The 144,179-nt window shown below is 39.7% G+C and overlaps 5 protein-coding genes and 1 long non-coding RNA gene across 15 annotated transcripts; 4 read left to right on the top strand and 2 right to left on the bottom strand.

Moving 5' to 3' along the window:
* Positions 1–47,615: 47,615 nt before the first annotated feature.
* Positions 47,616–52,310, top strand: slc35c1 (solute carrier family 35 member C1). 2 transcript variants are annotated; one of them, XM_074622654.1, is made up of 3 exons: positions 47,616–47,842; positions 48,689–49,200; positions 50,690–52,310. In XM_074622654.1, exons 1-3 carry the CDS (start codon positions 47,619–47,621, stop codon positions 51,268–51,270), a joined length of 1,317 nt encoding a protein of 438 aa, XP_074478755.1. In that variant the 5' UTR covers positions 47,616–47,618; the 3' UTR covers positions 51,271–52,310. The 2 variants fall into 2 exon arrangements, with proteins under 2 accessions (XP_074478755.1, XP_074478764.1); XM_074622663.1 differs by lacking the exon at positions 47,616–47,842 and having other exon boundaries at positions 48,567–49,200.
* A 4,088-nt stretch (positions 52,311–56,398) lies between these two features.
* On the top strand, positions 56,399–73,360 carry pamr1a (peptidase domain containing associated with muscle regeneration 1a). 2 transcript variants are annotated; one of them, XR_012592252.1, is made up of 12 exons: positions 56,399–56,781; positions 59,344–59,505; positions 59,602–59,727; positions 61,822–61,936; positions 62,674–62,891; positions 65,715–65,912; positions 66,016–66,210; positions 66,670–66,736; positions 67,930–68,192; positions 69,559–69,902; positions 71,324–72,343; positions 72,384–73,360. XR_012592252.1 is itself a non-coding variant. In XM_074622637.1 (11 exons), exons 1-11 carry the CDS (start codon positions 56,676–56,678, stop codon positions 71,894–71,896), a joined length of 2,367 nt encoding a protein of 788 aa, XP_074478738.1. In that variant the 5' UTR covers positions 56,399–56,675; the 3' UTR covers positions 71,897–73,360. The 2 variants fall into 2 exon arrangements, 1 of the variants encoding a protein (XP_074478738.1); XM_074622637.1 differs by having other exon boundaries at positions 71,324–73,360.
* Positions 73,361–74,840: 1,480 nt separating this feature from the next.
* On the top strand, positions 74,841–101,747 carry LOC141760101 (excitatory amino acid transporter 2-like). Of its 2 annotated transcripts, none has more exons than XM_074622754.1 (11): positions 74,841–75,036; positions 90,123–90,262; positions 91,092–91,244; positions 94,536–94,786; positions 94,884–94,992; positions 96,287–96,413; positions 96,527–96,760; positions 97,526–97,720; positions 98,639–98,773; positions 100,304–100,517; positions 101,552–101,747. In XM_074622754.1, the coding sequence occupies exons 1-11, from the start codon at positions 74,999–75,001 to the stop codon at positions 101,615–101,617; spliced, it is 1,662 nt and encodes a 553-aa protein (XP_074478855.1). In that variant the 5' UTR covers positions 74,841–74,998; the 3' UTR covers positions 101,618–101,747. The 2 variants fall into 2 exon arrangements, with proteins under 2 accessions (XP_074478855.1, XP_074478856.1); XM_074622755.1 differs by lacking the exon at positions 74,841–75,036 and adding an exon at positions 87,029–87,291.
* Positions 101,748–105,133: 3,386 nt separating this feature from the next.
* On the bottom strand, positions 105,134–120,986 carry LOC141760126 (uncharacterized). Of its 4 annotated transcripts, XM_074622758.1 has the most exons (6): positions 120,902–120,986; positions 109,232–109,376; positions 106,351–107,247; positions 106,170–106,235; positions 105,984–106,062; positions 105,134–105,867 (listed from the first exon to the last, which is right to left on the bottom strand). In XM_074622758.1, exons 2-6 carry the CDS (start codon positions 109,326–109,328, stop codon positions 105,690–105,692), a joined length of 1,317 nt encoding a protein of 438 aa, XP_074478859.1. In that variant the 5' UTR covers positions 109,329–109,376; positions 120,902–120,986; the 3' UTR covers positions 105,134–105,689. The 4 variants fall into 4 exon arrangements, with proteins under 4 accessions (XP_074478859.1, XP_074478860.1, XP_074478857.1 ...); XM_074622759.1 differs by lacking the exon at positions 120,902–120,986 and having other exon boundaries at positions 106,170–106,263; positions 106,360–107,247; positions 109,232–109,969; XM_074622756.1 differs by lacking the exon at positions 120,902–120,986 and having other exon boundaries at positions 109,232–109,948.
* On the top strand, positions 120,882–141,727 carry apip (APAF1 interacting protein). 4 transcript variants are annotated; one of them, XM_074622773.1, is made up of 8 exons: positions 120,882–121,037; positions 126,636–126,704; positions 130,898–130,998; positions 132,539–132,587; positions 132,784–132,901; positions 133,884–134,019; positions 140,925–141,092; positions 141,230–141,727. In XM_074622773.1, the coding sequence occupies exons 2-8, from the start codon at positions 126,639–126,641 to the stop codon at positions 141,327–141,329; spliced, it is 738 nt and encodes a 245-aa protein (XP_074478874.1). In that variant the 5' UTR covers positions 120,882–121,037; positions 126,636–126,638; the 3' UTR covers positions 141,330–141,727. The 4 variants fall into 4 exon arrangements, with proteins under 4 accessions (XP_074478874.1, XP_074478883.1, XP_074478893.1 ...); XM_074622782.1 differs by having other exon boundaries at positions 120,908–121,032; XM_074622792.1 differs by lacking the exon at positions 120,882–121,037 and adding an exon at positions 121,175–121,257.
* Positions 136,345–140,324, bottom strand: LOC141760202 (uncharacterized). The gene is made up of 3 exons (XR_012592293.1): positions 140,234–140,324; positions 139,800–139,910; positions 136,345–136,483 (listed from the first exon to the last, which is right to left on the bottom strand). It is a non-coding gene; the product is annotated as an uncharacterized LOC141760202 (long non-coding RNA).
* Positions 141,728–144,179: the final 2,452 nt, after the last annotated feature.

Below are 144,179 nucleotides of genomic sequence, written 5' to 3'. Positions count from 1 at the left end.
CGATATAATTTCGAGTGGTGTAGAAATTGGGCGAGTGAAACCGACACTCTTTCATGTGTGGAGCGGTGGCAGGAATTGTTTGTTAGCACAAAAATAGTAATCTGGGAAACCAGATTCCTTAGAGAAGAAAAATGACTCTTTGACCCCCGTGGAAGGTGAGTGAAAGCTTTTGCAAATTATAACATGCAGGCAGGAGATTGTGTGCTGAGAAAAACAGAGAGTAACAATTCAATTCCACCTACTGGTGGGGGGGGGGGGTTGGAGTCAAAGTTCAACCTGCAAGGATGGAAAACAAGCACTCCTGTTGGAAAAACTCAATTTACTTAGCTGCCACACTGTGATGTGGTCTCAAATTTGGCACTGGAATAAGGGAGGGAGACGCTTGTTACGAGTTAAATAAATAACGGTGCATACCTACGGTAAAACGTATAGTCCCCAGTATATCATAGGAAGGAGTTCTAATTACACTTTGACTTGTTTTTGATAAAAGCCAACTCACACATGTTTTACTGCAGGCTTATTTTCTGAGACTATGAGTTAGCTGGATGGTGTTTAATTAACTCTTGAGATAAGGTGAGCGATGTGTGTACAGGAAATTAAATTAATCTTCACAATTGGCATGCATAGGACACGTTATACATGCTACCACATATGTAATTATGAAAATGAGTTTGGGAGCTTCAGTAATGACCTATGACATCAGCTCCTCTCATTTAATTTTCAAGCAGCAGACAGTTAAAGCAACCTTCATTTCATGTCGATTTTGTGGACAAAACCTGTAGTGTATTTCCAGAATGAAGACTGTATTTCCCATGAGCACCACTGCCTCGTGTCGTAAAGACCTTGATCTAGCTAGCATGTGCATTCTGTAGCCAGTGAAAGAAATGGATCTGCCGTTAGTCATTTTGTCTGAATTCGTGGGCCCGGTGACAGGTATTAAGAATAACTATATAGATATAGCCAATTTTCTCACTAATGGTCTCAGTTGCTTATGTATAGTAGGCTAGGTCATATAGAGGCATTAGTATTTAATTGAAACTGTTTCATAACCAGGTAAAATCCTTGTAGTAAATTTAAATAGTCTGGGAGGAAAGTCCATGATATCTTTTCTGGAAACAACTGTTCTTCTCCAGTATGCAAAGAATATACAAAAGATCTCAACTGTTAAAGCTGAAGTAGGCAAGATTGGAGCAAATATGATTACAAAAAGTTTTTTTATATAACAGTCGGTATAACGTGACAGTAGTACATGAAACAGGTAACCTGAAAAAAATCATGTGCCTCTGTGTCCTCTGGTGCTCCTAACGGCATCTGCAAGATCTCACAGACCGGAGGAAAACAAGCAGTAAGAGTTGATCTGAGGTCTGTTTTTTTACCATCTGCTGTCTATGAGAGCCGACTGTCAATCACTCGCGAACTCCGACCAAACGGTCAAACTAGGCAGCGCTGATCAAATATGAATCAATATTATGTTACGTTAATGCCTATTTCACTTCTCAAATGTGTTCAGAATCATCTTGTAGTGCACGGTTTAGCTGTAAAATGAGAAAGCTTGTGACGTCGTCGCCATTGTGAAATCTGGTGAGGGAACTCCAAGTTCCAGTCACATGACCGGAGCACAGCCAATAGGAACGCTCTCTCTCTGAAATGACCTGTGATTAGTCAAGAATTTGTAAAGCCTGAAAACAGAGCAATGAGGAGGTGCAGAAGTCTAGTTATCTCTCAGAACACTTGAATCACAATATGCTGAAAGGTTATTATGGAATTTTTTGCCCAATGATGCCAAAAATATACTGCCTACTGCCACTTTAATATAAACCACCTAGGGTGACCATATTTTCATACCCCCAAACCGGGACCCTTAAGTGTACCGCACATTCATGCACGTGCACATGTATGTATGCACGCACGCACCGTAGGCGTTTTCATTAAGATGGGGAACAGTTATTTCAGCACTATGGACAGCGTCTCAGCAGACGGAAATCTATGCTTTGTCTCCCAAAACATAATTTGAAAACTGTATAACACTAATAAAAACAAGGATTGCCTCGGTCTAATATAACGTGATTGTCAGATACCTTTTAAAATGAAACACAAGGTATCTGTCAGTGTGCACAAGCGCAAAAATGACTGTCTCGCTGTAGATTATCCCGTACATGCAAGCACTGAAAACAAGTATATTATAATTATTTAAATTGTGGTGAAAACCGGACAATTTGATAGTGAATGTTGAAAACCGGGACATTTTAGAGTTTTACAGATATTTGTGGGAGCCCCATAAACACGGACAAACTAGGACGTTTGGTCACCGTAACACCACCCCATACCCTGAGGGCAGACAATGTACCTTTTGAATTTATGCTTTAAGCTGCATCAATTGATTTATTTGTTTTGACTCTTGGGGGGAAACAAAACCAGCTGCAAACACAACACAGGCACAGGGACAAATGTTTGGCTGGTCAGTTTCAATTTGTTTTCCCTTTGTGTAGGTGTGGCATGAGTGTTTGTTTCTTACAATATTTTTCTTCCTTTTTGTGATTTTTTTTTTTTTTATTATATTCTTTCAAAAAAGTGATTTGTTTATTTTTTTTATTATATTCTTTCAAAAAAGTAACAAAAAATCATGTTGTTTACAATGATAATGATATTGGTATCATTACAAAAAGGATGACATCAGGTGGCAATACAACGTACATATCCAAACAACATCTGGCTCATAAAATTAAAACAGAGCTATTACTGGGAGACAAATTTCTGCTTTTAAATCCTCTCCTCGAGTTCAAGCAAAAGGTCTGTTTGCTCCAGATGCAGGAAATGCTTTTTTTTTCTTCTTTCAATTGGGACAGATGTTGTAGAATTAACATGCTGTCCAGATTAACTAACTGTCTAGCCTCATGTAACCCCCTCAAGAGGCTCTTTCCAGTACAGTCAAGCTATGTTCATAATGCCCTTAGCCAAGGTTTGGCAAAGTGCTAAAGTCTCCCCGGCTTTTGTAGCTCAAGAGAACCAGCTGACTCCAAACCAAGCGTTGTAAAGAATTGTCTGTATGCTGCATTTAAATTGTCTGGTGTTAACATATAGAGAAATCACTAACCTTAATTTGTCCAATTATGTGTATTTTTACAGGAATATATATATATAGGACATTGATCATATGGACTGTCACATGCTGTGTCATAGCACTAAAGCTGTAAATGCTGTTACATAGCTAAGCTAACGTGTCAACAAGTACTTGTTAGTGCGAACTTGGCAGCGTGTTTGCAGATGTTTGGCTCTGCATGTGTCATCTGATAAATCTGCTGCCTCTCTGGCAGTGAGGAATGTTGGCTCCTCTCCCTGTTTTATCATGGGGAGGCAGCTCCGACAGGAAGTCTGACACCGAAAATCCTCATAGAGGAGAAGGTGAAACAGCTTGGGCCATAATTAGAATTAATGTGTGGAAGAGAAGTAGGGAAATGAACCATCACAACAGAGATCAGTTCTTATTATGGATCACTTATCCAGTTTTTTTTTACAGGTCAGGGACTGATGTGCCTTTTAAAAACCCAGATAGGGAGAATGAGTCTTAGTTATCTGTATCTCTGCAATGGTGCAAACTAAATTGGAGTAGCTGCATGGAGAGGGTAGATTAGTTGAGATGCCTAAGGAGAAAAAGAGAGATTGGCAGAATTGGGTATTAAAACTGTGAGTCATCCATGAAAGGCAGTGTAGCATATACTATTCCAGAAATTGTTCTAAAATTCCTTAGATCTCTGTTTCTTCACTAGTCTGTGTCTTAAGTTTGTAGAATCTTCAGACATTTCTGCTTGCATAGATAGATAGATAGACATACAACATATAAATGTTTCCTTTTGATATGAACACAATTGGAGATAATAAGGTTAGAGAAAGATCTGAAGGACATTCTAAGAAAGTAGGATGCCCTCTAACAATGCTTACTGACTCATAACGTTTCACCCTACGAATTATGTGTTTTTCTTCAGCAACTACTAACAAATACAAGTTTAATCTTTTTGATTTCACTTCCTAAAAGCAATGTAGACTCTAATTCAAATATGAATGCACTACATAACAAACCATATAACAGTGATAATAGTAATAAAGTCACAGATCTGTCCAATTACAAATTCATCAGATTCAATCCCAGTTTCAAAGTAATCCTGTTGAAAAAAGTTGTATAGACCTCCTCTTATATTCCGATAGTATTAAGTCTCATAATTGTCTAGAAGTTCCAACATCTTAAAGATCATTTAACAGGGTGTTTCCTGTTGGGAAATATAAGAGAAGGGTTGTGGTCAGACTGTATATAAGAAGTGGACTTAGTCACCGTAACGTCACCCATTGGTTGTGGACTGCTGTTTGAAGCCTTGAGTTTGTTGTTCTGGCCATCGCCATCTTGTTTTTTTGCAACCAGAAGTGACACGAGAGGGTGGAGCTAAGTACAACCGAACACTGAATAAGAAATTTTTCGGCGATTAAAGAAGGTTATAATTAAGTTTCAAAAACTGAAAACACACTGAGAATGGGTTAAGGGTTGAAGACTGAAACACAGACAACTTCCAGACCGGACAACGCCGTGATAGCGACCTGTCAATCACAAGGAACTCACGCCCTAAAGCATACCCTGCTACCTAAAGGTAGTTAATGTTGTTGACTGAAACAAAGCAGCGAAATTGGGCTAGGCTGTACTTTTAATTTAATGCTAACATTAGCATGCTAACATGTCAAAAATATTTATTTTGTAAAATTTAGCATGTTATCATTTCAGCATTCCACTACGGACACACAAGTATTCACTAATAAAGGAATAAACATTACAAGATTGTCAAATTGTCAGAACATGATGGAAAAAATTACTATAGGCAGAACAATTCAACAGAAGTCTGCTTTAAACAGGGCTCCAGTTTGGCAGTTCTCACTCCCTTCGGCAAATACGGCAGCTTGGTCAGTGGCCCCTACGCGTCAAATGGACGCTCTATGTGACCGTAGCTATGGCGGGAGTAAAGGAGGAAGTCGTAGTATGAAGAGCTATAAAGTGCAACTTAGGAGGAGGTCGGGGTGGTTGGATGGGTTGGATGGGTCAAATAACACAGGACTTTCACCCAGGAGACCAGTGTTTGTGTCCCGTGTGAAACTAAAAGTCAACGTTGACGTATTTCAACGTTTAAGTTACGTAACTTTACGTAAGGTAACATACTTAACTTGCGTCACGTACATAACGTAGCCTATACTTAACTACGTAACAAATGTACTTATTTCAACCAAAACCATAATCATTTCCCAAACCTAACCAAGTTTCAAGGTTATTTTATTTATATAGAAAAAGCAAACAGGTTTTGCACCAAAGTGCTTCACAAAAACAGAAATATATGCATACACATTTGAGCACATATGTGTGTAGATGTGGAAATTAAACAAAATTGAAATAGAGTTTAAATTTTAATCATAATTTAAACCCAGGGAATCAGATAAAAACAGCAAAAAACAGGTTAAACACAACACCAACTAGTAAATCACAGAAGAGTGGTGTTCATATACAATGTGAAACCAAAAGTCAACGTTTAAGTTACATAATGTTACGTAAGGTAATGAGCTTGCATCGTGTCTGTAATGTAGCCTATCAACTGTGTAACAAACTGACATATTTTTTCCCAAACCACGATCTTTTCCTTAACCTAACCAAGTAGTTTTGTTGCCTAAACATAACCACATTGTTTCCTCTGAAGACAGAAGTTTATTTTGAAAAGACAGTGTATGAATGTAACAAACGGAAATTGACACGTGTAAAACTGACGCCAGAGGGGTATGTAGAGAGTAACAGTTTGATGCGTAGGCCTGCTGACCAAGCTGCCATATTTCATGAGTTGATTCATGAGTGAGAACGTGTTGCTTCAGCAGTTTGAAACTCACACTCTCACGCGTGATGCCAGCTGCTCATGAGCACACAGCAGATAGCTTCTTTAGGTTGTCAAATGCGTGTCTTGTATTAGAGAGACGTGATGTAAGATTGCTCAAGACTGTGTTCAGGTACATGGAAATGAGCTCCATCCTGTTATCTTCTACATACCAGAGCTGCTCATTACTCCGCGGCAGCTGAGCGGAAACAAATGCAATCTGTATGGAAATGCATGCTGCTTAGTCACAACACTGCCTGTGGGTAATAGCGTAGTGTATCTTCTGTGTGCTTATGCCATGTTCACATCATATCAAAGGACCTCAAAGAAAGGGATGACATCTCCTTGCTGCTACTTGGAAGCATTCATGTGTTGAACTTGTTGAAAGGTTCACATTTAATACTCTGTAGCCTACCTGTAGACTGCATTTGGACTGTATCTCTGAGCTCAATCCAATCAGATTTACTTCAACAGGCATCAGTCACTTAAAAAAAAAACTGGCGAAAAATACTGTGAACATAACCCTGTAAGTAGCAAGTAAAAAAAACTTAGTCTGTTTTCTTTGATTTCTAAGCGGATTTATGGACGTTTATTCTTGATGGACATCAGATATAATGATATCCTCGAGAAGTCTAAGTCACACTGAATGATATCAATGTGTTTCATGTCTGTGTGTTAAGATTTGACAGAGTTGTGACTCCCAGAAGGAGTATGATATTTGATTCAAATTCACCTCATGCGGTATCTTTGCATCATCTTCTCACACATCCCCGTGGGAAGGCTTTGTCCAGCGGAATGTCCGTGTCTGTTAGAGACCATATCCTGTAATGGTTAACATGCCGTCCAGCACGGTGAGTAAAATCAAAGAGCAGCCGAGTGAATATGTAATTCCCAACTCCCTTTGTAATATTAATCCCATCTGAATGGGGTTTAATTTAAAACTTTTAATGACTACATTTCATTATGTCTGCAACACACTCAAATAAAGTCATTATGTTTTCAAAAGAATGTGTTTTAACTTATAAATGGGCCTATCTAAAGTATTAACTTGGACTGTTAGTTGGTAAACTTTCTTTTCTGTCCAGCCCTGTCTCCTAAAAATTGCATTACCATACAACGAAACTGCATAGTTGCAGTTGCAAACTGCACTGTTTTTGACGTATCACAACTATGTTTCTAATGATAATCCGCGGAAGTCCATGTAGGGAGGAGGTCTGGGTGGTGGATATTTTGGGTTTCTACTAGAAAAGGTTTACATGATTTAATGTTAAAAAAATGCCTTATTTTTCTCATACTGGCTGTACTACAGCACCTCTTTTCACCCTCTGTCTGAAACGCTCTGTTTGAGCTTCTGCCCCGCCCTCCTGAAAAGCCCAGTCTGCTCTGATTGGTCAGCTGGCCCACTGTTGTGATTGGTCAGCCGAAACAAACTCTTCAGACTCCGCTCCAGCTCCGCTCTAACTAGCTTTGTTTGAGGGCGTGCCAAACTAGCCACTAGGCCGTGATTATACAAATTAGTTACTTGGTGACATCACCACATTACGGAAGACAAGGTGGGACTTCAAGCAAGGTGTTTCAGGAGCAGTGTTTCTTTGGGGGAGAATAACTTCCTTTGGCGTGGACTTTGGGCTTAAAATCTTTGCAGACATTTTACATGCACAAAAAACTATATAGAAGACTAAAGGAAAGGGAAAGCACAAAAGCATAACAGGTCCCCTTTAAGCCAAACCATGATGTTTTACTAAACCTAACCAAGTAGTTTGTAGCGTTTTTTTGTTTTGTTTTGTTTCACGTTAACTACATGTTTAAAACTGTGACCTTGTGAAACTGTGACTGTAAACCGGGAGAAAATATGTTTCCCTCAAAACGAGAATTGAGAATGCAGTTTCATTGTATGGGAACATAATTTTGTAGGAGACAGGGTTGTACTGTCTGATGCTTGTGTTGACTTGCGTCTATAATTTGTACTACAAGAAACATTTTAGGCCCCAAAAAATTTTCATTCCAAATATTATCTTGTAATTACTCCCTATTCACAGTCAGCACAGTAAATCCAATATGACTTGAATGCAGCATTAGCGCTTGTGAACTTGTAACTCACCGCCTCCCTCCAGTTCTCGACCTGCCACACTGATGAAGTACAGGCTGTGGTATTTTTTGGGCTCTCTCTGTAGCTGTTTTAAAAATACTCTCCATGCTTGTCATATTAAAAGTGTAGGATTCCTGTTGGCCTTGTTATCTGAACAAAAGTGGGGAATTTATCAACAATTTCTCTGCCGGATAATTCAATTTCAACAAGTCTTGTCGGGTTTTTTACCAGTTCCCTGCACATATTTTCAGTCTTCATTCCTAGATTTTCCAGGTCTGAAAGGCTCTTTAGACTTTCAAGGAAATATCACTTCAACATATGGTAGTGAGTGGCGAAACTATTATCTACTGTACATATGCCAATACAATATTATTTATTGTTTAACTTCAAAGATTCAAGGTAAGCAATGTCACTGTCTTTGCATCATATATAAATACTATAATATGTTGCATGATATGTTTGCATCTTTCTTGATATGTTAACTTTTTCAGTTAAATAAAGCGTATGATAAAATCCGAATGAGTAACCATAGAGAGTGTGGACAGAGAATTAGAAGTGAATTAGAGACATGTTTCCCATTTACAAACAATCCAGGATGCGTGCAGCGGTGCAGTAGAAAACATGTTGCCACAATGTCTTGTAGGGTTGACCCCAAATAATGGACTATTCCAACCCAGTCTCACGGGAAGGCGTATAAACAGCACAGTATTTACACAGACATTCCACGTGTCATGAATACGTCATTTGTACGCCGCTTTTTGGCTCAATAGTACGCCACGCAACAAAAGTACGGGAATGTCTGCAGTTAGGTTGAGGCAACAAAACCACTCACTTAGGGTTAGGATGTAATGGTTGGGCTTAAAGTAAGTATGTAAACTAAGTAAAATATGTACAGAAACAATGTAACATAACTACGGAAAACATAACACGTCACAAACGTCACTAAACAAATGTCATTAATGTAACTTGCTGATCAAAACACCAGCCTCCAACACCGGTCTCCTGGTTAAAGGTAATGTGTTTGTTGGACCCACACTCACTCACCATAAATGGTCTTTCTCGCTTTTTATTCTATGTCACTAGCTCTGAGCGTGGCATATTTATGCAGATGTGTTTACATTGGACTCAGTACAGACTGCATTGCGTACAAATGACATGACAAAAGCAAAAAAAGGCGTTTGTATTGCATGCTAAATGTCTTGCACATTACCGTGGCATTCATACGCCTCTTCATGTGAACTGGCTGATTATCCAACAATTCATTGTCACTTAATTTGTTGTCTTTAACCTTCATTGGAAGTGTGTTTAGCCCACTGCATAGTTGTATACATAGATAGATGGATAGGTTTATAAAAGTGTAGATTTGTTTCTATCAAAAACACTGACAGCATTATTTGTTCTGATTTTATGACCATCTCCCTCCTATAATCTCAGGAAGTCACATTTTCAAGCGATAATCCTCTCCTGCGAGTGCATGTAAGAGGTTGTAGGAGTGGATTTATTAGACAAACAAAACAGTAAACCTCAAGAGAAATAAACATGAAATTGATTTAAATAAATCTTATTATCGGGGAATGCATTCGAGCTCCGAGAAAATGCAGAGTGGTGGAGGCGATTTAAATCATCTATCAAGTTGCCAGCAGAAAATGCTATTTTAGCATAATTCAACAAATCAGAATGGAGGCACTTAATAACTGTGCTCTCTGAAAAATACAAACTGACAATCAAATTAATTTAATGTGCAAGGTCAGTGGGAAACAGATATGTGCGCTTGGGAATACCTGAGGTTTATTTCGGCATCTGCATTACACTGAAAGTAGCAGTCAGTTTTATCAGTAGGCCAAAGGCTTTCTTTCTCTCTCCCAGAAATGCGGACTGCTATACCCCTATAAATATGAAGGTCATAAAGTGGGATTACATACTGAATTAGCAAACATGAAAATGACTTTATGTGTCAAAACCACAGGAACCTCTGTATCTAATGTCCCAGTTTCATTACAACCATAGCTTTGCAAGTGCTTCTTGAAGTGCATACCCTACAGCACACAGTAACTGGGAAATAGAGACGGGAGATCAAACTACTTCAAGTAGAGCATAAAAGACGTGAAGGTTAACTGGTTGATTAATGGATTTAATGCGGCTGCATTACATACTGTAGGGAAAACCCATAGACTGTATATATAGATGAACAACACGTCTCCACTTCCTCCCACTGTTCAGAAGTGAAGCCAAAATATCACAGATACAAGAGCGGCCATCTTGAGATTTTGATGTCATTTGGAGCCAGAGTCTGTGCATTATAGTGATCTGGGGGCTGGAGCCGTGGTATCGAGGTCTTACCCACAAACTCGCCCAAGTCACGGCCACAGCTTGTTAGCATTACCACCAAGCTGATGCATTAGCACCATGGAAGCTGTTGGGCTAGAAAGACACAACTAACCATAATATTTCTATAACTACATTTATGATCAAATCAATCTTGGAACCCATCGGCTATCGGTCTGATGACAGCAACCTAGTCTCATAGGACAGAGTATGAATACCACGACATTACACGGACATTCTGCGTATCATGAGCATTTTAGCGTTTTCATGTGTCATTTGAATGCCACGCAAATGTCCATGTTTAGGTTTAAGAAGAGAAAACCACTACCGTAGGCTCAGGCAAGAAAACCACTTAGTTAGGGTTAGGGTAAAACTTCATGGTGGGGCTTAAAATAAGTAGGTAAAGTATGTAAAACATATACAGAAAATACAACACAAATGTCAACAAAAAACAAGTGACAATCGTCATGTGCTACTAACCTAAGTTACAAAACAAGATAGCAGTCAACAACGGTCTCGACCACGAATAAAAGTCCGGTGGTTGTTGGACCCAGCCACCGCCCAACCCGACCACCATAAGTGGTCTTTCTCGCTTCTTATGCTACTTCATTAACTGTTACCGTAGCATTTATGCGCAGATGCGTTTACATTGCAGTCAGTACAGGATACATAGTGTACAAATCACACGCAGAAATCAAGAAAGGCGTACTTATTGCACGCTAAACGCCTTCCACATTATCGTGGCATTTATACGCCTTTTCATGCAAACGGGCTCGATGATGTAAGCCTCTGGGGATAAGGAGTTATATTTCTGGGGTGCTGGTGTAGCCAGCGGATATCCGGGCCAAGACCTCCTTTTCCTTGCGCTGCTCATTGTTGACAGTCTGAGTAGCAGCTTGAGATGCAAGACAGGAGTCGGAGTTGAGAGACAACATGTACAACCGGGTTATTGAGGGATATTCTTATTGATACAGTATGTGAATTGCTTTATTTAGGATAAATAAAGATACATAATACGTTAATATTGCGATGTACATTCTTCAAGAAAAAGCTGATTATGTAAATCCCATTTTCATGTCATAGCTACATTGTTTGTGCACATATTTATGCATAATCATTCATTTGAAGAAACACTGTCAAGTACAAACATGCTCAAACATAAAAATGAATCAATTGTCAAATCAGATGTGCTCAGGGTTTTAAAAAGGAAATTTCCCACAATGTGCTCTTTGGGAATAAATAAATGCAAATAAAATGAAATCAAGAGAGTACAACTATTAATTTGAGATCTGAAGCCACAGCTCATGTATGCATGTACTGTATGTACAGGTTTGTGTGCGTGTGTTTATGATATGCACACATGCATATGCAGCAGTAGCAGGCCAATGAATACAGATCACATTAAACAGAATCGTGGAAAGGAAACAAAAGAAAAGGAATCTGTTGGTAACCTACAGTGAATTCAACGTAAATAGGTTACTCTTTTAAAGCTGTGTTACACCAAGCAAGGTAACAGCCAAGTTCCTGTCAGTGCAGAGTGAAGTCTGTCCTGCAGGGAGGTTCACATTTGTCTATTTCCAAAGAGGAAGTAGAGTAGTAGGTTAAGACTGATGTGATGCATTTATTCTGGTTTATATGAGTTATATATAGTATTTTTGCATATGCATATAGCAGTAATTAGATCGTGAAGAAAGTCTGGTCATTTGTCTATTTATATATAAATATATATGTACTTTTTTTTGACAAAATTCTATGTAAATTATTGAAGATCTAGGTACATTAATATCCATTGTGTTTGTAATATTTACAATGTACCCAAATGTAGAGTATTACCGGTGGAATAAACTGTGGTTCACGAGAAAAAACACACCCATGTCCAGCTACTTGCTGTCAGAAACATCGGTGAAATAAACTTAGTGGATGTATTAATTTCCAATAGCCATATTGCTTGCTTTGACATAACCAACGCGGTTATAAAGTAGAGCATAGATTCAATTAGCGGAGGTATTTTGCATTATAAGTTAGTATGGCAAACTTACACAATTTGAGTTGCAATGACAGAGTGCTGTAGCCCTGATACTGCAGGCAGGCTGGTCTCATACACTGTTTGTAGATATACCAACGGCTGGGATATACATTGTAATTTATGTATATTGCAAGTATTTTGTGTGAAATTCACATAATCATGAACCAGGAAATATAAAGAGGGGTGAAAGCCATGTAGGGAGGAGGTTGGGGTGGATGGGTGGGTCAAAAATTTGTTTTTCCTGTGAAGACGGGAGTTTATTTTGAAAAGACTGTATGCATGTAACAAGTTGAAAATGATGCTGGACATTCGTATGAAATGAACAAAAAAGGAGGAATAACTTTTTTTTAAGATATACTTCCAGGGAAGTGAAGAACAGTTCAGTTAGTATCCAGCATCCATGTAACGTTGGTATCCAGCAAAAAAAGTGAACTGCAGTCAATGAGCCGTGGCCTGTAAAGGCAGACACTGCAGACGACATGCTCGACTCTGTCCACAGAGCCCTGAAGCCCCGCCCCCGCGGCAGCATCAAGCTCTATCATTTGTTTATTCAATGTTTATTAATATTAAACATGTCGCATGTACAAATTCCATAAAATTCCTCACAGCACTCCCTTGAGTCCTCAGCAATACACCCGCCAAGTGTGAAGTAGATCGGATGAATGGTTCTCGAGATATACGAAGGACAAACCCACAAACAGACAGATACTCTTTGCTTTACAATTAGAGAAGAGTAGTTCCTTAATGACATGGTTAAGATGATTTGGTTCACACTGTTCATAACATCCAGGAGAGAAACTATTTGTTCTCACTCTGTGTTAAAATGATCCCTCAAAGCTTTGCAAGACATGCTCAGCCCCAAAAAAAGTAATTCTACTCAATCAGAGAGCAGCGGTAGCCTAAAATGTAATGAAGTAGAGACCAGCACGAGGCGTGAACAGCCTCAACAAGTCATCCATGGGGAGCGAAGTCGTGACACGGGAGACCTTCAGACTCCGTATGGGACTGTTTTAACGTCAGCAGGAATGCAGCAGACATGCTATGAAAGACGATGACTTGTGTAGAACAAATTGGCTGTGTTCCTCTGTTCCTCCTTCTTCTTGATTCTCACTTAGACGTGCATGTTTTTGTTGAATTAAATTGATCTGCCATATGCATTAATTTCAGGGAAAATCATTTTTGAAGTTTTCTTTTCCCTCTGAACAGCAGCCTGCTGGACCGTTTCCATAGAAACAGTCTTGCTGAACCTTCCTTTGCGGAAATGTTATTTTTATAACTTTAAATTTTCTTATTTGTTGTGTCTGAGTTTTGCAATTTGAGGAAAGAAACACTGGCAAAGCTAATTTTAGTCGCTGATGAAACAATAATTTACTGAAATGATGCATTGCACATTTTATTAATAGCTTTATATGAACATACAGTACAGTAGTCTTACTGACTGAAGTACTATTGTAAGCATAAGGGTAACTGCATTACTTTGAATATATGTTTTTCTTATAATAAACTTGTCTTTTCTTATATCTACAAAAAAAATTTGACAAAGGAGAAATTCCCACAGAGAACGCCCTCCTAAAAGGTCATGCTCACTCACAGAGGTGTCTTCACTTATTCTGGCTGATTAGGCCTCTGATTGGCTGATGTTGGAGCTGTGTTGAGAGTTTGCTGAGATACCAAACTGAATACACCTGAACACACAGAAGGCAGAAAGCATGTCAGGTGTAAATAATTAAATTAGTGATGGCTGAATTCCATTTAGCTGCTTCAGTTTCATGATCCTGACAGTGTGCATGCTGGCTCACCGTCACACTGCCATGGACACCTGAATAGACCAGAGCCCTTGTTAATGTCATTAGTAACACCTGTGCTTTTTCATACTATGATACTGTAAGTCATTTGTCTGCCGTAAAGGTGGAATGTTATCCTACACCAACAGGTCCAACAAATCCAACAGAGGAGTATGAGAGACACCTGCATAATTCTGAGAATTGGCCTGACCAGCCACAATAAGTGAAAACACCGGTGTGGGCGACACATTCTCACTCCCAACTAGTCAAATACTGGCAGCTTGGTCAATGACCCTAAGCCAGTGGTTCCCAACATATTTTCCTTGAAGCTCCCCCTACATATATCTAAGAAAAGCTTGTCAAGCTTTGAAGAAGGTTTAATAAATGTAATTTATGGTGTTGTTAGATTGCCGCTAGACCGAGAGCAAATCAGTTTTTGACCACAGTGAAAATGTTTTTTTTGAAAGGCTAAATGGCAACAAATATATATTGAAGCATAATATTCCGCAAGATAATAACATTTTGTGAATTTTGGAAATGATTACCGCTACTTTTTTTCAATACGTTTTGACTACAACACACTGCAGTTATTGGAAATGTTTGGATCACGAGTCAGAAACAATCCTTTGCAGCCACCACCAGAATCGAATTGTACAGATAGTATAATACTAATAATATTAGTGTAGCCTGATCTTTATCTGCAACTGTGCACACATACCGTGTTTAAAAAGAATGGCCTACTAAGTAAAATATATATATATATATATATATATGAACATAGTTTTATATGCAGACTTTTTTATAAATAATCAAGTATGTGTTATTATGATTTTAGTTATACATGTGGAAATCTAAAAACCTCAGAGACCGCAGACAAATCCTGGCACACCCGAACACTAGGTTGGGAGCCACTGCTTCAAACTATGACGCTCTAGGTACCCCTCTAGCGTCAGTTTTGGACGTATCAGTGATGGTGTTATGTGGCAGTAGTTAAGTATGTACGTTACATAACAAAAGCAAGGTCAAATAATTCAACATTGACATAGTTTCACACAAGACATGAACAGTGGTCTTCTGGGTGAAAGTCCTGTGTTTGTTTGACTATTACTAAATAGCACATTCATATTCAAAGTTTGATTGCAAACTGCTTTATGTTCTGCAGCCTGTGTTTTGTAAGACAGAAATGTGCCACATTTGATGGAATTGTGATAAAATATGCAGAGTTTGACCTCCTGGCCGCCCATACAGTGTGTCCATATCAAGCTAAACCAATGTGACTGGCTTCCAGTGTGACTGTTGATACACTTCCTAAATTAAGTGAAACCCAATACATTTTTCATACTGCTCCACCTCCTAAAAAAAGAAATTGAAAAAGATGCAACGTAAGGAATAAATCGGGTTTGTCCTTGAAAACTTAAGCTGCATGTTATGAAATGCATAGAGAAGTTAATATAGAGTAAAAAGTTGGCAAAAGTGAGGGATTTTGCCCAACAGACTGTGTACTGTTTGTGAGTTTCCTTTGCTGGCTCACACAGGAGTTTGAGAGATTTATATTTCTCTGAATAATATACAAAAGTATAAATTCTATAGAGGAAATATTCATACATTCACCGCTTTAGGTTTCAGTGATATTTCCTAAATTAAATACCAATTCAATCTGTAGAGAAACTCCGGACAGGCCATAGAATATGGCCACAGCTGATCCCAGACCAGAAGACTTGAAAGCAGAAACATGTTCAACTTGTCAGGCAAATGAAATAGAATTTCATTATTTCCCACATTAGACTACATCTAATACACTCTGTTCTCTTGTGCCTCGCTGAAATATCTTATGCATAGAAAAGGCTGGGAAGAGGGGGAAGATGTTTAAGAGAAATTCTGTTTGATATGTGCCTCGGCAAAGATAAGAGAGTTAATGAAGTTGGAGATAAGTAATTTAATTTCTCTGCCACCTCGGTGGGGGGAGATAAGGGCATAATGGAGAGGGGGAACTGTTAGCTGAAACTGAAGGAAAAGGCCAAGCTTTTAGCCCGCATGAAAAGATTTTTTGCTGGTCAATAATTAAAACTCATTTCCGAGTCTGACGCTATATTGTTCAGTAGTTTGTACGGTTCATTGTTTGTGTCTATTGTATCCTACTTTATCAACACTAGCATTGCTACAGTATGTCCTTGCCAAAAGATTCACAGATGGATTCTTTTTTTTGTCCAAATGAGGAAACTCTAATTAGATGCCTGCTGATGGCAGGCTGACCGAGCTTATTGGTGAGAAGCAGTCCAATGTGCATCTTGAGATCTGATCAGCCAACCCTGTCTCCTACAAAATTACATTTCCATACAACTAGATTGCATTCTCAATTATGTTTTGAGAGAAAGATATTTTCTCCCAGATTACAGTCGCAGTTTTATACACGTGGTTAACGTTGTAAATTGAAACAAAACAAAACAAAAAACGCAACAAAATTACTAGGTTTAGTAAAAAACATCATGGTTTGGGCTAAAAGGACTATGTAAGTGAATGATGACTTTTAGTTTAACTTGGGACACGAACAGCAGTCACCAGGGGGAAAGTCCTGTGTTGGTTGGACCCATCCACCAGTAGTGGATTTTCTTGCTTTTTATACTCGTTATTATGCCCGTGGACACATAAAGAGAACTGGATACAGCATTGGAGGCGAGCTCCTGTTCATTCCTATGAGTTGCTCAATGCCACATGATGCCAAAATGGCTCGACCGCCAATCTTCTTCATCTATTGGGCCCATAGAGCAGGCGCAGTAGCGTTTCCTTTAACTCCACCTCCCAGACCGAGACTCATTCACATAAACGGAGGAAGGGAAATAACTCTGGATTCGGCTATTAGTGCATTTTACAACTTTTAAAACCGAATGATTTAAATAAGGGTGATTCAAGTGTTCCTACTAGGAAGTTGATTTACCTCACGAAAGTTGTAATACCGCCGTTTGGCCACTATGAAAGTTTGCTTCACCGCTCTGCGCTCTTCCTGGGGGCTCGATAATTCCACGTAACTTTCATCAACAGTCGCTCGATATAGTACATCACCTGCTCTGCGTGTCGCTTGTTTTACTACGTCACTTGCTGTGGCCATCCGCAGTCTATAATTACAAACATATTTGTGAACCGCCAAAGACAAACGTAATTTACGACAAAAATATTTTTCCTTCCGAACATAGTTGAGAATGCAGTTTTTTTGTATGGGAATGTAATGTTTAGGAGACAGGGCTGGATCATCTGAAGAAGAAAATGTGGCGATGTGAGGTGTAACAAAAAAGTAAATATACTTATTTTCACAATACAAAAAATTTGACAATATGCATTGTGTACTGTCATAATTAAATCGTATCAACTGCCTATGTGACTACTTCAAAGTGGGATCATATCTGTTCTCTTCCACTGAAAGACAAAAAAAATAGTTGCATAGAGGCACAAAATTAAGTGAATTTTCTGCTTAGTTTGGCTGCAGGAGTGGTTTTCCAGTCTGTCTTTTGGCCACAAGCACCCAATAGACAAGTTCCCTGACTGACAGCAGGCAGCTACTCAGTGTGACTGTTCAAACTCCAAACTTACTAGAAACTCCAGTTTCTCTTATTTTCCTCCAGACCCTCTCCTCTCTACTTCTCTCTCTCTCTCTCTCTACATTCATGAAGTCATACAACTATAAATTTTCACACTCAGCTCGAGCAGACATCTCTTCATCTCAAATTGCAGTTTGTCTCCACTGGGCTCTTTCCATTGATTTGTTTGCACTCATACATATCACTTTCTGCATCCAAATCCAACGGAATGGCAGATTGCTTTGCATTTGCTTTAGACAATGAGGTCCGTGTTTGGAGAATGCTCATCCAAGCAAATTCATACCCACATTTGTTTTGCCTTTATCTTCTTTTATCTGTATTTATAGGTGTTTTTAAGTGTCCCCTGAAGGTCTGATCCTAGAATCACCCCTGGGACATAAAAAACTCTTCTCTCATCTCACAGTAATACATGTCGACCACAGTAAAAACTTAAGTGTCTTAAGCCATCGACAAACACCTACATTGGAGAAGATGGAGATTGTGGGTTTAAGAAAGAGGCCAGGTAAACCGCAGTGTGATTTCCCATTGGACTAGAACGGATAAACTCCATGGGAATTTTTACCCCATTTTTTTTGTTAAGTTGGAGTTTACCCAGCAATCGACCCAGTGACACACAACCTCCTCCCAAGAATGATTACCTGCTAAAAAAAAAGCGGACCTACTTAAAGGCCACATTTCGCTTATTTTGCTCCTCCTTCGCTATGCTAATAACGCAGGATTGTGAAAAGACTAATGATGAATTGGATCATCATTTCTATAGGAAAAAAAACAGAAATATCAACAGTTTTGTATCTGAAAAATCTTTGACACTGACTGTCTGAATAGAGTGCACTCAACCTTGACTGTGTTGTCAAGCGCTTTTGCACTGTAAACTATAAAAACACATTTTTGTCCATTAATTAATTTTCTTTTCAATCCTTATTTCCATGTGTTCCTTTAATAGAGGAAAAGGTCATCTTTCCCTTCATATCATATTTCACATAATATCAGACCTTTCCTGTCTTTTTTAGAACAGAATGTGTGACAGTATGACATCAATAAAGATAATGCATCAAGGAGGTCATCTGTTTGATTTATTTTCCAGCATCTCTCTTACATTCGCCAGAGTTCAACAGCGAAGACCAAATTCACTCTTGTGCTCTCTCCATTTTTGAAGGTTTCTACTGTATTGAGGGCAAGTTGTGGGCCGTAATTAAGAAAAATTGGACGTGAAATCGGAAAGTGAAAGTGAAAGGTGGAAAATGACTATGTGCACCGCAAGGTCAACAAATTTGAGTGAAGTGATCACTGAACGAACAAAGCGGTTTGTCTAACAGTTTGATTGGAAATGGTGCACAGTTAGCTTTCTCTACTAGAATTCTTTCAAGCGGATGAAGGAGTTTGGGAAACAGTCGGTGAGGCGGTCGTGTTAACATATGGTATACAACCTGTGGTAAACCTCTCTAATAAATGCAGCAGAGCAAATGGTGCTTAGCGGATTAATTGTTGTTCCGTTTCCTATGCTGCTGAAAAGGAACATTTTTAAAGTAATGCAAAAGGAACGATATAACCTCCCAGATTTACGACGGCACTGAAGAGCAATGAGAGTGATTCACTGAGCTGATCTTTGCTGCATGGCCATGGTCACTTTCCACTTAGAGGGTTTTGTTGGACAGGTGTGAACCTGATAACAATTGAATCCTCCACATCTGCTGTTGAGTGATATATACTTTTTCCACAGCAACCAAGCAGAGTGTGACAGATGGAAATGTAGGGGAAAGGAGGCTGGAACAGCTTGCTGCCTCACACTCACACATTCTGTCTTTCTCACTCTCACACACACACACACTCACACACACACACACACACACACACACACACACACACACACACACACACACACACACACACACAGTATGCTCGGTAGGAAGTCCTGAAACTGTCTGCTGCTAGCCCATGAAATAAGCTGCTCCCACACTGTTCCACCATGTGCTTTAATTTTGGGCTTCAGTGGTCAGAACTTCATTCTGTGACCCGGTTTCTCTCAGCTGAACTTCAGAGGTGTGTTTTTTTTCCCCCAAACTCACTTTCCAAGTGTCTTTTGAAAGCAAAAGAGAAAATCCTATTGATGTCTACTTCCTAATAACAGCTTGAATCGGAATCATGAAAGGAAAGGGATCAATTGCAGGTTGTTAATACTGGAGGAGTGCAGATGATGTAATACACTAACATCTAGACACTAATAAGTTAGTTATAGTTAATAACATGATGATAGATAATAACGCGTTAACGCAAATTCATTTTAATGGCATTCATTTCGTTAACGCATTAACAATGTATACAGATGGACCTGGAATTGTCAGAGCTAATTACTATGGGGGAATATAAGTAAATTTTCAATTTCATTTTCATTTATATAGCGTCAAATCATAACAGAAGTTGTCTCAAGACACTTTTCATATAGTAGGTCTACACCATAATTTATAGAGACCCACAAAATTACCTGTTTTATGCATTATAACTAAGGCTGTCAATCAATTAAAATATTTAATCACAATTAATCGCATGATTGTCCATAGTTAATCACAATTAATCGCAAATTAATCTCACATTGTTATCTGTTCAAAATGTACCTTAAAGGGAGATTTGTCAAGTATTTAATACTCTTATCAACATGGGAGTAGGGTAAATATGCTTGCTTTATGTATATATTTATTACTGGAAATCAATTAACAATATAAAACAATGACACATATTGTCCAGAAACCCTCACAGGTACTGCATTTCTCATAAATAAATATGCTCAAATCATAACATGTCAAACTGCAGCCCAACAGGCAACAACAGCTGTCAGTGTGTCAGTATGCTGACTTGACTATGACTTGCCCCAAACTGCATGTGATTATCATAAAGTGGGCATGTCTGTAAAGGGGAGACTCGTGGGTACCCATAGAACCCATTTTCATTCACATATCTTGAGGTCAGAGGTCAAGGGACCCCCGACACTTTCCTCGCCAACATTTTGCATAAGTTTGGAGCGTTATTTAACCTCCTTCATGACAAGCTAGTATATCACGGTTGGTACCAATGGGTTCCTTAGGTTTTCTAGTATCAAATGATGCCAGTATTTTCACTCTAGCTTCAAAACTGATCCCGTAAAACTAATTTACATTGACGCATCATTGAAGCCATGGATATATGTATGTATGTATATATATATATATATATATATATATATACAGTATATATTCTCTACTAGAGAGAGAGAAAGAGAGAGAGAGAGAGAGAGATGTATATATAGAGATATATACATATAGATGTGAATACAAATCATTTTCACTGCTGCAATTGTGATTTGATTTGTGGTATTAAGCTGTATAAATAAATTGACTGACTACTAAAAATAGTAGTAATCTTAAGGGTCTACATCTCAATATTTTTACTGTCTCACATATAAAGGGAAAAAAAATCATATCCTTTTGAATGAACCTCGCACTGGGCCATGGATCAGCTGCAGCTGGCAATAGATTGATTCTGGCTACGCTGGAATTCCTCCAGGATCTCTGCGCTGGGCCGGGGCCATATTTTGACGTGCTCCGTGCCTCCGCCTGCCAAGAATGTGTCATAAAAAAATATGCATAGTAGGGGTGTCGCTTGTTTGCATACTGCATGTTAAATATGCTGCTCGGACACACGCAGGGTGACATCCAGCCTGTTTTCACAAGCTACTCAACTTGCATTGCTTCCAACAGCACAGTAGCTTACAGACAACCTACTACATCGGCTCCATCTCAGGTCATATTATAAATCATAAACTGCGAGCCATCACAGTTTAGTTTATCAGCAATCCTGCTAATGAAATCACTGAATGGCTGCAAGCTTTTACTCAGCAAATAGTTAGAGCCACTTAAATGTGAAGAGCATAAAATATAAAATGTCTTTAGAAATCTGCAGAAATATCTGCTCATAATGGCAATAGACCATGACATTCCTGAACAAAATGATTTATAATGGTCAAAAAAGAAACTTATTAATTCATATTGACTCTCAACCTAAGGGAAAGAGGGGAGAAAGTGATTAAAGCTACCACAGCATGCTGGGTTCATTTTAACCAGAGTAATATACGGAGGAAATCCCTCAGTAGAGCTGGCTGCAAATGTACTGATATTACTTTCAACTGTTCTCAGGTTTTTCTTTCCTAATAGATTGAAACTGGATAAGACCTGGACCTGGATAGGATTAATAACATCTGTTAATAAAAAATAATTAGCTCATTCACTTTAAATTATTTAGTGCTGTCCACTTTCCAAAATGTACCATGCACCATGCAGACAGTTCTAATGCGTAACATCGGATTACTTGTTTTACTCATGCTTGATGGACTTGTAGAAATAAACAAAATAAAGCAAACAAATTCCCCCCTAAAACAAACACAATTAATATAATTCAATCTATATTACTTTCTTATGTTATGTTCACATTTAGGCTACGGTTAAGAAACTGTGACTCGTTGGTGTCTTCGGCTTTCCTGGCTTGGTTAATTTGGGCCAAACAAAAAGGGTCACGTGTTCCTATATTCTTTTCTTTACTGTTAAACTAAAAGGCAACCACTAGGTGGCAACCATAACCTATTTTCTAAACTATTTACTCCCTTCTATCAAACAAAAACTGGCTCTTACAATGATAATGATCAAGATTTTTTCTTTTTAAATGTTCTTTTGCACTGTCCCCCATCTTTGCACTTTACAGCACAAACAGTCCAAACAATGGCAACAGTCCTGACAGAGCTAACAGTGTTAATGTGGGTTGGGGGGGATAGAGGGTGGGCGCTACGCATCCGTGACGATGCCATTGGACGGGACAGCGTTATCAGCTGTAACTGCCGTATGAGAGCAGTGCAGAGTTTCAGCCACGAGCTAGCCAGTGGGACACGCTCACATGCACTAACATGCACTAAAAGGCACCCGTGGCTGGCCCGGCGATGTCAACAAAGCACAAATGAGCTCGGATTACAATGCACGCAGAGGGAGAGCCACTTCATTCTCTTGTAGGGAAATCGTTTGGCTTCACAGACTTCCATACACTTAAAAAACTTCACAAACACACTTACACTTAAAAGCTTCCTTTGCCATGGGGTAAATTACATGAAATAAAGAAAAACAAAAAAAGTAAGTAAGCATAGCCTAAGTGGGTCAAACGGTTGGGATGAAAGTATTAAAATATTAACAATTCAATACATATCTTAAATTAGATATAAAAAAACAGCAGCAGTCAATAATATCTAATACAATGATTTGTTAAGTAAAATGACAGAAGATGAAATAAAAGAATAAAAGAAACAGTTGTTTGCTGCTTTATTAATGCTCTGAATGTCGAATTTAGCACCTTTAAGGTCCCTCCTATAGTGCACATTATAAAATGTGTTTTAAGCCTCTTGTTTTCTTTCTACACCAAGAGAGTGCAGATACCATTACCCATAAAAATGCTAGTAATAAAGGTACATGGCTTGTACCTTTATTGGACGAAGTAAAGTAACAGACTGAACAAAGAATAGTATTATGCACGGTGCAGCATTGTGAGTGATACCAGCACAAGTTCTCCTGACATACCAGAATTCAATACAATCTATATGACAAAACTGATTGCAGATTTGTCCTGATGCACACAGCGCTGCTGGCTGCTGGTTAAAATGAAATTAGTCTTGCAGTCCCGAATCCCCACCCCCTCCGCTCTCAGTCAAGAGCCCATTAGTAAACCAGTGACAGACTCCATTCTGTTCCAGAAATATATGGCCCTTCACTGACCTTGTTTGATTACATCGCTGCTCGCCATTTCTCTTTTGTGTGTCCAAGGAGGAACCTCCTTAGTCAGGTTACTTACCCGAGTCTCTGCTCCTGGATTGATTTCTGGGTCACTTTTCTCATCATTAGCATCGAGTGTGAGAGGATCTTCTGAGAAAACCCATCAAAATGGATGGGCTCTCTGCATTTTCTACTTACACTTTAAGAGGACAATAAAGAGGATTTTTTACGGCCCCATATAGCAAAGAATGACCACAATACAGCTGTGAGGAGCTGATAGTGTTATTGATCATAACTGTACCCATATGACACCATTAAAAATCCCCCCTGGGTTTTGAGTGACACTACACACTATTTGGTGTTAATTATGTATCATAAAGTGTGACTCGAATGTGATGAACCAAGATGAGAGGGCGTTTTTCACCTCTTAAGAATAACACAGCACATAAAAAAAGATGGCATTTAAATGTGTGTAAGATTAGACGATTTATCATGGAAAATATATTCAGCATAGTTTAATCACCTATGAGAAATGATGGATTTAGAAAAAAAATAGTGTATTCATATTCTTAAAATCTATAAATTGGGGGCTGCCAATGGTAACGCGATAATAGCGCATTAACGCAAATTTGTTTAAACGCCACTATTTTCAAAACAGACGATATTTCGGAGGTAGTGGCAGGCTTAGTTTTAAAGCTAGAGTTAAGATACTGGCATCATATGAAACTAAAACACCTAAGGAATCCATTGGTACCGACCATGTCATACTAGCTTGTAGCGAAGGAGCCTAAATAATGCCCCAAAAAACTGTCATGGCCATTTTCAAAGGGGTCCTTTGACCTCTTACCTCAAGATATATGAATGAAAATGGGTTCTATGAGTCTCCCCTTTACAGACATGTCCACTTTATGATAATCACATGCAGTTTGGGGCAAGTCATAGTCAAGTCAGCACACTGACACACTGACAGCTGTTGTTGTCTGTTGGGCTGCAGTTTGCCATGTTATGATTTGAGCATATATACATAAATCAAGGATATTTGTCCACTCCCATGTTAATAAGAGTATTAAATACTTGTAGAAATATATACATCTCTCCCTTTATCTATCCCTTTAAAAATGGGTGATTAATTTGCAATAAATCATGATTCACTTTTTGAATCGATTGACAGCCTTATTATAAATATGACTATACTTGTCATAAACATTGATCTTTAAGTTTGAAATGTATTTGTCAAGCCTTCACACGCTTAGTTGCCGGGTACACACTACTTGAGCATCAAGCCGATTTCGGGCATGATTCCCCCCTCCCGACAATCGTCAGCAAAGACCCAATTTTCTGATGGTTCTATAGATTATCTTTTCAGATATTCCTGTGTTGTGAGATATGGTAATAGTGTTTTTTACATCACCCGATCGGCTCGGAAGTCCATCAAGGCTGCACGGATTTCAAGTCGTAAATATTAAACATGTCCAATGTTTATGATCAGATATCCTGTTGTGTGTGGGGAACCCAGAGGACAGCCGATGATGCAGTCACGTGGCAAAGAACGCTAGCCAGTTGGGAACCAAGCTGAATGAAGAACGAAGGAAAATCACTGCAGTCATGGCGGCCGCGGCTAATGCATGAGCTAATGCAAAACGCATAGCATAAAGTAGTAGCAAGATGGAGGATGCAAATTGTTGATTTGTGGCAACACAATCGTTATTTTTAACCATTATTTTTCTTTTTCCTTCGTTAATTTTCAATAAAAGTACTGCAAAAACCATCATCTAAAAGATAATTCTTCATGCCCGTCGTCCACCATATTTGTTTACACTGAAGTCACGTTTGATCGCAAGAGATTTTGCGAGATTTCCGTTTTATTGATTTGGGACTCTTGTTGTTCATGAATGGAATCTTAGTTAGTGTGTGGTGTGCTGTTTTGACCAAATCATTGCTCTCCACCCACTATAGGAATAAAACTGTTAAATGTAACATAACACGTCGTTATGTGTGTGGTCTCTCACATTCCCAACATCTGTTAAGAGTTGGAAAAAGCTTTTAGTGCGGGCCAGCCTTTAAGATACAAATCCATATTCTCTCAGTCTGTCCCACATTTACAAAAAAATAATCTTTAGTGTGACGAGATGGCGAGATGTGTCCTCTAATCTTGTCTCAGTGACACTTACTGGATGGCGAAGACGTGGAAAACAGGATAAAAGAAGAGACTGCAATATCGCTTTCCCTGCTCAGTCATCAGTGTCACATTTCACCAGGCAATAAAAGAGATCCCAGTGGCAGTTCACTTGAGCCAGCGCCTCGGCTCCCTGTGCTCACTGATGATAACAAAGAGCAGAGTAAACTGGCCATTTTGTCTGAGACAGGTGGCTGAGTGGCATGTTTGATTTATCTGAAGTGCACATCATTGTGCTCGGGTTGACACTGAAAGGCGAGAGACTCTGTTTACATCAACCTTGGATAGAACGGTTATTTTGTGGATACCAAAATACTCAAACTGTGTTTTGATGCTACAAAGCTGATCTCAGTATCCACATTTCTACTGTTGTGACTCATACAATGATGTGGAAAACATAAAAGGAGCCTGTCTTTTCTTGAGGTAGTTTGAGATTTTTGCCTAAACCTGAATCCACATGCACCTTAAACACTTTTCCCTGTGCTTTATTAGCCCTTTTTAAAAAGCATCTTGATACCGACAACCTCAACCTGACTGTTAGTCTCGCCGTTCAGCTAAGGAATGAGTGCAGACCTGTGACCAGCTATACAACATCAAATTATAATCATGCAAATATTCATACACGTTTCCAATCTCAATGATTTAAACGAATACTGACTCTGCTGAAGGCTTGTGAATATTTAAAGGGAAAAAAAAACTATGTAATCATCTACTGGTCCAGGAAACAAACATAATCATGTGGTAAATGTTAGCTGCTAAAGCCAATATCCACTCATCCCTCAGACTGAATATTATACGAGAGCCTAAAACCTTTTTCTAATCGACGTGAATAACTGAAGCAATATTGGCCTTGAATTACACACCGCCGTGGAAACTTTGTAAAAGGGTCATTCAATTACATTTTCGAACTCCCAAAGTAATGACCTACTGCTGCAAACAGACAGATCCCAAAGACAAACAAACACTGCCATGTTTGCCCTGCAAGCTGAGCAGCTGTGATAATTCTCCTCTCTCAGCTCGTTATCTAAACAGGTAACAGCATATGCATACATTACCAGTTTACTGCTCCGAAGTGTATGCTTGATTCCAGGATGATAATAGCGCTGTGATAGACTATTTCCGCCCTGTAGCGGAAAATGTTCTGCCTTTTTGTCTCCCTCCGATGAAGGTCAGCCGGGGCCGGTATGCTAATGTTGGCTCTCCAACTAATATAAATTGGCATATTTATTTCAGAGCTTAAACTGTGAATGCCTGTATGCCATCTTCAGTCATCGCAGTTTACTACACCGCAGCAAAGAAGACTGGGATGGATGGAGGCATTCTCAGGTTTGCTGTAAATACACGTTCAGACCGACATTTAGCAGTGCGTGGAAAATGCTGCATCCTCAATCATTTCAATGAGACCAGTCAGCCCGTTCTCATTCGCCAGGGCGTTAAATACCGAAGTTTTGTCACGGCCGTCGGCGTTCGGTAGCGCCGCACACGGCACCCTTTACCGCTGGTATGAAACGCACCGGGTGGTCCAATATTCTTTTTTTTTTATTTAAAAGGGACCATGTACAGTTTAAAACATAAGTTTCACCATTTGATGCACTGTACCAGATTATAGCTTTAAGCTTAAATATCAGGTCAAAACAAAGAAACAAGAGTTATACAAGAAAGAACATACAAAACGCACAATACACAGCTACACACAATAGCACATCACAAAGTATGCTTGTCAAGTACAAGCAAGTCATGAAGACCATGGAGTAGAATTCAGTAGAGATCAGTGAGTACAGTTGAGCAGCTTTTAACAGACGTTTTCAGTTGGTTTTGAAAGTGCTGATGGAGCTGCAGCTCCTCACATCATTGGGCAGGGTGTTCCACTGATTTGTGGCCTTTACAGACCCAATATTCAGACCCAATACCACCGTCCCTCGTAAGGCCTTAAACCCTGAATCCACAGGGACTTAACATATATCACCTGGTAAATGCAGGCAGAGTGTGAGGGCTTGAAATGGTGTAAATACAAATGGGACAGCACTTTGCGGTGACATATTACGTTACCTTGACAACGCCAAATGTGGGTTTTTATTTTATGTTTTTTACAGACTGATTTGAGTGTCTTCCAGGCTCTCGTATTACGAGACTATGAGGTAATTGTCAAATTATCAAATTACTATTTTTTGTCATTAAGCAGATGTGTAATAAAGTCTATACTTGCATTCCTCTGATTTCATGCGTTTTTATGTACCATCTTAAATCCTTAATGTTTCTGTGTAAATTTAATATGCCAGGCTGAACACCCATGTGCCGTCTTCTTTGTTTACCAACGCCTCCGGGCTTCCCCTGGTGACCCCCGTATTTAACATCACAAAGCTATGAATCGTGGGTAATTCCCTCAGGCAAAGTCTGCAGAGATGCGGACTTATTGAAAGTGTTCATAAGGGGCTCAAAATATCTGCGAGAGAGCCCTCGTGCACTTGACAATTTGACAGTGGGACAGCCCTTAACCCTCACGGACTTTGCGAAACGTCTGTTAGTGTGGACATTGGGATTGGGCCCAAATTCTTGTAATGCATTTGTATTAGAGATGGATGTCCACCTGCACCTCACCTGGTGTTCCTTTCAAAATAACCATGCTGACCTTTCATCATTTGACTATAAAAAGTACACAAAAGAAAAAAGAAAAAGGCAATAATCATCCTCACATGCTCCTCCGTCAGCAGCTACCATTTATTAGTAAAAATCTTGAACTAAAAATTTAACTGCAAACTGTATTGACAGAAAATGCTGCAATCATTGATAGTGCAAGAGGTACATTTGTAAGGATAGATGGATGTCAGTTAAGCTCAGCTATGGAAGATATGGCCTATTGTGAGTTAGTTGGAAATGTAAAAATACAACGGCAACACATATCACACCAACTGCACAGGCCCTATTCAAAAATGCACCAGTGCTGTCTGATATATACACAATACTACGAATAAATATTATATTTATGCATTATATTACAACCAGATAAGTTGTGTTTTCAGTGTTCGGGAAGAAATACACATAGTATGAATTTCCTCTAAACCTTCTGATACAGTATGTGTGACAGTCATCTGTATGCATCTACTTCTTCAACAATACTTATGTCCAAACTCATAAATCGCACCACTGACTGCTCTGCAATCTTTATTTCCTTCATTCTCTCTCATCACTGATGACAGCTGGGCAGATTGTTTTTTGACCGTCTCATCAATCAAACTCCCAATGATACTGTGAGTTTGCACATTAAGGGACATACACACGCTTGGATAATGTTAATGTGCAATATAATTCACAAGTACCCGGTGTTATCTAAGGTTATTGCTTGACAAAGTGATGTAGTTCACAGATTTGTGTGAGGTAATTTTAAATGTCATGTTGTGCTGTTTAGGCAATGAGCCTGTCTGGTTAGGATATTTTAATTTACAGGATATTTTAATTTACAAGTATTTTATCCTACTGTAAAAACCCCAAACTGTTCCATGTTTTCTCTCGCTTTTGCCTTCATATAATAAGGGTTATCACTGATTATGGTACATATATCATCCCTCTGTACATTTAATTATTTTTCCATATATTGCTGCAAAATGCATTACTTCTTCTGCACCATGAGCAGAAGAAGTTGCGCTCCTCTGGTTGCGCAAAAAGAAGTCTGATTGCATAGAAGTCTATGAGAAAATGAGCCTTCTTCTCACTTGATTTATTACCTCAGTAAACATTGTAAACGTGACTTTATGGTCTCAATCGCTAGTTTCAGATCTTCTTCAATACAGCATGATGTTCATTTAGTAAACTACGGTTCCATTTAGAGTCAAATAAACGATAAAATAGTAGTGACCGAAAGAATGAGATCACGGATACAAGCGGCCGAAATGAGCTTCCTTTGTAGGGTGGCTGGGGTCAGCTTTAGAGATAGGGTGAGGAGCCCAAACATCTGGAGGGAGCTCGGAGTAGAGCCGCTGCTCCTTCGCGTCGAAAGGGGCCAGCTGAGGTGGTTCGGGCATGTGATCAGGATGCATCCTGGACGCCTCCCCTTTGGAGGTTTTCCTGGCACGTCCAACTGGTAAGAGGCCCCGGGGTAGACCCAGAACACGCTGGAGAGATTATATATCTCGTCTAGCCTGGGAACGCCTCGGGTCCCCCAGGAAGAGATGAAAAACATTGCTGGGGAGAGGGATGTCTTGAATTCCCTGCTAAGCCTGCTGCCCACTGTGAACCAGCCCCGGATAAGCGGAAGCAAATGAATGAATGGATAGATGGATGGATGGATGGATGGATGGATGGATGGATGGATAGACGATAAAGAAGGGGATGCTTTAGGGCGTGGCTACCTTGTGATTCACAGGTCGCTACCATGGCGTTGTCCGGTCTGGGAGTTGTTGTGTTTTTGTCTTAGAACTTTAACCCTTTCACAGTGTGTTTTCAGTTCATGAAAGTTAATTGTAACGTTTTGGTCATCTAAAAATGTCTTATTCAGGGTTTGGTTGTACTTGGCTCCACCCTCTCGTGTCACTTCTGGTTGCACAAAAAAACAAGATGTCGATGACCAAAAACCAAGATGGTGACGGCCAAACTGCCGAACTCGAGGCTACAAAACGGCAGTCTACAAACCAATGGGTGACGTCACGGTGACTACGTCAACTTCTTATACATGTATACAGTCTATGTCCAAAACTGGTGTTTTATAAGGCAAAAAGCTTTGATAAACTGGTTTTAGATTGAAACCTATCATTTATTCTGGAACAGATTTGCAGTTGCAGTCTGTAGAGAGTAGCTTCTATTCAGCCTGACATCACTGAGTATAATCAGGGACATTTCATTCATGGAATGACAAGAAGTAACTACAGTTGACATGTTCATTGTAGCGAACGAATGCGTCGCCTAAACAGTATGCCTCTTCTCCCTGTTTCTAATATTTTTTGGATGTCACTGGAGTTCTTTTTTTAGAGTTATCCTTGAACCCTGGCAAGCTGAAGAACTCTTTTTATATAACTTTTATTTAAAAATGACATATATTCCTGTATGGCTCTAGGGATGGCAATAGCTGTCTGTTCAGTCTGTCGGTCAGTCCAACACTTTGGTCTAGTCTGAAATAACTCAACAACTATTGGATGGATTGCAATGAAATTTGGTACAGACATCCACGGTTTGCAGAGGGGGAAATCTAAAGACTATGGTGATCCCATGACTTTTCCTCCATAACGCCACCATGAGATTGACCTTTCACTTGTTTTTTAGTGATATGCCTCGACACCAATTGTATGGATTTCCATGACATTTGGTACAGATATCCAAAGTCCCCAAAGGAAGAATCCTAATGACTTTTCTGACCTCCTGACTTTTCATCTAGCACCACCAGCAGGTCAAATTTTTCTCTATTGGATGGAAAATATGGATGGGTGCCCATAGATGAGATGTCAGCAGTAATCTAAAGATCATGTATTGATGGTGTTGATTCATTATTCTGTGTGATTTGGATGCTTGCTCGGTTTAGCTCACCCTTTACTTACCTGGGCAGGTGGTAGGTTCCAGTTAGGTGAGGCTGCCATTCGCTGGAGTACGGGGAACGAAGATGGCAGCTTGCTGTGAGGCTGCAGCTTTCTTTTGTTTGGTCTTATTTTGATTCAGTCAATTTAGTTTTATTGAATTTCCTTGGTTTCATTTTTGTTCTTTCTTTCAGTAAACTTTTTGTCCATAAATGCCACTTTTTTTCTGGAGTACTCCTGCTTATCAGCCTGGTTCTCCAACATTCCTTTTTTAAAGTCGTCATTTCCATTAGCCTCAACTGCAAATTATACCTGCTAAACGACACTTAGCAATGTCATTTATAGAGGGTTTGCTGTTAGCAGTTTGTTCAGGCACCACTGTACAGTCTCACAGAGCTGCTAGCGTGGCTTTAGACTCTTATTTTTCTATGTCGGATAACCTGTGAGTAAATCAGTAATTTAAGTCACCGTGGAGAGGATTAAACTACTGCAGTCTACAAGACTGTAAAATAAACATCAAATAGATGGCAGAGGGTGACACAAGGAGACACAGAAAATATCCCCACCAATAACCTAATACCAATTTTACACGAAAAAGCACACATCAGTTTTCTTGTACAACATAACAGGATATAGTATTTAAAAATAGCATATGTAATGCCATTACAGGCATCTCATACTACCTTCTGACACCAAAAAAGCTCAGTTTCATTGAAGCTTCTAACAAAAGTAATTCATATTTAAAAGCCTGCGAACCGCGGCACATCAGAGGGAGCAGCCATATGGCTCAGATCAAAACCTCCCCTTGACTGAAAAGAAAACTCTGCCAATTAAACGCTTCCCGATTAATTCAGCCACTCTAATTAGACGGGAATTTATTCCACATCAATATTTCACTGTGTCAGCAGAAACGCCGCCTTGGCCACGAGATAATGGAGAATACAGCTTCTTTTTACCAGCCCGCCCCATCCCATTATATACACACACACACACACACACACACACACACACACACTATAAATGTGAGTGCACACACACACACACACGCCCGACCCACTTATATAATCATTTGTCTTTTCACACTGATGAGTTATTTTCCCTGGTGACTGGTTTTGAGGGATTGGGTGATCCAAGAGATGAAAAGTCAAAAGTTGATCCAAGTATTTAAAGCCCAAACTAACTGAGGAGCCTCCAAAATAAGACGTACAGTATACCCACTGAGTGAATGCCAACATGAAATTAAGAACATTATGATTTATAATTTAAGTTATGAATCATCTAACATCCCTTGGCTTACAAAATAATAGTTGTTTTGAGGATTACTATTTTGTATTAAAATATCGACTTTTGTTCTTTGTTCTATTGTGTCGGAACAAAACCGACGTGCTGCAGGATGATGCCCCCATTTAAAAAGGCTATTGACAGATGTTGAGTACACACTAATTGATTAAACATTTTATTTTATTTTATTTTTCTGAGACTGTCTCAGTGTTTCTGAATGTCTGTGACAAATTCCAACAGCTGTTATTCCTCAGATGCCGGAGGCCTACAAAATAAAACCTTTAATGAGTTTTGGCTTCATCCGTTTAGAATAAAAAAAAGACTTTGTAAGACAAAGCTGATCCCGAGGTTTATTTAAGACTTCTTTCAAGCTGACAGTTGAAATTAAGGAGGAATTTACGGTGTGTGGCACTTTGACTTTTTTAATTTATAGTGGCCCTATATACGCATTCATTATCTGTGTTTGTATTCAAGTCTTTCTGCCTACTTGTGGTATTAAAAAAAAAAAAAAAAAACATTCAATGCCTGGTAATTTTTGATCACTATGAGGCAGAAAAAAAGCTAGATATGCTTTTGGTTTTCATATTCTGATCAGAACTGCTGGTTAAAGTGGTGTGTATCCAATATATCCTAATCCCTCTTCAGATTAGAAGTGATCTTTAAATGTTGTCAGCGGTCGGCCTGAGAAAGATCAAGGAGGCCCTCAACATCAGATGCCAGAGGCAGCGTTATGATCTGCCCTCATCCTGTACTGTATATGCCGACCTGTTATTACATGACCAAATTTCCATTTTAGGTCATGTGATGACGACTGAACCATTTCCATGACAACTGAGAACCATGGGATGCCATTGAAGGCTGCAGAAAAAATTAGCAGGTGGATACTGATTTAAAATTACATTGACAAATAGCTCCCTTGAGGCTTTGACATGAATATATTGGTACTGAATGCTAACAAAATAGAAAAATAGAGTTCATGGTGTTGCATTATGAATACAGTCTGTTAACATGCACATTCATGGTCATGTTGTCCGGTTATTCAAAATTGCACCTGCATGAGGTGGAAAATCTTCACAAATGGCACAGTAAATCCTCCGCTGTCTTGTCAATGTGCATAACATAAAGAATTGCAGATTTAAAATGTGTCTTGAAAGTGACAATATAGCAGGGTTTGTGTTTAGTAACCTGTTAATCGTGGTTCTGTGCGAGAACTTTATTGGTAAGTAAAACTTTTAGTTTAATTTGCTCTTTTTCCAGGCTGCACATCCAGAAAGGAGACGGCTCAAGTCAGAAAGGCAATAAAAAGGAAGTTTACTTAATGAAGAAAAACTCCATCACTGAGAAAAAAATCTATTTCAGTCCGTAGCTGAGGTGTTGTGTTTGTTTCTATTTGATGCTTGACATACAAGGAAATGTTCCCGTTGTTTTCTCTGGTACATTTCAAGTTGGTTTTATGTTTCATGTTTTGATGCTTTGTCAACTACAGAAAGTAATTGGAGCCAGTTATTTGTAAGAAGTGTAAAACCATATCTACATTCGACAAGTTTGAGGTGTATGCTTTGTATTTCTAATAGGACTGTATTGTTAATAAGACTGCACATGTCTTAATTTTTGCAATTACACAGTTGTTGTGGAGTTATTTTTTTACTATGGAATGGGGATAAAACATATATTTTTTATTTATTTTATTTTATTATTTATTTCTATTACTCTTCATTGATTTTATTATATATTATACAATTCATGTTTTCATTTTTTTATTTATTTATATTACTCTACATATGTTGTGTTAGCCTATACATTCTAGCATAATGTACATAATTTACATTTTACATACTTTCTTTTTTCTATTTTTTTTCTATTTCCTATTTCTTTTTTCCCTGTATTTCTTTATGCTTACATAATAGCAACTGTGACATCCCAATTTTCCCCAGGCGATCAATATACTTCTGATTCTGATATATGGGCACTTCTGCACCACGTTACCATACGTTTTATGGTATAATATAAACCGTTTCAACGGAATTGCATTGCTAGGCAACAGCTTGGGTCCATGTTTACCACCTCTCAGCTTTGTCATTCACATATATATATATATATATATATATATATATATACTGCAACAGGAAATAAACTGGGACACATTTGTTTACAACTATGAATGGTCTATAGTACTGCAACCGGGCCTTCAACATAAATGGCTTGCTTTCTATCCACCATCCACTCTCTCCTCAAGAGCCATTGATGCGGTTATAAGGGCCAGCACTAATAATCATAAACCTCCCAATATGGCACTTCACCCCAGACCTCAAACAGTTGAAGAGACCACAGGCGAAGCCCTTCAGTTTCTTAATAACACACTGCAAGAAAACAATAGAACAACATTAACCCACTGATATAAGCCTGTGCAAAGATTGTTCCCTTCTATTTATGTCAAGTAAAACAAAACAAAAACTATGTTACTTGCTATCACTTGGACTTTGAGATAGTTTATGTTTTATGCAGAGGACAACCTCACTGGTTTAGTGAGGAGGAGTCACAGACGGGAAAACAGGAAAGTGTTGAAGGAAAAAAAAAGAATAGAGGAGATAAACAGCAGAGAACGAGAGGATTGAATGAGAAAAAAACACAAGAGGAGAGCAAGTGGGATTTTCTAACCGCTACACTGGAGTCCTGTTATTGATCAAGCACAAACCACTCACTCACCCCACTAACAGCACATTCAAGGCTGGTGTGAGAACAATTTTAAACAAAGGAGATAATTAACTAAGCCCTTGGGCAGCAGGGCAGGGGAATGGAAACACAAGCGTTCAGTACACACAACCACTTTAGCTTCATTAGCAGTGTTGTAACCAGTTAGTCGTTCGGTGAGGTAGTCTGCTGGTGACCTTTAGGGCACTCATTATGCGCATTGTGTGCCGCGGTCAATTCTACAGGGTGAGTTTAACTTAAATCCGAAATGATAAGAATTAAAAAAACAACAACTGTATACTCTTTTTCATTTCCACTTAAAGTTTGGAATCATGAATGTTTAAGAGAAAAGAAATTTCTGCTCAGTTGTCACTGACATGAATAGTTTGTAATCCACATATTGATGAGGGATTCAATTTTCCCACAAAATCTACACATCAGTCCAGGAAGATAACGGCTTTATTCTGTTATATACAATTTTCAAATATCACGTTGTGTTGCAGCATAATTGCAAACTCCTAAATGTGGTGAAAGAGTTGTCTTAAATGACTTAAAATCTGCAATAAATGATTTTTTTGGTCACTTGGAGGAAAAAAGTATAGCTGCAAACACAACACTGACATACTGTGTCCCTTTTTCTTTGGTTCTAGCTGTCATTTCCATTTTTCCCAGTTAATTTTAGCTGAATGTCACAATCCCCCTGAGTTGATTGGAGTGTTATTCAGATCACCTGTTGTGCAGGGTGTGGAGACTGACTCCTAATTAAGAATTGAGAGCAGCTTGGTGCATTTTCCCTCTTGGGCCAATCAGAGTGAGACTACGCCCTTCCTCTCTGGGGCTTTAGCGAGGTGGGGAATTGTACACCCAGGGCATTCTGATCCTTTTTTTACTTAATGCAGATCTCATTTCAGCAGATATTGTCAGCCAGAAACTCTGGTCTTAAGGCCCTTTTGAGACCTCTTGTCTGTCTTAACTTTTCTGATTGAGGGTGATTTTGAGCATTCTGAAACGTAGCTGGAGTGAATATAGAAGAAGACCTTTACGCAAGGTTATCTGCATCTAGTGGTGTAAGGGAGTTACGACGGGCCTCAGCACACGCTAGTTATGAAGCACACACACCATTAGGTGAATATATATTTTACCAAACAAAGTTGAAGGCCCAAAACCCAAAACAATGAGCTGAAAGACTATAAAGCTCTGTAGATCTTAGGGGAACTGCAGAGTCGGATTCATCAAGTCAAGTCAGACCTGTGATAGACTAACAACCTGTTCAGTTCATTCTGCCTCTCCTATGTGAGCTTTAAGCTGCGTCCCACCAACCCGTTCTCACTCCCAAGCCGTCACATTCCGCAGCTCCCTCGGTGTCTGATACCGACGCATGGAGGCACTTCAGCGTATGTATGCAACGCACCGGGCTTTCAACTAACTCCAATGTAACGCCAACCGCGTCATTATATATAGTATAAGGTGCGAGTCCACGCAGTGCAGGTGCGAGTGGTGGTGGATGAGTCAAACAAAGAAAGTACTTTCACCCATGAGACTGCTCTTCGTATTCCCTTAAAGTGATACCGATACCAATAGAGTACTTCATCCGATATCCATCATGTGAATGGAAGCTGCAGGTGTGTCACACTGGCTAGCTAACTGCCACCCCACTGCACAGCTCAGCGTTCATAAAGCGGTTACTGCTGATAACGCTGTCCCCCAACCCACGGATGCGGGACCGTGTTGTCGCCGAAGCGCAACAGCCACCCTCCGGTTCCCCCCATGTTAAGTGTTAGGTCTGTCAGCACTTGTTGCTGTTGTTAGCGCTGTTAGCACCGTTGTATGGGTTGCATGGGTTGTAGCTGCTGCTGTAGTGGGCCAATCACACGTCGCAATAAATTGAAGAACACACACCATGATTGGCTGCGAGCAAAAGTAATCTTTTTCTAGATTTGGGCAAAAAAAAGGATAGATTGCCGGTATCGTTTGACTTGAGAAGTTTTGACACAACTTGATACAGGGTTGTTTCGGTCGATACGTTAAAGGTATCGAGTACCGACACCCAGCCCTACTGGTTAGTCACTCGCTAGTCACGTGAGTCATTAGTCGAGTAATTGTCAACCACAACCTTTTCCTAACCCTAACTAAATAGTTTTGTTGCTTAAACCTTAACTTCATGTGAAGTCTATTTTGAACAGAAACAAGCGTATATTGAGACTCCGTCCCTGACGTGTCCAAAACTGACCCCATAGGGGTTCCTAGAGCATCATAGTTTGAAGCTTGGGGCCACTTACCAAGCTGCCGTATTTGACGAGTTTGGGTGAGAACATCTTGGTCCTTTTAAAGTCAAATTAGGTATAGATAATGGATGGAGTATATCAATTAAATATCAACCTAGAAATTACACAAATTAAAAATATCATCATCACAACATTATACACAGCGTTATGCAAATTCACATTTGCATCTCAGCATGGTGGATCAGTTGCACTCCCCTCATAGCAAAGGTTTCTTTCCTCGCTCCCAGGACATTCAATCCGGAGTGTGTCTCTGTCATTACTGCACGCTGGGAGAGACTCCTGCCGTCCACATACAGCAGGAGTACATGAGAGAGTGGATGGATGGAAAGCCTTACTGAACAAAATGGCAGCACCATTGTCATCATGCTGCTCCACAGAATGACTGCTGCTCCTCGCTGACGGATGAGTCATCACACTCGTCTCGTTCTCTAATGACAGGGGTTTGGAGTCTGCCAGCCTCCTGAACAAAGCCAACATGTCTGTCTGACAGTGACAAATAGTCCATCTGCATATATACCGCAGCTGTATTTCATGTTGCGGAGCGAAGAGGACGATGGCCAGCTGAATAGTTAAAGGGATTCTTAATAGCTCTATGGTGCTATTTAATTCTGAGAGGATAGCTCATTCATGTTTTATGGTCTTAGTTCTTTAGGACGATGTCCTCCTTTCTTGGCTCTAAAAGTCTCACAAGGATGGGATGTTTTATGTGCCATGATGGCCAAAGAAGTGTCCCCACAATTAAAATGCCTTTCACTTCAATTCTCACCACAGGGAGTGGCTTTAGAGGCATCGAAAATAAACAACCGTGGTGAAGAAATCCTGGCCAACTCCAGCAGCATAAACACTTCAAAAACTCAAACATGCATGAGGAAATGTTAGCTTAGATCATTCACAATGAATATGTTGATATATTATGAGAAGGGGAAGAAAAGCCAACCTTGATAATGAATAGCTTTGCTTAGCCAATTGTATAAGTTTCCATCGTTTTCTCCATTCATCTAGCTTGGACAAATTGCTCCTATATACCATTTCACAGTTGTAAACATACAATATCTGAATGTGTCCCAGTTTATTTCCTGTTGCAGTGCAAGGAACCTATAAAAGAAGGAAGGGTCATCACGTCATCGTGATCGCATTCTAATTTTATTTCTATTGGAATTAATGAGGTGGGCAAATCCCATTATAACCCTTCATACAGTAAGTGTTGTTTCACCTTTGACTGAAAAATGCTTCCACAAAATAAAAAAAATAAATGAAAGAAAAACATAACTTGATGTTAAAATAAAATTTGTAATCTAAATGTACACATTTGTTTTCCTTGTTATTTGTCTCTAACATAGACTGCATATAAGTGGACGTAGTTAACGTGATGTCACCCATTGGTCAAAACTGCCGTTTTGAAGTCTCAAGTTTGGCAACTGGCCGTCACCATCTTGGTTTATTGCAACCGGAAGTGACACTAGAGGGTGGAGTACAACCGAACGCTGACATTCTTAGGTGACCAAAATGTTACAATTAACATTCATGAACTGAAAACACACTGTGAAAGGATTAAAGTTCTAGGACAAAAACACGGACAACTCCCAGACCGGACAACACCGTGGTAGCAACCTGTCAATCACAAGGTAGCCACGCCCTAAAGCATCCCCTGCTTTATGGTCTATCTGACTCTAAATGGGACCATAATGTACTAAATGAACATCATGCTGTATTGAATAAGACTTGAAACTAGCGATTGAGACCATAAACTCATGTTTACAATGTTTACTGAGGTAATAAATCAAGAGAGAAGTAGGCTCATTTTCTCATAGACTTCTATACAATCAGACTTCTTTTTGAAACCAGAGGAGTCGCCCCCTGCTGGATATTAGAAAGAATGCAACTTTATGGCACTTCAGTTACGGCTTCACTTTTCAGACCCTGGAGTTCCCCACTGGTGTCCAAACAGATCATTATAACCAAATCAATTCATTAATGGCTGTGATTATAACTGCCAGGACTCAATGATATGGTGAAGAGGATAATTGCTTGCTAGCGTTAATGGTTTTATCTCCAGAATAATGTAGGACGTCTCAGTAGAGATATTGCTGGCTAACGTAAGCTAAACAAAGTGCAAATGCTAATCCTGTTCATTGACGAACAAAGTAACGAGTACCGGTATCAAGGTCCAGATTTATAGAGGCATAAAACATTTGGCCATTAGCGCCACCTCCTGACAATAATAGGAAACATTATCGAGAGAGTTGCCTAACGTTAGCCTTCCGGAATATTAATAAATATCATTAACAGTTTAATGGTTTGTTGTTTTTTGACAACAAAAAGATGCTCTATTACAATCAAATATGTTTTTCTTTCAAGCCTACTATAGCACTCCAGTTGCAAGGAAAGCATTCATAAGGAGGACCTCCTGCTCTTTCTTTCCCCTAGACAGCGAGAAAGCAGAGGTTGTTACAACCACAGGGAGATCAAAGTAGTGAAAGCGGTATAGCTGAGAAACCAACGTTGGTCCACAAGGGAGGATTATATGTGTTTGAAATTAAGCTGCCCTGTGGACTGTACCACACAGCTCACCCTCGCTGGCCTAATATCCATTCATTCCACTTGCTGGAAGATTCATTATGAACGGCAATTACCTATAGGCTACAGACCAGCACAACACTGGCATCGGGTCATGCAGTGTTACTGAAACCGTTGTCACAACAGCCTCATTTAGAGATGTCATGAATAATAAAAAATTATAAAAACGGTGGTTCTAGTGAAAAGGAGCTCTGTTGTTTTTGGTCATGGAAGAGGAGGCCTCCTTGACTTCACTGGGCCCTGTATCTATTAACAAACTAACAAATAACAGAACACAAGCTTGTTTCAGTTGTGTAGTTTTTTTCAGAATGGTGATCTGTTAAAAGGTCAGAATTACTGGCGATGATTGGATGCCTTTTTCTTCTTGTTATGTTGTTGCATGTCATCTAATTCAGTGGTTGAAGGAGGGGTGAAATTATTCCACTTTTTTTTTTTTTTTAACCTTGTGGTCTCTGCATGTTTGCACCTGTTTAACTCACCCCTAGCTATCCTGAACAGATGGTATGTCCCACTTTAGGTCAAGTAGGGTGAAATGAGGAAACACGAAGGAAATGCGTCATCATCGCATCATATCTTTGGGGTGAAACACATGCACAATAAAATCTGGTATTCAATCGCCGAAATTGAGCCAATAGCAACACGCGACTACAGCTCCAGTAACATTGTGTATGTGTCATACCCCCATACAGTAGCTCAAGACTGTGTCCCAGCCTCTTTCAATAAGCCTTGTTTTAGGTGAGGCTGAGAGAAGGTACAAATGCCACTCACTGGTCTGCAGAAGGAAAAAAACGGTGGCAGCTTTCTGTGGAGCTACTGTATGTGTTTGGTTTGGTTTGTGAGGTTTACCTCAGCTTTAAGGTGTTTTGCTGAACTTTCCCAGAGTTTGTGTTTGCCTGTTTTCCATTATAATTGTTTTGGAATAAAGCTACCCCATTTTCTGCATGGTCTTGAGCCAGCAGTTTTTGCATTACTCATCATGCCTTCCAAACTTTCCGAGTGCCAAACAACATCTCCTGTATTACCCTTTTATGTGTTGAAATGGATGTTTTTTTTTTATTATTCTGGGGCTCCAGCCCCGAATGTTTTTTCATAAATCCTGAATCTTTTGGATTTTAAAATAACTTCAGCTTTGTGTCATTTCCCCTCAGTCTCTCTGCATGGACCGGCAAATGAATGGAGCAAAAGTTCTATTAATGGGGAGTAATTCAGAGTATTGAAGACCACATTTACTTGGCATTGTTGGGGATTCTTGATTTGCAATAAAGAGCAGCTCAGATTATTATGGCATGATTCAAATGTAGCAGATTTGTTTAACATTCACTTAGTGAACTCTGGTGTCACGGGAAGGCGTATAAATACCACGAAACTACATGGACATCCCAGGTGCTATGAGTATGCATTTAGCCTTTTTGCGTGTCATTTGTTCGAGCAAGGAAAGCACTTAGTTAGGGTAAGGGGAAACGTCACGGTTGGGCTTAAAATAAGTAAGTAAACTCAGTGAAATGCATAAGGAAACAACATCACCCAACAACAGAAAACATGTCACAAACATCAATAAAAAACACGTGAGAATTGTCACAAAAAACTGGTCAACAAAGGTCTCAAACACCGGTCTCCTGGTTAAAAGTCCAGTGTTTGTTGAATCCATCCACCATAAGTGATCTTTCTCACTTTTTATGCATTTAAATTGCAGTCAGTACAGGATACATGGCGTACAAATTACATGAGGAAATCAAGAAAGGCGCTAAACACCTTGCGCATTATGGCATTTATACGCCTTTTCGTGCGAACAGGCTGCTACTCCAGCATAACACAAATAGGTTTCAAGATTAGTAATCAAATCCCTACCCTATATATGTTATGTAACTGAAAAAAATAGTAACATCAGACATGTTTCGCCTCTTTTAGGTGGCAGGAGTGTAAATTAGTCATCCTCAACATTTGCTGTGTTATGGTTTCAGAAGGATGAAGACAGTTGGAGAACAATTAGATCCAAAAAAGGATGTAGGCTCTACAGGATGATTTTTTTTTTTTCCCCTGACAAATATCATGTTTTTCCCAAATGATGTACAGATTTTTAGGCTTTCTATTGTCAAAAGGCTTGAAAAATAGTGCATATAGCTGCCGTAAACGGGGGGATAAAATCTCCCCGGGTGAGGATGCCCCCCTATAGGCTGAGCCCCGAACCTTTACAACGTCTGGCTCCACACCTGATTGTTACAAAAGTCTTGTTGCATTCAACAACATTGTAATGTAATATATACTGTATGAAGCCACAGCATAGCAATCCTTGACCCTCTTGCCAAATTCAAACCAAGTCACAATAGATACAAAATAATAAATAATGTAGAAAAAGGCTGAACAATAAAATGAAAGCATAAAAGAGGTACAGTGGAAATTATTTTGAATTTTTTATCATTTCAAATTCTCATTGTAATTTTTCAGATCAAGAATTGGGCACAGGTCGCTGGTGTCTATAGGGGCTACAACCTAACATCTGTGAAACCTGTGTTGCATTCATGTAACTATTCTATTCATCTTTATTTCCACAACTGCTTGATCATATATAATTGACATGAGCATTTCACTAAAATGTTGGGTTGATATGTACTAATGTGCAGTTTAGATGCTCCAGAGCCTGCATGATCCCCAGCAGCATCTTCCCTCCATTTTTTTTTGCGCTTTCTAATAAAGTGTGGAAATCTCCCCAGTCTACCGGGGTCAGAGAGGCAGACCTCCTCGTGAATAGCAAACTTGGCTCCAGCGGGGGCATTTCTCCCCTTCCAAAGCCAGAGCAAAAGGGAGCACAATGAGGGGTCAGACACCCCCTGATGGATGTGCTGCATAGGCTGAGTCAGACGGCACAAATACTGCCTCTGTCTTCTTGAAGGATGATGGGAGTTTTACATCCTTGCTGAGAGCATATACTGTACGAGTCCATGGGCATTGCTCACCAACAGAGCGACCTACGCTGGCGCACCAGCAAAGTGACTCGCTGTGTACTGTAGCAGAAAATGTAACCGCAACAGACAACATTCACTTACAGCAATTTTCCAGCAACTGAGCAAGCTAGCAACTGAATGATGGCAGCAGGGAGATGGAGTTTGATACGAGGTCTGGACAGGAAAGTGAAGTGCAAGATAAATTACTGTTTATGTTTTAAACTCACTTTTAGCTACAAGTTAAAATGAATATGTATATAAGAAATAATACACAAAGCATTCATGCAGATAATCAGCGAAAGCATTAAAGCAAGTGAGGCAACTAAAACCTATAAATATGTGTTTTTAGGCAGTCAACAAATGCAGCTGATATATAGTGTGAAGGCTAAGGAAATGTTCTAGACTTGGGTGTCCTCTGGGATTTCCTAAAACGCCATTAATCACAACATCCCTAGTTCTTTTATTGCATGTCACACACCTCTCTCAACACATTTCCTGTCTGTCTTCACTACCAAATAAAAACAACAATGCAAAAGCGCACATATTGGAAGCTTCAGAAATAGGAGTGATTGAACAGATCCAGGGAATGGTATTAAAGACTACGGATTAGATATAACTAAAGGCATGTTGACAGCTTTGTAGGTGATTAAGTGCTGCTTTTCTGAGGGCAAGTGAAAAGGGCAATCCAGTGGTCTAAATGAGAAAAGATTGGTGTATAAAATAATAAAAAAACAACCGTATGTTATACAGGTAACTGATGTTGTTGTGGTGTTTATTTGCTTATTGAAAACACTTATTCCCACTATGTATTCTTTCATTCACTACTAAAAAAACTAATGATGCTGATTGCCACTATGCAACTACAATATGTCTTTGCATGAGTCGGGTGTCAATCAACATTGATTATCTGCTGCCACCTACTGTCTTGAGGCTTTAGTACAGCAGTAATATATTTGAACTGTGAATTCCTGCTGCTGCTGTACAGCATATGAATATTGAAAAGGAAAATAATAATAATAATTCATATAGTAAAAAACGACAAAAAACCCCCGTATGTTTTATGTTGTTGTGGTTTACATCTAAGATAAAATAAGATATGCCTTTATTAGTCCCACAGTGGGGAACGTTGTAGTGTACAGCAGCAAAGGGGATAGTGCAGAAACAAGAAGCAGCAGTAAAAACAAAAATCAGATACAACACAGTGCAAAAAGCAAAACAAAGTAGACAGGCATATAAATATGAACAATTTAAAAAGAAGGAATATAAAAGTAGGACCAATATAAACAAGGGGAATATTAAAAATTGGAACAATATAAACAGTATTGACAATAAACAGGCTTAACACAATTGCACAGGTGGAAATATGATATTGCACAGTGATTGGAATGACATTTTGAGTAGTATTGACAATCGGTGTACAGTATGGTGCAATTATTGTCAGTTTTTGGTGTGTTAAGTGGTCTACTGGGAGCAGTGCTGGTTGTGGAGCAGCCTGTCGCTGAAGGAGCTCTCCAGTGCTGAGTTGGTGTAGGGTGGGAGTCGTTCCCCATCATGGATGACAGCTTAGCCGTCATCCTCCCCTCTTCCACCACCTCCGCTGGGTCGAGGGGGCATCCCAGGACAGAGCTGGCCTTCCTGATCACTCTGTCTAGTCTCTTCCTGTCCGCAGCCGAGATGCTGCTGCGCCAGCAGACCATGCCATAAAAAAACGGCTGATGTCACCACAGTGTCATAAAAGGTCTTCAGGAGTGCCCGCTGCACTCTAAAATACCTCAGTCTCCTAAGCAGATAGAGTCTGCTCTGGCCTTTCTTGTAGAGTGCAGTTGAATTGACAGTCCAGTCCAGTTTATTGTTCAGGTGAACACCCAGGTATACTTGTAAGATGTCACCATCTCAATGTCCATTCCCTGGTTGTTCACCGGTTTCGGGGGGGGGGTGTGTGCGTCGATGAGGCCGACGATTGCAGAGAGGTGGTCAGAAGAGCAATGGGGAGTGGCTGTGAGGTGAGTGTTGTTGACATGGAGGTGGGGGTGGGGCAGTGTACTGGGGTTGCAGACAAGTGGCGTTGCAGCAGTGAGGACTGGCCTGGGGGAGTGACAGGTGTCTGATCAAATCTATTGAAAAATAAATTCAGGTCATTCACCCACTTTTTGTCCACCACAGCCTGGGAGTCGGGTTCATGTGGTCAGAGATGGTTTTCAGGCCTCTCCTGATGTTGTTCTGCTGCAGCTGTTCCTCCGTCTTTCTCCTGTAGCTGTTTTTCCCCTCCCTGATCTTCCTCCTCAGCTCCTTCTGCACAGCCTTCAGTTCCTCCTTGTTTCCTGACTTAAAGGCCCTCCTATTGTCCTTAAGGAGAGCCTTTATATCAGGATTAATCCAGGATTTATTGTTATAAAAACACCTTACGGTCCTGGTGGGTACGTTGTTCTCCACACAAAAGTTGATGTAGTCTGTGATGCAGTCAGTGAGACCGTCTATGTCCTCCCCATGAGAGTCACAGAGTTCCCCCCACACAGTTGTGTCGAAACAGTCCTTCAGGGCCTCATCAGCCTCGTCGGACCATCTCTTTACTGTGTGGGAGACAGCTGGTTGTCTGTGTACAAGAGGCCTGTACACAGGCAGGAGATGAACCAGGTTGTGGTCAGATTTCCCCAGAGGAGGGAGGGTTGATGAGGTGTATGCCTCCTTGGCATAAAATAAGTCCAGTGTTTTATTGTCTCTGGTGCAGCATGTGACAGCATGAAATGGTGCAGCATGAAATGCACAGCTAGATGTGCATTTCATTATTTGTTTGACTTTCAGGAGTTTTATATTGAATTAAATACAACTTTAATAATGCCTATAATGCTCTAATGATATACTCATCTACAAACATCTTCTTCCCTTCTTTAAAATAAAACCCTATAACGTTGAAGGTCAGTCAATGAGAATACTATTTCTTACAAAGAATGTTTTTTTGTCGAGGTAACACGTTAAACTTCATAAAATCCATCGTTATTGCAGGGGTTTGGGTTCTACTACACCATCAATATATCCATGTAAACACAAATATATATATTTTAAGGTCAGTATTTGAAATCAAATCAAAACAACTGGAAGACAAGGCATCTTAAGACAAAGACTGTGTACATGGACTGTAGAATGAGCAAATAAAGAGTCTTATCCAAAAGAACTGGTCCAAACAAAGTATAATAATGTTTGTTTGGTTTTTTTCCTGGCTCAAAATGAGGCGGAGGTGGTACCATCCCGATCATGTGCACACACGTGTACGTGTACCGTCCTGGACCGTGTGGACAATGTGAAGTTGTGGTCAAATTGTTACAGGAATAGTCTGTGGTCGTGTCTATAATGTGAATCCCCGGATAATAAATGCTCATCTGCAAGTTTCTGTAGAGGTCCTAGTAATATGTATTCTTAAAGTGAACTGAAGTAGCATATCACATGACATGGTTAAGCTATGACCACAAATACTACTGATATAATAAATACATTCTAGTGGCAAAATATTATATACGGAAAGACAGATCTCACTTTTTTTGAAGCATTCAAATTAATTTAAAACAAAATGTATTTTAAAGGTCTAATTGATAACATTTTTATGGACACAAATATAAAAAAAAGAATAAAATACATAAACAGAGCCTTTAGAAAGGCGCCAAATAAAAGTATGGCTTTTCCTGAAAAAAAAATATTATTTTGTTTATCTCTGTGGAAAATTACCATTTCTAACAAGGCTTGTGAGCCAATAGTATACCGACGTTGGTATCACGTGGTATCTTTGGGTCGTCAGTTAGTGTGGAAAAAAACAGATAAATGGCTGAGATTGACAGTAAGTGCCTGGCAACGACTTGTTGTGAAGTAAATGCAAAGGAACGGGGGAGGGAGGATGCGACTGCTAGTGGCTGAATGTTATCAATAGCACCTTTAAGTAGGCTCCTCTCACACACCTTAACAAGACACTACAATAAGACAGCCTATCCTTTATACTTTATTTTGATCATTTTACTTCCTAATTTTAATTATTTGCTGTTATCAGTAGGCCTATGTTGGCTCCATGAAGTTGGCTCCATGAAGACAACCGTCAGAGTTTTGTCGAGAGCTGGGGGCAGTGTGAAATTTTACGGGGAGGCTGCCGTTTGCAATTCTCTATGCAGGAAAAACCTGTTTTAATTCTGAAAACTATGCCATTACCAGGTGTTCTAGGACCTGAAAAACTGGCATAACCACACCCACATCAAGCACTGACTAATTACAAATGTCTTCATTTAGAAACTCACAAATCAACATACTTGTTTTCACTCCTGTTGTTCCCCCCCTCTTATTCTGGTTCTGTAGGCTAGGTTACTGTTCAAACATCTAGGCTACTGTTCGGTGTAAGACGCATAGGTAAGACTGGCATCCCTCTTGCTTTCTTTGCTTTTCTTTGGCTACCTGTGAGTTTTTTTTATCGAGTTTCTGGATTTTTCTGCTTAAGTTTCGAACAAGGAAAGACGTAGAACATGTTCCTATCTTTATTAAGCTAGAGTGCAGTCTGAATCCTCAGGTAGGATAGACCTACCCCCTCCTGACAGATTTATAATTTAAAATCTTACAAAAGATAAACGAGCCAAACCCATGGGGCTATTGTATTAGACTATATTGTATTATTGATATACTACATTATAATATCCCTCCATGGTTTGTACCATGCGCTGTCCTCTGACAGGGCGTATTTTGCATACCAGGAAATGCAGGGTTGTGCAAAAGCCACCTGCGCTGGTGCTTAGTGGGAGGGGTTGGTGCCATGGATGTATAAAGAGCACTGGGAGGGGTGCAAAACCTAAAACAGACAAGACACTTCCTGATAGTCTTATTTCTCCATGCTGGACTAATCAAAGAGCAATCTCCTACAATTTAAGGTATGAAAACCTTTTTTAAAAATGCATCCTATACCCAATCAAGAAACCAAAATGTCTTGTTGTAGGCCAAAATATTTTTTTGGCAGGTTATATTATAAGAACTAAAAATAGATTAGTTACTAGATTAAAAGGAAGAAAGAAATGCAAGGCCTACTGCAGGCTGAAACATCTAGATGAGTGAACTAGTTTAACTAATGAGAGCTCAAACATTGTTTTTGAAAGAATCGGGAATAATATGGATAATCATGGAATGTATTTATTTAAGGAAGCTATCTCTTTAAATTAAAAAATAAATAAATTGTTAGGTGCGCTCAAGGAGACTTCCGGCTGGAGCGTCTACCTTTCAAGTTAAAAGTGAGGAATTTAAAAACAAACTGGTTGTTGTATTTGACGTCAACAACACCGGCATAGTGAACTTATAATGATGACATTATATTGAAATATAACATATATATTGTCTTGTTTTTAACTGTAGAAGCCAAGAGACGGAGTCAGTCAGAGAGTAGTGTAAAAAAAAAAGACAAATGAATAGGCAAAAATGTATCTACAAGCTATGAAATGTGTCCACTTAAAATAATTCCCCTTGCTACTGCTAAACTGCCCCAGATAGCTGCGGAAACTAGGCTACTTTTGCAAATTTATTTGTGGAAAATCTGGTTTTAGCCGGGCTCAGAGTTGTGGAGATGATCTTTTATTCTGAAAAACTAGACCGGAAGTCGTATTGTTCCTGCTGTTTGCGGAAGTCGGTCGTCATGGTTGTATGGAGTTAGCAGAGGTTGTGTAGCTACATGTTAGCTCATGTAAATGCTGCAGGTTTTAACCTCCTCTCTCTGCAATCATGAACAGAGCTCAGCTGAAGCGCTCCAGCATCTTGAGGATGGCTCTATCCGGCTCTGAGACCATGGACCAGGACGGAGAGGAGGAGACCTTCATCCTCCGGGCGGTGAGGATCGGATCCGTGGTGGCTCTCTACTGGTTCGTCTCCATAACGATGGTGTTCCTCAACAACTACCTGCTGGACAACCAGGACCTGGACGCGCCGCTGTTCGTCACCTTCTACCAGTGCGTGGTGACGGTGGTACTCTGCTGGCTGATGCAGCTGCTGTCCAGACTCTGTCCGGGACTCATCGACTTCCCCTCGGTCCGGTTCGACCTGAAGACGTCCCGGGAGGTGCTGCCGCTGTCCATCGTCTTCATCAGCATGATCACCTTCAACAACATGTGTCTGAAGTACGTCGGAGTGGCTTTCTACACGGTGGGCCGGTCGCTGAGCACCGTGTTCAACGTGCTGCTGTCCTACGTGATCCTGAAACAGACCACGTCGCTGAGAGCCATCCTGTGCTGCGGGATCATACTAGGTAGGTTTATCTTTCTGTCTTTCTTTGTAACGCAGTACTGACTAGTAACGCTATAGCCTAGAGAAATAGGTACTTTTGCTTCTGAAAGTATTCTTGACATTTGCTGAAATAGGTTAGTGGTTAAACATAAAATCTGCACTTAGAAGAGACTGTGAGAAATACTATATATATATATACATATATATATATATATGTATATATATATATCTCCTCATGCACTTTTTATGTGGACACCCCAAGCATTATTATGATCATTGAACATCTCATTTCAAAACCAACATTTGACATTAATATGGTGTATAACAGCCTCCACTATTCTGGGAAGGCTTTCTACAGTATTTTAGAACCTGGCTGCATTTATTCTGGACATTTGCTGAAATAGGTCAGTGGTTAAAAATAGAATCTGCACTTAGAAGATACTTTCAGAAATACTATATACTATGTGTGTATATTAGGGATGACACGATACCCAGAATCTAGCAGTCGATACCAATACCAGGGAATTTCCACAATTCTCGATACCAAATTCGATACCACGGTAAAAAAAAACAATAAACCCCATGTAATGTGTACATGTGTCTATATCTATCCTCAGATTGCAAGCAGTAGTTTAAATTCACTGACATGGTGACATTTCACTGGGTAGGCCTATAGCCTGCCAGAGTTGGGACCAAGTCATTGTTTTACAATTCACAAGTCAGGTCTCGAGTCCTAAACAAGCCAAATGTAACGTCATTTTAACAGCAAAGTAACTGGATCCAACTGGTGCTCAGTAAAATAACGTTAGTTCTTCATGGTTTTCTCCTGAAACTTGATTGGATGCTGTCAGATTGGTTCAAACAAAGTGGATCTGCGGAGTTAAGTGTAAGATAATCAAATGCAAGTCCCAATAACATTCACTGGAAATAAAGAGTCCAGAGTTCAATAATAAAAAAAACACCACTTTTCAGAGATTTAGCAATAAGCAACAAAAGATAGAAATTCAGTTTGTTCAGTTCAGTTCAGTTCAGTTTTTTCCCCCACGAGTGAATCCTCTTCTCAAACATAAAGGATCTCTGCATCTCTGGATCTCGCTGCTGCATTTGGCGCTTGGCGGGTGTTAATTTCGGACCCTGCAGGCATCGTCGGTACCTTCAGTACTGTAGAAAACGAGTACCGTCACGTGTTTAGAATTTTGGCATGGACTTGGTACTGAAGTATCGGTTCTCGTGACATGCCTAGTGTGTGTATATATATTGAAGCAGAAAAAATGGGCAAGCTGGGAACCTGGTAAAGGATAATTTTTGCAGCCCTAATTTCAATTCTTGGCTGAAAAGTGGGAAATAAATCTGAGAAACATAACATTTATTTACTTCCATGACTTTGGATGTACTAATAATACAGATATTGAAATATTTCAGTGCTGAAATGCAGCTGACGGCAGCCGTGGTCAAACATGCTTTATTGTGTATTGTGATATCACAGTCCTGCATCTGTCCATGCTTCTCAGGTGGATTCTGGCTCGGTGTGGACCAGGAAGGCATGACGGGGTCCCTTTCCTGGACAGGCGTCTTTTTTGGCGTGTTGGCCAGCGCTTGTGTCTCTCTGAACGCAATCTTCACCAAGAAGGTGATGCCAGCGGTGGACGGAAACATCTGGAAACTGTCCTACTACAACAACGTGAACGCCTGCGTCCTCTTCCTCCCGCTCATTATCGTGTTTGGAGATCTGGGCCGTCTCGCCAGCTTCAGCCACATCGCCGATCTCGGATTTTGGGGCATGATGACGCTCGGAGGAGTGTTCGGTTTCGCCATCGGCTACGTCACGGGCCTCCAGATCAAGTTTACCAGTCCGCTCACGCACAACGTCTCGGGGACAGCAAAGGCCTGTGCGCAGACTGTTATTGCGGTGGTGTACCACTCTGACACTAAAAGCCTGCTGTGGTGGACCAGTAACATGTTGGTTCTCAGTGGCTCGTCAGCCTACACGTGGGTCAAGAGTCTAGAAATGAAGAAGGCTCCCCACAGAGAGCCTCAGGACTCGGCCAAGGAGAAGCTGCTGCCAGGGGAGAAAGGTGACATGGGAGTGTAACCGTAGTAACTGCGCTGAGAAACCTTCAGCTTTTATCTATGTGGTGTGAGAATGTAAAATAATGTAACATTTAGGTTATGAGTGATTGAAGTGATGCTCACATGGAATCTGTGATTTTGGTTAATAGTCGTGTGGTTTTCTACAGTTTGACTTGAAGCCTAAACGAATTTGTATATATATTTTATTTAAAGCTATTCACATGCATTGGGGCCTTTTTTAGAATTATTTTTAAATGAACTGAGAAATGTAATAATGTGTCTTTTATGGTCCAAAGTGAAGGGAAAAAAATCATGTTTTTATTCATAGGGAGGATATATTTACTCAGATTGAGGGTATCGGCGTCATAGCAAAATGGTAACTTTTTACACCTGTTGTTTTTAAATATGATTCTAAAATTTGTATGTGAAACATACAAGTGTGTGTCACTATGTTAAGAGTTTTATCCTCTGGCTAAGAACATTATCTGCTTTCTAATGTGAACAAAGCCAAGACAGGAGGATCTGTAATATCCTGCAGTTAGGTAACCTAACCTAAGTAATCGAAACGCCCTTGTGTCAATGGGACTGACATACAGTAGGCCTTTTGTCTCCAAAGAAAACACTCCTTCTGCATTTGAAACTGTTGCAGTCATAAACTTGTACATCATTTGCTACGGCACGCACTGTTTCTGAGCTGGTCAAATTTTAAATTGTAAACCCAGGCGATGGCGTACGGTCTATGAAAATATATTTGCATTTCAGCAATATGTACTCAAAGGTCACTCACGTGTTTGTACATTTACACGTGTCAGTATCTTTTACGTGTCACAGCAATGTACAATTGCACCATTGAGATGTGTTTGTTTGCACATGTCATCCACTCTTAACTTAAGGTGTGAAATACCAGGTACGCCTTTACCAGCCTGAAAATGCCGTTGTCTGTCTTCAAAACCGGCTTTTTAAAAATGTCTTTGAATCGCTGTAACATTTGAACTTAACAAAAGCAGAGCCAAGGAGCTTATTTAAAAGAAGAAAAAAAATTAAAGATGGTGTACAATTCAACTGTTTTCAAGTTTTCTTATTCATAATAAGGAACATTGTGGGTTCTCTGTTAAACAATGAAATTGGAGGTTATTTATATTTACACGTGTGCTATTTTGGCATTCTTGTCAAATAAATACTTTTATGCATATTTTGTACGTAATACAGATTTTTGTATTGCAATCCAAAGAGCCATTTTACTCATGTGATATACAGTAGATATGTTGCCTAAACCAAACTGGGTTTTTTTGCCTAAACCTAAAGAAGTTGTAGTTCTGTTGCCTAAACCTATAGCAGCCTTTGTGTTTGTGTTCAAAACTTGACAATTTCATTCAGTTTTACGTGTTAGATTGTGTTGCTTTTAAGTTTCACTTTCACTTTTACAACATAGTAGGTGTAGTAGGCCCCTAATGACCCACATCTATGGTACTTATAGCGACTGATAACGCCTATTTAATGGCCTGATAACCGTCAAATCGGGTGCTTAAGTTGGCAAGTACCTAGCTAAAGTTGTCATACGGAATCAATGCCTTGACTTGCAGTGTCAACGTTACAACTAACTGACTCCATCGATAAGATGTGTTACAGTGAGATGACTCCCTCTATGTGTCACTATTGCCAATGTGGGTTGCTCGGTTATTGTCAACACCGGATGGAGGTGAGGAAGGTTAGTGGATGTTGGAGCAGGGTTGGATGAAAGTCTCTGGGCCCCAAATGGAATATTTCTCTGAGCAACGGGGGGGCTAAAAATAGCTGACAGAACACCATGGGCAATTACATGTACCAAAAGACACTGGTCTCTGATGTCAAGAACTCATTTCAGCAGTGAATGTGGCCTTGTGACACCAATGAAAGTTTTATAACTGTGTCATGATGTGGAATACATAACCTCCCTCTCCCACTCATCCTTCTCTCTCATGTCTGGTTGGGTCAGGTTCAACATGACAGGACGAGGCGAAATCTTCAATAATGATTGACAGTTCAAAGGCTGCAAGTGGCATAAGTAGTCGGTCATGTTTCTTTATACATGTCAGCTCAAAGTGGTGGTCGAAATGCGGTTGTCACTTTGTTGATGCAAGAGTCAATTACCACTGTCACATTTTCAGTTTAAAATCGTGACTTCGGTATCCTCTTGCTGTGTGTAGAAACACAGTTACTAGTACACAGTGCTTTATGTTTCTGAAGACCCCTGTTAAATAATTTTTTTCATGTAGTTTAATCTTGGTGTGCGTTCCAATACCCACACTACTAAACTATTTAGTATGCCAGAAAAAATATTTAGTATGTCCCAATACATAGTATGTCAAATGCAGTATGTCAAAAATACCAGGATGTCCTAGTACATCTGGTCATATTTTGCAGTATGAAAGTCAGCATGCTTTTCTGTCTATTCTGACCCACAATACTCTGCGCAGCGGATATATAAGGGTCAAAGTTCAAGGCACAATGTTTTGTCGTATGTCCCGATTGTATGCATACTGCATGCAACAGTACGCACTTTGTAAGGGCAACTGCAATATGTACTAAAAGTAAAAAGTATGCGATTTGGAATGTAGCCTTAGTGTCGTCTTTATCCTTGTGATTAAATGCAACTTAAACCTGCATCCATTTATTTTTGGGGCCACTTGAGGGCAGCTAAACAAGCTGTAAACACCGCCCTGATACAGTTTAATCTTATAAAGTAGATAACGGCTAACAATTTAGCAAACATGTGCTTATATGGAGCAGCACTAGCTTTCGTTGGTAGTCGGGTTTCCGGCAACCAGATGAATCCAAGTCCAATATTCACTTGTCTTCTAGCTCTGTTTTGGTCTCCACCAACTCCTGAGAAAAAAATGTCTATCTCCTTAGCTGTTCACCAGTTCTTTAGATCAATTAAAGGAGTTGTTGGAGGTCTATGTACCTGAAACATTTCCCTTATGCAACAAAATATTATTAGTCGAAGTTGGGTATCCACAATTGGTAGTTATTTCTAAATGAATTCCAACTGAAGTGATGGTAATAACCACTGTAAGTATTTACATTGTGCAAGCACCGTTTGCACTAATTACAGCTTTGATTTTCTTTGACACTGTAATTTTCACATATTCTCCCCACTCATCCTGCATGTTTTCTCACATTCCGTCAAGCTGGACAGATTTTCACACTAGCTGCTAAGCACCAAACAGCATACAGATAAAGATAAAGAAGGCTTCAGTCAACAGTCAAACATCTAGCAAGCTAACGTCCTGATTTTTTTTTTTTTTGTGAATATTGCATTTTTTGTTGTTCCATGTCTTCTATTTGCATAAATAGGCTAATCTTTGCTAATATATTCGCCATAAACAATCTAAGGTTGTAATATGTCAAGGCTACATCACCATGAAGTTATTATGGAGATCTTCTGCCCTCTAGTGGTCAAAGATCTATGAATGAAGCTTTAAAAGAAAAGTCTAACAGAGAAGACTTTGGTTATTGCTCAAGGTCTGGGGCTCAACAACAAGACACAAGATTCACATCTCTGTCCTGTAACAACCATGTATCTCCAAAGGATTAACTTTTCCTTAGCGAATAATAACAGCCCCGCTTTCAGCTTCTTCCAGATAATCTGATATGGTTTATTTATTTAAGAGGTGGAATACATTTTTAAAATCATAAAGGAACACTTAATCCTTCGGAGTTTGAAAAGTCTGTCATTGAATGGACTGGAACCAACATTGCGGCTTGTTTGGAAACTTTCTTCTCTTATATCACGAAAAAAGTTCACTAACATTTGTTTCTGAAAACATTTTATGCGAGAAATAAGCCATGCAGTTGCTAAATCTGTCATTATTTTGGATCGACAACAGTTAGTTTAAAAGATTCTCGGGAGTTCCGACTGGCGAATCGCGCCCCTGATTAGCATAAACTAGCTTAGACCTCAACTTATTGCAAATGAGGAGCCGCCAATGTGACGCCCTATCTCTCGAATCGCACCGCCACGCTACCAGAATGCATTGCAAATGACTGGGAAGCGTGGATAGGACGGAGGCTGTGGACATGTGCCAATACTGGATTTAACATAGTAGACATGATCACCGACTACTTGTATAACAATTTAGCCACAAATTCAAAGGGTGACCATACGCGGTCCAGCCATGTACTCGATTTTGACAGAGTCTTGTTATCCTATTAGTCATCTGTGTGGAATTGTCATAATTAGCATATTAATTCTTGAGTTATGGCCAAAAATGTGTTTTGTGAGGTCACAGTGACCTTGACCTTTGACCACTAGTTTCTAAACAGTTCATCCCTGAGTCCAAGTGGACATTTGTGCCAAATTTGAAGAAATTCCTTCAAGGTATTTCTAAGATATTGCATTCTAATGCCTCTGGCAATTGCTGTTCGGAGGCATAAAAAGATCAGAGCACATTTGCTGTGGATATTTTTTTAAGTAATTAGCAAGCAAAAAGATCCAGAGTCTCTCAATCATCTTGTACATTTCGCAATCCACACTCATCTTTAGTAATATCGGAAAAGATAATGATAATCAGATATCACAAAAAGTAAAGAAAAAGTATTTATAAACAGCAAACAACAGTTAAAGTCATGTAACATTATCAGCCTCAATCTGTCTGCTCACAACCTGCTGTAATGGAGAAGATGAGAGAGGAGATATGAAAGCATGGAAACTCCTAGGTAAAGGCTTAGGTAATGGAAAAGCAACCTTGGGCATGAAATGGGCTGTGACGGTCCTGTCAGCCTCATTGCTTCTGGCAAATCTATGTAGCCTGACATCATAAACTTTTCATAGAGAGGACATCTGTTATCTGTCTTCCAAGACGTTGTGAAATTGTCATGTCCGGCATGACAGCTGGTGTATGATGAAGCATCGGTAAACACATTTGGTTTGGTGCACCTGCAAATATACGTATTTTTTTCACGACACATGGGAAAAAACATTTTTTTTTTATGTCTAACTTGCAGCCAAAGAGAGATTCCCTTCTGTTCTTTCCTCGAAACCTCCTAGGCAACTGACAGATGGATTCCCCCCCACCCCCCCCTCTGGACTTCCTTCATCACTCTTCACTGTTTTTCTCATTAGCATGTCTTTATTCCCCTCAAATGCACTTTCCACTTCCTCTGCCAACAAGTATTTTCCCGTTGTTACTATTCAGCACGCAGCACTCATTCTGGACTCCCAACGAGAGCAAACACACAGTTGGAGATCTGAGCCGGACAATTTCAAAGCAAATACAAATGAAAGCAACGTGGAAGGAATGGGTTAAGCCGGATCTCTGTCCATTATGCTGAGATGGGGAGAATTCATCATCCATAGCGACGTCATGTTTTGAACAGACAGGAAAATCTGTAGCTTCTTTCTTGGGACGTCTTTGGAGGTTTATTGCTGCCAGCTTGGCAGCCAACATGCTCACTTTCATCTCCAGGAAAGCGTCCGCTTCAACTCTTCTGGACCCTAAACTCTACTACCTCCTCCTAAATCTCTGTTTTTGTGTAAAAGCTTGGCCACATGGTAAGCAAAAGGCATTTCTTGCAATTTTATTGAATGTTGTTCTTACTCTACACAATATTGGAGAGTCTTTGGATCACGATGGCCCCTTCTGTGTGAAAACTTTGCTAAACTTTTAACAAGAAATAAGCCTGTTGACTTAATTGCTGACTAACTGTGGAGTTATTTCATGACGATGAGTCACTTCTGCTGTTAAGACGAGTCATTCTACAGACTCTATGTGCCTCACTGAAATAAGAAGAACACACAACTTGTATACAGCCCTTTCCCTTGCCAATTAATGTAGGTATTGGACATATTAGTGAGGGTTCAATATCTGGGAGGCTTTTGCATTTCATTTAGCACAAAAATCCATAACTATTGAGTGGCGGAATTAAACCTGTGATGGAGACAATTGGCTGTAGCCCCTTGTGAGCTTCATCCTTTCCACTGCTCAGTTGTGTGTTCATTCAAAATGGGGTTTGGGAAAAACAAGCCGGTGGGGGTTTTGGGACGTATTTCAGCCAGTCTCTGCATCCCACGATGCTCAACAAGCTACAGCATTGTGGGTCAAAGTTCACATGGCACTCCGGTGAATAGGGTAACAAATTTAACTAATTTGATTTGCTTACATTAAGACAATTATTTTTTTGTGTTGCAAGTTTTCTTAACATATATGTTTAAATATGCAAATGAGGCATTGTATTATCAAATATGTGCTAATTTTCATACATTTCCAGAACAGAAATCTGAACACTGGATAAAGCCAGGTTCAAAATTATTCTTTCAATTTGTTGACTTTAGAGTCAAATGCTTTTACAGGGAGATTGTTGTATATATCTTTATATCACTCCATAAATAACATTTAAAAAAATAATAATAAATAAATACTGAAATCCATTTTCGACATGCTTTTAGAGATAAGATGTCCTATAAATCAGGCTATGAATGATATATGAATAAACCCCTCTGTAAAAACCTCCAGAATATAGATAGGAATGAAACTGGGAAGTTTGGTGTATGTTTTGGCTCAGACTATGAGTAAAAAACTAATTTGCATATGTTTAAATATACAAATGAGGCATTATCTAATGCCAACGTTTGGTGAATTAAGGAGAAATCTGTGCACGCAAATAGACAAAGTGTAGTAAAATACAAGACATGTTATGAAAGCAAAATAGCCCAAAATCTCAAAACTGACCAGTGCATGAAAACACTGTCTTTGCCTATAGGGTCTCCCCTCAAGGTCTGAGATTTGGTTCATAAACACAGATCAGCTTGAGCTTGGTAGCGTCATCTGCCACATAATCACCTGCCAAGATGGATTTCACAGCTCGGCAGTTTGTCCCGTCATCATGAAATGTTGTACGTGTGCTGTACAAGAAAGTCTGGTTTGCATCATCAGATAACAGGGAAATATGCTAAAAGGACAGATAGCCTACCTGTGCCCTGTTCACTACATGTCTATAACCACACACAGAAACATGATGTTTAGGTCTAAATCAGTACATATTTTAAGAAAAATCTAAATGCAACTCCTCCACTGAAATATTTCATATTTGAGTAAGCTAGATTTAAAAAATGATCCAACTGAAAAAAACAGCCTAGTGTTGCCAACTCTTTTCCAATGAAAGTAGCTAGCAGCACTCGCTCCAAAAGTCTCTAAATCTAGCGAGAAAGTTACCAAGTAGGCAACACCGACAGCCCGTCCCGGCTGGGACGGGCTGTCGGTGGGCCACGTTCATTCCTTTGAAAGTTACTCAGTGGTGCATGATGCCAAAATGGCTCGACTTCCAAGTGGAAAAGTACCCAGATCTTCCGGCGATCTTCCGCATGCATTGGGCCCATAGAGCAGGCGCAGTAGCGTCCACTCAGTCACATGGCTCGGTCACGGGGTCACAGCCGTCATGCTGTTGACACAACTTGCTAACTCCGCCTCCCAGACCTCGCTCCAGCCTCGGTCTGGTTCTCATTCACATGAATGAAGGAAGGGAAATAACTTTGGATTCGGCTATTAGTGCATTTTACAACTTTTAGAACCTAATGATTTAAATAAGGACTATTAGAGTGTTCATACTGGGAAGTTGATTCACCTCAAAAAACAATTATCCGCTGATTTACAGACGTCTCTTTCCCAATGTAAGTCTATGGGAAAACGTCTTTTTGGGCCCAATGGCATCACGTGACGGACATGGAAGTTGTAGTACTGCCGTTTGGCCACTACGAAAATTGGCATCAACGACCGGCGGTCTTCCTGGGGGCCTGGTACCTTCAAGGTCTCCCTCCAAAGCCACTCCCCCAAAATTATCATTATGAATGTAAAAAACGAACACGGCTATTATTAGCACTCACAGCTGTCAATCTAGCAGCTCGGGGAGTGAAGCGCAATGAGTGTGTGCAGGTAGGGAATCCGGTATCTACTGGATTTTTTTCTTTTTTTTGGTCAAAGCATTTCATTTATTGATTGCTGTCAGGATGTAATGGGAACTTCAACAAATATAACAAAAATGTTTTTGAGGCACATCACCAACTCCAGCTGTAATTTTGATGCCACTCTCCTTTGTTTTGGTTCCACCCCTCTGACAGAGGACAACTGCCCAAGCTCTGAGTGGAGCGTCATGTGTCGCCCATGCTGTGAGTACCACCTGATCCAGTGTCGGTGTCCCTCAAAAGGCTCGAAGGTCGGCTACACTGTTCCCTGCTGCCGCAATGCTCTGGATCAGTGTGACCCCTGCATCATTCACCCTGGTACACTCTCACTGTCGCTTCTAGATATTCCTTTATCTGCTAAAAGAATCTGCTACATAAAATACTTAAGCTTCTTCCTGTGTTTGTCCTTGTCAGGCTGCAGCCTGTTTGAGAACTGTAAAACCTGCCACAATGGAACATGGAAAGCCAATGACAACTTCTTTGTCAATGGAAAGTATTGTACGGAGTGTCGCCAAGGCTGGAGCGGAGGGGACTGTAAAAGTGAGTTAGATTGCTTTAATGCATGTATTTCTGTAAGGTCGTATCTTGCCTCAGGATTAGCTGAATATTCTGAATCTCATTGCAGACATGAGAGAACATGTAACACACGGAGCATACATTTCACAAATACTCAACTATGCAAATATGAAGAAGTGCTGATGTGTTCTTAAATACCATCTATACAACTCCTTGGCAGAATGCTTGATTTTCTTTTTGGATTATATTACATTTGATTACATACATTAGCGAATATAGTGTTATCCGGCTAGTTAACATATGAAATGATAAAGATAAGACTGACAATATGTGACAGCTTGAAATTACTTAATGTTTTGTAAAGATTTAAAATTGTTGTATACATTTGCAGCATTTGTAAACATTGCTGGGAAGGTTTCTATAATAAGTTAAAGGTACAGTGTGTGGGATTTGGCGGCATCTAGCGGTGAGGTTGCAGATTGCAACCAACTGAAACCTCTCCTGTGTGCCAAGCGTGTTGGAGAACTATGGTGACCGAGGCGAAAAATGCAAACGGCCCTATCTAGAGCCAGTGTTTGGTTTGTCCGTTCTGGGCTACTGTAGAAAACTGGCTCTGAGAAGAGGACCCACTCCCCATGTAGATATAAACGACTCATTCTAAGGTAACAAAAACACACCGATTCTTCTCTTCAGGTGATTATAAACTAAAAAAAACATACATATTAATATTATATTCCAATTGCTGCCAATAAATCTCCCTAAATGCTGCACACTGTTCCTTTAAGAAGTTAAAACAAATACTGTTAATTTGCACATAGAAATTGACAATGTACTGGACAATACAAGCTACCAGAAAGATCAAAATGCTCTTAAAAATCCAAAAAAACAAACCCAAATAAATGTCTTCTAGGTTAAAGAATTTTGTGTTCAGTCTGAGATTCGTATTTCCACCAAACTACACTTTAACTTTGTTCATTTAGCTGAGGATTTGAATGTTTCTGATGTTCTGACACAAAAACGGTCCAAATCCAAATTTAGTGCTACACTAAATGCTACGCATTGTTCCTTTAAGGGCACAAAATCCATGACCTACAAATAAATCTCTAGTATCTATTACTATGAAGAAATACACCATTAATTGATGGAACACAGGATTTGAAGCTGTAATCATGACCAACTTTGTGGTCCACAGTTTTCAGACTGCTGCACCCACATTTGTAATACACCATGAGGACACTTGGTGGCGACAACGCTTCTTTGTTTGGTTTCAGCCAAGCTCCAACTAAGTCAACTGCTATTATCTAGTTGTAGTTCATGTTCACTAAAATATTCAGGTATTGATAAGAATTGAAAACATAACTATCAGCATTGTGCTACAGCAGCTGTCATACCCAAATATGTTAAATCAAATGTCTCACGGCAACATGATGCTGTCATAGAGGAAAGCAAAAAAAAGTTTACCTGCTTGCTGGCTCCTGTTATTCACCCTCATGATATTTCTCTATTGTTATTTTTTCATGGCCCGAGGGAAATTGCCACTTGCCATTCTGTTATACTATCAGTTTGACATATAAAAAGGGAAGGCATGGAGCCATTATGCAACTCCTGTTGTCCTACACAACCTGTTTAGAGTCTGAATAGATACGAAGTGGCCAAGCATTCTGATGAAATAGGCTGCCTGATTTGAATACTGCTTTGCTGTGGGGTGTGTACAAAAAGGGTTGTGAAATCTAAAATATTCTAAAACCTTTAACCATTAAATTCCAACTCAAATCCTAATTTCAACCCTCACCCTGGGGACCCTTTCAGTATAGCGAGGACTGACAGAAATCAATTTGTAGAATTTTCAACATCTTGTTTTACTTTTTTTGTTTATTCCTTTTGAAGAACACACATGCCAGCGTGACTACCAGCATGATGTTTATAATCATGGTTATTAAAGTGGCTGGTTGGATCCTGTCAACTCGTGATTTTCTTACCCTTGCACAGCGTGTCACATCGCTGATCCTGCTTGCAACAGCAAAAAAAAATGTACCGTGCTACTGCGATAAACACACATTCGATGAGAATGTGAATTATTTGCTAAAGTGAAAGTAATTACAGTTCTCTTGTGGGTAGCATGTGGAGGCGTCATTCAGCGGGCTCAGGGTCACATAGCCATGGAGAGTTATCCAACAAATGCCCGATGTGAATGGACAGTGCAAGTGGAGAGGGACAGCAGCATCGAGCTGAGGTGGGTCACTTTTTTTCAAAGCTTTCATGTGCATGTATGAAAATGTATGAAAATGTCTGAAACCGAAGGATATGGTCAGTCTTTATTTGTAAAGGCACCACAGTTCTTATTGTTATTAAAGGGGATATATAATGCACATTTCCAGGTTTCTACTAGAACATGTTTACATGCTTTAATGTGCAAAAAAGCCCAGTCTGCTCTGATTGGTTTACAAGTAAAATATGGTGCACCTTTGCAAAGGTACAGTAGCTCTCAAGCTGTTGGCGGTATATTCTAATGAGCCTGTGACATAGGAAGGGGAGCCAAACTTGAATAGCTGTTGATCCACATGTTTTCTGATCTAGGCAGCCCATAAAAAAACTGACTGGGTTGTCTTATTTCACAGTTTGTGGGTTGGTAGGCACTCCAGATACCCAAATGTATGAACACAAGCACTGAAAAAGTTAGTTTTTCATGTTATTTCAACCCGTTCTCACTCCCGACTCGTCAAATGCCGCCGATTGGGCAGCGCACCTTGGCATCGGAAACCGACGCACCCTTTCGGTGGCACCCTTTACAGTATGTGACGAACCGGGCTTTCAACTAACTCCAATGTAAACCCACCCGTAGCGTCGAAGGAAGTGATGTCGTATTAATAGCGTGAGTCTGTTGGCGGGTTGGAGGGTTGAAAGCGGCTCGTATGAATAGGACAGAGAAGAACACCATTTAAACAAAACTTGTGTCTGGTTACGCTGCAGGTTTTCACTGCTCAGTCTGGAGGCTGACCATAACTGTCGGTACGACTACGTCGAGGTGCGCGATGGCGACGATCTGAGCTCCCCTGTGATTGGCCGCTATTGTGGGGATCAGCTGCCTCCTCCGATTGAAAGCTCTGGGAACCTCTTGCACATCCTGTTCAGCTCGGACGGCTACAACAACTTTGACGGCTTTGTTCTGACTTTTCAGGAAAATCCAGGCAGGTACAATCATTGTTAGTAATGTCAATGTTACTTATACACATCAGATAAAATGACAGAAACACTCACCAGATAATGCAATCTCATACTCCCTTGGTGTGTTTTTGCCATATTGTTGGACTGTATTGCATTGTAATGAGTAGTGTTGCTCTTATTTCGTCCCCATGCTCAGCTGATGATGAAGTGGTTTCCTCTGTAAAATCCACATGAAATAGATTAAGAGTGTATCTGTCTGATTTATTCTCGTTTGCAATATACTGTAGGTATTTATGTCAGATCTACATGAATACATGATACAGATGATTGCTACCCTGCTCTCCCTTCCACCTCTTTGATTGCATGCACCATATTATTATTTCCTCCTCTTTCAGTCTGCTGTGAGTGTGCAGCCTTCTATACAGGGCAGCGATGTGAGACGGACAGTCAGCGACAGATTAATCATACTCATCCCCTCTCCATTTGCCCTCTTTGAAGCAAATGATGCATCCCATTTATCCAGTCTTCCTCCTCCTGGACATTAACTCTCGCTGGCTTACCTGAACATGTCATAGTGGTACAAGCTATTTAATTTATAATAATATAAGTCAAAGAAGGGTTAAGTTATTTTCGCATATAATTAATTATGAATATAATTTGAATTAATTATAAAAATCTCTACAAGATAACATAGAGTGTATGAGTCATAGACTGTATATGTGAAGTGGACATAGTCACCGTGACGTCAATCATTGGTTTATGGACTCCCATTTTGAAGCCTTGAGTTTGGCACTTTGTTTTTTTGCAACCAGAAGTCGAACAAACTGTTAATATAAACTTTGATGAACTGAAAACATACTGAAAGGGTTAAAGTTGTAAGACGAAAATGCGGACAACTCCCAGACCGAACAACGCCTTGGTGGCAACGTGTCAATCACAAGGTAGCCACGCCCTAAAGCATCCCCTCCTTTATGGTCTATTTGACTCTAAATGGGACCATAATTTACTAAATGAACATCATGCTGTATTGAAGAAGACTTGAAACTAGCGATTGAGACCATAAACTCATGTTTACAATGTTTACTGAGGTAATAAATCAAGTGAGAAGTAGGCTCATTTTCTCATAGACTCCAATAGAATTCTAACTTAGTTTTGCAACCAGAGGAGTCGCCCCCTGCTGGCTATTAGAAATAATGCAACTTTAAGGCACTTCCGCATTGGCTTCACTTCTCAGACCAGGAGGTTTCACACTTGTATGAGTACAAATGAGTATTATTGCAGAGGGCACAAAGGTCTCACTGTAGAGTGCTTTTTTACAGATCAGAGATCTTTATCTGCAGCTAGATGAGTATAGAGTGAAGCATGAATCCAGGGGGGTGGCTGGGGTCAAGTGCTATGATGAGTGCAAAAATGGTTGCGGTGAATGAAAGTAGTACTTTGAGTTTCTGGATGGCAGAGAGCAACTGTTGGCAGCGTTTGTGGATATGAGTATAGTGTAATGATCAAAGTTTACTGTGAAATGTGATTCCAAGATACTTGAAGCTCTCCGCCATCTCAACTGGCTCACTGTAATATAAAAACATACCAAACTAAAAGGAGAGTTTTAGAGAGGCAGGGCAATTGAAAGGGTTCAATTCGTTCCTCCTTCAACCACAATTCCAAAAGGTTAATGTTATTGTGGTGCTCGCCAGTCAAAAACCTTTAACTTGTGGGGTCTCCCAGGGCAGTGTCCTAGGGCCATTATTCCTTTCACTATGTATGTCAATGATTTAAAGCAGCCTGCTCTTTTTTGGCTGAACCGCATTGGGCCAGCCCTACAAACGCAAAAGTCTATCACTGACTGACTGAGTGATGAAGTTACACGATTGATCGGCCGAGTGTTGGAGTTTCCTCATTGGCCGTTGCTCTTTCAAAATGAAAAGGCGGGGAACAGTCCTTTATGCAAATGAGCCCGTCCAGCACAACACGTCTGGCTCACGAAACTTGGACCGAGCTGTCAAACTAGGCCATCTAGTTCTAAAATGAAACGAGATTCAGCAGTGGCATATCCCATTTGTCGCTTAAAATGTTTTCAGAAGTAGATTTTGGTGGATTGTTTAGACGGAATAACAGAAAGTTTACGGGCAGGCCGCCATGTTGTTTTCTGTTTGAAATGACGAGCAGAAAACCAGGGACCAATCAGGTGCATTCAACAATAGGGTACGTCACCGCTTGAACAGCCAGTTGAGTGGAGCAGCGCGTCCCCTAGTGTCCTCGCCGGATGCTTGTGTACTGCTGGATTTAACATTATAGACATGACCACTGACTAGCTCTCATTTAGGGAAAATGAAGGAGGCAATCTCTAGGATTTTAGACAACAACAAACACTCAGGGAATGGGCTTTAGTGTGTGTTTCAATACTATCACCTTCTGGTACAGCATTTCTCCACGACGTGTCAAAACAACACTCATTACCTCCCCACACACATCTTAAGTTTTTCAAAATCACTGAAATAGAAAAAAAAATAATCTAAATTAAGTTAGGTCTCATTAAGAGAACTGTAAATAATACACCTCGTAGTTGTTTATCCCATAACTCTTTCAATCCCAACAGGGATTACCATGATTATGCAGCAAGAGGTAACTCAACTAATATTTTTCCCTTTAAAGGAAAAATGATTTTTTTTTTAGCAATACTTTTGAACAGCAAAACAATATCTGAAACAACTGCAGAACGAGAGGATTTTCATACTTTCTGATCAGTTTTGTACCATTTATGTGAATTCAGTAAAAGCTAAACTTTTGTATCTTTATTGAGTTTTGCATTGTGGAGGTTTTTCTTTCATTTATCACCAGTTTCTCCACAGGTTCATCCATCAAGAATCAGGCGTGTGCACTCCCAGAGAAACTGATGAATGGATATTTGCTGCCTGTATACGGAACAAAGGAGGAGCTTGTGTCTGTAAACCACCGGTGCCATTTACCTTTCACACTGATCGGCTCCCAGCAGAGGATCTGTCTGCCTAATAGCACGTGGAGTGGCTCAGCTCCCACATGTGTAAAAGGTACTTTTTTCCACCAGGTAGCTTCTGGTCTTCATTTCTGATGTTTGTACATTATAAAAGCCACCTATTGTGTGAGTTTGTTCCTTGTCTCTCACAAACACAGGCCAAACAAGCCGAGTCCGGTGTCCCCCTCCACCCAAATTGCTCAATGGCTACCACAGACCCGCTCCAGACACAGCTGGAGCTGCAGAGGCCGTTGAGTTTTTCTGTAAAAAGTCCTACATTCTGAGTGGAAACCACCAGAGTACCTGCCTCTCTAATGGATCCTGGAGTAGCAGGCCGCCCAAGTGTGTGAGAGGTAGCTGTTTTCAAAAACACATTAGGGCTGGTAACACACTGTTACACACACAAAGTAGCCTATTTCCCACGTCATTACTGTGTGAGAACGCCACAAAATGTTTCCAACATACAGTCGGTCTTACTATTTGTTTCTCTGACAGCCCAATTTAGCTGGGAATTTACATATCCGGACATAAAAAAAAGGAACAATTTAGAAATTAGAACACAATGATGAGTGTATAGTAAACAAGGCCATTTCTTTGTAAAGATTAAGCAGTAATGGTTATGAATTTTTCTGTATGATGAATGTTTGTCCCTTATCGTTTCTGCATAAAATTGTTTCTATTTACTCTGAATAGCTTACCCTTCTGCTTACAATTATTCATGTTATTGAAATGGAGTTGTTTATGCAATGGAGGCTCAGAAAGTAATCCTTAAGTCGTACACTAATAGCCACCTGCTTGATTTTCTTCTACAGCATGTCGAGAGCCCAAAGTTTCTGACCTTGTGCGACAAAGTGTCGTCCAGCCACATCTGATATCAAGGTAGGTGTTGTGTGCATTTACATGATTTTGTCAACTTAAAGCTACTACGTGTAGACTTTTTTTGTCATGCTAGCAGCATTGTTGTTTGTGTTATGATCCCTTAATTGTTTCACCTTGCGCCATCATTGGGTCAACATTTTGATTCGCCCAATACTAATGACATTCCCATCAGCCTCAGCTGTACTACTTTATGTTTTGTTCTAATTAGCAAATGTTAGCATGCTACTAACACGCTAAATTAAGATGATGAACATGGTAAACAGGCTCAGAATTGGCATGTTAGCATTGTCATTGAGGGCATGTCAGCATGCTGACATTAGCACTTAGTTCACAGCACGATTGTATCTAGAAGGTAACCCCGATTTTAAGAAAACTTGTAAAAACTCTTTTTAGACTCGCTGCCGACCTATCCTAACCTTAAAGGATCAGTGTGTAACAATTATGGGGATATATTGGCAGAAATGGAATATAATATTAATATAACTATGTTTTCTTTAGTGTAATCACCTGATGATAAGAATTGTTGTGTTTTTGTTACCTTAGAATGAGCCGTTTATATCTACCTAGGGAGCGGGTCCTCTTGACGGAGTCCGCCATGTTGCACCGCCATGTTTCTACAGTAGCCCAGAACGGACAAATCAAACTCTTTTCCTGCTTGGGCCGGAGTCGATAACGATACTCTCTCCTGTCGCCGCCGCTCTCTCTCTCTTGCTTCGCCACTCACTTCCCACATACACGCACACTCTACGCACTGACTCTGCTCCAGATGGCTCTAGAGAGGGCCATTCACGTTTTCACGTCAGCCACCGTAGCTCTCCAACACTCTTGGCGCACGGGAGAGGCTTCAGGTGGTTGTAATCTCCTCACCTCGCCGCTAGATACCGCCAGATCCTACACGCTGGACCTTTAACTATTCCAGTTCAAAACCATCTTGTGAGAGTTTTGCAATGTGCTTGTTACCTTCCAGACACAAACTCAAAGCACTGCTGTGCCAAAGTTCAACCACACAGTTCACTAGTGTAGCTGTAGACTCTCATCTTTATGTGATTATAGCATCTTGCATATTATTCAGATGGAAATAGTTATGTACTATGCAATACAGGTGTGGAAACTTAACAATTGAAATGGGAAATTAGCAATGGCGTTTGCAGGATAAGGAGCTATTAATTAAGACCACTCTTTTTTTTTCACAGAGAGAATCCAGACCAAAGAATCCACCTCTCATCCAGGTACAACATGCACGATTTGTTGTCAGCTGGTTTTATTCCCCTTACATCGGACAAACGGTCAAAAGAAGACGACACCGCCTCCGTGGAGCTCCCTCATGGCTTTCACCCAGTCCACACGAGCATTGAGTATCAGTGTGCCTCCCCGCTCTACCGCCACACGGGGAGCTCCCGACGCACCTGTCTGAAGTCTGGCAGGTGGAGTGGACGCCATGTTTCCTGCTCACCAGGTGAGAGCAGCAACTGAATAGACCTAGCTTGTGAAGTGAGACCTGAGTTTCTTTCCAAGAGAAAAAAACAATAGATATGTAGCCTGTGTTCTACTTTAAAGTGAGACAATGTCACATTTAAAACTAAAAGTGCACTCGAAGAGCGCAGACCTCCGCCAAGGCAGGTTTCATGTACGTCGCTGCCCTGTATTTAGAGCGAGAAGTCTACTAAGGGCAGGTGGAAGGGGTGTCGGATGGGACAAACAAACACAGGACTTTTACTCAGGAGACCGGCGTTCATGTCCCGTGTGAAACCAAAAGTTGATTGATTTTTACTGACAACATTGTGACGTGACAGTGTTCCACTGAGTCACAATAGTTATGTAAATAGCTTAGGTTACATTACAAGTGTACTTATTTTAAGCCAAACCATTAAGTTTTTTCAAATCCTAACTAAGTAGTTTTGTTGCCTAAACCTAGCCGCCACTGTTTCACAACGTTAACCACATGTTACAACTTTAATCACGCACAAACATTCAGCGTCATGATACTACGCAAAATATGACAAGTAGGGATGATATCACTACACTACAATTTAAAAATAACCATGAACCTGTAATTCCCACTTGTGGCCACAGTGGCCGCTGTTCAGCAAAAGTTACATGGACTCACTTAAAGCAATAGTTTGACATTTTTGGGAAATACACTCATTGTCTTTCTTGCAGAGCGTTAGATGAAACGATTAATACCACTCTCACGTCTGAATTGTAAATATGAAGCTATAGAACCAACAGCCGGCTAACTTAGCTTACCGTAGCCTAAAACTGGAAATGGGAAAGCAGCTAGCCATAAAGCCGTTTCACACAAAGCACAGACTTATGAATGTTTGCACCCCTACAGAACATTCGTGTGGGGGAAAAAATAGTCGGTTGGACCTCAATTTCAGTAGATTTCCGCCTGCGGAAATATATCTTTTTACCAGTGGAATCCTTTGATCGCTGTCATTCTGCATAATAAGTGGCCAGGTGCCTCTGTTTGTAGCCCAGAGGGTGTGTATTTTCGGGGCCTTGGATTAGTCAATGAATGTTTGTTTTCGGGGTAACGGACTGTCAGACAAATGGGCTTTTTTCTGTCCTATGGGACATTTTTTGGACTATTGGTGTTTTGGAATAACAACGGCCCGTCCCCTTCTCAACACCAAATAATGTAGCAAGAAAACTAATTAACAGATTTTCCAGTTTTAAGTGTTTAAGGAATTTACCATGTGAATGAAAAGGTAGAATTATTAACCTACCTTGAATTTGTATTAAAGGCTTTAATCACCTTTTTTACAAGTTTATGAAATTACATTTTTGACACCTCCTCTCTGATTGTTGCCTTCCCACAGTTTGCGGCAAATTCGACACTTCCAGTCTATACAACCTCACAGACACACCGTGGCCGTGGCATGCTGCTGTCTATATCCGCTCACCTCCTGATCACACTGCCAGCACCAACAGGCCCCACCGTGGAGGAACCATGTCCATCCAGCAGGGGGCCTCAGAGGAGTCCACATTCTGGTCCCTCGCCTGCAGCGGGGCTCTGCTCAGCCAGCGTGGCGTCCTGGTGGCAGCTCAGTGTGTGGTCGACAAGGACAAGCAGCAGACCCTTCACCCGGCACATGTGAAGGTTGTAGTAGGCATGCAGCACCAGACATCCAAGGACCGGCTGAAGAGCCTGCCCCACCTTAGGGTACGACACAGTCTCCTAGTCAGAAAACAGTTTTTATTTCTATTTCTATTATATTATCTTTACAGTATAGAGCCATATCATTTCTTTGCAAGCATGGCTCTCTAGATTTGTTATCTAGACATCTACTGCATGTCAAAAAACTACGGCTATCAATTGATTAAAATATTTAATCGCGATTAATTGCAAAATAATCACATATTTTACATCTGTTCAAAATGTACCTTAAAGAGAGATTTGTCAAGTATTTAATACTCTTATCAACAGGGGAGTGTGCAAATATGCTGCTTTATGCAAATGTGTGTATATATTTATTACTGGAAATCTATTAACAACACAAAACAATGACAGATATTGTCCAGAAACCCTCACAGGTACTGCATTTAGTATAAAAAATATGCTCAAATCATAAGATGGTAAACTGCAGCCCAACAGACAACAACAGCTGTCAGTGTGTCAATGTGCTGACTTGACTATGACTTGCCCCAAACTGCATGTGATTATCATAAAGTGGGCATATCTGTAAAGGGGAGACTCGTGGGTACCCATAGAACCCATTTTCATTCACATATCTTGAGGTCAGAGGTCAATGGACCCCTTTGAAGATGGCCTTGACAGTTTTTTCTCACCTAAACAGTATGACATGGTTGGTACCAATGGATTCCTTATGTTTTCTAGTTTCATATAATGCCAGTATCTTCACTCTAGCTTTAAAACTGAGCCCGCTACAACCTAAAAATCGCGAGTTGCGTTACAGAAATTAGTGGCATTAAAACAAATTTGCCTTAACGCGTTATTATTGCGTTAACGTTGACGGCCCTACAAAAAACATTTCGATGTCAAGGTTAAAACTGGGTTAAATTAGTTGAAAGCCTGAAAGTTTTCTTTGGATTTTAGGTTGCATAGTATATGTTTTCTAACAATTTAAATGGCTATATTTCAATAACTGCAAGTTGAAATAGTCATTTAAATAGTGGTAAACATTGGTTGTATTGATGTCTAAAAAAAACAAAACACATTTATCCAACTTTTAACCCAAAAGCCTAAACTTCTTCATTTTTATTATGATCTTTTTTTATTTTCCGGTCATGCAGTGCACAAAAGTTTCCCATGACTACAAAATCCACCAAACAGCAGATGCAGCAGTAATATTAAGCAAGACATCTTGATTAAATAAATATAATCTTCTGGGTAGGTTTTTGTTTGTAAATGGAACAGGAGGAAATCCTTTGGCATTGAGATGTGCACTTAAAGCTTTACCGGGATATTTGATTTGGATATGAAATCTTTGCGCATCTTGACGCATATTATCTAATCTTGACAAATATTCCAAAACCAACAAAAGTTGGCTCATTCTTAGTGACATCAGGGGTTCTCAGGTATTCTCACTTCCAATATCACTCTCTCTCTGTCTGCCCCAGCAGGTTTCAGACATTTTAGTCCATCCAAACTTCTACTCAGCACCAGACTCCGACGTGGCTGTTCTCAAGCTGAAAGACAAGGCCAGGATCAGTGAGCGTGTGTTGCCAGTGTGTCTACCCAGAGTGCAAGGCGGTGAAGTGACAGCGCAGGAGGCTCACACTGCGAGGTGGATTTTACCCAACGATCACAGGCACCGGAGCCGCGACACTCCCTCCAGCAAGACGAGACTGGTCGAGTTGGTTGATGTTGCTCGGTGTGAAAGAGAGTTTGCTCAAGGAGGAGCACGAACCGCAGTGATAAGTGACAATACACTGTGTGTCATTAGGACGCCGTCCCGTCCTCAAAGCCCTTGTACCAGCGTTAATCCAGGTATCACAACCACGCCAGCTGTGCTGTCATCAACAACTGGTGTCCCGTCGGGTCACGAGGAGACTCCGGGAGCCTCCGGCACACGCTGGCACCTCCTCGGTTTGGAGAGTTTCAGCTATAAAGAAGAGAACTGCCACCAACAGATTTACACAGTTCAGACAAGAATAGCCAACTTCCGAGACTGGATAGAGAAAAACACAAAGTAAATTTCCTCTCTATCTCATGTCAAGCTGATTTCCAGCAACTTAAATCTTAAATGGTCATTTCTTTCCAGTTTTGTACCAGCTGGTGGAAATGGTGGAGATGGAGCGGACAGTGAGAACACATTTGCTGTGATAATTTCGTACCTGCTGTTGTCAATATCCAACACAGTCTCATGGCAGTTGGTGAAATAGTCATGAAACTGAACATATTTGATTTGTGTACATAGAAAGAAATTTCCTTTTTTTCCGTTGACGCTCAGCACGACTTTCAACAACGTATGTCCAGCAACACGGGACGCACATGTCAATTTCTGCTCCAGTCTTTTGAAAATAAAACTACTTTGTTATAGGTTTAAGTGTGAGGGTCACTTTCCACTCAGCAGGCTGGTTGGGTTATTTATCTCCGAGCAGAGGCAGCTGTGGAGCCTAATTGTCCCTGATGAGGATCAGGTGGTTGAAGCCTGTATCTACCCCTGGTTTCAGTGCTCAGGTGCTGACTCTGTCTCTTTGTCAGAGGTAGTGAGAGTGCTGTCCTGTTTTTTCCTCTAGCTGTATAGGGGTGTGTGAATCTGCAGAAGTACCACGTGAACCTATCTGTTGGATTTTCTCACCATTTAGCTTCTTCTCAGAGTCTCTTTAGAGTGGGTTAGGTCTGTGTGGCCTGCCTTCGCTGGTTCTTTTGTTTCATTTATGTTCTAGTCAGCAGCGGCGTTTTAGATTTAGTCTTTTCAAGATATATTGGGTGTAGGAAGCCTTCCTTTTAGGCCTGTTTTTATTTGGCGTTTCCCCATTCCCTTTAAATCGCCTGCGATTTTAGTGGTTAACCTTCGGGATTAACTTTTAGATTCCCCTAGTCGGCAATAGCATCCCTCCCCCCCACCCCCCGTTTCCCCTGACATTAAGAATAAATTGACTTGGTTAGGTTTAGGCAAAAATTCACTGAGTTAGGTCTATGAGAAGATGGTGGTTTGGGTTTAAATAACACTGGAAGTGCTGTAACTTCAGTACAAAAGTTACCAATGAATTTGACTTCTGGTTCCACACGGGACACGAACGCCAGTCTCTTGGGAGAAAGGTCCTGTGTTTTTTGACCCACCCATCCACCCCAACCTCCTCCCTGGGCAGCGTTCGCCGCTCTTTACACTTCTTTTGTGCTGACCAAAATGTGAAATTTCTGTCTATGTACATGTTTGTGACTATTTAACACACTGCTGTGCGACTGGGCTGCAATATCATGTGAGGTGAGAGCTGCTTTCCTGGCACTCTATTTGTATCTCTTATGTGTGCATGTTATTGTTCAGTATTTGGGCCACCTCCACTTCAAACAACTCAACGTGAGCTGGTTGAGATACACACACCCACATACACATGATCTTTGAATGTTACCTTATAACTGTGTGAGGTGTTTTTTTTCCTCAGAATTTTTAAGATAAAGGCTGCTCTTTAAAAAATAAAGAAATCCACCAGATGCCATTTTGAGTCTTTGATGAACTGCACTCCACTTAGCTAGAACAATATGAAATGAAGTCAATGACATTATCACTGGCAAGAAAGAAATCCATAAGTCGGCTTAAATTTACTGTTTATCTTTTCGGCACTGTGTGCTTCTAGCTATCTCCAGATCCAGGCTTAAAACCAAAAGTGAGTTGACATTCAGTCATCAACAGTCCGATTTTTATTTTTTTTATTTTGTCATTTAATTTTTTGTTTCATTCTGTGCTTACGTCCTGATTTTGGTTAGTTTCAGTCCATGTAACTGTACCTTGTAATTTTTATTTTAAATGGAGTTGCTTTTGCTGTCATGAAGTAGTAATATCATATAACATCAGAAAATAAAAATACATTCAAAAGTCAGTTTCATATCCAAAAATTGCTTCAGAGCTGAGTTCATGTCTCCATCCTACACTTCTTAAGACACTTTGGGCAAGTCACTGAATCACTGCCAGCTCCAGTCATCTGACCTCTGACTATCCTGGAGATAAACATTTTCCAAGAAGGATAAGTCATTATCTGCAAAGTAGGGCACGTATGCATGCATACATACATACGTTTATCTCCTGCTAAATTGACATCATGACATTTTTTTAATTTTTTTATTCAGTTTGATGCAGTTTCAAATAAAAAATAAAACATTTATATATTTTACATGCATTAGTCTGTTTAAAAAGCACTGACATTCAAGCAGCCCATCATTTAGAATGCAACTATGGATCATTTCCCTTATATGCATGCATTGCACGTGCATGGCAGTACACCATGTACAGACTGCATGTTCAATCTGTCACAGTAAATAAACACTAAATGCACAGCACCGGTGTGTCTGCGGCTGCGTTTGCATGTGAGGCCGTGCGTTCGTGAGTTTCCCTGCAGACTGTCCAACATGTGCTGTCATTGAGAAACACACTGAGAGGATTTGCTAAACTTAGCCCTTACTCCTGAGACGCAGACGCCCGCTGTGCTCTGTGCGCGGCTTTGCGCAGGACACCTTTTAAGCCCGGCCAATTAAACAATGAGTAGTCTGCCTCTGCAACTTGCAAACTGATTGCATCATAGCAGCTGATCATTGTGTTTCTACTACAAACTAAATGACAGAACACATAAAGAAGAAGTCGAGACTGGAAAATGTGTAACCGTAAACACATTAGCGACTCCGCTGCACATCAAAAAAACATAAGAAGAGATGGGTAAACACATGCAGATGATAGTAATGCATTAAAACATTCTCAACCTTTTATATTTTTCATTTGAGTTGACATTACGGGCTTGGGCCTTAATGTTTTGCACTAGCAGAGGTCTCACTGATGTCATGATGCTTAAAATGGGGTGAAAGTCTGCTAATCTATTACTCTTTAACTGAGAGAACACCCCACCCACACCTGAGAGGAGGTACTGACCTCTCATCTCAAATCCCCACCCCTCTGTCTGTGCATCACACTGTGCATGTGCAAGGTGTTTGTTTACGTTGCAAAGGGGGAGGTGCAAGGATTTCCATACCTAGAGCAGGAGAGGAGGAATATGCTGCAACACCTGTATGGTTTCTCTCCAAAAACTCTTTAATGCTACTTTAATCTAAGCCACACGAGAAGGAAACTTATATTCACTACAATGAGGAAAGCCCACACATATAACGCAGACTACCACAGGTGAGCACTTTTCATTTTAAGATGCTATAGAGGTGGATAATTATATTATTGTGCGTGCATCTAACTGGAAAACAGGAAATTATAAGCAATAAAAATGTAAAGGAGAACAATTCAGCCTGCGATTTCCCCTCAAGGTGACCCAAGCGTCATCCTCCGTAGTGTCAATCAGCATTTTGATTCTGCTGCTCGTACTTAAGACGGTTGCTAGGTTACACATACACTGTATAATATGCAGCTATTAGGGAGGAGTTGTTGCAATGTAGCTTGTGCTGTGACCCAATTCTAAGAATACCTGATGTAATGGTTGGTGCTGCATTTGGTTGTACTCCTACTACTACTCCTGAGTGAGTGGCTCATTGTAGGTCAACTCAGGATACTGGCAGAACGCCTCGAGTGAAAATCATCAGTGCACAAAGTCTTGAAATAAACTGGCTCGGTCCTTATCCACCTAAAATGCTACAAACACATAAACTGTTAGTGAATTTTAAAGATTAAAGATTTTACATCTCGGGACAGGAACAAGTCAACCCGTGCATTTTTAGTGACAGTTTCTTAAAAGCAATGCAAAACTGCTGGCCTTGGGCCACACGCGCATCATTAGAGATACGGCGCTCTGTGAGATTCACTCCCACCACACTCCCCAACTCGAGACAAGGCTGCAAGAGGATGAAGTTTGAAAGAATAGCCCGAAGGGTTACACTGTAAATCCTGAGTGGATGGGTTGCACAACAGACAGTTTTCTTCTTTTTTCATGCCTGTTGTTAGGGATTGTGACTACAAACATAATCACAGTGACACAGTATGAATAAAATAATGCATTTCGCACAATTGAATTTGCAGCAGTGCACTCTTACAGAGGGGTTAAATTGTATTTGCAGGTTCAGAGGCTCCAGACAACGTACTGGACACCTGTAGCATTGAAAAGGTTTTTCCTGTCATCCATCATTCATTCATTCACTTCATTGTACTTTTTCTTTGCTACACATTAAGTAGCCTGGCTTCACCAAATGGCGTATGAATGACACGGCAGATCGGAAGTAATTTGGCATGCAATAAAAACGCCGTTCTTTCTTTTGGCGTGTCATCTCACGACATGTAGTCTGTACTGACTGCAATGTAAACGCATCCACGTGAATATGCTACACTCAGAGTTAGTGACGTAAAATAAAAAGTGAGAAAGGCTGTTTATGGTGGTCCGATGGGTCCAACAAACACAGGACTTTCAACCAGGAGACAGGTCTTGAAGACCGGGGTTCGTATCCCAAAGTGTTGTTGAGTAATTTTTAAGTTATGCTGGTGACGTGTTCTCCGTACTTATGTTATGTTGTTTACGTAGGTATTTTACTTAGTTTACGTACTTATTTCAAGCCCAACCATGACGTTTTTCTGAAACCTAACTTAGTGCTTTTGTTGCCTAAACATAACCGTGACCGTTTCACGGTAACAACGTGGCATTAAATGACATGCAAAGAGCCATTTCACAACGTTAAACCAGACATGAAGTGACACGAGAAATGCCTAAAATGCATTATCATGACATGTGGAATGTCCTTAAAATGTACTATTTACACGCCTTCCCATGAGATCAGGTTGATATAGTTATATTTTTGAAGGAAAAGGGCCACTCTTATTCATCAGCGGGCTAACTGGAAGCCCTGAGGAGAAATATTGTTCCTTCACTAAATTGTCCCTGTTAAGTATGATGTTCACAAATAACCAAAATCCATTTTAACAATGTAAACAAAAATACATCAAAAACTCAAAATTGCTGAGGGAGATGCGCCCAGAAAAATCTATTAAATCCTTTAATTCCAAACGAAGAGAACGGTTTTCAGCTATGTAAGATGTTTATCATTTTTATGATATGATTTTGTTGACTGAAAATATGAGTGTACATTGTTAGGATTAAATGATTGTATTACTCATTGGACTTAAAATGTGTGTTTCAAAAAATAATTAGGAAATGTTCACTTGTATAAGTTCATTGAACAGTGCAGACTTACAGTGATAGCATGCAGCATCTCAGAGGCCCTGTCCTCATTGTGAAGTTGCCAGCTTTCCAAACTTTCCAAACCAGTGGGCAACTCCGGGTCTGAGAAGTGAAGCAAATGCAGAAGTGCCTTAAACTTGCATTCTATCTAATAGCCAGCAGGGGGCGACTCCTCTGGTTGCAAAAAGAAGTCTGATTGTATAGCAGTCTATGAGAAAATTATCCTACTTTTCACTTGATTTATTACCTCAATAAACATTGTAAACATGAGTTTATGGTCTCAATCGCTAGTTTCAAGTCTTCTTCAATACATCATGATGTTCATTTAGTAAATTATGGTCCCATTTAGAGTCAAATAGACCATAAAGCAGGGTATGCTTTAGGGCGGGGCTATCTTGTGATTGACAGGTCGTTACCACGGAGTTGTCCGGTCTGGGAGTTGTCCGTGTCTTAGAACTTTAACCCTTTCACAGTGTGTTTTCAGTTCATGAAAGTTAACCTTTTTGGTCGCCTAAAAAAGTCTTATTCAGTGTTTGGTTGTTCTTAGCTGCACCCTCTCATGTCACTTCTGGTTGCAAAAAAAACAAGATGGCGACGGACAAAATGCCGAACTCAAGACTTCAAAACAGCAGTCCACAAACCCAATGGTTGACGTCACGATGACTACGTACACTTCTTATATACAGTCTATGTTCCTAACTCTAAACAACAGCTACTGTAGGGTAAAACTTGGATGTTTTGATAGCTAGCTTACTAGCTAACAACATACAACATGTGAAGAAGCTTTTGGAGCTGTTGAAATATGGATCTCTATTTTTCGGGTCAATGGTAGCTGCTGGTTCCCGCTGCTTCCAGCTAAGCTAGGCTAAAGACTTTCTGGAACAATCTTTTGACAGCACAAGTAAGACAGTAAACAAGCATATCATCCTAGCTGCATGATTCAGCTTTCATTTGCCTTACTCTGTGTAAGGACGGACAAGAGGACTTTGTGAAATGAGTCTGAGTGGAAACGGAATTTCCTTTTCAACTTCGTTCTCAAGTGGAGGGCATGATGGCAGAGCAAGTCAAGAGCTCCTTATCCATCTGAAATGTTTTAATTGTACATTTCCTGCATAAGTAAGAGCAGTTAACTCTCATAATCAGGAGCTGGAGCTGAGCTGTGGCTCACATCCAACTGAAATCCTGCTCTTACAAGACAGATGTAATTAAAATCATCAATGTAACAGGATCATCAGCCGTGCATCATGCCTCCACGATGAAAAACGGCTAGTGAGTGACAACACTCATAGCCTACCCTGATTTGTGCATCCACTGGAATGCACTTTTGCATTTACATTTCATATAATTGTTGAAAGACTTTTTAATCGTATAGTTATTTATATTCATATTTACATTTTAATTTACAGTTGGATCTAAAAGTCTGAGCCAACTACTAAAAGCTTATTTAGCCTATTTAGTGGAAATTCATTACAGTTGAATGTTTACCTTTATCCCTTACGTCTGGCATCATTTGATGCTCTCTTTCAGAGTGTTTGTGATTCATGGACTTATTGACTTATTGATTTATTCATTATTGTAGTATGTTTTTAATTTCCCTTTTCAAAGACGAGTGTAGAAGGAAATGGAAACAGTCCTTGTTCCTCTTTGAACCTCAGAAAGGCCGGACACAGACTCAGTTCAGGATTATTAATCCGCATTCACACAACTTTGGTGAAATTGTAGTTGATTCCAATTTGGTATTTTCATCTTACAACTTTAACCCTTTCACAGTGTGTTTTAAGTCCAATTTGGTATTTTCATTTTACAACTTTAACCCTTTCACAGTGTGTTTTTAGTTCATGAAAGTCAATTGAAACATTTTGGTCGCCTAAGAATGTCTTGTTGCACTTAGCTTCCTCCTCATGTGTCACTTCTGGTTGCAAAAAAACAAGATGGCTACCACTAAAATTCCAAACTCGACGTGGATGCATAAAGAGAACTGGATACAACGTCGGAGGTGGGGCCCCGTTCATTCCTATGAGAGTTTCTCAGTGCGGAATGAAGCAAAAAAAGATCGACTTCTGAGTATAAAATTACTCGGATCATCCGGTGATCTTCCGCATCCATTGGGTCCATAGAGCAAGCAGACTAGCATTTCCTTTAACCCTAACCTAACCCTAACTAAAGGAAAATAACTCTGGATTTGGCGATAATGCATTTTACAACTTTTAGGACCTAATGATTCGTACTGGGAAGTTGATTCACTTAAAAAAAAATTGTCCACTGTTTTACAGTCTCTTTTCCAATTTAAGTCTATGAGGAAAAAGTATTTTTGGGCCCAATAGCGTCACATGGCCGACACAGAAGTTGTAATTCCGCTGTTTAGTCACTATGTAAAATGTGCTTCAAAGCCTGGCACACTTCCTGGGGGCTTGAATTTGAGGCTTCAAAAATGTAGTCCACAAACCAATGGGTGACGTCACGGTGACTACATCCACTTCTTATATACAGTGAGAATACCCAGAATTAAAATTATTGGTCATGGTTTTGATTTTTGAGTTCACAGTCTACATTTCAGATGAAATAACAATGTCACATGTAACAATACGTCCAGGGAAAATCAGAAGTCAAACAACCAACATAAATCATTACTTCTGCGTCGTCCTATAAAAAAAGAAAAGGAAAAGAAAGAGTTCACGTGTTCTATGAAGAGAAGGGCTTTTTAGGTCTTAATACTAGACATAATTGTTTGCATGCATAATAATTACAGTGTTTTGATGAAGTGGTACACTGAAGGGACCTTTTATGTTTTTGAAATTATGTTCATAATGTCATGACCATCTAACCTGAGATATCTGTATGTGGGTTGCATTGGGTGCTTGCCACAAAAATGGCTGATTAAACTGGAAACTGCAGTATATCAAAGTCAAATCACATTTGCCTATGAATCACAGAATACTGATGAAAATTGTTATTAAAGCACATAAATGGCAACTTTAAAAAATTGTTAAAGTTTGGTTATATTTTCACTCTCAAAAAATAATATCCATCTATTTTTTAAAAGATGTTTTTCCTCTACAGCAGATTCTAAACCTGTAGTGAAGCATATAATATTGAAGTGATCTGAAAGCATGAAATTGCTAAAAGCGTTGACAGTTTGACACATGGAACCGTCAGAAAAGCCCATTAATCCTCATTGTTTCTGCATGAATTATCAGTATTTTACCAACTGACTGACCCCCGGGTTGTGGTATCCTTAGACTAAATCACTGCAGTTAATGGACTTTCCACATCCATGTTATGTAACAGGGTTTAGAGCATGCTGGGAGTTGTGTTCTTTTCAACATGTATTTACAGTATGTAGAGGGTGTAAATACCTGTGAGGTTCTATTATTTATCGTTTACATTGATTCATTTATTCAACTGAAGCCTGTATAGCAATACTGAATGAATACCGACGTTCAATTGACTGCTGAAATTGATTGTTTCTGCTATTTTAATTGTAATTATGTAGTTTTTACACTGTGATACATTAGTATCTCCCTGCCAGAAACAGAAAAAGAGATTTTGGTCAGTGTCTGAATGTGCTTGGAGCCATTTTCCCATTTTCAGTGTCGTCAACTTCTTGGCAGATGAGCCAAAACGATTTTGGCATCAAAATGGTTTTCTTTTTGTAGGTTTTTGATGACAGTGGGATTGTTTAGGATTGCAATATTCCTCATATTAGACCACTGATAATGTGGCTCTGACTCTTTGGTCGAGGCCTTCGCACAACATGCCTCATTCAGGGTTGTACTTGCCATTTGGCAACATTAAGCTACTAAGAGTTGTCTTATGTCACCCTGAAAATGTACTTATCAGTATAAAATCGCTGATTGTCAGAACTCTTTATATTGAACATATAACACCTGAAATACTGATGCATCAGTAGCAAACAATGCAAAATAATGAAGTGGGGAAAAGGGAAAGTCATGCAGGGGACATATCATGCTCATTTCCAGGTTGTATTTTTGTTTTCTACAAGAACATGTTTGCATGTTTTAATGTTCAAATATTCTTTCCTGTTTACTATACCTGTACCCCCCCTCTGTTTGAAACGCTCCATTTTCCACACTTCTTACCACAACCTTGAGGCTTCAAAAATAGGGATGATTTCAAAACCAAAGCGGGGAATCTGGGGGAAAATTTCAGTTTCAGAGACTTTATTTCCTGTATTCTGGTGACTTTTAAAGAATGAAAATAGTAAAATAATAAGTACACTGCAACAGTATTTTTATATTAATTAAACTTCAATTTTACTTTTAATTCTCAGGGAAGGAAACTGAAAAATGTGCCCCTATGGCATAAACTAATATTCATCAGTTGTCATTCATTCATACATTTTTTTCTCCTGATTGAGTATTTCTTTCTCTTAGTTCTTTCCATTTCTCTCTCCTTCTCTCACTCACTGAAGGTTATTTCAGACACAACACAACAACGGCACCACTGCGCTCTGAAACCCATTTTCCAATGGCTTGCGCCACGCCATGAAGTCTTTTCCCTGCATTAGGTGTAGCTCTATTGTTATCCGGTTGGAAACAGTAGGGCTTATACACACTGTACAGTGCCAGAAACAGGTTGAGATAACGAAAAGGAGAAAAAGGTGTGAAAATTTGCCATAAATCGGGAGAAAAACAGGCGAATTGTGACCTTGAGGGCAACAAAAAAAGGGAGTCTCCCTAAAAAATCGTAAGGGTTGGGAGTATGCCGTTGTAGCGCCTGTCTCGTTAAGCCTCTAAAAAAGCCTGGTCTGCTCTGATTGGCTTGTAAGAAAAATACGATGCAACTTTGCAAAGGTATTTCTCAAGCTGTGGGCGATATATTCTAATGAACCTGCATGTGACATAGGAAGGGGAGCCAAATCTGAATGGCTTGTTGAATCATGTTTTCTGATCAAGGTAGCCCACAAGGTCGGTAGGCACTCCAGACACCCTATGTGTATGTGAACAAGCACCGAAAAAAGTGTTTTCCATACACACATATGTCCTCTTTAAAGAAAATGACAACGACAAACACATGAAGGCTGTGCTGGCAAAGAGCAGCCTTATTGAAAAGCAGTCCTTTGATAACTCTGAAAGATGTTATTTTGCTCGACATTCTACAATCTATGTCACCGAAAATGAATATCGTATTCAACAAAACCTCTGAGAAACCCAACAAAGGGAGAATATTGAACTTCGCTAAATTGGTGTTTACTGTAGGGCCTCTGTATTTTAAGGTTTTATTGTATTGTAAAGTGTTTTATTTTGTCCATCTCATGTTTCACTCGAGAGTTTTTGTTTTCTCTTGTTTCATTCATTGCATTTTAAAGTAGTATCACAAATATTGTCTAACAGAAATACAATAATAACATTATAGTCAAAATAATGCAATTCAATAACAATGACAACAGCAACAATGGCAACAACAGCTGATCCTGAGGTTACATTTTTAGATTTCCTTCTTTACACATGAATGTCGGGCATCTCGCATGACAATCATGTAGGATAGGACATCACAACCGTCATTCAAACTAGACAAAACGGGACTGATGAGACCTAAAACACAAAACCAGTAAAAAACAAAACAGCATTACTGTTTTATTTGTTAGGGTCCTTTACAGGGTTACCAGCGAAGAACAAATGTTTCTGGTTATTAAATTAACAGTTCAGTTACACACATGGACATTTGGGGCTCTGCCTTCCTCATCCTGTGTGTGTGTATGTGTGTGTGTGTGTGTGTGTGTGTGTGTGTGTGTGTGTGTGTGTGTGTGTGTGTGTTCAATAGGTGTGTGAAATCATTGATTATGTTGACCCCAGTTCCACTTCTCAATAACCAATCAGAGCGGTCACCTCGGCTATTAGCATATGCAGCCCTGTCTCCTAAAAATGACATTCCCATACCACGAAACTGCACTGTGAATTACGTTTTAAGGGAAATGTATTTTGTTGTGGACTACGTTTGTTTTTGACGTATCACAAACACATTTGTAGAGATAGTCAGCGGAAAATGTTATCATTGTACGCACCTGTACACCATGGATGCGCTGAATGTTGACGTTTTTGCATTCGGTCAGAGTAAGACAAGCGTCGCGCAGAGCAAGACACGTAGTATATATATCGAGCGACCGTGATTGAAAGTTACGTGGTATAGTTATGAGTAGAACAAGCAAGAAAGTCCTCTAAGGATGGATGGGTCAAACAAACACAGGACTTTGACCCAGGTGACCGCTGTTTGTGTGCTGTGTGAAAGTAAAATCAACGTTCACTTAATTTAATTCACGTCCGTACCTTAAATATTGTAAAATGTAGTCATTTTAAACCAAACCATGTTTGTTTTTTTGTTTTTTTACTAAACCTAGTTTTGTTGTTGTGTTTTTGTATGTTTCAAGTAGAGCTGCAATGGTGAATCGCTTAGTTGTCGACTATAAAATTAATCGTCAACTATTTTCATAATCGGTTTGAGTAATTTTTCAAAGAATAATAAAGTAAAGTAATCTCTAATACCAGCTTTTTAAATCTGAATATTTTCTGGTTTCTTTACTCCTCTATGACAGTAAACTGAATATCTTTGAGTTGTGGACTAAACAAGACATTTGAGGACGTCATCTTGGGCTTTGGGAAACACGGATCAACTTTTGAACATTTTCTGAATATTTATATATATATATTAATCGATTAATCGAGAAAATAACCAACAGATTAATCAACAATGAAAATAATCGTTAGTTGCAGCCCTAGTTTCAATTTGGTCATTTTAAACCAAACCATAATGTGTTTTACTAAACTTAACCAAGTAGTTTCATTGCGTTTTTGTTTTGTTTTGATTCAATTAACAACGACATGTTTAAAACTGCGACCGTAATCCAGGAGAAAATTACATTTCCCTCGAAACGTAATTGAGAATGCAGTGTAATTGTATGGGAACATCATTTTGTAGGAGACAGGGTTGGTGTATGGAGCCCCAGAATTTGCAAAATGTAGTAAAAGGTTATCAGACAAGTAAAAAACACGGAATAAATCAGTATAATAAAAAGTAGATATTATATTCTCTTTGTATTCTCTTTTTGCTTTTCTTACCAACTGGTTTGAGGTTATAAGGAAAGGTATAAAGCTTTGTATCTTTTTAGATTACACTTGTATTTACTTTTATTTTTTACTTATCCCAAAACTTTGTACTACATTTAGTGTGTTTTATGGGCTCCATATAAGTGATTCTCATGAGTCTGATTTATGGTGTTTGGGACTTTGCAGTGCAGAGATGTGTACAATAATAAAGTATGACGAAAAGGTTCAAACAGACGACCGCACACCCAGAATTACAGATCAACTTCTGCTGACTTGTTTCTGTTCATCGGCGTTATTGTTCAACTAAAATGAAAAAAAAGTGATCCACTATTAACATAATCATATAACCAAAAGCACCCAAATGATGAGACCTTTGTGTTATGATTTGCGGAAATATGTTCCACACTTGTGCACTCGAGTGCGTCTGATCCATCTCAGTGTGTATGTGTGCTGGATTAGGATGGCTCAGGACAGATTAGTTAATTATAGACACCTGCTGTCTAAGCGTGGTGTGCGTTGTCAGGTGTTGCAGCATGAGGTCGGCTCGGTGCTGAGGGCAGAAAAGGCGGAGCAAGGTGCGGAATTGCATGGACAAATGCTTTGCCATGTGTTCTTAAGATTGTCTCTTTCCTCCCTGTCCAAGCTCTGAGAGCAGCTCAGCAACACACACTTCATGGATATAAAATGTGACGTACTCAACACACTTTTTACCCAGCAAAACAGCACTCTGCAGAGATAATATGCCTATTTCCAACAGCAGCTATTTGGTCTTTTAATAGTCGATCACTCTGCAATCAGACAGCTGGCGTTCAATTCTCCTTTGATACTGACCGAGCAATTCTTTGATTCCCACGTCAAGGGATAGAGTAGTGAAATGATCAAGCTGTCATAGCCCCATTTCGACGACTAAATTATACCGTGGATAAGAATCAATAAGGCTTAATGCCTTAAGAGATTGCAAGTCATCATGACTGACCTACAATAAGAGTCCAAATAGGAGCATGAAGCCTGTCAAAATTTTAAAATGGCTCCAACGACGACGTACTCTTTAAAAATTAAGTAATCTTCTTGTCCACATAAAAAAAGTCCGAACATAACATTGAAGAACAAATGCTGCCATGGCAACACCATTACGATGACTGCACGTTACACTGTGAAACCAAAAGGAGCCATGGTCGCAGGAAGAGTACACTCATATATACCGAGGCCACTCAATGACTCAGTAGCACTAAAGAGCTGCACTGCTGCAAATACCTCAAATCAAATCAAGATTTAGTGATGGCAGAGCAGGCAGCACGGGAAAACATTCAGGGTCATATTATCAAACACACCATTTATAAAATCATGAAAAGTATGTAAGTGTATGTAAGTCTTTTCGCGTGCAATAACGCCTTTGTTGCTTTTGCCATGTCATTTCACGTCATGTAGTCCGTACAGACTGCAATGTTAACGCATCCAGGTGAATATGCTACTCTCAGAGCTAGTGATGTAGAAGAAAAAGGTCCAACAAAAACAGGACTTTCAACCAGGAAACTGGTGTTCGAGACCGGTGTTCATGTCCCAAAGTATTGTGGAAGTTATTTTGAAGTTCCGTCAGTGACGTTCGTGATGTGTTTTCCGTACTTATGTTAAGTTAAGTGGATTGGTCAAACAAACACAGGACTCTAAAGCAGGAGACCGGTGTTCATGTCCCAATGTGTTGTTGAGTTATTTTAAAGAGATGTTAGTGAAGAGTTTCTCGTACTTATGTTACGTTGTTTGCGCACATATTTTACTTAGTTTATGTACTTATTTTAAGCCCAACCATGATGTTTTTTCCTAAACCTAAAGTTTTTTTGCCTAACGCTGTTGCATTAAATGACACGTAAAAAGACATTCACAACATTAACTCTATGGCGCAAAATGACATGAGAAAAGCCTAAACTGCGTTATAATGTCCTTAAAATGTCGGTTGAGTCACCTCAGGCAATCCAATGTTGGTTTAAGTTGTGGAACAGAACTGACTAGCCACTTGCACGCCGAAACCTTCATTAAAACCAGTAAGAAAAATAAAAACGTACCCAAATATAAGCCATAATTGATGTCTGATTAAATGCTCGAAAATGTGTTGCGGTAACAGCTGCAATCTTTTTTTTTTTTTTTTTTTTTCAGTTTTGCTCTCATAATCAACTTTTGTTATGCTAAATGAGTTCTCCTTGAAGCTTTTGGCTGCTTAATTTGGAAGTCATTGTTTACTGTGAACTTTAATTGAAGACATTAACCCCTTAAATTTGGGCCTTTCTTTTCCGTGGCTCACATAATGAAACATGAACCCATTTAACATCACAAAGAAATCACTTGGTTTGCAAGACGCTCAGTCATGTTTTGAAGACCATTTCATCACTTTAAATTCTCTAAATGGCAGCACAGATGAACAGTATACATTTGATCAGCCATTATAAAGTGTGTTACCGGACTCTGATTAATAACAGGAAAGCCACACTGGACTAAAAAAGTTCTCATTGGATGAAAAAACAGCTCTTTGTCATTTCCAGGGTGTCAAATACCGATGCATTGCCACGGCTGTCGGCATTGGATACCGCCGCATAAGGCACCGTGAAAGGGATTTCATCCAGGAGACCGCTGTTTGTGTCCTGTGCGTCACGTTTCAAGTTACAACAGCTGTTCGTTCATTTTAAGCCCAACCATGTAGTTTTTTTCTAAACCTTATGTACTGGTTTTGTTGCCTAATCCTAAAGAAGTGTTTTTGAAACTTGGTTTATTTGGACATCCAAAGTTATGTAAATCATTCTCACTGGAAGGAGAAGTAAACAAATGATACCAAGCAGAAAAAAACAGCAACAGCAACAGCAAGGATTTTCACTTGCTCTCTAATCTTAGCAGGCTGACTCCACCCTTCCAGTCTGGATGACTCCTGTCAGACCTCCAGGATAGTCAGTTCACCTTTACAGTGCGCACCTCCCCGAGGCTTATTGAGGAGGCATCTGGTGATTGTGGATATACATCGAAAGCTGAGGAAGAAGTGTTTTTCTCGAGGAGTGAAGAGCCCTTTTCTGAAGGGATAAAAGACTTTTTGGAGGTTCTGACTGGATTTACTAATGCATGAGTCATGACTTTGTTATTTTTTTCACTGACGCGGATGGCTGTGTAGAAGCTCTCCACAAATACAATTTCAATCCAAAGCAACATACAAAACAACTGGTAAGCATCATTAGTAGCCCGTAGTGATGCGATAGTAGTTTGTAAGATGAGTCATCAAAACATCGGTGTTGATGAGGCACCATCAAAATATTGTTCAGCAGCTCCTGTGCAGCTTTCCTGTGAAAGCTCAATGATTCATCAATAATAACTATGGTCTTTTGTGCACAGAAGTAACTGCTATAATGGTCTATCTAGTTTTGCATCTGTAGAAATATCTTGTTGGAGATATATTAATAGAGGAAATATGATGTTTTTCAGATCCGTTTTATTCTGCCCTTTGACCCTTTTGCATCACAACCAGAGATCTTGATAGAGTGCATTTGTGTTGACTTTTAATGATAATTGCAGGAAGTTACCAGCTTGTAGTGAAACTGCCTTACATTGCTCATTCATGTAAATTTTTTTTCGGCCTGAACACTGAAGTTTGGTGTTCAGATCAGTAATCTCCTGCATGACGTCATCAGGCCGGGTGGTGGTGACACCTTGACTTTTCCTGGGACGCCCCTTTTCTGTTGCATAACTCAATCACTTATGTGCTGGAGGTGCTAATTGTATCCTCTTTAAAGAGCTTAAGTCTCATTAATGCTAGAGCACAGTGTATCAGACAGCTGTGATTGACTTGGCAGGTGTTCTATCCTCACCATATATGTTCCTTGCTCCCTTTCACGTCTGGTACAGAAGGTTATTCAACTTTTGAATTATCAAACGTGTTATCGAATGTTGGAAGAAAAGTACATCGCGATTCTATAGTGGCTATAATTAAAGATTTGCATTGTGTATTGTACCGAAGGGAAGTACTTTTTTACGGAGGAAACGTTTTCGTTTAATCCACCACCTTTTGAAGAAACTTGGGTTATTGTTCTGTTGTGTTTGCTGCCAGCATTAATATTCCAGGTGTAAAAGTCATGAAGGTCGAGTGTGTCCAAATGACACGTGCATTCGCTGTTACATAACTGCGCACGTCTGTGCTATGCAGAGGATTTAAAGGCTGCACAGGGGAGAGCTGATCTTTAAGTCAAAGAGGCTTTACGGCAGACCACAACAAACCCCAAGATACTTGTTGCTTCAGGTGATGAGATGATGAAGCAGTACGACGAAGGACGGGATCGTCTGAAATTAACATCTCTAAGCAATGAAAGTCCTGGAAACTGTCAGAAAGCAAGAAGCCAAATACCACATACCAAACACATATAAAGTATTTAAAAATACAACAACTTCAACACAGAATATCCCAAATTATCATAAATGACTATACATAGACATCCAGCAGAACAGCAGAACAGCAGCAGAAGCAGAAGCAGAGGGGAGGGATATGAGTAACAGCTGGTGATCTGTTTATTCAAATAGTAAAACTGGAATAATTTGTTTAAAATGCAGATTGTAAACAGGCTCTTTATTGATTCTGTGCTAATTGTTTTGGGAATGTCAATTATGAGAGGCCATCTGCAAACTTTTCACAACTTTGCATGCATTCAGAATGCAGAGTGTATGCAGAAATCATTGGATTTAATCAAGAGTGCATGTGCCCTCATTAATTACTTAATGACACAAGGGAACACTTTTTTTTGTAATAGTAATATTGCATGCATCGTGAATTCAATCACAATTGCAAATTGTTTTATAGCACTGTAACATAATGCTATCTGTTAGGGGCTCCCTTTCTCCCCAGTTTGGAATCATCAATAGTGTTGCCGCCTTGTTGCTGCTAACTCTATTAATGGCCTGGTGATGGTTTTAGACAGACGTTTGTCTCCTCCGGTTCACATGGTCCCACAACCCAACTTTGTTTTGATATTATGTGTGGGAGGTTCACGTTATCCCCCAAGAGCCAACCCTGACCTGTGCAGGAGCCCTGACCAACCAGTAGGAGTTGATATTGCAGTGACAAGAATGTGATCCCTCACGGCAGTTCGTGCAAAATTTAATCTATTTGATTCGGGTACGTAGACACATTTTTTTTCGTGACGCTCATCACGACTCTCAACAACGTATTTTTCATGCGTTTTCCTACGAATATCCAGCAACATGTGACGCAGGTGTCAATTTCTGCTCCAGTCTTTTCAAAATAATACTACTTGGTTAGGTTTAGGAATAGATCGACTTGGTTAGGCAACAAAATTACTTTGTTAGGTTTAGGAAAACATCTCGGTTTGGGTTAAAATAACACCAGAAGTGGCCTAACTTAAGTACGGAAGTTACATGACAAAAACTACTCAGTTAGTTTTAGAAAAATATTGTGATTTGGCTTAAAATAACTCAGTAAATGCTGTAACTTAAGGAAGTTACATGACAAATAAATCAACGTTTACTTCTGGTTTCACACGGGACGTGAACACTGGTCTCCTGGGCGAAAGTCCAGTGTTTTTTTTCATTCAACTGACCTCCTCCCTACGAGGCGTTCGCTGCTCTTTATAATTCACGATTCACAATTACGTGAATTACACACAAATTGATTTTGTGCTGACCATCACGAAAAAAAGGGAAATTTCTGTGTATTTACACAAATCAATACAATAAATTTCGTAACTATTTCACGAACTGCTGTGCAACTGGGCTGAAATGCACAACCAAGCTGGAAGTCCCTAGCATTTTTTAAATTTATGTCTGCGAATTATAAAGGTTGTCTCAGCAACTGGTGGCTGTGCATACAGCTTTCTACTTGTTCCATACTCAGTAATAATGGAACACCTCTACTAAAAGGTACAGCTCTAACTTAGAGCTCCTAGTGTAACCCCACTTTTATTTTTAACCTCCTGTGATATTGTTTTTGTCTTCTCTTAGCTGAAAAATCTGCAGGTAATTAATACCAGCTCTTCTTTTACTTCTTCCAGTGCCAACAGAATGCAGAAGCAAGTGGAGGTCAGGATGGGCGAGAGCCACCTGGAACCCATAGTGGAGAATAATGAGAGTCTATGTAGCAGTTTTTGTGATAAAATCATGAAGAACATGGTTCTCACTCTCACAATCCTGGGTAAGTCTTTTTGGTCCTGCTACTTCCTTCCACAATCCATTCGTTATCTCCTCACGCTCACGGGAGGGAGGGGGGGGGGGCTGGAGCCTTTCCCAGTATGCATTAGACAAATGGCAGGGTACACTCTGGACAGGTTGTTAGTCCATCACTGCACTAATACACTTAGACACTTAGACAAACACAATCCGCCCACACATGAGGAAAACCTCAGGAAGGCCCCAGTCTTTCAAATCAGGACCTTTTTGCTGAGAGGCAATGCGCTTACCACTGAGCTGCCCTACGTGAAGCCAAAATCTTTTACTAAAATACCATTTGAATATGCAAATGGTTCACAGCTTCTTGTTAAAAGCATTCAAAAGAAAAGGAGTTTAATGATACTCTTTCTCTCCGTCTCTGGGTTCATATTGCAATTAACTTACACTGAAGTGAAGAGCTACTTTAATTTGTCCTTTGAATGTAATATAAACAAGGAAAAGGTTACATCTTGTTATTTTTTTGCTTGTTTTTATTCATTTTATTCTACAGTTGTTGACAGATGTACAGTAATTGGGAAAACATTTTGGGTCAAAGTTGTATTTTCTTGGCGTCATTATTCTATTTTATTTGTTCTACACCGTATCACCGTATTTACAGGTAACGCCATGGCACTCAGATGACAGGCTGTGGTGTTAATTTAAGGCTCCTAATGAGCAAAAGTTGAGATCACATAGATGTTGATGTGATCTTATTCAGACACTTTCAGCGTTCAACGCCTAGTATGTCACGGCTCAGAGTCACCTGGCTTTGTGTTTGATTTGTGTTTGATTTGTATTTTTTCTCGTCGGCTCAGGTGTGTTTCTGGGTTCCATCTCTGGAATGCTGCTGCGGCACATATCGCCTCTCCCACCTGATGTCGTTTTGATCATCTCCTTCCCCGGAGAGATCCTAATGAGGATGCTGAAGATGCTTATTTTGCCTCTTGTTGTTTCCAGTCTGGTCACAGGTGGGTGAGGTACTACAGTAGCTGCTGCAAATGTTCTGCTCAATTTGCTGACAACCGTCCTGAAATGAGGTCGCACGGCGTGACTTGTTGCTGGTTGAGTTGCAACAGGAGAGATGAGAGCGTAGGCGTGTTTTTTTCAGAAACTTTGTGTACAAACACGACTTGTGTGAAGGACTTTCCATATTTAAAAACTATGTTTTTAGTGAAAACATAAACATCATAATAGTTCAAAAGATAAAACTAGGACTACAAAATCAGCTCAGTCGACAGGAAAAAATGTTGGCATTGTATGTTTCTGCAAACCATGGATGCGTTAAATGACGACGTTTTTTGCAATCAGTCAGAGCAATTAACGTAGCACAACAAGCGACGCGCAGAGCAAGTGATGTGGTATATCAAGCGACCATGATTGAAAGTTATGTGGTATAATAATACAGTGCTGCAGGAAAGAGTCCTAAAACACGGAAATGAGTTACCATTTTTACACTTCTGGTTCTTTCGTCTCAAAGTCAATGGGTTTTTGGGGTTTTTGGTAAGCCTGAAATAAGATCTGTGGTTAAGACAAGCTGAAGAGATTTTAGCGTTTTGTTCTATGATATAAAATAAATCTGTAAATACCCCACTCGGGGAATTTTTAAGCTTTTATGTGTCTAAAAAAGACGGTTGCTAACAAGTGGCTAAATGAGACTACTAAACGTCATTACGCCGACTCGTCCATCTTTACAGCCTCGTTGTGTATACCCGCGCTCATTCAACCGTAGTGTAGTGGTGTAACTTATAACGTCAGCTTTTTACTTATGCCGATTGCATTCACACTTCCAAAATCATAAGGCTGGTGTTCTGCTGTGGAGATTATCTTGCTGAACAAAACATGTACGTTTTATAAACGTGTGTTTGCCACAGAGCTAATTTTCTGCAGTAATCCAAAATCCAATGCAAAATTCCCATTGGCTTTTTGTCGAGGGAACCAGAGCGATTCTAACACCGCTCTATGAACATACCGAGCAAGAAAGTCCTCTAAGGGAGGACGGGACGACTGGTGGATGGGTCAAACAAACACAGGACACCCAGGAGACCGATGTTTGTGTCCCGTTTGAAACCAAAAGTAAACATTGACTTTACACCAGTTAAGTAATGTTGCGGATGAAAGTCATCTAAGGGCGATGTTATTTAATTTTGCTATTTATGTTGTTACGGTTATTACGTTACATTGTTACGTTATTACGTTAACATTTTAATACAAACCATGATCTTTTTTCTAACCTCAACCAAGTACATTTGTTGCCTAAACCTAACCAATCGTTTCACAACGTTAACAATGTGGCAGTGTGCGTTTCTGCATGCGTGATACGAGGCTGATATGAAACATATTTGTGAGATGTATTTTTGGCTCAGAAACGTCGCCATTCAACGTATCTGGTGGTTTGCAGGAATGTACAACGCCAAAAATGTTTTATGGCAACTGAGTTGACAAAATCTATTGATATACAGTATATAATGTAGATATAGTGAGGTTTGGTTGCCTGTATGCTGTGTTGGCAAGATTCTCATTTAAATACACATCTATGCAAATTAAAGAGCATATGGTTGTCCTTCATTGGAATGTAGGAAAATTGTGTTTATCCTTTTTATTATGTTCTCCAGCTGTGTTCATGTGCATCTAGATTTTTTAACAAACATGATTTATGTTGTTATATGGTTTATGTCTGACATTCCTGTGGTCATAATGCCACATGTTAAATCACTCATAACATAATAACAACCTAATAGTCAGGAAAAACTGTAAATCCACACATACAATTAACTTGCTTGATTAAAAAGTAGAGGCCTCGGCCACCTTTTAGCTGTCAAGCATAAACTGTGAATATACAACATTATAACCTGAGATAATACGAAATCATAATCACTTACCAGCGTCCAGCTATGCAGTTGATAATATGATGATGATGAGATGCATATGTGATATTCAAAATATTGTCTAAAGTACAGTGTGCACACAACTTCGAGCAAGCCTTCCTCACCAAACTCAGTTACCCTCAGTAAACAATTCATGTGTCGTTATGTGCTGCTCCAGAAGTCATCATAAAGTCGATAAAGGGCTGTCACGCCGGATAATTAAACCCTGAATTCAAAAGACATGTCATATTGTCTAGCTGCGCACGAGTGTGTAATTAAAGTGCGTGTGTAGACGTGTTCTTCTTATGTACTCTGGCAGAATATTTCTCAGTTTCTCACTGAGTCGTCGCGCTTTGGAAGCAAATCATGTGAAATTTTCGGCGTGCAGAATTAGTTTTTCCAATATATTAGCACAATAATGTCCTCACAGTTAGAATAGTCACAATCACAACAGTCTAAATGAAGTAAGCCTTGTGTGTGGAGGTTTCACTGTTCAAATGCTGCAAGCTGGTCTGACTGGAAGGACTATTAGCACCTGTTCGGTGAGGGCAGCTGATCAACTTAAAGGTTATGTTTTAATCAGAGTTAATTCATAACTAGAAGAGGTCAGATTTACTATATAAAAATTAGGGCTGTCAAAGTTAACGCGATAATAATGCGTTAACGCAAATTAATTTTAACGCCACTAACGCATTAACACAGCTTTTTGGTTGTAGCGGGCTCAGTTTTAAAGCTAGAGTGAACATACTGACATCATATGAAACTAGAAAAAACCTAAGGAATCCATTGGATAGGCTAAAGAACGCTCCAAGGGGTCCCTTGACCTCTGACCTCAAGATATGTGAATGCAAATGGGTTCTATGGGTACCCTGGAGTCTCCCCTTTACAGACATGCCCACTTTATGATAATCACATGCAGTTTGGTGCAAGTCAGCACACTGACACACTGACAGCTGTTGTTGCCTTGTTATGATTTGAGCATATTTTGTTTTTGCTAAATGCAGTACCTGTGAGGGTTTCTGGACAATACTTGTCATTGTTTTGTGTTGTTAATTGATTTCCAATAATAAAAAATGTACATACATTTGTATAAGGCAAGCATATTTGCCCACTCCCATGTTGATAAGAGTATTAAATACTTGACAAATCTCCCTTTAAGGTACATTTTGAACAGATAAAAAATGTGTAATTAATTTGCGAATAATCATGATTAACTATGGACGATCATGCGATTAATCGCGATTAAATATTTTAATAGATTGATAGCCCTAATAAAAATGCATAGATTTCAAATCTATCAACTCTAAGAAAATCTAACATTACTATCTGTTAAAGAGAGAAAATGTATCTTTTTAATATTGGACACTTTTCCTGTGAAACATACTATGCCAACAGGACTAGCCGGTTTGGATGCCAAATCCAGCGGTCGTTTAGGCACCAGGGCCATGGTGTACTACATGTCGACGACGGTGATCGCAGCCGTCCTGGGAGTGATCCTGGTGCTGGTCATTCATCCCGGTAACCCCAAGCTGAAGGCTAATCTCGGACAGGGAAAGAAGAACGACGACGTGTCCAGCATGGACGCTCTCTTCGATCTCATCCGAAATCTTGTCCCAGAGAACTTGGTGCAGGCCTGCTTTCAGCAGGTAGGAGGCTCACAGAAAGATTTCACCCACCACCATAACGTCTGATTCATATGTCAGTTGCTCCAACTGTTTGTTCTTTCCTTTGCTTCTTGTCCAGATCCAAACAGTATCCACCAAAGTACAATTGCCCACTAACAGAACCAAAGCACCTCCTCAGTTCACAGTTAAGAGGTCGCTTCAATTCAAGGGTGGGATGAACGTCTTGGGTAAGTGAAAAGTCTGAAAACACACCCACTGTAGAACTGAAAAGTTGTTGAAGAAAAACAAAAGTTATTTTTTTCACTTTAAATTACATAATAACTAGATAACACTCAAATAACACATTCCTCAACCAAAATAACAAAACCTCTTTGGTGGATGTAACAAGCGGCAAACACAGTAACACTTCATTTTACAGGTCCGCAGATTTCCTGGTAATTGGGTGATAATTAGCAAGTAACCTATTTGAAATTTCTGTGGAATTTCTGCCAAATTACCCCAATAATACCCTAAAAAATTATGGAAAATTACTTTATTATAAACATGATTGAATAATGATATGCTAAAATAGCATATAATGGTTAAAATAGGGCCCTTAGGCTTGAGAAGCGGCTGCGCGCTGCTCTTCATCGGAGGTGGAAAACCAAAACTAATAGAAGATACTTCTGATCAGGCACAAATCTCCCCATTGTGTGACTTATTGTCTACACAAATGTAACCTGGTAGCTAATGTCACGATTCAGGGAGTTTTTTAAGAAATTTCAAATAAGTTATTTGCCAATTATTATCTATTTAACAGCAAACATAGAAATAAAGCCAATTAACTTTGTATTATTTTCCTGGAAATGCATTAAATAAATTACCAGCTATTTATTACTGCTTAATGGGACATAATAATAAAAGTCCAGAGTCAAGTCCCAAGTCAGGACAGCTAAACAAAGTAATTTTCGATATATTTTGAGGTAAATATTGGGGTAATTTGGCAGTAATTCAAAAGAAGACCTATACAATGACGTGTTACCGCAAACACATTAGAGACGGGCAACATATTGATATATCGATATCATGAGATGAGACTTGATATCGTCTTAGATTTTGGATATCATCATATGGCATAAGTGTTGTCTTTTCCTGTTTTTTAAAGGCTGCATTATATTAAAATTATGTAATTTTTCTGAACTAACCAGACTGTTATAGCTGTTTTATTATTTGGCTTTTACCCACTTTATCATGGTATCCACATTACTGATGATTATTTATCAAAAATCTCATTGTGTAAATATTTTGTAAAAGCACCAATGGTCAACCCTACAACATTGTCACAATATCGTTATCGAGGTATTTGGTCAAAAATATTGTGATATTTGATTTTATCCATATCGCCCAGCCCTAAAACACATACCCGAAAAAAAATGTATATCTCCATGGCTTTCGATGAGTAATTAGCATTCATTCCAAGTTATTTCTTTTCTATAACACCGGTTTATCCAATAATAATTCAACATTACTGTATTCTTACAGGTTTGATTGGATTCTTTGTTGCTTTTGGAGTCATTATGGGGAAAATGGGAGAAAAGGCCAAGCTGATGTTGGAGTTTTTCAACGTCCTGAATGAGATTGTTATGAGGCTTGTTGGCGCAATTATGTGGTAAGTGCTGTCCACTACAGAGCCCCTCAATATATTCAAAATACTAATAATATACCTGCAGATAACATATGACAAAGTAATCCTAATGGAAAACATCCCGTGTCTATCTTCAGGTACTCCCCTTTTGGTATTTGCTGCCTCATCTGTGGAAAGATCATCTCCATCGCGGACTTGGAGGTGGTTGCGAGGCAGCTGGGGATGTACATGGTCACTGTGATAGTGGGTCTCATCATCCACGGAGGCATCTTCCTTCCGCTGATATATTTTGTGATAGTAAAAGAAAACCCCTACAAGTTCTTCATGGGAATATTCCAAGCTTGGGTCACGGCACTCGGAACAGCGTCCAGGTATGAGGGATTTCTGTCTTTGTTCCTGTTTTACATTCTAGGATTCAGGCTGTTTGACCCTAGTGAGCTCAGTGTGACTGTCTCTAATTCAGGTTTCCTCTCCAGTGTGCTGCTTGTTGTTATGAATACTCAGATTTTCCTTTTCCTCCATGGCCATATGGTAAATACCAAATGTAACCTTTATTTCAAATGGTAACTATGAAGTAGTCTTGCCTCCGTGGGGGATAACGTTCCTGTACTCTATGTTTTATTAATGACAGTTGCACTCTTTCCCCTCCTGAGGTGAGCTCAGTTCTCTCAAGTTTTGGCCTGCTCACTGCCCCGCCATCTGCGAGAAACACTTATTAATTATCAGACAAAAACAACTGCTGAGCCAAAACTGCTGTTTTCTCCATGAGATTCACTCTCAAAGTGAATTCAAACTAGAATAACTTTTTTGTTTCTTTGGGTGAAGTGAAACTCATGAAAGTGCCTTCGCCTATATTAGTCTATTTTATGTAACAAATTAACAATGAATAAATTACCATAGTTCAGAGTGGATTTATGTCAGTATGAATAGAAGAATAGTGTAATTAAGTTTAAAAACTATCGCAACATCAAGTGTGACCCAGTCAGATTAATTCTCAACAGACAGTCTGTAATTTGTTGTAGAGCTCTTTGTTTCTGCAAGTTTTTCGTGCCAAATTGGGTGCAGAGTTTGCCTACTGAACTTTGTTGTTCGTGACTATCATAACAAAGCATTTCTTCTTGTTTTATTTGCCGCAGTGCTGGTACCTTGCCCGTCACATTCCGATGCTTAGAGGAAAACCTGGGCATCGACAAGAGGGTGACGCGCTTTGTCCTCCCGGTTGGCGCCACCATCAACATGGACGGCACGGCGCTTTATGAAGCTGTGGCAGCCATCTTCATCGCTCAGATGAACGGGATCAACCTCGACTGGGGCCAGATTGTTACTGTCAGGTGAGAATGTGGCTACAGATACAGATATCCAACCTGATCTTATGGGAAGGCGTATCAATGATTAGGCAACAAAACCACCTACACGTTTTCATCCCAACTCCTTACATACTGACGCTTTGTCAGACCCCTCGGCGTCACTTTTCGGTCGCAGTAAACACATGCTAAATGTTGTGAATTAAACAAAAACACTTAAATTAATACTTTCATCCTGGATGAAAGCTTTGTGTTTGTTGGACCCACCCACTTCCCATCACGCCCGTCGGTGTCGGTATTTGACGTCCTGGGAATGAGAACGGGCTGAAACCACTTAGTAAGGTTAAGGAAAAACATCATGGTTGGTCATAAAATAAGTTTGTAAACTAAGTAAAATCTGTACGTAAACAACGTAACATAAGTACGGAAAAACACGTCACAAACAACCCTAACTTAACTCCAAAATAACTCAACAATACTTTGGGACATGGACACTGAGCATAGCATATTCAACATTTAACATGGCAGTAAATTAGCCAAATTCTCCCTTAGATCTGCCGGAGCCAAAGAATGAAGATCATATATTAAATTATAGCCCTACTGGTGAAACGTTTGTACATTAAAATGTTTTAAAATACATTAAACCTCATGGATATTTCTGTTTATTTCACATAACTTAAAGAAAACTACAGTTTTGGAGTTATACTTGGATATCTTTCTCAAAATCAATTTAGATAAAGATAGTTGTCTTGATTATCATTAGACACTGTAGACTCTTAGTTTAATTGATTAGTCATTTCAAATACTGAATTTGTCATAATGCCATTTTTATTAGAAACATAGTGACTGCATGTTAAAAGTGTTTAGTGTCAGTACTATGTTGGTGCCTTGTACAGCCTGTGGTTTGTCCTCCTGCTGGGAATTGATTTTTTGCTTCCTATTTAGTATGACAGCTACCCTGGCCAGTGTTGGGGCAGCCAGTATCCCCAGTGCTGGACTGGTGACCATGCTTCTGATCCTCACGGCAGTGGGGCTGCCCACTCAGGACATCAGCCTCCTGGTCGCTGTCGACTGGCTGCTGTAAGTTCAACATCAACACAAATACTTGTATTGAAAGCACAGAGACACATTCCAACACCATGCAAGGGTTTCTTATCTTCAATGCAAGTTCATCACATAATGGTGACTACACCAGTGCTAAATCTTTTAGAATTTACTTCTGTGCTATTTTTTATGTTTTAGTTTAAAATCAAAATTTTAGATTGTTTATGTCCCCCCCCCAAAAAAAAAAAATCCCTGTAAGAATAAGACCAAATTAATATTTTTTCCTTCAGAATGTGCCGTACGAAATTTGAGAAATTGAGAAACATATCGTGCTTTAAAGCATAACTCTGCCCACCATATTGTCTTAAATTTTCCCAAGAATCCATTGGAGCAGTAAATCTCACTTATTTCACTGTAAGGCTGCGAACAGCTTGCTTGCCTGGTTAAACAGTATCAGCTTCCTTTACGTTGCTTTACAGTTTTAATTAGGTGAATGGCATTAAAAATCAACCCAACAGCACGTCTTCTTTAACATATTAGCATCCTTTCACTTTTTAATGAGGTATATGTATTTAATTTTCTATCACGGGATACGTTGAACGTCAACATTTCTAAAACCCCCCCAAAAAAAGGTTTTATAAACAGGTTTCATGTCAGTGTCGTATCGCACTTGCAGAAACACAATGACACAGGGTTAACGTTGTCAAATGATCGGTTAAGTTTAAGAAACAAAAGTACTTGGTTAAGGTTCTAAAAAACTTCATGGGTTGTGTTAAAATAATAACGTAACAACGTAGCGTAACAACGTAGCGTAACAACGTAGCGTAACAACGTAGCGTAACAACAACGTAGCGTAACAACGTAGCGTAACAACGTAGCGTAACAACGTAACTAGCGTAAATAAACAACAACCACCCTTAACGGACTTTCTTGAGTAACGTTACGTAACAAGCGTACCAGTGTTACGTAACAAATGCAAAGTAAAGGTTTACTTTTGGTTTCACCCCCGGTAACAAAGAGCGGCCTCCTGGGTGAAAGTCTTTTGTTTATTTGACCCATACACCACCAATCCTATCCACCCTCGGTAGATTTTCTCTCTTGATATACTCGTTATGATACCACGTAACTTTCAATAATGGTCGCTCTGGCCAAACGCAAAAAATTTCCACATTCAACGTATCCATGTTTTGCAGAAACCACCATAGTAGCCAAAGTAGCATCAAAACATATGCGTGACTTTAATTTGAATGTACAGGTTTTTGCTGGTGTGTCTCATCACAAAGTGAACAGTGAGCATGTTTTACCGGTCTCTAACATGTTTTGAGGATGTAAAACAACTCATAGAACTCATGCTTTGATAACTTTTCTGTAGACGAAGAGTTTCCCTCTCTATATGCCCACTCATTCACTTGCTGGCATATCTGTGCTGAAGCATAACTAACAACATAACTTAAAATCCAAATTAAAAACAAAAAGACACTTTTTCTTGCTCTGTGTTGTTCTCTTTTTTTCTTTCATTCATTATTTCCCTGTATCTTTCACACCACTTTCCTCTTCAACATGCAGAGATCGTTTCCGTACCTCAGTTAATGTGGTTGGGGACTCCTACGGCGCAGGTATCGTGTACCACCTTTCCAAGCACGAGCTCGACTCCTTCGACCAACAGGCCCGGATGGAGGACTTTGAGATGGCAAAGACTCAATCCTTCTATGAAAATAACAGCAACCAGAATGTATACGCTCACCACCACAACAACTCAGTCTTGATAGACGACTGCAAGGTACATTTCACGTTAACGGACATAGAGACTTGTATGTAGAGAATCCTCCCCAGCTCTGTGTCTGTGTTCGTCTTTCTTTTCCTCTCTGTGTTTGTGCTTCGTTTCTATGTGACCTCTTATATCAGTGTATTTGTGTCTTTGTGAATAGTAAATGTCATATTTTCATTGAAGAAACTGGTTTTAAAAAAGGGGTGAAAAAGCTAAATAAATATTTCTATATTTATTTATTCACCTGTTACTCATATGAAAAAGCAGTTTTTGTGGTACCAGCTTCAACAAAAGCAAAGTTTATTCTTTTTTTTATTAGATTTTTGATTTTTATCATCTTCAAAAACTTTGTTTACTCTAATGAAATCCAAATGAAAGTGTTTAATGTTAAGCATCAACCATTCCTAATGCATTGTCTTATATTTATATTTGACTTGTATTTTGTTGTGACATGTTTTGATTTTATTAAGAAAATGTTTTTTTTGTCTACATGATTGGACATGTATTTGTGGCAGCCCTGACCAAATTACAGTTTTCAATTATTGGCTATCTTTTGAAAAAGTTTTTGTAGCCAGTGGTGGTATACATAAAGACTGCTGTTTCATCCAAAGTGATGCATACATTCATGAAATGCCTATCAAAGTTATATTTTTTAGAGAATTTCACTCATACAGTAGAATTTTGTTGATATTTCATTGTCTGTATGATGCAACTTTGGCATGCTGATGCCAAAGTTGCAAATTCTGATTATTTTGATGACTGAGTATTGTAATTCGGTTGGGCAGAGAATCCATAAAATACATGGCCAACTCTGAAAAACTACACATATCTTTGTTTTCGTATAATCTTGTAACCACATTGACATGTAAACGGCATCACTGTATCATTGTATCAGTGTATGAGATGACATGTATTTCAATGTCAGCCCTATAAGGTCAATGGCCTGAATGTAATGACACAATGGCTTCTCTGCTCCCAACCGTTGACGGTTTGTAAATGATGGTGCCTTGGCCCGATAGTTAGATGTTCTTGATAATTGCTTACAGGTCACCAAAAATGGCAAGACTGAAGGGTTCTCTCTTGTTGAGGAGGGACCATGGAAATGCGAGTAAAGCAGATCCAGATGCTGCTGCGCCTTACCCTGAGTTCCAACAGCTTTTACTTTCTGCTGACACAACTCTAAAAAAATCAGCAAAAAAAACAAAAAAACATCACATAGAAAAGAAGGGGCAAAGAAAAGTGAATGTTAGCAACTGTACCACAAGAACAAACAGTCGGCCAGTCTTTTTTCTTTCAGTTACCCATCCGGGTAGCTACTGGAACAAACTTCAAATGACTCACCAACTTGTATTAGATCTTGCATTTGCACTAACTAGACACAAACTAATGAACTGGTGCATTTCATACACTTTGTACAGAATACATCATTCGGTTGACTACACTCAGGGCCTTACTTGGTGCTGCTGCAAGCTTTCTGTCAACGAAAAGAGTTCTTCAACCTTGTGCAACATCTCATTTTTCTTTTGTAATGAAGCATTTTATTGGTAGCTTAAAGGGCAGAATGATATGTGGATGATGGACCTTGCCAGTTACATTTAATACAAGGACCAAGTAAGAGAAAATATCAAAGTTGGTGTACATGACTCAGAACAATTGTTACAGATCAGCCACCTTACTGAATGGTTGTTACTATCAATGTGTGTTTGTGTATTCTGAGACGTCTTCTCATGAAATTTCCATAAACACTGGACCAAAGGTTCAAAATAATGCAAACCGGGTTCATGAAAACAGAACGTGAACTGAATGAAATGGTGCTTCGTGTGGCATTATGATGTAAGTGATGGTTAAACACTGCGTTACCTTTGACTGTTTGACTTATGGGATTACACCGTGATGTCACACACATGGCCAAGCCTAAGAAGCAAAGCTTAGGGCTTAAGACCATAAGAGCAAGACGGTGTGACCTCTAAATTTGGCAACAAACAGTACAGGATGTGTTGCAGGGAGCTGTAAAGCTACAAATAGAGTATGTGAAGGGAGCCCTCACAGTTATTTATTACTTTTTGTATATATGTTCTGTATGAGTGACGCACTGAGTTTCTGTTTGTAGTCAAAAAGTATGCCTGTGTACTGGGATTTCTGTGTGTTCATGTGTGTTTCTGAGAGCAAGAGGAAGATTAACAAGGAAAGAAAATTCAATAATATAAAAGAAACAGGGGTGGCGTCTCTCAATCTCTCAGCAGGCCAGTGCATTGCTCTGTGTTTTATTTCAAACTGTTTATTTCTTTGCTACTTGACAACCTTGCCTTGACGATGTCAACTGCAGAGTGCAGTCAGTGTGATGACTAACACATTTCCGGATACAAGTTACCACCATTAATTTCAATAGAATACTGGGACTCGCATTTTAGTCGTAAAAGTAAAGTGTCTCCACCTCCCAGCTTTACTACACTCAGCGAGGAAGGCTGGGCTTTCCTCCCGAGATATTACTTAGATTCTGCAGCATGTAGTTTTTACACAGCAGATTTAAATGTAAATAACAAGCTTGTAATTACGTGTAGAGTTAATTAGCCGCAGTCACGTCTGTTTAGCAAGTGCAGGCTAAATTCTGCCTCCAGCACTCGCATACATCTGAAGCCGTAAGAACAAGGTCATTGGATGTTGGCTGAATGTGTACATGTTCTTGAGTTCAACTCCGTGTAGCAACTCTGTTTAAAAAAAAAAAAAGACAAGGTGAAAACGGGATTTATTTATTTCTCCTTTCGTATAAGCGACAGCTTATATAATGTTTAAAGTGCCTCCTTGCACTTTGTGTATATACTCTCTTTAGATAAAGTGTATAAATCAAATGTATAGAATTTGACATTTTATGTCATCTATCAGGACTGTTTTTGCTATGCTAAAAGTTTCTATAACTATATATATGCAACAATGTTAGTACAATATTAATTTTCCTTTTATGGGGCATTAGCTGTGCCAGTAGGTTGTTAACTTAGGCTTATTTACTTACAAACAATGCATTCAATTTATCTGTTTTTAAAAGAAACTACTGAGCTCCAAGTGTTTTCAGCTCTTTAATGAGTGAATGTTGATTATGAGCATGTTAAGGGTAACTTCAGTATTTTTCAACCTGGACCCTATTTTCATGATTTTGTGTCTAAGTGACTAATAGTGACAACAATTTCTGAAACTGGTCCAGTATTGAGGGATAAACCAAGCCGCGAAACAAGCTGTGAGGGCAAGTGAGCAGTGTCAATGTGCTATTACATTCACTAAAATGCTTGTTTTTACTACTGACAGACTCAGATTGTTATTATATGTGTCTCACAACATTATGGAAAGGACCCTACAGAGCAATAAAGTGTTTTTCTTACCTTTCATTTGATCTGGTCTGTTTGTTATTATGTACAAGTCTCACTCAAGAAAAGGTATCGTTGTGAAATCTGAATTTCCGTATACTCTGGCTCAAATAAATAATCATCAAATTCAAAGACCTCATCCACATTGTTGAAATCATCTTAATATTCAGCGATGACATTGAAAATATTTACAGTGAACTACGCTTTCTCTACTCCAACACGACAAACTTGCGTTTCCACCATGGATGTATTCCACTATTCCAGCGTTATCTTCCGGCAACACGTCACCTCACGATATTTCAGAACGAAACTTCTTGAGCGAGACTCTATCCATAATGTCAGACACTTAAAATAACAAGCAGAGCCTGTTGTGGCAAAAACAAGCACTTTTAGTGGACGTAAATGACCACGCCAGCTTGTCCCAATAGGATTACATTGCAGCACGTGAGCAGCTGCCCTCTACAGCGCTCTCCCTCAATACAGGACCAATTTCAGAAGTTGTTATTTGTTGAATCACGATTAGTCAATTAGACACAAAAACATGGCAAAATAGAGTCCAGATTGAATAATACCGAAGTTACCCTTTAAGGTACTCGGGGCATGGAACATTGGTGAAGATGCAGCTATGTCTACATGCTGTGACACCTCTGCAAGCCATCCAGTGTTTGGCTCAATGTCCTCCAAAATGGAAGAGAGTCTTCCTGATTAATATCAACATACCATGAGTCATGTCAAAAACCCTATTTTCTATTTATTAATTTATCACATCACTTTCCCATCTATTGCATTTGTTATTGGGCCTTGATCTAAATGAGATCATTAGTCGGCTGGCCTAGTGTAGCGAGTGTTTTCTATGAACATGTGAAATTGTGCAATCTTTAGGCAATAATAAAAACATGTATTTTCTATCTTTCTTTTTGATTCTATGCACATATTGGTCCAAGAATGTATTCCACATTCCCCTTGTGTCAGACGTTCATTGTGATGCAAAACGTCTTTTGGACTTTGACCGGCTAAATGCAAGCAGGATTGAATGCACTCGTACTAAATAACAGACCACAAGCTATATTTGTCAGGCGAATGGACTGAACGTGTGTAAATGTTTTAATACTTGTAAATACTAAATTGAAATAAATAAATGTTTATTGATGAGCTGCCGTTGTGTTCATTTCTCAGATGAGGGCAGGTGTGAGAAGCGATAAGTGCATATTACAACCGCTGCAGTGCTGTGTAGGTTGTCAAGAGAAGCTAATGAATTACTGGGCTGAGCACTGTTCAATACTCAGAGCTTCTTTAATGAATGTTGTGGAAACAACAGAACTGCTTAATATAAGTTACAATCCACAATACAGTCATCAATAATGTTATTAAAAAGAGTTTAAAAATAATATTACAACGATATTTTTCACCAGACTGGACACAGAATCATTTTTTCTCTTCTAATTGTGAGTAAAAAAACATTTAATTATTTACAAAAAAAAAACAGGAAATAAAACACTGTAAAGACTTTGTTTGAAATAAAAGAGATGTTTGTGCATCGTACCCGACCAGTTTTGTACTTAACAGTTAATACAATAGTTGATATGGCAATAAATGCATCAACCGAAATATAAAATAATAAAAGTTTCAAAGTAAAGAGAAAGTCAGCAGGAAAAGCCAGACCATGATTGTGGTTCAGACTGGGCTCAGAGCTGTGAAAGTCCACAGAAACCTTTTGCTCAACTGCCCCGACAGTTTTGTTCCTCTGATCAAATCCATCTGCTTCAAACGCACTCGTGTGGTTCTGTGATGAGTCTCAAGCCTCCAGAGGGTCTGTTTCTGAACCTCAGTGTGATGAATATTTCTCTGGGAGCTCGTCCAGAGGGATGACTGTGTACTCTGACGCCTTTCCATTCTCTTTGGGATTGTCTTTGTGCAGGAATGTCTCCATCTCTAGCCCCCTCTGCTGGTTTGAGTCGTTAGTTTTGGTCTCTTGCTGGGATGCCTTGCTTGGTCCATTCCACCTGCGCAAAAAGGAACAGTGAGAATTTAATTCTAAGCTCACAATAGTAATAATTAAAATAAATATATATGTATATATATATTTTATTTTTTTGTTTGTCTGCTTTTAAAGTCTTACTTGTCTCTGGTAGCGATGGCAACGAAGAGCATTACAAGTGCTGCAATACCAACAACAAAACCAACGATGATGATCCAACCTGGAGAAATGGGAGAGTCGGAGTTAATCAGATGGACTGTCTTAATCATGCAGAGTTTAATCATGCAGAAATCTGGTTTATTATGTGTATTTTTGTTCTGGACTTACTTGGTGTTTTGTGTTCTTTGTTCTGGGATTCCGGCTGAATCGGAGGATCTCCCACTTTGCTTTCTGCTTGAACCAAGAACAGAAAAAACATAGGCTTAAAATCGTCCAAAGGCAATGTCAATAAAAACATTATGATAGTGATTGTAGGCAGAACTATTTTAGACAGGTATAGGATATTTACCAACACCACCAAAACGTCTTGGCTCTGCCATTTTTACAATCTCCATTCCTGATCCTAATTCTGATCCTTCGCCTGTTCCTGATGCAGTGCTAGTTTCTGTCATGGAGGTTGATGATGCAGTGCTAGCTTCTGTCGTGGAGGTTGATGATGCAGCGCTAGTTTCTGTCGTGGAGGTTGATGATGCAGTGCTAGCTTCTGTCGTGGAGGTTGATGATGCAGCGCTAGTTTCTGTCGTGGAGGTTGATGATGCAGTGCTAGCTTCTGTCGTGGAGGTTGATGATGCAGCGCTAGTTTCTGTCGTGGAGGTTGATGATGCAGCGCTAGTTTCTGTCGTGGAGATTGATGATGCAGTGCTAGCTTCTGTGTTGGAGCTCGAGGTCATACTGGAGGTTGTAGTCGAGTCCGTCTGTCCATCTCCAGACCCTGAATCCGAACTCTGGGTGCTCAGGAAGTGAAAGATGGAGACAGCAAGGTCAGTGGTTTGAGATACCGGGATGCGGTCTGGGGTGACGCTTGACTGGGCTTCGTTTGCCACTGATGAAGTGGTAAAGCTAGCATGATGGCTTTGGGTGGTGGTCAAATCTGAACTGGAGTCATCAGTGTGCCCTGGCACCACTGTGGAGGTAGAGCTCGGAGCATCTGAAACACTCTGAGTTGTGGTTGAAAACTGGAGGGACACAGAGGTCGTGGATACGTCGTTGGTCTCCCCTATATAGCCCTCAACCGCGTCGCTCACTGTGGAGTCAGAGGACGGCTGCTGGGATGCTTGAACGGTCGTGTCTCCTTTGGGTGATTCGGTTGTGAGTGAAGGGAGGGAAAAGTGGTCGACGAGGAACCCCTCCGTCACGGCCTGCCTCATGACCTCATCCTCAGCTTTGGTGGGGATCTGGGTCACAGCTAGGACAAGGAAAGACAGAAAAATCCACAGGTCACATTGGAGTGTTTACATACCAGCCCTGACATGAGCGGAAAGGAAAGTTACCAAGTCTCTCTGATGTGTTACAAAATCACCACGCACGGCTTAAGAGTTTCACCCAAAGTCTTGTATAAACTTGTGTTGCGTTCTTCTTTGATGAGGTGTGGTGAGGGACGGTAATGATTAACCTGGGTGACTAATCGTCTATAAGAGAGCTAACAAAAGAGAGGCAGTCTCATCAAAGCATCAGTTTAGCAAGACAAACCGCACTTTTGACACACCCAGTACAAGGGTAAACCATGACTGTTCTTTTTCTTTGTTTTAGTTGGATGGAAGCCATTGTCAAGGTTTTTTTTTTTTGCCATTAGGGAGGCGGAAGCAAGGCCAAATAAGGCAATGTACTGTATAATTAATGCAAATATTCATTGTTTTTTGCTCATTTTTTAATATTTCATAACATACATGAATCAGTAATGAAAAGAAGGCTTTTAGCATGTGCTCAAGTATTATCGTCAGGTTGTACTTTGCTTTGTACTCCACTGCATTTCAATAGGAAATAAGGTGCTCTTCACTCCACTACATTTACCTGACAGATGTAGCTACAACTTACTTTTCAGAATTTTTTTTCTACAAAAAAATATACAATAAGCTTGCAAAATACAATAGAGAATAATACAATAGAGAATAAACCAGTGGTTTACAACTGTGTATGAGTTTAAAAAAACCTTCTCAAATGGTTTCATTTAAAGTGCTCTTCAGGGTCCAAAGAGGAAAAATAATCCAGTATTTAATTAGAAAAAGGAAAGATAGTAAAAAATTAATAAATTTTTTTGTGGCAGAATATTTGTTTTTGTTCTTTATGCCCCATTAATCAATGAATGACCCCTTCGATTTATGTTGTGACCTCTTGGAGGGGCCTGACTCCCCCTAGGTCGGGAACCTCTGGCCTAACCTATATAAAGTCGTTAACAGCTTTACCTCGGCCAACTACAACCATAAAATACACAGTGATACAACAGTATTAACAATCTAACGCATAATACTATCAGTTCCAGGAATCATTTAATATATAACATATATATATATATATAATAATACTTCTGAAATTTTACTTTAATTTTAAACACTTGACTTGTAATACTTCTAATACCTTATTTTTACATTGTGTTATTGGTACTGTCACTTAAGTAAATTACCCAAGTACTTCTCCCACATCTGGCCATAATAAGCAACAATCTGTTTCCTTGAAATATCTCAATAAAATAAGAATAATATATATATTTTTTTTTTAAAAAGTGAATAAAAATAAATAACTAAAAAAGGCCTAAGAATCAAATGCTCCACTGTCCATTTCTGCCCGGTCATGTTCAGCTCCGGTGTTCCCTATGAAGTTACCCGTTTGCCCAAACTTGTGTAACAGCTCTTTGCTGATCTTTGGTTTCACATTACTCCAGACATACGCATTAATGCGCCTCCTGGAGCAGCTCGGAACATTTCACAAAGATCTCTGTGTGTAATCTGGAGGTGCCAGTGAAACCTGCACACCGACAATGAAATACTACTCTGGAATTTCTAGTGAAAGAGGTAGAGCTGAAACATAAAGAGCATCTTAGGGAAGGGAGGGGAGTGCTGACTCGGGGTAAGAATAAGGACACCATGAGAATTATTGAAATTTCAGAGGTCTGTATAGAAGAATTATTGTGTTTGTCAGACTGCAAAACCCATGACTATTTACTACCTGAGTCCTCAGGTGAACGAATCTTAACGAATTTTATTTATGACCACCAAGGATATAAAAAAATCGACCTGGATTTGGATCTTAATTGTACAGTTTAATCCTATAAAACAAAATTGCGTGGCTTATAAAATCACGCAGCTAAAGCTAGATACTCTAAAATAGAAAGTGTTTCAGAGACATACACTGTGAAAAAACAGTTTAAATAAGAAAAAAAGACTTTCACTTACTATTAACAGGTGTTGAGTGGACAACAGCAAGAAGTCCAAGAATAACCGCAAAAAGAAGATTCCTCATCTTCATGCCAGAAACTTGTGACGCAGCCATGGTCTGAAGTTGACTTGTTAGAGAGCCGGAACTATTTGGCAAGCTGAACTGATAATGAAGCAGATGAATCGTGCGCATGTCTTTTATACACATGCAGCGGTAGGTGTTACTTCAGTTCAACAATGGCTGGTGACACACAAACACACACAGGAGGGCTGGCACACCTGCGAACACACCTTTTTCCTCACACACTTTCCCACGCTTTCTTTCCCTCTCTTCCTCAGGCAAAACAAACAAACACTCCAGTTGTTCAGGAAGTTAATTCAGTTTTCGGGTACTTTTTTACTGGAAGAGAATGAAAAACAGAAAGCATCAGTTACTTAAGAAATATGTCTGAATGATCACAATAACCCCTTCAGTTCAACATAATACAAAATAAAATGACAACAAACACCGTCGATGACCCTAAATCTTATGTTTACTGCACGTTAATGTTTATAGACGCCATAAAACAATCCATGGCAGACAGATATTAACAAAAATCACCCAATACAACACCACCAGCACCAGAAAAGCTACATTTCTTTTCTTCTACTGTTCCTTAGAAACTCTGCCCCGCGGTTGTATGCGTCCGCCAACGAGTCAAGTTGCAGTTTATATCCATGTCCGTCCAAAATATTATCACTACATCATTTATCCTATCAGACATTTGTGTGAAATTGTTCTAATTAGCATAGGAATTATTGAGTTATGGACAAAAACATGTTTTGTGAGGTCACAGTGACCTTTGACCACTAAATTCTAATCAGTTAATTCTTAAGATAAGATAAGATAAGATAAGATATTCCTTTATTAGTCCCGCAGTGGGGAAATTTGCAAAGAAAACTTGAGTGGACGTTTGAGCCAAATGTGATGAAATTTCACTTTCTCACTTTCAAGAATGGGACGGACGTAAGATCACAGTGACCTTGACCTTTGACCGCCTAAATATAATCAATTCATTCTTGATTCCTGTCGCCGACGCGGAGACATAAGAATAGAGAACCTAACAAAAATGGAAGGAAAATAGGTTGGATGTAAAATTAAATAATAATAAAATAAACTTACAGTTGTAATGTCTGACATCTATATATACACACACACATATATACATACATACATACATACATGCATGCATACATACATGCATGCATACATACATGCATGCATACATACATACATACATACATACATACTGTACATACATACTTACACACATACAATAGAAACAAGGGAATATAAACAAAACTAATAAGATTATATAGGGAGTGGAATATTCAATTTAAGAAAAATTAAAACAAATATATATATATATATATATTTATTTGACATTTTCTTTTTCTTTAAAAAAATAAAATGTCAAATTTAGTGAAACCACTCCGCACACCGTGCGAAACCGCATTCACGGAAGTATAAAATCCGATAGCTGACAGTTGGGAAATACCCTGGAAACAGTTCAACACCTCAACTCCAGTAGAAACATGATAAATGATATGCGTTTCTGGAGATAAACAAAGAAACACACCCTTTTTTTTTTTTATCAGTACTTCCTTATCATTCTATCTTTCACCATTCTCACATCTCAGGAGATGAGTTTCAACCAAACAAGAATCTTAATTTTTGGCTTCAAAAGATTTTTGCCACAAACTCAGCTCAGTATCATCTCCCTGCCGGCGGTGTGTACTGTTTGTAATGACTGTTGTGATTTGCTGGTATGTGACGGAAATCGATGCGTCACAGCAGAGCTTCAGCCTCGGGCTATCTGGCACGTTCGTGAATCTGAGACAGTCGTCATAAATTACTCAGCATGTGAGTGGGTGAGCACTTGTCCAATCTTGCACTCCACACCCAGAAGAGGCTCATTTCTGTCACAGTTTAGAGTTGAAGTTTACAATACGTTAGCGATGATGCGTAACAGGAAGCTCGCAACACAAATCTTGCCATCACAAGCGTGTAATAGTCAGCTTTCACTGGCTAGACACTGCTAATGATTCAGTATTCAGCAGTGGGGTTGTCCAGTGAGAGTGTAGGTTGTCTAGGTAACAGAAGTGGGTTAACACATTATGTAATGGGAGAAGTTAAATCTAATCAGGGGAAGTCAATGTCGTTTTTGATTTTAAAAAAAAGGATATAGTTTTTGTCAAATTATTGTAATATAATAACAAAAAGTCAAACCTCTTTATTATTATAAAGCCCGTTCTCATTCCCAGGGCGTCAAATACTGATGCTTTGTCACGGCCGTTGGCGTTCAATACCGCCACGCACGGCACCCTTTTGCTGCAGTAAGAGACTTTCCATTAACTACAATGTAAAACCATCCATGGCAACAGTAAACGCACAGGGAAAGTGCTGGGGTGATGTAATTTAAAGAGCCAAAGTGACACACAAGTTGGCCGGGGAGGGGAGGTGGATGGGACCAACAACACAGGGCGTTCATCCAGGAGACAGCCGCTTGTGTCCCGTGCGTTACATTTCACTTAACAATCAACTGTTCGTTCGTGTCCTGTGTTCACAACGTCAAGACATATTTTCACTGTAAGTGCGTAGTAATTTTTAAGCCCAACCATGTTGTTTTTTCCTAAACCTAACTAAGTGTTTTGTTGCCTGAACCTAGCACGTGTTTTTGTTTAATTCACAACATTAAGCACGTGTTTACTGCGACCGGAAAGTGATGCCGAGGGGTCTGACAAAGCGTCAGTATGTGACGAGTTGAGATAAGAATGTGTTGCATTATCCCTTAGAGAATATTGCCCTTTGAATACTTGAGTTATAACAAAGGCTGCCTTTTTTAATGGAAATTGTAGCTAGAACTTTGGGGCAGTAAACTAACGTCAGTAGTTTGGGGAAAAGGTTGAGATTTATGAAGGCTAACTGGCTATGTATTTCATCATCCTGCAAACTTCAATGGCTTGTCACTTCAATCCATAATGACTGAATTCCAATTTTGAAAATTTTCTTTCACCTTTTGAGATATTTGGACTCAGAGCAGTATTTCACTTTGGTTGAACTTTTTTTTTCATTTTTCAAAAGCAAGCATTGATATGAAGCTGTGAACATTTGGCCCACGGTTTTTCTTCAGTAAGTGCATCTAAATCTTGAAAAGTGAACCAGCCTGAATTTCAAAAACGTGGTCTGAACACTCTGGCATAATGCCACACACCTGAGGAAAATTTAAGAGGATCAATTTTGGTTTTCATATTTTTCTCAAGTGATAAAACCCAAACACACACATCCATCTCGGCATTACCAGATTTTTCAAACTCTAAAACATGACAGGATTTTTTCTGTGTTCACGTACAATCAAATGTGTGAATGGATAAACACAGAGAGAGAACACAGGGTATTTTAAGGGCAGGTCTACTGGGCATGTGCACGCCAATTAGCAGCCATTGTAAAAGACTCCCTCCCTCACTGTTATCTCATGTTTCATGGCAGCCACCATTGTTCCCGTCTCCAAAGTCCCAGCTCTCTCTCTCTCTTTGCAGCTCTCACATCTATTACCACCATGAATAATCAAGAGTAACTAGCCAGCCTTTATCACCGCTATTCTACCATGGACAAATATCCGCCTCAGTTTGCACATTTCTGGATCAGATTCATAAAAACACATGATAGCGGTGCTCATTGCCGCCTCAGAACAGTATTGTTTATTGCTTGACTGCTATCCAATTTTGATATCAGTGACATGTGAAAAGGATTTAGAAATACAGTACAAACCGGGAGGTAGATAATGTTTCAAAAGACAGTGAAATATTACGTCCGCTGGAAATTTGGAAAGATTTTGCATCATGTAATCTGAATTAAATCCATAAATGCATATTTTTTCATTTCAAGTCACTGAAGTGATTAGGCTTTATTTGTTCGCACAATTAAAACATCCTGGTAGAAAACATGATAGAGTTTAATTAATAGATATGTTCAGGGTACGAGAAAAGCCAAAGGGCTTATGCTACAATATTACATTAAATACTCCAATAAACACTTAATTATTATTAATTAACTTAATTGAAAACTCCAATACCCTTAAAAAAATGAGTGTGCATGTTTCATATCAGTCACAAAAGTAATAAGCTTCTCTTCTCCACTGCCACCTTTCGTCAGGGACCAAAATGTTTTGTTTTGTCTGAAATCAGTTCCCAGTTTTATAGTTAATCGCTGTACAGTGAATTGAATGTTGGGGCAGTGATTACAGTAAGTTACATTTTAAAAGAACACTGGTGAGTCAATGACCTGCAAAACAATTTTTAGGATGCACACAAAAATGACATCAAATGAAAAACATAACTTTTAGCTATACTGTAAAAAAAAATCATGAACAATAATGAGTAAACTCTTCTACTTATGTACGCACTGTAGCTGTAAAAGAATAGTTAAATTCCGTTGGCTTTTCAAGGACTTTTCATAGCATGGACAACACAGTCCAAACAAACAATAAAAGTTGGCTGTGGCTTAGAGGTAGAGCGGGTCGTCCACTAATCGCAAGATCGGCGGTTCGATCCCCGGCTCCTCCAGTCCACATGTTGAAGTGTCCTTGGGCAAGATACAGAACCCAAAATTGCTCCCGAAGGCTGAGCCATCGGTGTGCGAATGAGTATTTAGATTAGATCCTGATGGGCAAAGTTGGCACCTTGCATGGCAGCCTCTGCCACCAGTGTATGAACGGGTGAGTGCTGACATGTAGTGTAAAGCGTTGAGTGGTTGGAAGACTAGAAAAGCGCTATATAAATGCAAGTCCATTTACCATTTAACCCTCCTGATGTCTTTTGACCCATTTGACCCATTTTCAAACTTCATTATATCATAAATATGGATGTCTTTCACCAAAATTACATGGATGGTTCCCTTATATGGTCTTTGCAAAAATAAATAATGACCACTACTTTCGTTGCATTATGGGTATTTTATTCAAAATTATAGCACCTGTGGTGTTCCTGGGTCAATTTTGACCCGATGGTGCAATGTGTCACACTGTCATTAAACATTTTTTTTATACTATAATATTTGTAATATTCGGACTAAACTTTGACATATACCGGTCTGTGATAATCCATCAACATTATTCCTCCAATTTTGAGTATAGTCCAAATAATTCATAATTTCTGCATTTTTTCCTAAAAAATGAGGTTTAATTTCATATAAATTAGGTATATTGACCATGAATTCCAAAAAAAGTGTAAAACTTGTGGTAATGAGTTGGAATGAAGTTGGCCAAAAAGGTGTAATACAGAATTGGGTGATAATTTATAATGTACGCTTTAAAAACAGTCAAACCAGACCAGGTAAATTTTGACCCGGGAAGACAAAAGTTGCATGGTTGAAATGAACTGATTTACAGTAAGTATGCTATAGTGAGTTAGCATTGAAGATAGCAATACTGTCATGGCTTGCAAACTGTCACCACTAAATCAAAGTTAACCGTTATTAATTGTATAAAGCTGCACTCATGTTTACTCTGCTGTGTCTGACCAAGGTTTGAATTCATCATAATAAATGATGCAGGACTGACAAAGTCCTCTTCTTTTCATTTGAGTTCATAGCCATATGAACATTTTCTATGATTTACCATTGTTTACCATGCTGTTAGTAGGCCACATGTGGTACTTTGTTTACTTGCTTCCCAAGAATTGCACTGATTCAGTTTGACGAAAGTGGAACATTTGGTTCAGGGACCTGAATTTAAACAGAACGCCAAGTTCGCTGGATTTTGTTACACCCAAGAAAATAAAGCAGCTGACTACGTGCGCCATTCATCTCCTTCTAAACTGGAAATCGGTTTGAGACACACCCAATGTTTGTGTCTCCATGGTGTTAGCTGTTTAGGGGATGAAGGATAGCAAAACACCGATGTCTCCTCCCCGAATCTGACTTTATGACATCACTGACAAAACATGGCAGGCAGCTAAAAGGAGCCGCTCCTTTTCAGTTGCAGATTAATTATGCCCCACAGGTTTAAAGAAGTATGATACCTGGGATGGGCCTATTAAAACTGATGCAACGTGTCAAATTTGTTGCAAATAGACCCACCATAAAAATCTGCAAAATATTGGACATGACAGGTTATTAATATTAATGAAATACAAAGTTTGTACCATGCATGTACTACTTTTCTTTGGAAGATCTGGGTATGGTGTTATCTTGTTTAATGTAAAAAAAAATATCCAAGTGAGTCTGCAATGTGTTGTACATATCTACAATGTTTGTACATCATTTTTCTCAGTTGAAAAAAAAATCATAGAAATAATGTTTTGACTTCATGGGAAATCTGACAGTATTCGAAGGTAAAACAACATATCTTCTCACATTACTGTAATTACGAGTTTCTTTTCCTGGTTGATTAAGTTGGAATATTTCCTGGCTGACAAAATGCAGTTGCCAGACTCCCACGCAGATCAACCAAATACTGTATTACTATCAGATCATGCTTGATTATTAGCTTGTTAGAATTGTTAGAATTGTTTTCTTTAATATTCCCTGTAGATCATCTGTTTTTATGCCTGCTGTTATGTTTGAAAGTGTGTTTTGTTGCATTTCCATTTACTCTATTATAATTAATGTCTGTAACACATTTCATGGCATTCTATCCAATAGTTGTATGGGGGGAAAAAACATGTCAACTCAATGATGGCTCTAGATGAAAAGGATATCACCAAAGTCATTAGCATTGTCTGAGAACCGTGAATATTTGTACCAAATGTGTGTACCAAAACACAGTTGTTTAGAAAAGACATGAACACTTCCAAGTTGAACTGCATTTCCAAAAAAAAGCATTAAAATCAGCAAATGTGCACACAGAACAGCTCGTCGAAGTGATACAAAATACTATTAAAGATTGTGGGCCTGTTTCAACTCCGTTTCTACAGCCCTATTTAGCCTGCGTGTGTGCCTCCGGTGCAGTAGTAGAATTTAATGACACTTCAGTCTTACTCCGACGAGCACTCTGACGAGAGGCAGACCCTCACCGACATCTGCCAGACTAAAGATTGGCCAAAAATGGGAACTTCCCTAGAGTACGCACAGTTACCCTTTCTCATATGCAATAGGAGTTGGAGTCTTTTCAACAGGAAACAAAGCCAAGCTGTGAGGAGGAGGAGTGGCTGTATGGAGCAACTGCGAACCAAACAACAAGATAGCATGTTCAGACTAGATGCACGAGCTGTCATGAAATAGATCTCTTTAACGTTTATGACTTCCTTTGAATAAAATGACATATATGGTATTGGCATTTATGGATGGCATATGCAGCACACGTTTGTATGGGTTCAACATCGAGGCAGATTTAGGAAAAGAAGGGGAACAGGGGGACTCTGTCATTTACAGTATTTAGAGGCAGAGATTACCTAAAGCAACACATGTTAATAAGGAATCACGTGAATGTATATTCCAGCATCTTTTTGCTCTATACCATGCACTCTTGCACTACTTGTTCTTTGGCTCTGCATATGCAGTATTCCATAAAAATATGACCTGTATGCTGTATGTTTGTTATCCAGCTCTTGTCTGTATATTATATATATGTGTTTAGCTGTATATCAATGTTATCTTCATTTAAAAATGTGTAGGCTGCACTGTGTATAAGTAGCCTTTATTGAGACTTCTGACAACAAATTAAATGTCCTTGTGTGTGTCAACATACTTTACCAAAAAGTTACTGGGCAAAGATGATTGGCTTTATTGACCATGAAAAATGTAGAAGAAGGTCTGCACACTGTAGCTCCCTTTAAGTGCAATTTTTTTGGCACATCTTAGTTAGTGACGTTTCAAGCAGATGCTCTTCTTCAGACTTAATAAATCTGCACAGAGACGCCACCTTAAAAAGTAAATGCTCTGGTCACATGATAGTCTCATCATACTGCCAGTGACCCAAATATCCCATATATTATCATAGGTGATGTGACATGTATATTAAGAAAAACAAAAATATATACAAAAATGCATAGCCTATGCAAACATTTAGCAATCAATAATATAGGTAAGTACCTCACAGCTCATAAGAATAACATCAAGTCCATGGCTGTCATACTTTATATATGGCCAGAATTATTGACCATAAAGTACATTGTAAGTTGTTTAAGTGTAATAGGTACAACATACAGTGTGATGTAGGTGGGAAAGATGGTTTATTAAGTTAGTTAGATGCAATGGTATCAATGGACATAGATGCAGTAAGCCTATTGATAAAACATGATGTTGTTTGGAAAAGGGGAATTCATTATGTTAGATATGATGGCATTACTGTGATCACGGTTTTTAAATTAGGATTTGAAGTAAACAGCTGGCAGGGGGTGATGTGAAAAACCCCATAACAGCAAGCCATCAAACCGAGCAGTGGAGGCTTAATAGGTCATAACACAGGCTTGAACAGAGATGTAATGTTGAACACTGAGGATGCTGTGGACAGTATCCAAAAGACACTTTTGATATGCAGTGAGAGACTATGGAACATGTTTAATGACATGGGTGGTCCTGCAGGATAAATTGAATTGTATGAGTAAAGATAAAAGACTAGATTTGATTAGATTCAATTTCATCCTCATTACACAAAGTAAGTAGGCCTACCATTGCAACAAAATGCAGTTCAGCGTCTAACCAGATGGTGAAACAGTAGCAAAGCGCATATATAAAGACGAATGAAAGTACATTTTGTTGCCAATACTTTTAGTTGAGTCGATGTTTGAATACATGGAGTTTTATTTGGAATGGTATTTTTAGGCTATGGCAGTGATCTTCCCAGGGGTATTATTAGGGCCCGAGCACGAAGTGCAAGGAAACCTATTGTTTTTCTAAGGATTATTATTTTTCCGCTGGGAGATTGCCTTTTTGGGACCTTAGCCATCCCCAAAAACTCACCAAAAATGGAATATGCGTCAGAACTGGTGGGAAATTCAATGTTCTGGAGTGATTGGGCTCGGGTGTTACCAGCGGGCGAGATAGCGCCCCCTAATGTAGGCAGTTTTTCAGAGAAAGTTTCTTCAATCGTCACAAAATTCAAGTATGTCATTGCTCACATCCTCATACCCGGATGAAATATTTCTGAGATTTTTTCGGCAACCAGCGATCTTGGACTTCCTGCGTGTTTTTAAAATTTACGAACACATGTTTGAAGACTTTAGGATGCACAAAAACTCATGAAACTTTACACGCACATCCAAACTAGTAATTACTTTGATTTAGTGGTGAAATTTTGCTTGGGCGTGGTATGTTGGCTCTCTAGCGCCCCCTTATGTCTTTTAGCCTTTGAACATGCCTTTGACGCCCTTGGTATACTCGAAAACTCATGAACCTTGGCAAAACGATGGACACTTGTAAATTTTACGTGAATGTACAGCGATTGGGCTTAGCGTGTTTAGCTGGCTCTATAGCGCCCCCTAACGCATGGAAGGCAATAGTTTGGACAAAGTTGATCCGATATTCATGAAATTTGGTAGGCACATCCAGCTCATTATTTCAGACATATTCCTCATTGGGTTTCATCATTTATGCATACTTTTACGAACTCCTCCTAGAGACTTCATCGGATTTGCGTCAAATTTGGGTGGTATAACCCTCACACTACTGTGATGCTAAATTGCGAAGGGATTTTTGATCGCTCAAACGGTGATGTCATGTGAGAAAACGCCATTTTGTCACTTTTTAGGTATGGAACTTTGCGATACTCGTCCTAGAGGATTCAAGCGATCCATCTCAAAGTCGGGCAACAGAATCTCAACACCTTCAGGAGACTAAATTGCGAAGCTTTTGTGTTTACGTGAAATGGCGTACTTGTGGCGGCGCGATGAATTCCGATGTTTCGCCATTACACAGGAAGCTGTTGTAACTTGACTTTACATAGTCCAATCTGCCCCAAATTTCACAAGCTGGATAAGAGTCCAGGCCTGAAGACACATATGTGCCATTATGAGTGATAGGCCTAGCGCCACCTACAAGAAACAGGAAGTTGTTATAAATTGACTATACATTGTCCAATCTGCACCAAACTTGACATGTTTTCTAAGAGTCCCAGCATCAAGATGTATACGTTCAATTATGAGTGATAGTCATAGCGCCACCTAAAGGAAACAGGAAGTTGTTAGATTTACGAGCCCAATGTGGCATTATACTTGCCCCGGGCATGTGAGCAATCCTTATTGTTGAGCCGTGCCTGAGGAACCTGCTCAATAGAATTAGGTTTTAATCAAATCAAACCATGTCACTAATCTTTCTGACTTAATGAAGTCAACACCGTGTGTGAATAATTCACATCAAAACCAATAAATAACACAGCATAGAGTTTGTCTTTACAGCATATTTTCCCATGAGTGACAATGGGACACACCCAAACTCTGACGTTCACGTCGATTAGATCGCTCACCTAGTAACGTTGTTGTTTTTCGCTCTTAACTTTGTCACCAGTAGCTGCAGTTTTGACTTCATGAATGTAATGGGGTACCAAATGACATACTGATATTCTTTTAGTCATGATTATAGGTGATGACAGTACAATATCTGAAATTAAAGGCACCAGAAGCTAATAAAAAAAGTGCAGTGCATTTCTTTTACCTGTAGTCTCTACACCACAAATTCCTACACCTCAGTCTAGGTGTAGGACTGACACTGACAACAGAGAGGTGACAGTGGAGGAGGTTCCGAGGGTTCTGCACCCTGCGTTAAAAGCTATGAACACCTATACAAGTTCACTCTACTCGACTTCAGCCCTGATTTTCCGCTTCCAGACTAGCGACTAGAAAGGAGCCTGTAAATTGCGAAATTTGATCTGAGATCTGCAAAAACTCTTGTGAGACTCGCTGCCAGACGACCTATCCTAACCTCAACCATTCGAGGCATAGACATGACACAGGAGGCTGTTGTAACTTGACCCTACATATTCCAATCTGCCCCAAACCTCACAAGCTGGATAAGAGTCCCGGCCTGAAGACATATACGTTCCATTATTGAGTTATGGTGATAGCGCCACCTACTGGCAACAAGAAATGGTTGTATACTGCCACCCACCCTCATAGAAGTGCCTTTTAAGGATGCCCCACAGGTTCTCAACAGGTCATTTACAGTGCCACGCGCCCCACGCAGAAATTACCCTCTAACTGTTGCGTGCAGTGTCCGACTTTCATGGAAATGCACGGCAGCGGGTACCCCCGACGTGCGCAAAGGGGCGAGGGCCCGTTCAACGCTGCTTGCAGCTTTAATTATTATTATTATTTTGTAAGATGCCTTAATGTTAAAATAATAATAATGATAATAATAATAATCTAATTTATAATAACATATATCATATTCAATTCTTATTTGCCATTCCAAGTTTCATTTTATTTATTATTTTTATTATTTTTATATTATCATTATTATTATTATTATTATTATTATTATTTTAACTATAAGACATCTTACAAAAGGTCCCCCTCAGCCATAAGATAATGCTTTGGTATGCTTATCTCACTTCAATCAATTATCCCAATGCTTCTTCCAGCACAGATGATATTACAGTATGGTACAGTATGCACAGAACCAGTAAATAGTCTACATTATATTCATTATAATAATATCCTCCTGAGGCGAACCGTTTGAGAAACACATGAACAGGTTTGGTGGTCAAAACTCACATCCGGCTGTGTATCCTGTTTGGAAGGTCGCACATTGATGACGTCGCAGTGTTAGCAGTAGTACCTTTAGCTGTTAGCTGTAGCTTTTGGCCACCGTTCATTTTAACCACAGGCTGACTTCACAACTTAAAGTAAGGTAAGAGGTTGTGTTATTTATGCATTGTTTTGTACTGGTTTTACTAAAGGTCAACCTACAGTAGTCGTGCTGCGACACAATGCGTGTAAGCTAAACGGAGCTGTGGTCTAAGTTCGCCTGGCTGCTGCTGCAGGAGGTCTGGACGGCTGCTACTGATGAGCAGCGCTAGTTACCTGGTAACACCTCAACCTGCTCATGCTACAGAGACAACACAGTCACGGCGATGAGCTCTGACTACTTGTTTGGTAACGTTAGATCACATTTAACATGATAATTGGGAGCGAGTGACTTCTCAAACGTGTGTGAGTTCATGAGCAACTTTACTAAGTTAACTAAAACCTCTCACTAGCCTCATGTTGTCCCTCAATCAACGATATAAACTATATACGTTGTGATGCAGTTGGTTCAATCTATTGTAAGATTTGGTAACCTTGGTTACACTGATTGCCCCTTGTACCTATGGTAATGGTCTACAAAGTCGTTCTAACCCATGACTGATACTACAGCAGGTGATTTCACTGGTAAACCCCACAACTTGAAACAGAGAGTCATTTAATTTAATTAAATGACTCTCCGTGTTCTTTTGTTGCATACAAATTTGCATGAATCTTTAGTGACACAGGATTGCTCCTCCAACTATTATGCGTACTGACATGTACAATATTTCCAGAGCGGCCACAAAAGAGATGTATAAGTGGAAACAGGTTTCAGTTGTTTTCAACAAGAAGTGGTAAAACGCCCTTAACAAGTCATAAAAGGACATAAAACACATTAAAGTTGTGCTCGTCAGATGCACTCATCTAGATCTGTACTAAACATCTGTAAATATTTGAGGGGAAATGTAAACTTCGCCCACCAGAAGTGAATGTCAAAAGGGAGATTCATCATAAAGTTAATCTTAACATAAGTATCTTTGTTTTCTATGGCTGCAACTAGAACTGGAACTGAACTGTAACAATAGTAAGTTAACTTGGCTAACTAAATCATACATACAATCACAGCTGCACAGGTTATATTTTAATTGGGTCCATTTATTATAAGATACAATGCCAGTCAAGCAACTTTGGTTACATCTAAAGCCGGGCTGTCAAAGTAGCTAATACTCCTATCAACATGAGTAAATATGCTTGCTTCATGCGAAACTATGTATGTGTATATTATTGGAAATCAATAAACAACATAGAGCAATGACAAATATTGTCCAGAAACCCTCACATTTAGCATAAAGATATGCTCAAATCATAACATGGCAAACTGCAGCCCAACAGGCAACAACAGCTGTCAGTGTGTCAGTGTGCTGACTTGACTATGACTTGCCCCAAACTGCATGTGATTATCATAAAGTGGGCATGTCTGTTACTTGTGGGTACCTGTAGAACTCACTTTAATTTACATATCTTGAGGTCAGAGGTCAAGGGACCCCTTTGACTTTGAACCCACTACAACCTAAAAATCGCAAGTCGAGTTAATGCGTGAAAGAAATTAGTGGCGTTAAAACAAACTTGTGTTAACGCGTTATTATCGCATTAACTTTGACAGCCCTAATCTAAAGCTATTGCACTCGTTTTGAATGCCTATGTGTTTGCCCCATGTACCATATGGTAATTGACTACAAATTAATTTAAACATTGTGTCTGTTTATTGAACTGAATGAAGTAAGCTATCTGTATAATCAGAGATGCAAGTTTGTTATGTAACGTTAAGTTGTCATTATAACTCATGACCGATACTACAGCAGGTGAATTCACTGATAAACCCACAACTTCAAACAGAGAGTAATTTAATTAAATAACCTGATGTGTTCTTTTGATGTGATACAAATTTTAATAATTCAGTCTTTAGTGACACATGATTGCTCACCCAACTATTATGCGTACTGACATGTACAGTTTCTCCACGGCAGCCACAAAGAGTTTTTTAAGTGGAAACAGGCTTCAGTTGTATTCAACAAGAAGTGGTACAACGCCCTTAACAAGTCATGACTAAAAAGACATAAAAAGTGAATTCACATTAGAGCTGTGCTCGTCAGATTCACTCATCTGGATCTGTACAAAACTAGAGACTTGAGTCACAAACGGGGACTAAACTGTAACGTCAGTAAGTTAATTAAATAACTACAATATTCAGCCATATGTTGTCCTTCAATCAAATGACATCGGACATACAGTATACACAGGTTAAATTTCAGTAGGGTCAATTTCTTTTAAGGTACCCTGCCAGTAAGTCTTGTTGAAGGTCTTGAACACCTGTTTTTAACTTTTTGGGTTAAGCCTAAAACAATGCACTTATTTTGAATGCTTATGTCTTCCTCACATGAACCATATGGCGTTTGTCTCCAAAGAAAAAGCTAAACAAACAGTTACATCACAGTTTTAAAAGTTAAAGTGACAAATTTGAAGCATGTTGCCTGTTTATTGAAGTGAAGTTAGTGTCTGACATCTAATCAACTAAAATCTATATGTTTGTTATGTAACTTGACATTTTCATTGTAACCCAACATCAAGACTACAGCAGATCATTTTGCTGAGAAACTTGAAACAGAGAGTCACTTAACTAAATATACTGACCTGCGGTAGTCTAAAAATTTGCATACTCGCACTTAATGACTCAATATTGCTCATCCAAGTTTGTGTGCTGACATGTACAGTATTTCTAGAGAATCTAAGCAGAGTTTGTAACAGGGAACAGGTTTCAGTTGAACATCCTCAACAGGTCATGACCAAAAAGTAAAAAAGTGGCTTCTCATTAGAGCTGTGCTCCTTAAATCTAGTTATCTGGGTCTCTATATATTATATATATTATATATTTGTGGTGAAATGCAAACTTTGCTCAACAGAAGGGAATGAGTGAGTGAGTGAATGAGTTGTTGTAATACAGTTTGTCTTATATAATTTTTTTCCATTGATTTTAGGGCAATTGCAACTAATTGTTTGTATTATCAGTTAATCTGCTTATTATTTTCTCAATTATTAGTTTGATCAATAATGTCAGAAAATAGTGAAAAATGACAGTCGCAATTCTCTAAAGCCCAAGTGACTTCTTCAAATTGCTTGTTTGTCCGACCAACAGTCAAAAAGCTTAAGATATTCAAAATCATGTGGATGAAACATTTGAAATGCCTAGGATAAATAAAATAAAATCAATCAAACAAATAAAATGAAATATAAGGCACATTGTTAGATGTAAATCCTTTCATTTACTGTGTAATAAATAATCAAATGAAAAACATTCAATTATTTACCTTTTTGCCTTCATAACAGAATTAATTGTTTCCATTGAGACATACATTTTCCATTCCTCATTCAAATTAAATCACAACACAGAAAACAAATTAAAAACATATACTGTATTATGTTACAGATGAAAGCAGAACATCTAAAGCCTTTTGCCAATTAAAGGAATAACTTACAGGTACAAAAGGACACTCATTAGGGCTTGTCTTACAGTAATTTTCAGAAATTTTGCACTTTGCTGTTTTGTCAGAACAAAAGTTGTTCTGACTGATCAACTGTTGACTATCAGTAGCAATGTTATTCACGGCAAAATTCATCCGTCCCGGAGTCTCGAATTCAGCCCTTCAGGCAATTCTAGCTGTCTAGCTTGCAGACATCTATTAACAATAGCATAAGCTCAGCCTCCTTCATGAACCAGTCAGTGTTTACGATAAGCTAACACAAGCTAACTGACACTAATTAGCTGTCAACATTTACTGAGCCAAGAGGATCCCTCTAGGTATTAGTTTGTATGGCTTCCTGCAGCACAATCCATTCCTTAAAACAATCACACAGGGATGCACCGATCCGACTTTTTCATTCCCGATAGTGATACCTGGGCTTTGGGTATCGGTCGATACCGAGTACCGATCCGATACCAGTGTTTAATTAATAAGTTGTATGCCTCACTGTGTGGAAGTGACTGGGATCATTAAAATTACAGTATATAATATATATAGTATATAAACATAGGATTGAATTGAAGAGATTGGCCCCATTGTCACCGATATCCGATCCAGTATTGCTGCATCCCTAAATGTAACTATATGTGTAGTCAATTCTAGTGTCCATGCAGCCAGCTAGCCCACAGGAAACTGTCATGGTCATCAGCTTATGTTAGCTCATGTTTCCATCCCCAAGCTGTGATTGGACAGTTGATTTTCTTCATTTTGGCATAGAGTGGTGCAGGGATGACGTATTTTTGTTGGCCAACCTGGAAGTTAGCGTCGCCCTGGGTTCCCTCGACAAAAAGCTAATGGGATTTTTCCATTGGGTTTTGGATTATTGCAGAAAATAAGCTCTGTGGCTAACAAACGTGTATGATACTTACACGTTTTGTTCCGTAAAATAATCTCCACAAATGATCACCACTTTTATGATTTTTGAAGTGTGAATGCAATCGGCAAAAGTAAAAAGCTGACGTTATGGCTATAAACGAACCTCACCACGGTTGCATGAGCATGAGTTTACACAACAAGGCTGTAAAGGCGGATGAGTCGGCGTGATGACGTTTTGTTGTCTCAATTAGCCACATGATAGCAACCGCCTTTTTTAAGACACGTAAAAGCTTCAACATTGTGGGATGAACTATTTAATATAATGGAACGAAACTTTAAAATCTCTTCAGCTTGTGTTAACCAAGGACCTTATTTCAGGCTTCCACCTAAATTCCATTTAAAAAAACAAAACAACATTGACTTCCAGACGAGGGAACAGGAAGTGCTAAAATGCTAACTCATTTACGGTTTTAGGACTCATTTCTGCACCACTCTATTGACAGTGCGTCTCAATATCAATGTTGGCAGGGTGAAACACTGAAATGCATTATACCTATATGCCGAAAGACAAAAAGCTAAATAACTGTCTTTTTAACATTTTTTTTTTTTTATGACAGAGTTAATGCATACATAAAGATAAAATACATAGACATATGTATTGTATATCACTTTATTTCTTAGCTTGACTTGTTTTTTCATTTAGGCATTTTGAATCTTACATTGCTAATTTGACCTATCCTATTCAATTCAATTCAATTTATTTTTGTATAGCGTCAAATCACAACAGAAGTTATCTCAAGACTATTAAGACCGACACCCTAATCACAACACGTTTTTACCATTTACCACATCTATTTAACAATCAATTCCACATTTTTATTGACTTTTATCTTATTGGTAAAAACCGTGTTGGTAAAACATGCCATAGCTGTAAGGGTTTTCCGTTGTGTAATCTTTGGTATAAATAGAAATTCAAATCAATAGTAGCATCTGAGATTTTTGAGCAGAGCTGCCTATCTGCCCTTCCATCAAAGGAAAGCGTGGCTTCTCCCTAACAGACGTGTGGGAGGAGGAGGAAGGAGAGGAATTAGTAAGAACTGTAAATCAGTTCTTTCTTATTCTGCCCTGTGTTATCTCAACTGTATCTGATTTCAGGGGAAATAAATCAGAACAAGGAAGAAAGACTCTGACAAAATGCTGTTCCATTGTGACTTAACAGCACTTATCATATGACACTAAAATCAATGTTATTGCAACCATTTCCCACACATCTTCTCTTGGCATTGTGAATTGTCTCTAAATGTGGTCAATGTTTTTTTTTTCCGCAGGAGATGTCGTCTTTGTGTGGCCCCAGCGACAGCTGTCGCGATGCAGGTCAAGGGGCTACAGAGAAACTGGTGAGCATGACATGACACACTTTGAAATGCATTTGTATGAAATGATGCTTTGGAAACACACCCGAACTTACTTGACAGATGTCTGCCAATGTGAGAAACTTTAACTCATTGTTCAGGGGCAGTAATCATGAATGCATTGGTTACATTGAATAATAATATTAGATTAGATTCAGCTTTATTGTTTTTGTAAAGAGTACAAGTACTGACACAACAATTTACAGTTTAGCATCTAACCAGAAGTGCAAAACGCAGTAAAAGGGCAAAGTAATGTACAGTCTTATATAGAGAACAATAAACAGTAATATATTAGAATAAATATAGAATGGAGAATAAACAATAAGGGACGGTAAGAATAGATATTTACAGCATATGCTAAGATTTACACCGATCAGCCATAACATTATCACCACTGAGAGGTGAATTGAATAACATTGGTTATCTCGTCACAATGGCACCTGGCAGTGGGTGGGATATATTAGACAGCAAGTGAACATTTTGAACTTTGTTTTGGAAGTAGAAAAAATGGGCAAGTGTAAGGATGTGAGCGACTTTGACTACTAATAGTGCTGGCTAGACGACTGGGTCAGAGCATCTCCAGAACTGCAGCTCTTGTGGGATGTTCCCGGTCTGCAGTGGTCAGGACCTACAGAAAGTGGTCCAAGGAAGGAAAACTGGTGAACTGGCGACAGGGTCAGACCCGAGGCTCATTGATGCACGTGGGGAGCGAAGGCTGGCCCCTGTTGTCTGATCCAATAGAAGAGCTACTGGAGCTCAAACTGCTGAAAAAGTTAATGGTTAATTGTTCCGATAGAAAGGTGTCAGAACACACAGTGCATCGCAGTTTGTTGCGTATGGGGCTGCGTAGCCGCAGATTGGTCAGGGTGCCCATGCTGTCCTAATGTTATGGCTGATCCGTGTATATACTGTATACAGTAGATAGGCAAAATATGTAGTACAGATAAATTGCGTGAATATATACAGAATAAACAGCTGGAAGTACATGAATACGGTGCATACAAAATAGATCATACAGTATAGCCAGTGATGTAAATATGTACAGTAAATGTACATGTACTAGGGATGGAAAAAAATGTATTCACCTATGTTTGTTTTTTTTTCACGATTTTATATTATTTTTTTTTATGCCAGAATCGATATATTTGCTTCATTTGAGTCTATGCGGAGGTAGAAGGAAGTTACTGCTTTTACTGTTGTAGCCTGAGTAACGTCATATACGTTCCATATCCGTCAAATACCAAAACAAACCGCAGCCGGCCGCAGAGAGCCAAACCTAGAAAGTGGAAAACGGGGAAGGGTCCGTAGGGACATCTCTGACTACATGGGGGCGGCTGTGGCTCAGAGGGTAGAGCAGGTCGTCCACCAATCGGAAAGTCGGTGGTTCGATCCCCGGCTGCTCCGGGTCACATGTCGATGTGTCCTTGAGCAAGACACTTAATCCCAAAATTGCTCCCGAAGGCATAGCCATCGGTGTGTGAATAAGTATTTAGATTAGATCCTGATGGGCAAAGTTGGCACCTTAGTAGCCTCTGCCATCAGTATGTGTGAATGCTAACATGTAGTGTAAAGCGCTTTGAGTGGTCGGAAGACTAGAAAAGCGCTATATAAATCCAAGTCCATTAACCATTTACATACATTCTGAAAAGCAAACATTTTTACTGTATTAATTTAGAGATTTTCCAAAGTATTTGATTTCAACTTTTTCCCATAGTCCAGTGTTAAAAAAGTTATCAAAAATCGCAATAAATCGTAATATCGAATAGCAATACTTGAAAATCACGATACACATCGAATCGGCACCCAAATATCGTGATATTATCGAATTGGGAGAGAGGTGTATCGTCCCAGCCCTAATATCTTGAGATCAGAGATCAAGGGACCCCCTTTGAAAATGGCCATGCCAGTTTTTTCTCCCCAAAATTTAGCATAAGTTTGGAGCGTTACTTATCCTCCTTCGCGACATGCTAGTATTGTTAGACATTGTTGCCAATGGATTCCTTGGGTTTTCTAGTTTCATATGATGCCAGTATCTTCACTCTAGCTTTAAAACTGAACCCACGACAACCTAAAAATCGCAAGTTGCGTTAATGTGTTAAAGAAATTAGTGGTATTAAAACGGATTCGCGTTAACGCGTTATTATGGCGTTAACTTTGACAGCCCTACTATAAATATGTATGAGTATGTGAGTGCATATGTAATACAGGTAAGTGTATATACAGTTGCGTGGCAGTAAGAAGAAAGTATGATGTAGCAGCCAGAGGCAGAGACCATATCTGGGGGGTGGGGGGAACTATCACCATGATATATGCAGAGTTCAGCAAGGTGACAACTGAGCGGAAGAAGCTGTTCCTGAGCCTGCTGGTCCTGGAACGGAGAGTTCTGTAGCACCTCCCAGAGCTGAGAAGGGTAGACAGTCTGTGACTGGGGTGAGAGATGTCCCTGACGATGATGCTGTCATTGTGCTGGACATTCTCTGGTCCGAGGCAGAGCAGTTGCCAATACCATCCTGTGATGCAGTTGAATGCTCTCGATTGGTGCACCTGTAGAAGTTCATCAGAATCTGATGAGACAGATGGACTTTCTTCTGTCAAAAGCCCAGTGCATACACACATTTTAAGTATATGGTTGGTGTTTCTTATTGTCAACAAAGACCAAAACCAACAATGCGTTGGTCTGTCTCTAAATACTTTATGACTTCCCTAACCCGTTACTGGCACACATACAGTATAATACACAAATGGTGCTCTAGTGCAGCTATTCTCAACCAGAGCATCACCAAGTGGGCCGTGACGGTACTGCCAGATGGTTCGATTAATTTAAATTTCAATGGTCTCAAGAATTCACATAAAACAAAAAAAACTCAAATTAAAATGTATAATTTCAATGACCAGTAACGTTTGTTTATCGCCACGCCAATCACGAACATCATCAGGTAACTGGGCTAACGTGCCACTGTTAGCTAGATAATGACGTGGGAGACAACCCTGCACCAGTAAAAGCTCCAAAGAGTGTGGTGAGGAAATATGATCCTGAATACATTTTATTTGGATTCATAATGGCAGGCAGTGATGGGTGACGGTAAGCAAAATATTTTTTTTGGTCATCACAGCTGACAATGGCATAAGACATATTTACAGCTCAGTTTATTTTTACTCATTTTTATGCCTCCGCGCCGGCGACAGCTGTGGCCGGAGCATTATGTTTCCTGATTGTCCGTCCGACATATTCTCGTGAATGCAATATCTGACGGCCGCTGGGAAATTTGTCACAAACGTCCGCTTGGACTCGAGGATGAACCAATTAGAATTTGGTGGTCAAGGGTCACTGTGACCTCACGTCCGTCCCATTCTGAAAATGATATCTCAGGAACGCCTGTAGGGAACTGTATTACTTCTGGCACTGGCATCCACTTGGACTCAAGGATGAACTGATTTTAATTTGGTGGTCAAAGGTCAAGGTCACTGCAACACGGTTTCGGCCATAACTCAAGAATTCAAATGCTAATTATGACAATTTCACACAAATGTTGAATAGGATAAATTGCCAAAGTGATGATATTTTGGACAGACATGGATGTAAACTGCAACTTGACTGGTTGGCAGAGGCAGACAACCGCGAGGCGGTAATTGTAGTTCTGTCATGTTTTTTCCCTCATTTATTTGGGAAAGGTCCTTGGAAATCTTTCAACAATAAGTTACAAAAGGTTGACAACCCCGTACTGTGTGGGATTGAATCACAAGTAAACTACTCCAGTGGTTGTGTTCATGCTAATTAAGGAACATGTCACCTAACCCTAACAATGGAGCTCTATGGCACAGAACAATAATATGACTCTTGCAGTTAAAGAGAATACTTGTTAGTAGGATAAATGTATTGTTGGTTTTGACCTTTTCAAAGAGATACAAAGAATAAGAAACATATAGAATATCCCCAAACCTTTCCTTAAAATTCAGTTTGTTGTCCAGTATAACCAATGCATACATTTTCACTACTGCTGAACCAGTTTGCTGTTTTCATTACAGTGACACAGTACTAGTACCGCAACACCATCAACATTAAAAGCACCGTGCTTATACATTTAACCGTGTGCTTTTAAATTATTCACACTGATTTATGTTAAGATTGTTGAACTTGAGCTTTGATAACTTGGTTGACCGCTTTGTGTCTGTTCCAGGAGAAGGAGCATCCTCGTGTACTCATCCCGGAGTTGTGCCGACTCTTCTACCAGCTGGGATGGGTGACGGGGACGGGCGGAGGGATCAGTCTGAGACGAGGGTTCGTATGTAGATACATTTCTTGCAGAATATTGTCAGAAATGACACGCCTTCATTTAAATTTTCCCGTTTACACACCTTTGACTTTTCATGCCAAAAATGTAATCCTGTTTTGGAGATTTTTTTCTAACATTCATATGCTGACAAAGGTGCAGCGAGGCTGACGTAAGGTCAGTTACATCAGTTTTGACAATGTGCGCTAATCTAGGGTGGAGACAGAAGGCCACAGTTCTGCCGTAAAGAACCAGAATTCAAACTGAAGGCTTTGACAGGTTATTACAAACATCTTTGAACTGTGTTGTTTTGGATGGCAGCTACAAAAAAAAAAGCACCACCCATCAGCAAATTCCTGTTTGAAATGGGGAATGGCAGACATTTATTTAAGCCAACAGAGGGAACTTGATGAAACCTCAGATGAAAACAAATTAGATTTACTGACTGCTGCTCCATATATACTGGTATTTCATTCAAATAGGAAAACATAGTCTCTAAAATGATTGACAAGAAAATTTCCTTTCATCTTGTTAAATTATTATACCTTTTATATTTCGATAGAAAATAAGCAGTTCTAAGCTCCACTTCAATACTTCAGCTTTGCAGAGTATCAGTCCTCAAAATGGCGGGTGGGTTTTTGCCAGTGATAACTGTTTTCTAGTTTTCAGGTTTTTATGAAGTAAAAAAAACAGTAGAAATTTGAAGTCCCAATCCGTGGCCCCAGCATTGTCTAAGTGGTCTACTAAATGAGAACTAATCAGATGTATCCATATTGTGGCCGTTTGTAAATTGGTGCTTTAATTGTTCATCTTAGGAAGCTTGCACACACAAATTCTGAGGAGTGTATTTTTATTTTCTGTGAGTGCAGGTCTGTATTTTAAGTTTTGAAGCTTTTTTTCCTCACCGTTGCTTTGGTTTGACTCAGAAATGACTCAGAGCCTGAGGCGGTCTCGCCAAACCTTGCACAAAAAAATAATCAATAGACTACTCCTTTATCTGCTCTGTTTGTTTCTCGTCAAAGAAGAGTACAATAGCTTTTTTTCCCTCTACATTCTATGGGGAAACGTTAAGGCTCTCAACATTTAAGCAAAAAATATGATCATGAAAGATTTCGAGGGGATCAAATGAGACTGTTTGTTAGTATGTACCACTGAAAATCAGTTTATTTCTTAACTTTTTATATCAGGCTTTTTTTTTTCATCAGGTCTTTTGGTCCAGGCTGTAGAATGAAGAGACCAAGACTCAAAAACATTACTTTAGGAATAACTAAGAATAATAAGTCTATGGAAAACTGTTATAAAATAAATACTTCCAATAACTGCCCAGGGAAATGGATGGCTGGAAAAGCTTGTTGTAGTAGCCGTAGAGTTTCAGCTCCTTACAGAACACCATAACATTTTCTCAAAGTCCTGTTATTTATATCCCGCGCAAGGCCATGACGCTCCATTGTGGCATGACAAACTACTCCATTTCAAGAACTGCTTTATTCTCCTTGTCCTTCTCCTTTATATCACTACATACCATGTTGTTTATTGTATAACTCACAGAGAGCAGATCTACATTGCACCATCCGGCGTCCAGAAGGAGAGAATACAGGTAAGCAGGTTCTGAAATATTTTATTTTATTTCACTTTCACTCTGTGAAGCACTTTGTTTTGATACGTGCTCTATAAATAAAGTTAATTATATAGTTATTATTATTATAACCACAATGTAAAATATTGTTCTGATTGAGCAGTATTCAGATAAGGATGTGTGTGTTAATACCTTTTTTAATATTTGTGTTACTCAGCCGGAAGACATGTTTGTGTGTGACATTGAAGAGCGGGACATCAGTTGTCCACCGTCCTGGAAGAATTTGAGGAAGAGCCAGTGTACACCGCTTTTTATGAATGCCTATACTATGAGAGGTGAGTCACTAATACATTCATACACATACCACCCATACTAACCACCATTTGCAGTCAGTCAGTGATAGAACTGATCATTTTTTTGAATACCACCATTATCTTTTTAATTAAGTAAATGAGATACTTGTTTGAGTCCAATCCATCATTTCCTACAGCATAAGAAAAAAATACAAAAACAGAAAAAAATACTTTTTATTTAAATATATATGTTTCTAATTTGAAAGCCTGAATGGAATAAGAAAAAAAAAATGGATGCATGTTCCTGAATGTTGTGATTATGTTCACTAAAGGTGGTATACCATTTTGTCATTAGAAATGATGTAACAAATAGCCAAATAGAAACCAAATTGCAAAGTCAATAATAGACTCCAAATATTTTCCTTCTGGTATTCTTTTTTATTTATAAAAAATATATATATTACTGTATATATTTCACACACATTTTGGTTTAACATGTGGTTTTAACACTTGGTTTGAATAAAAATCTTTTTTTAAGGATAAGTTTACTCTGAAATAAAGGCTGAGACAAGTGTAAGATTATTTTCTACAAAATGTTTTTTCATGTGAAAGCTGTGGCTTTTAGAAAATATTCCAGAAAATATTTCATAAAGAAGCAGTCAAGGTTCCATTCATAAGATACAGTTGTTTAATAAAGGCATTGTAATTTTAATGAAATACCTCACCTCAAAATGATGATACTTGTATCAATTACTCATCCCCTCTATCCTGGAATGTCAGAGGGAATGTTTGTTCCGTTTGCATTCTTCACAGATAATGAAGCCACCAAAAGTAGAACCCATTACTAGCACCATTAAATTGTACCAAAGAATTTCAAGGCATAGTGCAACTTGATATCTGATCATCATCTGTGGGTGGTGGCATGCTTTCTCTTGCCTTGCCGTTACAATTAGCATTTGAGACAGACAATACCAGTAGACAACACTCAAAAATCAAAATCTGCTTTTCCTTTGCAAAAATACAGGGGCACAGGCAGTTATACACACCCACTCCAAGGCTGCTGTCATGGCAACACTGCTGTATCCTGGCAAAGAGTTCAGGATAACACACCAGGAGATGATCAAGGGGATTCGTAAGGGCACCTCAGGCACCAACTATCGGTATGTAATCAAGCAGCAAAGAGTTTCCAAGTATTTTCATTTCTCAGACAAGTGGAGGTTTAGAAAGTATCTTGGTAGAAATCATAGCTGCAAATTTGTCGCATTTTGGCCGAATTCGCCATTTTGAATGAAAAATATGGAACCGTGATTTACGCGCTCCGCCTTGGCAGACACATTACACTTAAGGCACAACCCTGTTTGACCTTGTGATGGTAATGAAACTGTTTTCGGTTGTTGTAACTTGAAATTTTGCTGTTAAAGGTGCTGAATTCCAAATTCAGTGCATATGTATTGAGGGATTGCCTCTACACGGCTAACGGTGCTAACAGCACGAACAGTGCAAGCAACAGCAACAGTGCTGTCAGAGCTAACCTGGGGAGGACCGGAGGGTGGGCGTTTGGCTTCCGCATAGACGTCGTGGGTCAGGACGGCGTTATCAGCGGCAGGGCTATAGACCAAATTTTGGCACTGGTGCGCCTAACTTTTCCATTTAGGTGCACCAGCAGAAAATTATTCACCGTGCCTTTTGGCGCCGCAATAATACATTTTGGAACCATCTGTGGAACAGTGGACCAGCTTTTTAACCTTGCAGGGGTACCTTTGCCCATCCAGTCTACATGTGTTTTGTGGACTTGGAAAAGGCTTATGACCGTGTCCCCCGGGGAGTCCTGTGGGGAGTACTGAGGGAATATGGGGTACCGGGGTTATTGTTAAGAGCCATCCGGTCCTGGTATAACCAAAGTGAGAGCTGTGTTGGTATACTCGCCACAAAGTCAAACATGTTTCCGGTGGGTGTTGGCCTCCGCCAAAGTTGTAACCGATCCTGTTTGTGATGTTCATAGACAGGATCTCAAGGCGCTGCCAGGAGGAGGAGAGTGTCCAGTTTGGGGACCTCAGAATTGCGTTTCTGCTCTTTGCAGATGATGTGGTTCTGTTGGCTTCATCAGACCGTGACCTTCAGCATGCACTGGGGGGGTTTGCAGCCGAGTGTGAAGCGGTCGGGATGAGAGTCAGTACCTCTAGGTCTGAGGTCATGGTTCTCTGCCGTAAAACGGTGGACAGCAACCTCTAGGTTGGGAGTGAGTCACTGCCCCAAGTGAGTGAGTGTAAAATGGAGTGAGAGATTGACAGTCTGTTCGGTTCGGTGTCAGCAGTTATGCGGGCGCTGTGACGGACCATTGTGGTGAAGAGGGAGCTGAGCCGGAAGGCAAAGCTCTCGATTTACCATTCTATCTACGTTCCAACCCTCGCCTATAGTCATCAGCTTTGGGTAGTGACCGAAAGAATGAGATCGCGGATACAAGCGGCTGAAATGAGCTTCCTTCGTAGGGTGGCTGGGCTCAGCCTTAGACCTAGAGTGAAATAGCTCAGACATCCGGAGGGAGCTCGGAGTAGAGCCGCTGGTTCGGGCATCTGATCAAGATGCCTCCTGGACGCCTCCCTTTTGGAGGTTTTCCAGGCACGTCCAACTGGTAAGAGGCCCCGGGGTAGACCCAGAACACGCTGGAGAGATTAAATATCTCGTCTAGCCTGGGAACACGTCGGGGTCCCCCAGGAAGAGCTGGAAAACGTTGCTGGGTAGAGGGATGTCTGGAATTCCTTGCTAAGCCTGCTGCCCCCTCTACCCGGCCCCAGATAAGCAGAAGAAAATGGATGCATGGATGGATGCACATATTGACCCATGATGTCCCCTGAGACAGTGAACCAGACAGAAAGAGGAAGATATAAACGAACAGACCAGAGCTGAAAAGGAGGCTCGAACCACCTCAGCACCCCATGTCTATGCTGTCCATCTCTCTGCTTGAGGAAGATGCGTTGTTAAGTTAAGACAGGATGTCCTGTGGTGCATGGTTGTGGTAACAGTCTGCTGCTGAAGGTGCTCCTGTGTGTGTGACATCGTTGAGAGGGTGAGACTCATTGTCCATGATACTCTGCAGCTTGCAGAGTTGTTGATTCTGTTGGCATCGACGGCCCTCACCCTGCTAACCCAGCACACGACAGCAAAGAAAATAGTTGTACTGCAGACATTGAATGGCCGAAGCCTCCGCAGAGAGATGAGTTGGCTCTGGCCCTTCTTCACAGCCTTGTTGTTCCCAGCCCAGTCCTGCTTGTTGTCCAGGTCTATTCCCAGGTACCTGTAATCCTTCACATTTTTCACATCCACCCTCTGGATTGAAATGGTGTGTTCTCTGCCTGCTGAAGTCCACCACCAACTCCTTCAGCTTGCCTGTGTCAGCTGCAGGTTGTTCGCCTCACACCATTCAGTGAAGGAGTCCATGACGTCCCTGTACTCAGCCTCTTTGATGCAGCCCACAATGGCAGAGTCGTAAAAGAACTTCTGCAGGCGGCAGGACTTGGAGTTGTATCTGAAGTCTGAGTTGTAGAGGTGAACAGAAAGGGTGACAGGACTGTCCCCTGTAGGGCCCCGGTGCTGCACCATCATCACAGTGTCAGACTTGCAGCCCTGCAGAAATACAAACTTCAGTACAATGGTAGAGGATTATGGAGGACGGAACATGGCAAAATAAATCAATAAATAAATGACTTGATAAATAAATAATATTAAATGTAGCCATTAATTAATTGATAAAATGTGACAAATGTATATTTCTGTTTTAATTGCTTTATTTATTTATCTTTCTATTAATTCCATTGTACTGTATACCCTTCTTTTCCTTTTTATTTTTGTTAATTTTGAATTTATTTATATATTTATGCATTTTTTAAAATTTATTTTATTAATTTTTAAATGTATGTATTTATTAATTCATTCATTTCATTCAAAGCCTATCGCTCCTTTTTGTGGAGCGATAGGCTTTGAATGATAGGCTTTGAATGAAACCTATAGCCTAGCATTTATTATTGCTTTATGCATTTATTTCTGCATGATTTTCCCTCTACATTTCACCTCTTATTTATTTCCCCAAACGTATTTCTTTATACATTTATTTATGCATTTCTGCCTCATCAGACAAATCAGGGGGCTGTCGCTCAACATGTTTCATGGGGTCAGAGCCCTATACAGTCTATGGTCAGAGTGCCTAGATCAACTACAGTGGAGGAAATAAGTATTTGATCCCTTGCCAATTTTGTAAGTTTTCCCACTTACAAAGATAAGAACGGTCTATAATTTTAATGGTAGGTTTATTTTAACAGTGAGAGACAGAATATAAAAAAAAATCCAGAAAATCACATCATAAAAGTTATAAATTGATTTGCATTTGATTGTGGGAAATAAGTATTTGATCCCCTAGCAAAACATGACTCTGTGCTTGCCAACGACGTTTCTCCACCAAATACTGAGGTCAGACGTTTCTTGTAGTTGGTCACCAGGTTTGCACACATCTCAGGAGGGATTTTGGTCCACTCCTCTTTGCAGATCATCTCCAAATCCTTAAGGTTTCGAGGCTGTCGCTTGGCAACTCGAAGCTTCAGCTCCCTCCACAGATTTTCTATGGAATTAAGGTCCGGAGACTGGCTAGGCCGCTCCATGACCTTAATTTGCTTCTTCTTGAGCCACTCCTTTGTTGCCTTGGCCGTGTGTTTTGGGTCATTGTCGTGCTGGAAGACCCATCCACGTCCCATTTTCAGTGTCCTGGCTGAGGGAAGGAGGTTGTCGCCCAACATTTCACAGTACATGGCCCCGTCCATCCTCCCTTCGATGCGGTGAAGTCGTCCTGTCCCCGTAGTAGAGAAAGACCCCCAAAACATAATGTTTCCACCTCCATGCTTGACGGTGGGGATGGTGTTCTTGGGGTTATAGTCAGCATTTCTCTTCCTCCAAACACGGCGAGTCGAGTTGATGCCAAAGAGCTTGATTTTGGTCTCATCTGACCACATCACCTTCTCCCAAGCCTTCTCTGAATCATTGAGGTGTTCATTGGCTAACAGACGGGCCTGTACATGTGCCTTCTTGAGCAGGGGGACCTTGCGGGCGCTGCAGGATCTTAAACCATTACGGCGTAGTGTGTTACAAATGGTTATCTTGGTGATTGTGGTCCCAGCTGTCTTGCGATCATTAAGAAGTTCCTCCCGTGTAGTTCTGGGCTGATCCCTCACCTTTCTCATGATCATCGATACCCCACTAGACGAGATCTTGCGTGGAGCCCCAGACCGAGGGCGATTGATGGTCATTTTGTGTTTCTTCCATTTCCGAATAATGGCACCAACAGTTGTCTCCTTCTCACCAAGCTGCTTGCTGATGGTCTTGTAGCCCATTCCAGTCTTGTGCAGGTCTACAATCTTGTCCCTGACGTCCTTTGACAGCCCTTTGGTCTTGCCCATGGTGGAGAGGTTGGAATGTGATTGTGGACAGGTGTCTTTTATACAGGTAATGAGTTGAGACAGTTGTCTTTTATACAGGTCACGAGTTGAGATTCAGAGTACTTATCTTAAAGCGAGAGGACTAATCTAACCGGTCTGTGGGGGCCAGAATTCTTGCTGGTTGCTAGAGGATCAAATACTTATTTCCCACAATCAAATACAAATCAATTTATAACTTTTATATGACGTGATTTTCTGGATTTTTTTTTAATATTCTGTCTCTCACTGTTAAAATATACCTACCATTAAAATTATAGACCGTTCTTTTCTTTGTAAGTGGGCAAACTTACAAAATCGGCAAGGGATCAAATACTTATTTCCTCCACTGTATATGCTATCCAGCTAGCTGCACTCCAGTCTTCATTCCTGGCTCCGTACAGCGGGTGCTGCTCCCCCCACTGCTGCCTCGTACCGGTACAAGTGTGCAGATCGACCGTCTGGAGCTGAACTGTTTCACGGACCCACAACCAGTCTACTCCCCGAGGTTTAGCTTTAGTGGGAACTTCCAAGCCGATGCCGCGCCTCTCATCGGCACCCTGACATCGGAGACTCTGCTCGAGCCCTGATCGGTGGCATCCGCCGAACCGGTGGGTGCTCTGAACGGTACCGTGTCCTATGATGGAGAGAAAAGGCTCGGTGGAGCATCCGATGTCATGGTGCTGTTGTCACTGCGTGACGCGTTTCCATCAGAATTGGCCTGGAGGTTCCCACTCTAAGCGTGCTAAATCTTGGGGAGGAGACTTGTAGTGGGTCCGCCAAAGAGTTCAGCTTCAGCACATCTGTACTGGTAGGAGGCAGCAGCAGGCCGACGAGCTGCTGTACAGAGCCGGGAATGAAGGCTTGATAAGCAGAAGCAGACACCTTTAGCTAGAATAGTCATGCACCCTGACCCCATGACAATGCATATTGAGTGACCGCCCCCTCATTTGCATAATGAGGACAAAATGCATACAGAAATGTAAAAAGTAATGTATAAAAAAAAATACAGAAATAAGTAAAGGGTGAAATGCAAAGGGAAAATCATGCAGGAATAACATAAATAAATGCAAAAATAAAAATAAATAAATAAATAAATTTAACAAAAATAAATGCATAAATAAATAAAAAAGAAAATTAAACAAAAGAGTAAATAAATAAGGGAACAATATAAAGATAAATAAATAAAGCAAATTAAAACAGAAATATCAATTTGTCACATTTCATCAATTAAATAATGGCTACATATATTTTTTTTGCAAAATTTAATGACATATTTATTGAGTCATTTATTGATTGATTGATTGATTTTTGATTTTGACAGGTTCCGTCAAACATAGAGGATGACACTCAACATGTTATAAATGTTAACATTATGAATAAATAATTTTGTTTTTCGATATATTTCGCTCACCATTGTCCCAAACTAATGTGTGACTCATCTACCAATGACTAATAAAATGAATGAAAACTTTCCTTACCCAGAATAATTACTCAAGGTGGAGTTCTGGCACGACAGTAAAACTTCCAAGCATTGCCTGGTGCTGCAGCTGTCACCTTTGCTGAGGAAACCAAGACGTTTGGCTCCTTGCCTTTATGAGGGTTAAGAAAAGCATAACCATGGTACATCAAATCAATCACATGAAGACTACAATTTCATAATCCAAAGCAAATGTCGCTATAAACAGCTCTATCTTGGCCATGATCTCTTTGTAAAGAAATGTGCCTCGTCTTGTCTTACTTTTTTCAATAACCCTGATACAAATCACAGGCTGAAACATGTGGATCTCTACCACAGAGTTGTTTCATACATCACTGGCATTGTTGCTGGAGTTTTGTTTCATACTTTGTAAAAGCCAGGTAGGAATAAAATTTTTTAAGAGTTCAAAGATTTGACAGCGTGCTCGTTACCCACCAAGGCAGCTGAAGAAAGGGGGGAAATGTTGGCAGGGGTTTAGATGCTTCTTCTCTGGTTCGAGCTGGGAGGGAGGCAGTCAGGAGCCTGTGGGGTTACAGCAGGAACAAATCATTATTTTCACTTCATTATTTTGATTAAAGGTTGGAGGTGCTGTTCAAATGTTAATTTTTTGTTATATTTCTTGAAAATTATCATTACAACCTGACAGCAATCAAATCAAATGCTCTGATGAAAAAAAATGAAAAAAAAAATCTATCTGTGGCTGTCGCAGTACTGTAATAAGCCCGTCCAATCATTTCATTCGACCCAAATAAGTGTTGCTGACTTGCCGACTTTCTCGCTAGATTTAGGGACTTTTGGAGCTAATGCTGCTAACTACTTTATTTGGAAAAGAGTTGGCAACACTTAGCTGGGTTTTTCGGTTGGATAATTTTTAAAATCGAATGTACTCTTGCTAGTTTCTCAGTATTACCGACTCTACCTTTAATCGTTCAGTTTATAGAATAGTGAAAAAGGTCTGCGGTGAGGATTTCAAATGCCAAAGATATTCAACTTATATACAACAGAGAAAAACAAATCTTTACATTTGAGATGCTGGAATCAGGAAATGTTTTATAAAAAAAGTTGATGCCTGAAAAAGTTATTACCCTGGGTGTAATTTGTCATTTTGTAACCTACATATGCACAGATATGACGAGAGCCTGGTCGTGCCTATCGTTGAAAATACACCCGAGGAGAAGGACTTGAAAGACCGGATGGCCCGGGCAATGGAGGAATACCCAAATTCGTGTGCCGTCCTCGTCCGCCGACACGGTGTCTATGTCTGGGGCGAGTCGTGGCAAAAAGCTAAGACCATGTGAGCATTAACCTCCCAGCATTATTAACCTCTATTATCTTGTTTATGACTAAGAATATTAGTATATTTGTATTGAGGGCATGTGTAACAAAGAAAACAGATTTAAATTCTTAAAAAAATACCGCTGCATTTTGCAGGTGTGAATGCTACGACTACCTGTTCGACATCGCCGTCCAGATGAAGCAGTGTGGCCTGGACCCTTCAGCCCTCCCAACAGAAGAAAAGGGGATTGTTTGACATTCACTGGTGCTTTCTAAAGAGACATTTGTTGCAGAAAGGTCAGTAGTGTTCGATCAGGAGAGCATATTGTAATCATTTGCCTTTCACGCTGACCTGCTTCAAATTTGATGAGATTTGATGGTAAGGCCAGATCACGGGTTAAAGGAGATTGAACGCCTGTGATCCGGAAGCACCTAGAGGTACGCTGCAAAGCACTGTGGGGACAGCTCTTGAATGAGCAGCCGGCAAATCAAGGTCCTCGAGTTCAAATGCTTTTCCTATTCAAGTTTGACTGCACTGGAAATCTTGGTCTTGGTGCATGTCAGACATGAACATACTGTGCATGCCAATTGATCTACAGTGGTGATGAACTGCCTTCTACTACTATCAATCAATAAAAACTGATGGAATGTAAATCATGAGTCGCAATAATCATTTTAGATTATTTTTAGGTTTTACCTTTTAAAAAAGTCCATCATCTTCTTCCGCTTATCTGGAGCTGGTTCGCGGTGGCAGCAGGCTAAAAAAGGTAGTCCAGTCGTCCCCTCTTTCACAGCAACGTTTTCCTTTAAAACGATTTAAAAACAATAAAGTTCTAAAATGGAAAGCAGAGTTCCATTTTGAAAACCATTTATTTCTCATTCTTTTGTTTTTAATGCAAGGCACATAGAATGATGCCTGATGTTTTGTTTAAGCTACATTTCTGAATTTTTGAAGTAATATTTTAGTTTCAAACAAATATAATACACATACTGTTTTTTTTTTACTTGTCATAAACACCTTATACACACAAATGACCCTGTGTTGCGTAAAAAGGGCCTTTTCTGTGTCCATGGACATCCTGGGAACACCAGGCGAGTGCATTTGGTGCAGGGATTGCACATTGCTGGTAGATCCTAGCACAGCATGCCTCCAGTCGTCTGCATACTCATTTCTCATGAAAGCCAGAGTTGTTGTTCTGTTAACAAGCTCCCTCTGCTGCCACCATCCCTTGCTTCCACCACTGTAGTCTCTCAAAAACAGTGTGCTGTCAAATATGCTGCAGGCTTATTTGAATTTTGAAAAAAATAAGAAAAGAAATAGTCTTCCGTGCTGCGCTAACACTGCCAAGATTCCCCATCCTCTGATTAATGAGGAATTCTGGTAAACCCATTTGCGAAAAAGAAATTGAACAGCAGCCCATAACATAAAAAAGGCATTGTGAAGCTCACAATGTCAGTCTCATTGTCTCTGCTGAAAAATATTCCTCACAATTTAGGCTAGTTCTTCAATTGTTGCTGCTCTTCAGTGACTTTGAGGAATGATCTGTAAAAGGCCTGACAAATGACTGTTTAAGAAAAAAAGAAAGCTGTTCCTAAAGTATTCAGCACTGTCAAAGTCAGACTGTGCCCCAGCACCCAAAACCAAATCTTATGTTTTATATATTCTAATATTCATGCCATCATGCATTTATATTAATATGTATGGCCTGTCTGCCAGCAAAGCTCAGCAACAGACACATTAAGAATGGAATATGAAGCCAAGACTCACGTGATATGGGGGCTCAGGAGGGCGCTGTAGCAAGTTGTCCATACAGTGGAATGAGGCCAGCTGGGCACAGACACCTTTCCTGCAAAATACCTAAGTGAAAGAAAGAAAGAGAGCTCAGAGCTGTAGCGTGCAGTTGGTCACTTTGAAAAAGCACAGGAACAAAGAGACACTGGTGTACCATTTTTATACCTCAGTAGCAAAAACAATGGGTTTCCTGGGAGTTCACATTAAAACCTCAGGGCAGTTGGGGTGAGGGAGTTGTCGACTACCTTTCTGATAATAGGGTCTGTGTCTCCAGATCTAACTAAGTTGGTACTGTACGTTCAGTTTTATAAAAATGGATTAAAATGATGAATGAAATTAAATAAAAAAAAAAAAACTAGGTTATAAAAAAAAGGTTTTTAGTATCAAACAAATATATAAGATGACTTTTTTTGTTGGAAGACGTCTTCAGATCCTTTAAGTAAAATTAGCCTACCTGTATCACATTGTGAAAAAGGCGTTCTAAATCCTATTTAAAGGTGCAGAAATTCAGAGCATTAATATAGCAGCAAACAACCATTTGATTTGTAAAGATATAGTGGATAAATGGCATCCTGAGCAGAGAATGAAGTCACACTTTCTCTGTCTGTGTTGTAATCCGAGCTTCTCTGTGCTTCCGCAAATTGTGGAATCTGATCCGAGATCTGCAAAAACTTTTGCCAGACTCGCTGCCCGACGACCTACGCTAACCTTAACTATTCAAGGTCAATAAACCTAACCTTAACAATCTTGCGAGAGTTTCCCCAGTTCGCAAGTTCCCTTCTAGACACGACCCAGTGTTGTGCCCCACTGGCTAGCTAATAGCTGCTGCTCTTCACTCAGTCATATGGCGGTTACCGCTAATAACGCTGTCCCGACCGACGGCGTCGGTGCACAAGTGTAGCGCCCACCCTCTGGTTCCCCCACAGGTTAAGACTGTTAGCTCTGCACTGATCGTGCTGTTAGCACCGTTAGCTGCTAGCCGCCGACGCCATGTTAAGAACCGTGTGGAGACAAACCCTCAATAGTAGATATACTCGGAATTTTGAATTGAGCACCTTTAATTTTAAGTACAGCAGTATTATCAGCAACATTTTCTTAAAAATATCAAAGTAAAAATATTTGTTCTGCAGAGAAATGGCCCATCTGAGTGATATATTATTAAATATCATATTGTTATATATTCATACTAATGCATCAATGTGTATGTAGCATTTTACTGTTGTAGCTATTTGAGGTGAGGCTGATTTTAACTACTATATATACACACCGTTGTGTAGTTTAAATGTATAACAATCTCAGTATAAACTTATGTAT

This window comes from Sebastes fasciatus, chromosome 2 (assembly GCF_043250625.1).
Source record: "Sebastes fasciatus isolate fSebFas1 chromosome 2, fSebFas1.pri, whole genome shotgun sequence".
Taxonomy (NCBI): domain Eukaryota; kingdom Metazoa; phylum Chordata; class Actinopteri; order Perciformes; family Sebastidae; genus Sebastes; species Sebastes fasciatus.
This window is presented reverse-complemented; position numbering and strand designations above follow the sequence as displayed.

Coding starts and splice junctions, on each gene's coding strand:
- apip (XM_074622773.1), top strand. CDS start 126,639: ATGTCGTCTTTGTGTGGCCCCAGCGACAGCTGTCGCGATGCAGGTCAA. Junction 130,999..132,538: donor GGGATCAGTCTGAGACGAGG/GTTCGTATGTAG, acceptor TATAACTCACAG/AGAGCAGATCTACATTGCAC. Junction 132,588..132,783: donor TCCAGAAGGAGAGAATACAG/GTAAGCAGGTTC, acceptor TGTGTTACTCAG/CCGGAAGACATGTTTGTGTG.
- LOC141760126 (XM_074622756.1), bottom strand. CDS start 109,421: ATGTGTATAAAAGACATGCGCACGATTCATCTGCTTCATTATCAGTTC. Junction 107,248..109,231: donor CCACTCAACACCTGTTAATA/GTAAGTGAAAGT, acceptor TCCTTGTCCTAG/CTGTGACCCAGATCCCCACC. Junction 105,868..105,983: donor GCCATCGCTACCAGAGACAA/GTAAGACTTTAA, acceptor CTTTTTGCGCAG/GTGGAATGGACCAAGCAAGG.
- LOC141760101 (XM_074622754.1), top strand. CDS start 74,999: ATGAGGAAAGCCCACACATATAACGCAGACTACCACAG. Junction 96,761..97,525: donor GCACTCGGAACAGCGTCCAG/GTATGAGGGATT, acceptor TATTTGCCGCAG/TGCTGGTACCTTGCCCGTCA. Junction 97,721..98,638: donor GGCCAGATTGTTACTGTCAG/GTGAGAATGTGG, acceptor CTTCCTATTTAG/TATGACAGCTACCCTGGCCA.
- slc35c1 (XM_074622654.1), top strand. CDS start 47,619: ATGGTTTGTACCATGCGCTGTCCTCTGACAGGGCGTATTTTGCATACC. Junction 47,843..48,688: donor GCAATCTCCTACAATTTAAG/GTATGAAAACCT, acceptor AATCATGAACAG/AGCTCAGCTGAAGCGCTCCA. Junction 49,201..50,689: donor GTGCTGCGGGATCATACTAG/GTAGGTTTATCT, acceptor CATGCTTCTCAG/GTGGATTCTGGCTCGGTGTG.
- pamr1a (XM_074622637.1), top strand. CDS start 56,676: ATGCTCACTTTCATCTCCAGGAAAGCGTCCGCTTCAACTCTTCTGGAC. Junction 66,211..66,669: donor GCCGCCCAAGTGTGTGAGAG/GTAGCTGTTTTC, acceptor TTTCTTCTACAG/CATGTCGAGAGCCCAAAGTT. Junction 68,193..69,558: donor CCATGTTTCCTGCTCACCAG/GTGAGAGCAGCA, acceptor GCCTTCCCACAG/TTTGCGGCAAATTCGACACT.